Source organism: Staurois parvus, unplaced genomic scaffold (assembly GCF_062004578.1).
Source record: "Staurois parvus isolate SC_StPar_1 unplaced genomic scaffold, SC_StPar_1.0 ptg000276l, whole genome shotgun sequence".
NCBI classification, from domain to species: domain Eukaryota; kingdom Metazoa; phylum Chordata; class Amphibia; order Anura; family Ranidae; genus Staurois; species Staurois parvus.
Genome location: NW_028318072.1, coordinates 7,200,574 through 7,344,752, shown reverse-complemented (window position 1 = coordinate 7,344,752; position 144,179 = coordinate 7,200,574).

Here is a 144,179-nt window from a genome sequence, read left to right as displayed (position 1 = left end):
CAGGGGGTCACCAGTGCACATCTGCTGAGTGGCATACAGATATACTGTGGGTGGGAAGTAGTTCAATCACACATTCATGTCCAGTATGACATCAAGCATCCCTGTATTGCTTTTTGTATCAACTGATTTGGGATGTGTCTGAAATTTCCATAATGATACAATCTGGGCAAAAAAAAAAAATCTATTTCCAAATGTTTAGTCTCTTAAAAACTGCAAGTACAGAAAAATATCAGTTGTTCCTTCCTTAAAACCAGTGGTCACCTATGATCCTGTTTCAGCTGACAACTACCGGTATGTCTCTGTTGCAAGGAAATCTCAATCATTGTTTTCTGCCCTGATTGAGTTCTCTTCTTCTGGGGTACATTACACCTCTTCTTTGTATTATGGAGGAGAGTGGGAGGCTGTATTCCAGATGTGAATAACTGGGCAGGGCTGATGACACTGCTTTGGGTTTCAGTGCAGCAAGTGCTTTGTGTTGTGAACCTGAAGTTGCAATCTGGGATAAGGAAATATTGTCTAAATACAAGAGGCACATGTATTCTTACTTGAATCTTGATATGCTTTGTGTATTTCTTCCTGGTCAGTAACCCACTGTGAAGCTTTGCCTCTGTTCATGATCCCCCTCAAATAAAAACTGGTCACCATGCTCACTCTTCTTGCACAGGGTGACCAGTCATGTAGTATTCTGCAGGCAGACTGTTGTGGGTCGCTCACATGGCTCTGCACAGGCTACCTGCAGCACAGTGAGTACAGCACTGCTACTTTTACAAGGCAATATTTGGGTTTGCAATGACATTTGGAGCACATAAAGTATATTTGTATTATTTGTGGCTATTAAGAAACATATTTGAATTAAAAATTTTTGTGTCTAGGGTTCATATTTAAACACAAAATTAGGAGCACATGGACATTTTTCTGTACTTGTAACTTTTTATAAGGATAAATGTGGAGCAATATGCATGAATAGAGGATATACTGAATATATTTTTTCTTTTATTTAGACATACATCTGAAGAACCTTTTTATGATCAGCTGAAAGTAAAGGAAAATCCTGAACACATTTAGACCAATTAAGCCTGAAAACGGGCAGAAGGTATCTCCAAAATCCAAAGGCAGTAATTAGTATCCACTCTGGATTGTACATTAAAAAGTACATATTTATATACAGAGGGATCAGCCAGACCAGTGATGATTGGGGCTTATTTGTGAAAATTGGGCTAACATTAAAGTTTCAATAGTAATCAACCAAATTATTCTTTAATTTTCAAACTTGGGGCTGTAGAAATTATATTTGTAAACTGGTTATTTTTTATACATAATTGTTTTCGCAGATTAAAAATGTTTGCCTAGATTGGAATCTTCATATGTCCCTGATCCAGATTGGAAATCTGTTTGGGGATTTTGGTCATGATGCAGAAAAGAACACTCCTACTGATGTTCCTTCTCAGTTCTTTCATGATCTTTCATCCTCACTTCACATCTCACATTTCTTTTTTTTCTTTTGTTCCTTTGTTCATTTATCTTTTAAGAGATGGGTTGGGAAGCCATATTGCGTGTCTGTGTTAGTGATATATCGCTAGTTGAAAGAGGTTGATTTTATAACTCAGGTTGAAGATTTTGCTACTGACATCATACTGGTATGTAGCCAGCTTTAAAAAAGAGAACAGGCTGATTTTCAGGAAAAAAAAGCTAAATGCACAGGTGAAATACATGCTGTATATGAGTTCTGCTTTGCCTGCCAAATTATTTAAATTTCTGTCTATCTAGTTCTAAGATTTACACATCTTTTCCCCACAGTATTGTGACTGGACAGTGAAAAGAGAAACAGCACATTGATGAGCTTCTTTCTCTGTTACTCTGCACTCTCCTCTTATCACCATGTGCTTGCAGCATAAAACACATGATTAGCCCCTTGTGCTGCTTCTCTGTCCCATTTTTTAACTCAGTTGTACAGGGACTGCAAGAGACTGATTCCAAGTGAAATTCGGGTACACTGCGTGTATTTAAAAAGACTACATTTAATGATGTGCTAAGGATAACAGAGCTGTAGAATGTATGTGTTTTATGTCTCCCTTGAGTCCAGATATGTTAAAGTAGTAAAATAGCAATATGATTTTGGTAAAACTAATTCCTTCACTGTTCCCTAACATTTTAGGAACCCTGTCAAGAGTTGATTAATTTTGAATCTCTTCACACCATTTCCTTCTAGGAAGACATATCCTTGGAGGTAGAATTTGTATTTGAGAGGACATCTACCAATGCAAAAAATGTGTCGCACTACCTGTTCAGGAGCAGCTGGTTTTATCGACTCCTCTGCTCTTACCTTGACTCTGATAAAGGCTTCAGCCCCACTGACACCTCTTTACCTTTAGCATTTGTGGGTGAGCAATTTCTCAATACCTTAGGGTCACCTTGAAAGACTTTGTAGCAGACAACAGAATGTATTGTCAATTGGAAATCAGATATGGCACAATATAACAATGAAAAATATTACAGAACAAACAATATACTGATAGTTTTCACTAATATTAAGGGTACTGAACTAAACTTCAACCCAATCAGCATAAACTGTAGCTCTCCCCACTAAGTGAGTGGCAACACGGCTCAAGGACTAGGTTGCATGTGAGCTCCTGCAGTTAGGGAGTTAAGTCTAGGCCTCTTGTAGATGTAGGAATATGCTGTGTAAGGGTAACCACACTAAAACAGTAAATAATTTATATACAGTTTTCAAAGTTAGCCTTCTAACTGCTAGGCCCTTTCAGATATTGGCACACTTGTTGGTGATAGATAATCCTGCACTCAATGAGATAGTCTAAGAATTAATGAGGTCCTTAGTGCACAGAAATGGGAAGGGGCCAGGTAGCCAGTTAGGGCTTGGTGATGTAAAGAAGGATAAGCAGCACATAATAGTGAATAATTAAAAATGTAGGACATGCAAATGGAGCTCAAGCTTCTCAAAGGATATATTTTTGTGTCAACATCAGAGCAATGGTGGGTCAAGGACCTTCTCAAAAGATCTCTGATCTATCACAGCAGACTGAAACACTGGAGGGGCCCCCTATTAGTGTGATGAGGATACCTGCTGACTTCCTTCAGTGATCTGGTTGATGATGGCCCGGACAGGCACAGGGAACAGAATGCTTGCAGACCTAAGTGGCAGTAGAACCAGATCACTATGTGGTGCTGTATGCTTAGTATACTGAGATCCTCAGAGTGTCTGCACTCTTCTGCCTGCCTGTCCTTCCCTGGTGGCAGATGGACAGGTCCCAGATCTGTATCTGGTGGCAGCAGAAGTGTTCAAGCACTCTGTTTATAGCCTAGACTACATCTCACTGTATTCAACGTTCTGTACTTTTGTATCAGGGGCACAGTATGTCCACCAGCTCCATTCGGTGGCAGGAAGAAGGAACTTTTCCCAAGCTATTTTCACAACAATAAACCTAATGTTCTGCAGAGCTCAGTAACAGCATGCCTTGTTACAAATGCAAAAATAAAATGTTTAGCAGGAAGAGGGTATTTTCATTCTACTTAAAAGGCAACACTGAAAGTACACAAATCCTTTATATAATATGCTTGGGGGAATTCCTTAAAGTGGAGATTCAAGCTTAGATTATCTAAACTTAAACAGGTTCCCACCATTATTCTAATCCCTATACTAACTATCCTGTTAAAGGAAAGATGTGCATACTTACCTAATCTACATCTGGTGCAGTCAAGTGATCTTCCTAGTGGCTGGCTTCAGAGGAGAAAGCAATAACAACATCTGCAATGCCTGGGTGGTGACATCTTCCATAGACTTATTATAGGGCATCCATTATCTGCTGTCCCTCCTCTCCCCTTAAGCTGGTCCACTTTAACACCATTCATGCTGAAGTTAAACATACTGTAGAATGGGGTCGAGGGCTTACTGAAAAAAATAACTCAGGAGAGACAGTTAAAATAGATCATACACAATGTGAGTGATCTATTAAAAAGATATGCACATACAGTTAGGTCCATATATATTTGGTCACAGGCACAATTTTCATACTTTTGGCTCTGTATGCCACCAGAATAAATTAAAATGAAACAATCCAAATGAATTTGAAGTGCAGACTTTCAGCTTTAATTCAAGGGGTTGAACATAAATATCAAGTACAAATTTTAGGAACTGCAACCATTTTTATACACAGTCCCTCCATTTTTCAGTGGCTCAAATGTAATTGGACAAATGAAATATAATCATAAATACAATGTTGATTTGTAATATTTTGTTGAGAATCCTTTACTGGCAATGACTGCCAGAAGTCTGGAACCCATGGACATTACCATAGACTAGGTTTCCTCCTTGCTGATGCTTTGCCAGGCTCTAACTGCAGCGGTCTTCAGTTGTTCTTGTTTGTGGGTCTTTCTGCCTTTAGTTTTGCGTTCAGAAAGTGAAATGCATGCTCAATGGGGTTGAGATCAGGTTATTGACTCGGCCGTTGCAAAATATTCCACTTCTTTTCATTCAAACACTCATGGATTGCTTTTGCAGTGTGTTTTAGATCATTGTCCATCTGTATTGTGAAGCGCTGTCCAATCAACTTTGCTGCATTTGGCTGAATCTGGGCTGACAGTATATCTCTAAACACTGCAGAATTCATGCAGCTGCTTCTATCTTCTGTCACATCATCAATAAACACCAATGACCCAGTGCCACTGGAAGCCATGCATGCCCATGCCATCACACTGCCTCCACCATGTTTTACAGATAACTTTGTGTGCTTTGGACCATGAGCTGTTCCAAGCCTTCTCCACACTTTTTTCTTCATTCTGGTACAGATTAATCTTCGTTTCATTCATCCAAAGAATGCTTTTCCAGAACTGGTCTGGCTTTTTTAGTTGTTTTTTGGCAAAGTCTAATCTGGCTTTTCTATTCTTCAGGCTTTTAAACGGTTTGCACCTTGTGGTGAACCCTCTGTATTTGCTCTCGTGAAGTCTTCTCTTGATTGTAGACTTTGACAATGATACGCCCACCTACTGGAGAGTGTCCTTCATTTGTCTGGATGTTGTGAATGGATTTTTCTTTACCATAGAGAGGATCCTGCGATCATCCACTACTCTTGTCGTCCGTGGACATCCATGCCTTTTTATGTTGCTGAGCTTACCAGTGCGTTCTTCTTTCCTCAGAATGTACCAGACTGTTGATTTGGCTACTCCTAATGTTGCTGCTATCTCTCTGATGGATTTGTTTTGTTTGTGAAGCCTTACAATGGCTTGTTTCACTTGCATGGACAGCTCCTTTGAACGCATGATGTTGGTTCACAGCAATAGATTCCAAATTCAAATACCACACTTAGAATCAACTCCAGACCTTTTACCTGCTTAAATGATGAAGAAATAATGAAGAAGTAGCCCACACCTGGTCATGAAAAAGCGTTTCATTTAATTGTTCAATTACTTTTGGTCCCTTGAAAAGGAGGATGGCTACTCTTAAGAGCTGTAATTCCTAAACCCTTCCTCCAATTTGGATGTACATACCCTCAAATTAAACCCGAGAGTGTGCACTTTCAGCCCATATCCATTATATACAGTAACTATAGCTTGAATAGGTTTTGGTAAATACCTGAAAAAACTAAAATTGTGCCTGTGTCCAAATATATATGGACCTAACTGTATGCTGATGCATCGATTGTGCATGGACAAGTACATTATATACTCATGTCATGCCCACAATGTGCATGGATGCATGCACAGTCTACTGTGTATAAATTGCATGTAGAATTTTTACAAACAAGTGCGCATTCAAACTTATACCAGTTAAGTCGTGACATGCCTAAAATAAAAATGTAATGTTCTCCAATGCTTTGGGTCTGTGCAGAGGCAAAGTACAAGCTCACTGTAAACCATGATGAATGCATTTTTATAAAAGACATAACACTAGAAAATTATCTTTATTCAGTAAAAAAAATGCTTGGGGGAATTAAACTTTTTTTTAATTCCTGGCATTTCCTAGGTATTTAATGATCTCTACAATGAAAGATTATTGCAAACCAGTGTGATTATGTGCATACTCAAGGGGAATGTTCTGCTACGTGGGTGGGGGTGAATGGGTAAATTGAGGGGAAGTTCAAGTTGGTTAGTGGATGGTAAGAGGGCATATGGGTGGAGAGACAAAAAGAGGGTGACTGGACAGTGTGAGTGTTGGGGGCATGGGGCCAGGTGAATGAATAGAGGAGAGAGTTTAGGAGGCAGTCTAGAAGGGCTAAAGGTAGAGCAGTCTATAAGAAGAAAGTAAGGGATAGTGATAAATCCATCTCCACAAAGAGGAATAGCATAGAGAGATGATGGATCAATGCTGAATTATGTTATATGTGTCTTGACATGCAGCTAGAAGATGAGAGCTGCTCCCACAGAGCTCAGATGATGAAAAATCTTAAAGGTTATAGGGAAAATCAATGTATATTTTAACAAAATGAAAAAAATTAACCCAAATTTCAACAAAAGGACAAAATCCAAATTTCAACTTAGTTTGCATAGAAGAATGACTACTGACAAGCTAGTTAGGTGAAGAAAAGCTATGGGTATTTTTTGGTCCCAGAGATAATTGAGATTAAGTTATGGCACAGGTATTCTTCTTAACACAGATGACTTCCTGTCCAGAAATGCAATTAAATGTATTACAAGTTGACTCTGGTAATTTTCTTTTCTCTGTAAATGGCTAGTGACAGAACAATAGATAGTTTTACCTTCAAAACAAGTACATATGCAATACCAAATATGTGAAGTTTTGTATAGCTATGGAAAATTGAACTTTGATTTGCAAAATTCACCTTTTTTGTAAAGGTAATTGTAAGTCTAGTTTGAAGGATAGTCATAGACTTAGAGACCATTTTAAGTGTTGATTCATATGTGCAAAAGCCATTCCAGGACTGTAATTTCATCTGTATTTTTAAATGTCTATATAAAACATGCCAATTAAGAATTTTCCCATAAATATGAATCCCGCTATTCCATTTATTCACAATCATTGCCATCACTGTTATATTTATCATCTCTCCTCTGTAGCAAACAAACACTTCAGAAAAACGCAATCAGCATAATAATGCACTGGATAATGAAGGACATGGTTGATTGCCAGGTAACAAATGACTCCAAGGATGGAATGGGAGTGGAAATAAGTCCTGTAAAGAAAAGTATGTTATTATTTTTGTCATGGTAAAACACATATTGCTGACAATTACCAGTAATTTATCCCCAATTGTCAAAGAAACCATTGGGTATTTGGTGTTTTGCTTAAAGATGAGCTTTCTCTTCTAAATGTTCTTAACACTTAGCAAATAGAACTCTGAGAAAGCATTATGACCTAGATGTTTTTTCTTTTATACAGGTCAAATTGATTTTCTTTTTATTTTGGGTGCGAGTGGTTCTGCCTAAATCCTTAAATTTGCACCTTCGAGATTTGATCTGCCTTCTTCTGTCATAGATTCTTACAGTTGCATGCTACATAGTCTAAAGTGAAATAAAACTCCAACAGGGATAGCAAGAAACATTTATAATTACTGCATCATTGGGGCAAACCTACTGCCTGGCATCCAAGATACAGAGGTCTTTCCAGAGGTGTGCATTCAATGCCTGTAAATAAGAATAAAACATGTTCAGTTTTGCATTCAGGGTCAGAGAGGAGCAGATGTTGTGCTCTACAACCATGCAAAGCAGAACAAACTCTTCACTGAGAACTTATGTGCATTGAGACATAGGGCTCAAAGACATACTGTAAGTCCAATAGGCCATCTATTGCCTTTTTTATCTTTACCTGAAATCTTCTGAATAGGGCCACATTTTGGCAATTTGTATATTTGCATATTTTAAGCATACAGATCGTAATTCTGAGGTTAACCACCATATGATCCTGAGCTATGTATTCATCTAGTAAACAGATTCATGCATGAAATTTCACTTGACCATTTTTCTGCTTGATAGTTTACACCATGTAACTACTCCATAATTAAAAACTGTAAGAGCAACTATGCAATTAAAAAAAACCTCTAACCCGATTTTTAAAGTGTCACTAAACCCTGGACCCTGCATTCGCTATATCTGGTCTCCCACAGTACACACAACATGGAAGTGCAATTATTTTCATAAATATTAACTGCTAAATACATTTTCTCATCAGCAGTTAAAGCAGTCTTGTGACTTCTATCAGTGTCCAGCAGAGCACTGGTTAAAATTTGTAGGAGGAGATTTTTCATTCTCTCCTGATTGTCCATTGAGCCTGCAGAACTCCTGACCCTCTGTCTGGACAGCGCTGATTGGCCTGTGCTGATCACATGCACTTTCCCAAGATAAAAAAAAATCTCCAGCAAAACACACCAAACTGAGCATGTGCAGCTTGCCCCCAATGCTGTGTACTATCAGCATATGGATTAGGGACTGTGGAAGAAGGGGAGGATAAGAGAAGACAGGATCAAACATCCTTTTTACACAATGTAGAGGATTAACCACTTAGGTTCCACAAGTATAATAGGCATGCTTTACTGCATATACAGACTGATTTTTACTGTTGTGGGTTTGGTAACACTTTAAATACTTCCAGGCAGATAAAGTGGTTGTAAACCTCTGACATGAAATATGAAAAAGTCTATTCCTATGCTACTTGTCTCAATCCAAAGCTTTAAGTGTGATTCATGCTCCTCTGTTATCTGTATGGGTCACTTCTGACACCAAAAGAGGAAAAAAAGTGACAGGGGAGGGAGCTCCAGCATACAACTTGTGATTAAAGTGTTGCTAAACCCACAACAGTAAAATCAGTCTGTATATGCAGTAAACCATGCTTGTTATACTCACTGTGGAACCTAAGGGGTTAATCCTCTGCATTGTGTAAAAAGACCATTTGATCCTTTCTTTTCTGTTCCTCCCCTTTTTTAAGTGACCACATCTTAATCTCCTGATAAGACAGACTGAACTGTAGGCATTTTGCACATGCTCAGTTTAGTGTGTATTGCTAGAGAGAGTTTTTTTTTATCTTGGGAGAGTGCATGTCATCAGCACAGGACCAATCAGCACTGGTCAGACATAGGTCAGGGGTTTTGCATCCTCTGTTGTTAGCTTTTTATTTAGAAAGACTAGGTAGCCAATCCCACATGAGCGTATCCTTTTTTCAGCTTTTACACTGATGTAAACGTTCACCAATTCAACCTCTAAATGGCACTGTTGTATTATACATTCCATAGGTCATATATGTCAAATGTTCAAGCTATGCTGACCTCTTTACCTGAATGCATTGTATAATCAGAATACTGTAAAAACGATGGAAGTTTTTAACTACCAACTGACCTTAGCCCACAATACAACAATGGTAACAATCTAAGTTACCATTGTTTTTAGAAGACAGCTTGTGCAAACAGTTTTCAATAGTATTTGTTTAAGAAAGTGTCCACTCAAACACTCAGAGTAATGTGATTTCTTTTTCTAAGACAGACAAACAATCAGATCTTTTCATGTAAGCCTGAAAGTCTACAAATCATAAAACAGATATATTTATATCAAATGCAACACACCAGGGCACCAGATAATCAAAGGATCAGTAATATTGTTGACATTACTCCCCAAATATCAACACTTGGCCATATTTGGGCAATACCTTACTCTGCCTCTTTGCTTATGTTTAGTAGCGGGAATCCAGGAGATGTCATTTGGTGCTAGTGAGTGATGGGAACAGATTATGGCAGCAGTCAGTGGGTTGGTGGGCCTTGTTCATCATGATTGATGTGGATCTGCATTGCCGAATGACATGACTGACAATGGATGTACATAATTGGACATTTTTAATTTATATTTTTATTGAAACACTTGTCAAAAAGTGTTATGCCATATTCACTGTTTACATTTTTCTGTGAATGAGTAGGGGTACTATGTACCCCTTACTCTTTCCATGGGGGGACAATATCTGGGATTCTGATAAGCTCCCCACCGACAGACCCCCTTACCAATGGGTCAGGGTTGTGGGGAGAGGCCCTTGTTCTCATCAACATAGGGACAAGTTGCCTTGCCAGGGGGGTCCCAGTGTCACCCATGAAGGTATGGATTCTGGATGGGGTGCATGCTCTTTTATCTGCTTTCTTGGCCAGCCAGGCTGCATGGTCAGATAAGGTATGCATTTTGGGAGGATCCCATTCTTTTTTATTTTTTCTTTGTATGGGGATCTAGTGTTGAACTTGGGGTGGATCCATGCCATTTTTGTGTTTTTGCTTTTTGTGGTGCTCCCCTAAACTCCATATTAGAACTGAAGAGTCTGACATAACCATGGTAGTGATGAGTAAAACATACCTAGCTTTAGTTTGAGGCAGGTTTGGAAAATAATACAGACGTTTAGGTGCTGAATCTGAACCCTATTGAAGTCAGGGGGATATATATCAGTTCTGGCTATTTTCTGGGTTATAGTCAAGGGATTGTCAAAATAATGGCATGGGCTGGCCCCTGGCTTTGGACACATATACTAAAGCAAAACCATTTTTTTAAATTCCATTTGGCAGGGAGCAGCAATTTAATAATGTTTAAATGAAACATTAAAAATTTCTTTAAATACAGAAAGGGGAGAAATACCTGCTCTTGCCCAGTGGGCTGAAAGTCTCACATATGGATGAACTCCTAAACAAGTAAAGTCTGTGAGCCCATCTCTTAGGTTGCATTCACACTTGAGCGTTTTGTAGCTTGAAGCTCAAAGCTTGAAGCTCCAAAAATCTCAGATAAAAAATCAATTGTTCTCTATGATGCCTGCTCACACCTGATCATGCGAACAGGCACCATAGAGAATAATTGATTTTTTTAAGTTTTAAGCATTTTTGGAGCTTCAAGCTACAAAACGCTCAAGTGTGAATGCAGCCTAAATCCCCAGTAGTCACTTGCTTGTCCTTTATTGGGAACCTACCTAGTAATAGAAGAAGAAAAATTACAGCTGTAGAGCTTATACCTTCCAAACCAAGTCAGTAATCACAATGTTTATATATACTATACTGCCATGTTCGTTTTAAGACTTTATGTAGTTTTGCAAAAATTATAGTAATTGTAGCTGTCCCTAAACAAAAATAGCCCAATGGAAGTTTGTTTCCTTTAATCAAAACATAACACTTAAGGATATTTGCAGAAGTTAACAAAAGAACAATATCTTTGTTTGGCAATTAGTGTCTCTAGAGACTTTTTGTTGCCCCTCGGCATAGGCATAGGCAGATTTTATTTGATAGATCTTTTCAAAAGGGACATACAAGTTAATGAAGTCTGATCTGATCTGGTCCATGGTTAAAGATACCTTTATTCATCCAGTTTAAATCTCTTTATAAATACATGTACAAATATAAAATACAAGGCATTAACCCTTTCGCTGGCATCACTTTCATGTCGTATATTTGAGAGGGAATTAGCATGAGGTTTTCATTCTGAAAACAGCATCTTCCAGCCCTGTTCCACTGTTCAGGTTTATCTAATTGGCTGCTCTAGGTAGGCAGATGTGTTCTGCATTGGGAGCTAATAGCCTTCCCTGTCGTGATCAGCATGCAGTTATTAAGAAAACACAGTCCCATTATTTTAATTGGGAAGGGAGAAGAATTGAGAGGTTACAGCAGCAGTGCTTTCTTATTTCCGTTTCACAAAAGGGAGGCCCGCAGGGAATGCAGAAAGACATGTGAAATGTCTCATTACCCCCCCCTACTCCCCCTCCTCTTTCCAGAAATACCAAAGTAAGGCACCATATCACAACTGACTGTTATTATTTAATCTTTCCAAAAAAGTTCTTTGTTCTAGCTGTAATGATCCTGCTTGCAGACTTGTATCTCAGAGCAGAAGCTGTGGCTTGGAGTGTCTTTGAGTTTGCAACATCTCTTAAGCATTAGCAGTTTTAATCAGTCAATGAAAGTGACAGGTCACTTAAAGGCTAACTGCACTTATGAGTGCTTTATCCACTGCTGCACCTCACTGCTTATGCTGTACAAGCTTAATATAAGTTGTACTTTCCTGTAATGCAGCTCCACCAAGATCTTACCTATGGAGCATGCCTACACCATACAATCTCTCTGAAAACAATTTTTGACCTGCATAGTGCTACCACGCATGCATGGCTAAGAGTTCATTCACTTCAATGGAAGGCTTGTCAACAAGTTAAAGCCCAACTGAACAATCCCTTTAATTTAGCTAACTACATTCCAAATGCATGAAAACCAAAACCATTCTATGTCTTTCAGTTTTCTTTCGAAAGCAGCTAAGCCTTAGTAAAAAAAAAATATTTACCATGCCAGCATGCTGCAGAATAGGACCCTTGTCTCTGTAAAAGTAGTGGTCTCACTGCAAAGTTCCAACACTCCCTCCAATGACTGAGCAGGGAGTTTTGTTGAACCTCTACAAAGAGAGAACTGCTTTCCCAAAAGAGAGCATAGGTCCTACACTGCAGCATGTTGGCAAGGCATAGATGTTTTATGCAGGCTTTGGCAGGTAAAAAAAAAATACTTTGCACATTTTTGTTTGGATGCACCTGGTAGTGTATGTTCTCCCAATTTAACTAAACCATGGTCCAGTTCCCCCGCTGGTCTGCACTTGCACTGAATTGTAAGGAAGTATTCCTGGGAACGCTAACAATTGTGTCCAGGCACAATCAGACCAGCGATCCCCATTTCTCTACACAGTTGTCTATAATGAGAACTGTGCTCCAGCAGAAAATTGTACCAGATCACAACTGAACCATGCTCGGGACTACCTGTTTCAAGTGGTCCTAGGCACAGAACACTTCACCGGTCCCAAGTGCAGTTTGAGGCACTCACAGTACACAAACAAGCTGGCCCAAGGGGCTGAAACATTCTTAGAACTGGTTCAGAGTGCTAATGTGAGTGCACCTTAATTTAAACCGAAAGTTGAATTGGACTTTGACTGGCTGCCTGGTTATGGGCTTTCACTGATATTTATGAGTTCTTAGCTGTGCCTGTATGGGTAGGAATATCGGGAAGATCCCCAAGGGGTGACTGTGCTGTTGTTTCCATTTGGATTAGTCAGCATGAAAAATTGTCTAGCCACACCTCCCACATCCTCCCTTCATTCACATAAACATGTTCACTTGAATGATCCTATATAAATATATATGTGACATGTTGCCAATTGGCATATCTGCAGGTGATCAGACTGTCCCCTCATGTTTATGGGAAAATGTGATGCTGTGCTTAGCAGGAGGAAAGTCAGCAAAGCATTTGTGACACTTTTCTAACAATATTGTCCTTTAAAAGGTCACGTGTCAGATTCAGAAAGCCCTGCCGCCATTACTGGAACATCTGACAGATTCTGGTAGTCTTTAACCACTTCAAGTCCGGGCACTTTCACCCTCTTCCAGTCCAGACCAATTTTACGCTTTCATCACTATCACACTTTGAGTGACATTTAGTCAGTCATGCAACACTACACCCATATGAAATTTGTATCCTTTTTTTTAGACAGATAGAGCATTCTTTGGTGGCATTTGATCACCACTGGGTTTTTTTATTTTTTGCTATATAAATGAAAAAATACTGAACATTTTTTGCTTAGTTTTTGTTATGAAATTTTGCAAATAATTAATTTTTCTTCCTAAATTTAGGATAAATTGTATTCTGCTATATTTGTTGGGTAACAATAACCCAAAACAGTGTATATTATTTAGTCTGTAAGAAAGCAAAGAAGGGGTGCACTCTCCTCGTGCATTACCGTGATAAAAAGGAATTTTTTTGAAAATGACAAAAAATGTATACTAGCAAACCAAGATTTATAAAACAAGCTAGGAACCAATGTGACAGTCCAAGCAAGCCGTATTCTACCAGCAGGGTGTGATAACATGTTTCAGGAGATGTACTCCCTTCTTCAGAGCTAAAGCAACTATACAAAGAGCAAACTTATATAGAGGAGTAAGATAAAATGGGAGGCCACTAGAGCAGATCATGTGAGAGGCCAAAAGGCTCCTCCCTCTCTGGGTGGCCACTTGAACGAGAGGTCGACCAATCGGGAGGGGAGGCAAGAAAGAAATTGTCAGAGACGTCAAATGTCCACTACGTGACGACTCCCAAAAATAGATGGAAAAAAAAGGGATGGAAACTTTTGAAAGCATATCTATGGCTATATAACTATGTCACAGATGTGCAGGTATTTATGAATGGAAAGCAGTGTAAATGGCGTCCTTCACGTGTGTGAAGATGCCGGCATAACCAGTTGTATGACGGCCGTCATTTATGAATGAAAATATGTATGCACATGCTCACTAAGCGCTGGTACTGGTTGACTGTTGGAAGTGATGTAAGTGTGGGCAGAAGTGGCCGAAGAGTACGTAGTAACACTGGCAAGCCAGGGAACGATCACTGTGAGAGGAACCTGCCTGCTTTCCTCCAGCGAGTGACTGTTACTTTGGTCCTGGGATGCTCACGGACTTGAACATTTGTGTTGTGTTTTTTCTGTTGACCTTTATTATTTAGTCTGTGTGAAAGCTATAGTCTGCAAACTATGGGATATATATTTGAAAATTGATCTATTGAGACCCTCAAATGCTGGACGCTTGTATGATAGTGATCAGGATGTTGGTATGTGGTATGGTGGTGATCAGGACGTTAGCATGAGGTATGGTGGTGATCAGAACACTGGTATGTGGTATGGCAGTGATCAGAATGCTGGTATGGGGCATGGCAGTGATCAGGATGCCGGTATGGGATACAGCTGTAGTCAGGGCGCTGGTATAATATATGGCAGTGATCAGGGTGTTGATATGGTGTATGAAAGTAATCAGGGTGTTGGTATGGGGTATGGTGGTGATTAGGACATTGGTATGGTGTATGGGGGTGTTTTTGTGCTCACTGGGACAGGTTACAGGGGCTGGCTGCATTATTTATTATAGATATTCTAGGGCAGTGATCAGGGACACAGGGGCACTAAACTGGGGTACTGGGGTGACTGGCACTGCAGTATGTGAGTGTAAAAGCAGCCTGACAAGCTTCTGTACACTCACAGGCTGCAGGATTGCTTTTCCCTGCTCTCACACTGAAAGAGAAGTGATCTTTACTTTCACTTTCCAGTGTTTACAATGAGAGTGCTGTGATTGGTCACAGCAGTCACATGGTAAAACATCATGTGATTGGCAGTGTAAAATGACCCGATGTGTCCGAGTGATATAGAGATCATCCGACTCCTGGGTGAAGCCGATGCGAGCTGATGTACAGGTATGTTAGCCCACATCTGCAAAGCTTCCCTTCTGCTGTCTATGTACAATGGATGGACAGGAAGCTGTTAATAGCTCAAATTATTTTTCAAACTGGTGCTATGGTTGCACCAAAGTCAAAAATAATATCCTCTAATATGTAGATAATGAAATTGAGGTAACTAAGTCTAACTCTAAGTAGGCATACAGAGACAAGCAATGCCTGTTTCTGTCTGCTGTGTAGTAGAGAGATATGTCTGCCACTTCTTCCCCTCTCCTCCCCAACTGGCACTGCTTTTAAGGACACTGTCAGCTTCACAACTGACAGGCTACTTACAACCATTGATGCTGACAGTTCCCCATCACGTCCACCGGTAAGCAGGTGCAGTTAGATAGTCTGCCACTAGGGAGCTCTACCCAACATAGTATGGCAATAGAGAATTATGTAAGTGGGTGTTAGGTCCCTTTTTAGACAAAGTATTCCTGTAGTGATGTAATGAGTGGAGTCAATACCCATATAAAAGCTAGGATGAGAGGACCTTTAGTAAGGTGGAGCATGGGTGCCAAACACTCCACCAGCTTGCGTAGGTATTAAGCTACTGCAAAAGTCCATAGGGAAGAAGGTCCAGAGGAGATAGTCCAATACCCCAAAGAGCCAGCTGTAGTCATCCTGAATCAAAACATGGTTTAACTGGACTGGGAGCAGGATGCAAAATGTCATCTAGGCCAGGCTAGTGTTCTCTGACAGCTGTAGTAATGCCCCTGGGACTTAAAGTGACACCTGGGAGAAGTTTACAGAATCTAGAGGTGCAGATGCAGCAGTCCTGCCTGTGGAATGACATGAAAAAAGCTGTGAGCTAGATGCATAAAGCCTAATGGGCAAGTAAAAGCACTCTGAGTGAATACTTATGACCCTGAGACTGATAGTGATATCAGAGAGCATACTCAGCTGGGTAGAGCTATGGAATAGAACTTAGAAAGAGACACTGGTTTAAGTCACCTTGTTAATCTCGGCTAACAGTGCAGGGTGCTTCACATTGTAAAAATCAGTTTGAATAAAGCAGAAAGCTACAGAATCTAGTATACAGGGAGATGGGTCCCAACACTCTGGTGCTCTCAAGGAGAGGAGAAAGGAGAACAAAAGGGCCTGAGTGACTGCTACAGAGGGTCTACTCGTGTGTATGGCAATTCGCGCCAAACAGTTCTGTCAGTATGTCAATGTGATGTTATATGTCACTGCTATCTTTGAAGAACAACAGTAAAGTGTAGATAATATAATTCTTGTGTAGACATTACTTTGTGGCTAATGGCTGGGGATGTCATGGATAGGCCTATGGCAAGAAGTTGGAGTCTGGACACAATATGGTGAGCACTAAGAACTACCAACAGTGGGTTGTTGTCCTATGCAAGAAGAAGTGTAGAGGAGGCTTGGGTGATTTGGCTTGAAGAGCAAAGTGGAGGTAAGATTTCAGAGTTAATGTCTGTCTGACTGAATACCAATTTCTGTCACTATGTGCTTCAAATATGCTGCAAATCATGTATTTACCAAGAAGGATTTTTGCCTGATGCTCATGGTGGACTGTTCCAGGAAGACCTTTGCCCTAAAGTTTAAGTTGAGTTCAGACACTGCTCAGAAGAAACTGACTGAGGTCCATGTAAGCTTGTAGGACAAGTCACCCAGGGACTGGATTGTAAACCTCTTACAAACTGAGGTGCAAAATAAATGCCTACAAAGAATAACTGCACTCAGTCACAGGTCAACATGGATGCTGACAGCAGGGCCATGATAGTGCCATATTAACCCTGATTAGGGTTAGGCAATGGGGAAGAGGTTTCAGTACAGTATTGTTGACATACCATTGGGGTGCTTTACTGACTAAGATGGACTTAAACACCATAAATGTGTCAAAATGTATTTGTAAAGGAGCCAGGGCAGAATGGATGAGAGGGTGTTTATCTGTAAGTCAGTTGGGGAAGCATTTAGAGATGAGCGAATTATTCAAAAATTCGATTCGGCTGATTCGCCGAATTTGCGGGAGAAATTCGATTTGATGCGAATTTATTCGCCTCGAATTTAACTTATTAAAAGGGTTTCTAGGCTTCAGAGAGCCTTTATATTAGTGCAGAACACTGTACCTTTAATTTAAATGCCCTTGGAGTCTGCTGGGGAAGAGAAATAATACTGTTAGTCAGTATGACATGCAGATGAGTGCCGTCGATCTTAGAATCACCGCACACTTCACTCATTTGGGCAGTCACGGGGCACGATGAAGAAGAAGAAGAAGAATGAAAAGAAGAATGAAAAGAAGAAGAAGAAGAATGAAAAGAAGAAGAAGAAGAATGAAAAGAAGAATGAAAAGAAGAAGAAGAAGAATGAAAAGAAAAAGAAGAAGAATGAAAAGAAGAATGAGAAGAAGAATGAAAAGAAGAATGAGAAGAAGAATGAAAAGAATAATGAAAAGAAGAATGAGAAGAATGAAAAGAAGAATGAAAAGAAGAAGAAGAATGAAAAGAAGAATGAGAAGAAGAATGAAAAGAAGAATGAAAAGAAGAATGAGAAGAATGAAAAGAAGAATGAAAAGAAGAAGAAGCAGAATGAAAAGAAGAAGAAGTAGAATGAAAAGAAGAATGAAAAGAAGAAGAAGAAGAATGAAAAGAAGAAGAAGCAGAATGAAAAGAAGAATGAAAAGAAGAAGAAGAAGAATGAAAAGAAGAAGAAGAAGAATGAAAAGAAGAATGAAAAGAAGAAGAAGAAGAATGAAAAGAAGCAGAAGAAGAATGAAAAGAAGAAGAAGAAGAATGAAAAGAAGAATGAAAAGAAGAAGAAGAAGAATGAAAAGAAGAATGAAAAGAAGAAGAAGAAGAATGAAAAGAAGAAGAAGAAGAATGAAAAGAAGAATGAAAAGAAGAAGAAGAAGAATGAAAAGAAGCAGAAGAAGAATGAAAAGAAGAATGAGAAGAAGAATGAAAAGAAGAATGAAAAGAAGAATGAGAAGAATGAAAAGAAGAATGAAAAGAAGAATGAGAAGAAGAATGAAAAGAAGAATGAGAAGAATGAAAAGAAGAATGAAAAGAATGAGAAGAAGAATGAAAAGAATAATGAAAAGAAGAATGAGAAGAATGAAAAGAAGAATGAGAAGAATGAAAAGAAGAATGAAAAGAAGAAGAAGAAGAATGAAAAGAAGAATGAGAAGAAGAATGAAAAGAAGAATGAGAAGAATGAAAAGAAGAATGAAAAGAAGAAGAGGCAGAATGAAAAGAAGAATGAAAAGAAGAAGAATGAAAAGAAGAAGAAGAAGAATGAAAAGAAGAATGAAAAGAAGAAGAAGAATGAAAAGAAGAAGAAGAAGAATGAGAAGAAGAATGAAAAGAAGAATGAAAAGAAGAATGAGAAGAATGAAAAGGAGAATGAAAAGAAGAAGAAGAAGAATGAAAAGAAGAATGAGAAGAAGAATGAAAAGAAGAATGAGAAGAATGAAAAGAAGAATGAAAAGAAGAAGAAGAATAATGAAAAGAAGAAGAAGAAGAATGAAAAGAAGAATGAAAAGAAGAAGAAGAAGAATGAAAAGAAGAAGAAGAAGAATGAAAAGAAGAATGAAAAGAAGAAGAAGAAGAATGAAAAGAAGAAGAAGAAGAATGAAAAGAAGAATGAGAAGAAGAAGAAGAATGAAAAGAAGAAGAAGAAGAATGAAAAGAAGAATGAAAAGAAGAAGAAGAAGAATGAAAAGAAGAAGAAGAAGAATGAAAAGAAGAATGAAAAGAAGAAGAAGAAGAATGAAAAGAAGAATGAAAAGAAGAAGAAGAAGAATGAAAAGAAGAATGAAAAGAAGAAGAAGAAGAATGAAAAGAAGAATGAGAAGAAGAAGAAGAAGAAGAAGAAGAAGAATGAAAAGAAGAAGAATGAAAAGAAGAATGAAAAGAAGAAGAATGAAAAGAAGAATGAAAAGAAGAAGAAGAAGAATGAAAAGAAGAAGAAGAAGAATGAAAAGAAGAAGAAGAATGAAAAGAAGAAGAAGAATGAAAAGAAGAATGAAAAGAAGAAGAAGAAGTATGAAAAGAAGAAGAAGAATGAAAAGAAGAAGAATGAAAAGAAGAATGAGAAGAAGAATGAAAAGAAGAATTAAAAGAAGAATGAGAAGAATGAAAAGAAGAATGAAAAGAAGAAGAAGAATGAAAAGAAGAAGAAGAAGAATGAAAAGAAGAATGAAAAGAAGAAGAAGAAGAAGAATGAAAAGAAGAATGAAAAGAAGAAGAAGAAGAATGAAAAGAAGAAGAAGAAGAATGAAAAGAAGAATGAAAAGAAGAAGAAGAAGAATGAAAAGAAGAAGAAGAAGAATGAAAAGAAGAATGAAAAGAAGAAGAAGAAGAATGAAAAGAAGAAGAAGAAGAATGAAAAGAAGAAGAAGAAGAAGAATGAAAAGAAGAATGAAAAGAAGAAGAAGAAGAATGAAAAGAAGAAGAAGAAGAATGAAAAGAAGAATGAAAAGAAGAAGAAGAAGAATGAAAAGAAGAAGAAGAATGAAAAGAAGAATGAAAAGAAGAAGAAGAAGAAGAATGAAAAGAAGAAGAAGAATGAAAAGAGGAAGAATTCCAGTACAGCAAAAAGTGTATCTGCAGAGAGCTCCGCTATTTCTGACAGTTCTCTGACAGTTCTGACAGTTCATTTACAGCGGTTGAAACATTGTATCTATTTATTTCCGAATGAAAACATCTGTATCCTAAATGGAAACAAATAGATACAATGTTTCAACCGCTGTAAATGAACTGTCAGAACTGTCAGAGAACTGTCAGAAATAGCGGAGCTCTCTGCAGTGACACTTTTGCCGGCTGATCGGGAAAATTCGATTCGTGCATCCGAAGTTTGCTAAAATTCGGATTCGATGCGAATCAAATTTTTCCTAATATTCGAAACGAATTCCACTTCGCCAAGTTCGATTCGCTCATCTCTAGAAGCATTATTAAGAAGCATTGGTTTGTATAGAGGAACCATGATAAAGTCAGCATTGACTTTGTAAGGTTTCTGGGTGGTGGTGGTGTCTTCAGATTTCTATTTTGGCTGTACATGCACAGGTTTTTCAGATGCTGCTACATTTGTAAGCCAAAACAAACAGCTCTAGTGATTCAATGGCAGTTATTTCTGGTCTGTAAATGGTGAACACAAGTTGTGAAGGTGATAGACTGTGATACTGTTAACATATTTACATTGTCATAAGAACAGGTATTTGAACAGTACCACTTACTGTGTGGAGAGCTAAGGGGACAGTTGTAATATTTGTTATTGATGCTGTACTACCTGAGGTTGCAGAATGTAATATTCAGGCGCTCAAGCTTGGTTGGTCATGGATAACAGCAGGGATCAGCTGCTGGTTTGGCCTAAACCCAGACTCAGACAGAACAAACTAAGATATCTGGTTTTGAAACTGAGATAACCCGCAATATTGGCTATCGTGGTATCTCTAGTGTATAGTGATGAATGGAGTGGTTTAGTGGCAGGGCAAGCCATGCCACTATGTGATTAAGCAGTTTAGACCAAATTTTGGAGGAAACAAGCACATTAATGATCCAGGTGTGCATTTCCTTCATATTGGAGCTGGGATCAGAACTCAAGGCCCTTCCATCCCGAGGGGGTCAGTGAAAGCAAGGGAGCAGTGAGAGGTGTGCATGTATGCACCAACCTGTCCAGGTCAGGACAGTTTGAGGCACGAGCCTATGAGTATGGGAGACAGTCCATGAGGGACAGAGCAGCTGGGACACTGCAGAAAGGACACAGAGCTGAGGTACACATCATGTACACAAGCACTTGATGTGTTTGATGGTCATGAGGACCACCATTACTAAGCTGAGCAAAGCTGCATAGTGAGCCTGGACGCTGTATTTTTGTTTTTCTTGTCAATTGGATGGTAGAATTGCCCTGTGTGGGAAGCCTTTTCTGTGAACTTTGCTTTGATTTAAATAAATGTGGGCAGGAAAATCCCTAAAACATACCTCTGGCGTGGAGTAAATTCACTGTTTGGCACTACCAAAGAGCTAATAAACCCCCAAATCATCACAATACACACACACACACACACACACATATATACAGTATCTCACAGAAGTGAGTCCAGCCCTCACATTTTTGTATATATTTTATTATATCTTTTCATATGATAACACTGAAAAAATGACACTTTGCTACAATGTAAAGTAGTGAGTGTACAGCTTGTATAACAATGTAAATTTGCTGTCCCCTCAAAATAACTCAACACACAGCCATTAATGTCTAAACCGCTGACAGTGTTGTCACATGGAAAGTTATAATAAAATATTTACAAAAATATGAGGGGTGTACTCACTTTTGGGAGATACTGTATGTTGTCATGATGTTATATCCTGGTTAGATATATACACATTGGGTTACCTTCCAAAATCACTATGTCTCCCTATGTCCTCTAAAAGTCAGGGACCTTTACCCCCAAAAAATGTCCTAGTGCTTGGAGGATCATGCCCCTTATATTCCCCTTGGTCTAATGTGTTTATATTCCCACAACAGACCTCCAGAATATTCCCATTCCTTATACATAAAGGCAGAAAATATAAAAAAAATAAATGTTAATTAAAAAACCTAGTGGAATAATTCTATTTTTATTTATATCATAACATTTCCGTGACACTTGTTCTGGAGTTAATTTGTATAGCCATAAATACACTTGGGTACAAGTGTCACAGAAATGTCTTGATATAAATAAAAACACAATGATTTATAAATACCCCCTCTCCAATAGGTCTTTAATTAACTTTCATCTTATTTTTTAACTGTAATCTTTTTTTTTTTTTTCCTTGCCCATAATCTTGTGAAATCATGAGCACAAATCTCACTTCTCCTCCGTTCTTCTACACATCATAACCATTCACTACGTATTCTATTAATTTCCCTTCTGAATCAGGTAAAAGAAGTACAATTGTTAAAAAACAGGCTCTCCTCTAAGAGCTTTATACATCGTGAATAGCCATGATGTGTAAAGGCCCTCAATATCACACCTAAATAAACAAACACCCAAATTGTTGTCCTACTGACAGCAGGAAATGAAGCCATGAGCAGCAATATTATTACCATTGCTGTGACAACTTCCCCTCAGGCTGGTTGTTAGGTAGCTGGCAACCGCTGGAATCCTAACAACAATGATTTGGTCTTGCCTCGACCATTCAGCTATAGGTCTTGGGGATTTTCCAAGCCATTGATTTTTTTTTTTTATTATGTTTTTTGTTACACCCATACCAGACTTTCATCAAGGATAAGGGTCTGATATGTATTCTTAGTGGGAACTCCATATCTGTTACTTTCACGGGGATTTCCTAAAAACATCTATATCAGACCCTCAGCTAGGATAAGGGTCTGCTATACATGAAGAGAATCCCCAGCCACTTGGTTTACAAAAAGAAGTACGTAACCTGGGAGCTGCCATGTGCTAGTGTGAGATGGGGAAACAGCTCTCATTGTTTAAATACTGCTTATGTGGAGTAAATTAAATGTTTTGACTGACATTCTGCAGTTTAGCCACAAGATGTCACTGTTTTCCTAACACAGCCTGCATAGATATTTCTATATTCATGAAGAGGTGGAGTTTTCACACAGAGTTGAGAGGGAACAGGAAGAAGAGAGAGCAGCCATGTTCTGGAGAATGGTGAATGAGGGGGGCCGTGTGAGCTGAGAATCTGATGACATCCAGGTATGAGAGCATCCCTCAGTAACCAGAGATTGCTTCCAGGAATGCTGATGAGATTGCTGCCAGGAATGCTGATGAGATTGCTGCCAGGAATGCTGATGAGAACAGAGGAAGCAACATATACGGCAAGACCGCATGCTTGTTGGAGAGACATTTGTTCTGTTCAGAGTCACCAGCGAACACAAAGCAGATTCGGGTCGGTAAGATCGTGCACGCACCTCATTTCAGTGTTGGTGCCTTGAGACTGAGTCCAGGCCTATAGTTAGTTAGTTAGGGTCTCTGTTTGTGTCAGGCCACAAGTGTTGTTACTGATCATTGGAAGGACTCCACAACTTAAAGTGATATTTCACATTGGAGAGCTGATAAAATCCTACAAACTCAAGCCAGACTGGCGTTTTGCTCAGAAGGAATACTCAGGCACGTGCTACAGGACCAGTTATGGGAGAGGAAATACTGTAGATTTGTGTAAGATTGTAAGCTGTTTTGCTGCACCGCAGGCTAGCCCATACCATACACCCATACACTGATTCCTGCTCTTTTAGGGTAATAACGGGTAAGGTGTGGCAGCTTAGTTCTGCCCGCCAGTAGGTAAATTACTACTCTTTCTACCTTCATCATCAGAAGGCGCCATGCTGTACAGCACAAGGGTCTCAGACTTTGGGCTGGGTGTATGTAAATTTATTGTATGTTCCCAGCATTTGTGGTTGTGTTTATTTGCCACATCTAAGTAAAATTCTGATGTGACAAAAGCTGGTGTTGGGGTTGCTTTCCTAGTTCGTGACTTCACTGTATCCTGGAGAGCCCACCCCAGTACACGGCCTACACTAGCAATATAAAAAACATTTTCTATTCTTTTTAAAAATCGTTTTTGCTCTGGTAAGTTGTATATATTGTACAGATGTGCCAGGTCACAGGCACTTTATGTACATATCTTGAGAGAGTGAAGTGTAAGCTCTGCATTCACTCTGATATCCTAAGACCCAGCAGTACTTTTTAGGACTACTTTGTGTATGTGTGTGTTTTTGTATGTGTGTCTGTAGCGGGTTCTGTTTCTCTGTTGCTGCTGCCCCCCTCCAAACACACACACACACCTTTTTTGTTATTTGGGCATGTTTTATAATATTTTTTAATAGGCAGAAATTTTAAAAATAATTTTTATTTGGCTTGTAGAATTTTCAGGTGGATGTTTGGGGGTTATTTGTTTATTTATTTTATTTAACATTCTCTGTGTAAGCTTTACTTTATTGTGGTTTTATTTTGTAGGGTCTGTTATTTATTTACTTATTTATTTTTATAGGATCAGGAGCTTGAATCTGGAGTCACTACGACAGGTGCCCTTTGTTTGCAGCTGAACACCACAGATTATTGAGGTGCTGTTTAGTTTACAAAAGCACCACAGTTTACAGTACACCCAAGCACCACCTCCCCACATAAAGCTCTTCCAACAGCTGCAGACAAAATAGGAAAAAGGCCCCATATTGTCATCATCGTGTCTGGTAGACCTACAAGGAGAGGCAGAAGTTCCTGTACAGATATGAAGGGGCAACAGTCTCTACCCAAAGAGGTGGTTGTGGATGGGGTACATCATATGCAGGCAGGCCACGTTTGTCATTTTTGTCAGTTGATGGGTGTGCTATACAGTCAGAACATGTGGGGAATTAATGACGTGGATAACCAAGCCTTCATTGTCTTCCTTCTCTGTCACCAGCTCTCAGTTCTCTGCAACTGCCCAAGCACCCTATTCTACCTCCTTATCCACAGCTACTCTTAACCAGGGGCAGACTGATCATTTGGAGACTCGGGCACTGCCCAAGGGCCGGGGGTCAGTAGGGGGCCCCATGAGATGCCCCTGGTACCGTTGTCATAGACTTTTTTTGAGTTTGGGCAAGGACACAGGGACCCCATGATCCCCTATTGCCCGAGGGCCCATGAGTTGTCAGTCCGCCTCTGCTCTTAACATTGCCCCAACAACTGCCATGGAGGAGTCTGCTGAATTATTTGAGCACAGCATAAGCCACTTGCTACTAAAACACGTGCAGTAATTAATTGGCGCTGTGGTGGAGGATGAGAAAAACAAGAGCTTAAAAGGAGGGGACACCAGAAAGGGAGAACCAACTGGCAGTGATGTTGCTGCAGCAAACTGCCAAGTTTGCACCAGTGAAGAGGTATGAGTGGATGATGATAAGGTCTCTTACTGTATCTGGGTGCACAATAGAGCAGAGGAAGACAGTGAGGGAGATGCACAACTCCACTGAAGCAGTGCAGCTCACAGAAAAGTGGGGGGAGAAGCTTCCCTGTTCCACCGTGGTGTAGAGTTCAATGGGTGCACAGCACTGCTTCCTCCAGTTTGCTACCCAGAGTTCACCTGTGTGGACCTTTTGCAGCAGGTGTGAAGCAGACTGCACCATTTTTATTTGCAGTCTCTGCCTTCAGTGTATCAAGCTTGAAAATACTACTGGCCATTTGGATTTCATGTTTAGGAAGAAATACAGACCTCTCATAATGCAGCTCACTAGGAACACCACCAGAATTGTATTTATTAGGAAAAGAGCACACCCCCACTATACAAAATTCTCTACCTTATGGCTCCTCCAGTGGGGAAGAGTGTCTGCATGGGGCCACACAAAGTAAGGGAAAGCATAAGCTGCAACCTTGCCCTGACTCTGAAAACCCCACCTTCAGCTGTAGCACTGAGCAAACATTCTGTCCTAGCTGCTATAAAAAATTTCACCTCCGTCAAACCCTATTCTCATGCTTAAACATCAGCTCAGCCAAATAGTTGGCTTTAAAACTCTTGCCTTTCCAGCAAGTAATTTCCCTCCTATTTGGAAAATTTGCAGCCTGTGCTGTATAACAAGGGCATGTACCTGGCTGTCATTTTTTGCACCTAAGGTCATAACTGCCTTTCATCATTATGTGGACGTTTTCTTGTTGCTGGATCATGCAGTCAGCAGTATAGTTCACATGGCCACATACATGTGGTCTAGCAATTATGGGCAGGGGCATTATATATCTGTATGGTAGGGGCTGAGCTGACAAGAGCATCCTCAATCTGCTGGTGCATCAGTTCCTGAATAGGTACCCAGGGTTAAAATATCTTCTGAGGCAAGCCAGAAGAGATTGTAGCCATTTCAGGCAGTCCTACAAAGCCAGTGTTTGGCTGGGTGAAATTCAGCACAAATAACATCTGCCTGCTAATCTGTGACATGCTCACCAGATGGAACTTGACTTTGATCAAGCTACAGCAGCTGCATATGATGCAGAGGGCCATTCACCAGTGGCTACTTATACAGAATGCATGCACTGTATTGTCAACGTTTGAGGAGGTGACAAGGATACATACATCAACAACAACAGTGTATCAGTTATGTTCCTGCTGGAGCACATACTGTATGGCATCGTGGACATGGTCCTTGAGGCAGAGCAGCAGGAGGAAGAGGAGGATATCCTTGCATCTCAGGGCCTGCTTTATTAAGACACTGTTCCTGTATGGCCACAAGAGGCACAAGAAAAGAAGTATAATTGTTATGGGGACATTGAGGCTAACATGGGGCAGTCTCCCAGGGGTGGAAGTTATGTCTCTCTAATCCTGGAAGCAGTAAGTGGGAGGAAGTAGCTCAGGATAATGACATCCTCAGCAACCATGAGGACTCAGGTTCCTCTACCTCCAGTAATTTGTGGCACATGGACTCCCTCATGCTCCACAGCCTGTGAATAAATCCTAGGATTTGTGGCTTTAGGGAGAGGGGTCATTACTGTTGGCAACCCTCAGTGATCCAAGAGAAAAGTTGAAGAAACCATCCTGCCCTCTCAGAGGGAGTAAACAATGAAATATTTAGAGTATGCACTGTGGGGAACTGTGTGCTGCCAGCAGCATGATGACTAATTATCTGGGGGCAAGAGTGGATGTAGAAGCCCTTTGACATTTGTGAAAATGAACCATGCTTGGATGAGCAGCAGCTACCAATCCTCTGCTGTAGATGCTGCTTCCCTCCAAGGTTTTTTTTTTTTTGCTTTATCCAAAGCTGCTCCTTTCACAGTTGCAAGCCACTATGCCACCATTGCCTTGTCTGGTCTCTGAGCACACCCAGATACAGTTGGCACATCCTGCTACCTGCCACTGTTTACATCTCCTGCCACTATTGTAGGATTGCTACCTCTACCATGGGGCAATAGCTGCTGTTTTTTGCAAAAGCAATTTCAATATGGCACTTTACATGTTTTAGTAGCTGGTGTCTAAACAAGACATTTTTTTCAGATGCTGTCTTAGAAATTGTGGTCTCTTACAAAAAAAGGCTTTCTAGCTGTATGGATGCTGAATGCTTGTTCAATCACTCATATATTGTGGCCTGTGCTGCAAAGTGTCATATTTTTTCCAACTTTATTCTGCCAAGGAAGACATACATTTTTTATTTGAACATGCAATTTTTGATTTCTTCCAACCATTTCATGCTATTTGAAAAAAGCTCTTTTTTTTTTTACATATCTGTCTGCTCCCTCCCTCTGGAATAGGGGAGAACCAGAAGGCTTTGAGAAGTCTGCATCAAATGATTACAATTTAGGTATACGGCCTGAGAAAAAAAAGACGTTGCGATTTGTTTATCGAAGATCAAGTCTGCCAGATCTCCCTCTGAAACAAGCAGTACATACTGTCCAATTGCTAATTAGTTCAGTTTTTCTGACTTGTTGCTCTAAAAAGCAAAAATAAAGATCAAACTTGCCTAGTTTTTCCATCTAACATTGCAGCTTAGTAAAAATGCTTACATGATATTCTGCATGTCTATACACTATTTCTGGCTCTTGACTGTGACATAATAAAGTAATTTTTTTACTTCAAATAAAATCCGCCTCATCTTTTACTCTGACACAGTAGCCAAGGAAATATACTGGCTTTATGGACAGTGAATCTCTACAATGCTTAGGGTTGCCATGTTTGTGATAGCATGCCCTAATTGTTTTTTTTTTAAGAATTGACTCATCTTTCTTTCATTGTTGCCTTGGGCCATAATCAAACTGCTTGCATGCTCTCCAAGTAGTGTGTAAAAATGGTTGCTTTTGTCTCTGAAACATGGCATTGTGATTTTTTCTTGGTCGGCATAACAACTGCCTCGCTTCTGCAATGTGGGTTTGTGGCTTGTGGTTTGTGGTTGGTACATGATACAGTTACTAAATAGAAGATCACAACTAATTTATATGATGTTAATAACTTTAGCTTTTTGTTTTTAAATGTGTACCTTACAATAGTTTTGACTGTATTGTTTTTGCTGCTTCCAATGCTCAGTTATCATGTCTACACAAAAATTATTTGGGGGGGGCAAAATCTACCTACTACAAATTTCTTTTAGATTTGGAAATCAATCATATAGGGTTGCTGCTGCCTAATGTAAGCCAAACAATTATGTAAATTTAAAGAAAATGAACAGACATGCAATTTAGCTGATGCCAGAGAATGGTATTGCTGACGCTGTCCCCGATGGTCAGAACAATTTGCAAATCTACACACAGTTTTAGGGTATGCCCCAAGCAAGGTATTGAAAAGAATTGTATATTTGTATGTTGCCCTTTGAGCCACTACAAATAGCTTATTTCAGTTAAACAATAACTTTTAAAAATGTTTTTTCATGTGGTACATGTCCTCCAGGTCCTCCTCCTACCATTTCTTTGTCAATCCTTTGACTTTTAGCTTAGAAATTGGACATTATTGAAAATGAACATTTGGCTCTCATTGATTTTAGAGGGGATTGGATTCCAAACCTGAACTTCAATAACATTCTTTTGTGGCAAACAGTTCCTCTTTTGTTGTAGCAATTTTTATTGGTGAAGAGTTATTTTAATCCCATTAATGATCACTAATGGAAAGCAATTTCAAAAGCACTATACTGATTTCTGTCAGCTTTTAAAAAAGAAAAAAGAAAACTTGTGTCTAGCATTCTAAAGTTAGTGTCCATAGAAGCAGAATGACCTAATTAATGACTACAAAGTTACCCACAAATAACCACTTAACCAATGAGTTAATGACACTAGATAGTACACTGTGACATAATAACAACAACATAGATAATTGGATAGAGGGTCAGACCCACTAAAGAGCATTTGAAAGTAACATCTCTATAAGATTTCAGAGACTTTCCTGCTGTGAAACAAAGTGGCCTAAACTGGCACATCCAAATAGAAGGATGGGAAAAAAACATACTATTTGTGAATTCACACTGAACACAGCCTAGTACAAACACCACTAGACATTGTGTAATGCTAATCTATGATCAAAATATAAAATTATACAGTATATTAATGTCTACATTGTATTTCCATTATTTGTAACCTAGCCTATTAACCTGAATGTTCTTGAAAATACTAACGTTACTTTGAGAAGAATCCTACATATTTATTTCCTTGAATTGTGTGACATGTATTCACAAGTGTCACACATTTTACAGAACCTGCCTTCTGAACTACAGAGGTGCTGAGAGGAGGAGTTACAGGAGTCAGTACAGGAATCACAGTTTGCAGACAGCAAGGCACAATGGGATGTAGTCAATAGAAATTGAAAGTAAACAGTAGAGGAGAAGCTGCAGAGCATGCAGGAAATGCAGGAAGTTGTGGAAAGAGGTGACCAGCAGATAGGCAGCACTCACTGAAAGGACATTTTTCAAGTAAACCTATACTGGATTATCAAAAATAACTATTGTTTGTATTGGTATTACTATGCTAATGTTATGAAATGAAAGTGTATGCTGTGATCATAGAATACTTTCAATACATTTACACATGGCATTTTTTATCAGACATCAGTGCAATTTTCAGTAGTGGAGACCACCACTGCCAAGCTATGGAAAATGCTGATGCTTTATGCTTCAGCACTTTATAATATTGACCTTGAATATCCAGATAAGGGTTTTTAATTTTTTTTCACTTTCCTGATCTGCTTGAACTGCATGAACGTATACCATGCAATAACTCTATTGCATATAACTTTTTTCCAAAATGATTCCCTCAGGTCCAATGTCTCCATATATTCTTTTACTGGCACAGTTGTAACTATTAAGGGGAAAGGGGGTGTTATGGCTGCTATGACATCCCTAAATGCTTATGTAGAAAGCTGATTTTGGCCTGCTTGGCAGATAGCTTAAATAAAATAAAACAACATGATGGACAGAGAAATAGCACTCACCGAAAATGGCTTTCCTTCTATAGTCTCAGAACCTTCTTGAACCATTTAATACATAAAACTAATTCAATACAAAAAAATATTGTAAAGAAGTATTTTAAAATATCTCAGAGGGTTTGTCTTTGTTTAATCTGTCACATAACAATTGAAATCAATGTCTCTATTTGTACAGGTGTAAATAGCAAACAACACTATATTGTTAACATTGCAGTGTAACAGGTAAATTGAAAAGAAAAACAGCTAAAAGTTAATGTTCAAAGAGAACTTTTGCAACCATCTAATAAATGACACTGTAACACCTTTCTCATTCTCTGTTAATTACTAATTTTGTAGGTTATCCTGTCTCAGATAATTACTATGGATGTTCATCACTTGCACTTGTGAGTGCTTTCTGTCATAGTGATGCAATTATTGCTGTGATCATGGAGACAAGTGTATTTTGTGTTTGCCATTTACAAGGAACAAAGACAAGAAGCAGAGACAGCATGAAGAATATTGTACCGCCAAACAATTTGTGAAGAATGTATTGCTGAGTTCTTCATACAGACTTCTACAGCTCTGAATAAGTCAGACATCTTGATGGAAAAGATTACAGCTTCAAAAAGTGCTTAGCCAATATTGATGGCAAGCATGATAGGACATGGCATGGGTAAAAAAGTTCAAGTTTAATAGACACATTATGTATATCAGGTAGGTGAGCTGCTCAACAAGAAAGTCATATCGTATGAAGAAAATTCCACACATCAAGCATTCTTCTGCAGTATTCACCTTATTGCATATAAAAAATTACAACACAATTAAAAGCATAACTAAAGTCAAATAAACAAAAAATACATATGCTTCAAGTTTCAACTCTCAGTTGTTTCATCCAGTTTCTTTAAAATTCCATATGCGTTTATTTCCCATAAATACCTAAGAGTCACAGAGCTATCCATCTGCATTTCCTTTATGCCTATGTACATAATTAATTTTACTCTCCCAATATCTCCATTTGTAGTCACACAGTCAAGTGCACAGAAGAGTGTAAGTGATGATGAATGAAGTGAAAGAGCACATTCCCAGCAACCCTGTAGAGAAGCATGTTCCTCCCTATTGACTACTGGATGCACAGACTTTATCTGTGATGTGTTGAATAGTTACTGTTCTAGAATCAGAATGAGAATGTAATCAAGCAATTGATGGTCAGACTGCACAGCTATAGTCTACACCATGCTCCATTCCATGGAAATTTGGAATTTAAATGGTGTTCATGGATCTTTCTTTGTGTTCTTTCACTTTTGCAATTGGTAGAAAGTTCATGCATTTCTCCCTTTGCTGGCTGTTATGAATGGGTGAGAGTCTGATCAGTGACAGGTTTCTCTCACTCATTCACAGATTGTGTTACAGGCAGTGTAATTAGTGAAAGAACTTTTCTCAATGGAGGAGATGGCTGGAGGGAGCATGGTCGCCACTGGATCATCTTTAGTGCAACTGAGCCAAGAGACCTGAAGCTGTTAACCCCAACAGCACTGAAAGTTTAGCAGCAGGAAGAGGACAGGGCAACTCTACAGTGAAGATCTCTACAGAAACCAGCAGCCTGCACATCATGGGAAATAATTACAGGTAAGTAATGTAAATAAATCTGTAGAGGAAAAAAATGTATTGGGTGCCCCACCTCTCCTGTCTTGATGATAGAAGAAGATTTCAGATCTGCAGATCCCTAGACCACTATATCCATACCTTTAATGACATATATATCTTTTAAGCTCATGTATTTTATGGCTTTTTTGGTAGAAATAAAAAGCATATTGGTGAATGGAAATGTGTTTTGTTTTATGCATGTATATAGAGTTGGTATGTGCTATAAAACAAAAAAGAAATAGAACAAGAAACAGATTGACATCTTGCACAGCTCAAGGCTGTAGCTATACAGCTCAAGCTGTTTAGGTACAACCATATTTTCATTTTTAATCGATTTCAGTTGCAAATATTGGAAACATCAGTATCTCCCATGTAGAGCTTAAAGGTTTATTAGCTTTTTTTAGATGGGCTTCAGTCTTTTTCCATATGCATGCTAATAAAGTTGCTGTACAATCTACAGTTTAGCAAACAGGAAGTCCAGGGGATGGTGATGTAATGGGAAATTGCGAACGAGAATGGCCCATGTATTGAGGAAAATCACAGCTGAACAAAAATGAATGAGCAGTAGCCATGTCTATGTTTCCTGACCAAAAAGAACTCAATTACTGACCATGTTTGAACATATGTCTGTAAAGATTCTAATTTATCCAGGTCATGGTATAGCAAGCAGGAGTTAGTCACATTCAGCCGGACTTGTTTTGTAATGGTGAAGTCAATACATAGCTTATACGGGCCACTTCTCCTGTTATAACGAGTGTCATTGTTAATCCTTCAATTCACATGGCTTAAGAGGAAAATTGTTGTGAATTACTGGACTTAGGAGGGACCCCACTGGCTGTTCCAAGAAAAAAGATAATAGGCTGTTTACAACAGCTATAAAAGGACCCTGGGTCCTTGGGTGGAAGATACATTATGAATGTAATGACCTTCTAAGTTACACAAGGAAGGTGACCCTGTTAGACCAATTGTCAGCAGCATCAACTCTGTCACGTATAACATTTATAAGTATCTGACTACTACCCTATCACACTTACTTGGCATCATGGTACACCATATTCAGAGCTCAAACAATTTGTGAACCAGGTATGTGGATTGCAGTTAGGGCCAGAAAAGACAGTGGTGTCCTGTGATGTCAGATCCCTTTTCACTTGCACACCAACAACAGAGGCCATTGAGACTGTAAGAAAACATCTGAAATAAGATAAAACTCTTGACAGTGAAACTAAACTCAAGCCAGCCAGATTAAGCGATCAAATCAATGGTCTGCGCTGCCTCTTTTCACATGTGGTGTAACCTCTTACTTGTGAATAGAGCCTTTCACTGACCCTGAACACAGCCAAACTATCTGCACCTATGTCGCTGCGTGAATCTAGCCTTAGAGACAGAAACATGGCTGTAATATGGATTACCTGTATCTCCCATTGTAGCTAACCTTTGTATGCAGGTGATGGAGAAGAAAGCCTTGAGCTCTTTCAAGGCAATAATGCAAAGTCAAAATAATGAATCAAAATTGAAACATCAGGAATAGAATACATTTTGTAAATTACTGTGCAAACTTCAGGTGCAATTAAAATCCTGAATAATAATAATAATAATAATTTTGTTAGACATAGTAAAAAAAGCATCATGTTTTACACTCCAAAATGCACAGCCTAACACCTGACCTTGTATTTTTTGGCTACCCAATCTGGGCTTTCATTTAAAAAAAATCTGCTTGGTCCAGCAAAAACACAGGGCCATTGAACACAAGGGAGAAGTAGAGAACATGGTGTATAATATAGTCATCCCATATGTAGCTGGATTGTTGTAAAAACCCAGAAGGATCTTAACCTCCCTGGCGGTATGATTATTTCAGATTTTTGTTGCTGAAAGCGGTTCCATTATTTTGCATGGAAATTTGGCGTTTTATATTGTAGGCCTGTAATTCTTAGGAATAACTCACTGAAATCTGTCCGAACAAGAGTCTAGTAAACATCCCGGGTAGGATAAAACTTGAAACACGAAATCATAAATTATAATTTAATAAATAATCATAAAAAATAATAATATAATAATAATAAACTTAATTCAATAATATAATCAAACCAAAAACACTGAAATTTGAAATATAGCGTCAAGTTCGCACATCCCTGAGCAAAGTCGCAAAATTGTTTTCAGTGTTTGATGACGAATTTCCCCACGAATCATTATCTCTCAATTCTTCAAGTAGTTCTGATTTACTATCGCTGTTCTCTAGCTGGTCTAAAACCACTTTTGACCTAAAGGGACGCTTTTTGGACGCCATGGACATTTCTCAGTTTCCAGGCAGAAAGAACAGTAAAAATGCAGGCAGGGCACAGGACAAAGCAGTAGGGACAAAATGTATGTGAAATGGTTTGATACAGTAATGTTTTACTATGTGATTTTAGTGATTTTTGTGAATGTCACTTTTTGTCATTTTCAAATTTGCCGCCGTTCCATCCCCCGTACGTCCCGACGCTTGCAGAGGACGGAACCCAGATGACAGATGCCGGCATCCGCCGGATTACATTACTGGGGACATTGCAGGAGGGACATCGTGGGAGCGCAGGACACGGTAAGTGATCGGGGGATCGAGGAGCAGCGCCGCATGGTAAGCCCGAGTGTAGCTCAGGGTTACAGTTTGTGGTACTGAAACTTTACCCCGAGCTACACTCGGGAATACCGCCAGGGGAGTTAAAAACATTGCATACCAGTGCCTTTCAGCCCACAAATATACTGAGATATAAGCTTGTACATTGAAAAGACCCAAAATAACTTAGTATATGCAGTGTGGTGTAGTGAAGAGAGCAACGACCTGTACATTTGGGAGACAAAGCAACCTCTCAAAAGATGAATAGCCCAATATAGGATGAAAAATTCTACAGGTCAAGACTCAGCAATAGTCCTACACCTTAAGAAAAAGGGGCATTCTTTTGAGGACAGTGAGGTGCACATTGGGGATATATAGGACAACTGGTTTACAAGAGACACGAAAAAGGCCATCTGTGTCAGACTGGAACAACCATACCTAATCAGGAGTAGGAACCTAAAACACCATCTGTCTTCTCCATATATTGGTCTTTTAACATCTTTGACCAGATATTTTGACAATAATTCACACTATCAGCCATGTGAATTGAATGATTAGCACTCATGCAGACTTCTTGTTATCAATAATGAGATTATGTAACTAGGACAAAGTGGTTCCACAATGTTCACACCTCTCATCCAGTTCTTGGACAATCAACATCTGCCTTGACACATTCCCTGGTTATTGAATTAGGTGTCTCTGCAATCTATATGGATATAAATGTGGGAGTATGTTTCTAACACTCATTAGAACTGAAGAAGTGACTTGGAAAACCTTTGAAAGGTCTTCAATATACAGAACAAGTCCAGTTAATTATGACTTACTACTACTAGCCATCCATTTCAACTGTCTACAGATTGAAGTTCCTGAATTTCCTTTAAGATAAGTAATAATTTATAGAGTCTGTAGATGAATTATTATTTGTAGATATTTAAACTAGGGAACATAGAATATAGGATTGAATGTACGTGTGGTTAGAATATTTTTTATGTACATAATTACCATATCATATTTATTGCTTTCAGTAATTGTCATCTTGTATATAGTTAAAGTGTTAGTAAATCCACAATAGTAAAATCAGTCTGTATATGCAGTAAAGCATGCTTGTCATACTCACTGTGGAGCCTAAGGGGTTAATCCTTTGCATTGTGTAAAAAGGATGTTTGATTCTGTCTTCTCTGATCCTCCCCACCTTACAGTCCTCAATCCATCTGCTGATAGAATAGAGCCTTGGGGGCAAACTGCACATGCTCAGTTTGGTGTGTATTGCTAGAAAGGTTTTTTTTTCTTGGGAGAGTGCATGTGATCAGTACAGGGTCAATCAGCAGTGTCCAGACAGAGGGTCAGGGGGTTCTTCAGCCTCATAGGATAATCAGAGAAGAATGAAAATGCCTCCTACAAGCTTTAACCAGTGCTCTGCTGGACACTGATAGAAGTCACAAGACTGCTGTAACTTATGATAAGAAAAAGTATTTAGCGTTGATATCTATGAAAATAATTGCATTTCCATGTTCTGTGTACTGTGAGAGACCAGATGTAGTAAATGCAGGGTCATGGGTTTAGTAACACTTTAATTCCGAAAATTTATTTTTTCACACCTTTTTTGTGTTAAGGGCTATACTTTTTTGGAAAGTACCATAGACCATGTGAGTAATAATACTTAGCAAAGAATTGCAGTAACCCACTTTCACAAATCTAAATGTGGCTACTCACTAAAACATAAGCAGTCTTTAATGATTCTTATGCAAAAAAGTGGAAAGAACAAAAAAAAATTATACCTCTTAAACATATATGTAGACGGATGAAAAAAAAAAGGTCTTGAGTCACTAGATTAGTTTATCTCTCAGAATATCTTTTCCCACTACAGTTTAATTGGCAGCATTGATTTCCATTGCCATAAGCATAAGCAATAACTTTCTTGGTACTTACCACTGGTAGACCATAACAAAACCCATACTTTGCAGTTGGATATTAGCCAACAATATCTTCATTTTGACATTTCTAAGGTTTTCTGAAAGCAAAGCAGAGGGGTAGGAGGCGAAGACTGGTTCTACCAACCCAAAGGGAAGTCTTTAGGACACTTCAGGAACTTATTTAAAAATGCCATTCTAGAGTCAGAAAAGTTTCTACTTTATAAATGCATGTCGTGTAAGACCCTCACAAGAGCAGTATATCGAGTCTATGCAAGAGGAAGGAATATAAAACAGAGGATTTACTGATAGATATGCACAGTATGTATATGGGTATAATACCACAGTGATTGTTTATATGGGTATAATACCACCCAAAACTTATTGTTCATTGTTATTGAGAACATAGCATGCACATGTAACCCTGGGAAACTCCTTCATGATGGTTGGGCAACCCTGGATCTTATGGTAATTTGCATCACAATGCTATGATGTTGCATGACAGATTGAACATGCAACACACTTTGCAAGACAGCAAAAATATAGTAAGTACAAAAATACAATTAAAAGGGAGCTTTGGGTATAATTTGTTTGTAAACATTCTCTATACATTTTCTCAAGGCATTTCTAAAAATGTGAACATGGATAAAATATTAATATTTCATTGTTTGTAAGAGCGTTATCTTAAAAGAAAAAACACAATAGAAAAGACATCATTTCTTCTGTTCTGTTAAAAAAAATCACACACTTAGGTATGATTGCTGAGTAATATATATATATATATATTTTTTTTTTTATAGTAAATCATTTTGAAATAACACATAATTTAATGAGCAGGGAAATGTCAAGCTAAGCTTGTGCGGAGACAGTGGTGATTTTTACTGATATTATAGCTAAAAATATTGTATTCTGGTAACTATATGTAGTTATTAACCGTACTGATAGCATCCAGTAAATTAATTTCTTCATTATTTCAAAATGCATATCTTTCTGCACATTTAATTGCGGGCCAAATGGCCCACTTACAGTGACAGTGACAGAGGTTGGCACAAACTATAAACATTGACAGAGGTGTTTACATCAATCACCTTTTGCAACTTCTCAAAAAATGAATGAATGTCAACCTGTGCAGTGCTTATCTACTGTTTATCTAAAAATCAATGAAAACTATATAGCGTCTAACTATCATATGTTAATATCACCTCGGAATGACAAAAAAACTTTCACTCATAAAGTACAGCCAATGTGTCATTACATATTGTACATATAGGAAAACATATATACAAATAAACAGTGATAAAAAGCCAAAAAATCATAACTTTTAGGTGTCCATATCATAAATGCATGCACCTATACAAAATGTATAAACTTCATTAAACAAATGACCACAATGTGTGAATAATACACAGGTATTCTAAGGAAAAATCCAACCACCAAAACAATGAACCAGAATGAATGTGCCTCCAAATTCAGGGCTGTGCTCCTTCTCCAGCCAGTGTGACATTCAGCTCATTCTTAAAGTTGAACCTGTAAGCTATAGGAGGTCATATACAGCTCCACTATCAATATAGATATTGGTACATAGATCCTTTTAGCTCCCAGCGCACACCTTCTGAGTCATACCTACCAAGGCAATACCCTCAATAAAACATTAAACAGACATAGTGCTTGCTGCATATATTTTATGCAATGTTTCAGCATTCTTCCAGAAGCGCATTTGTGAGGTCAGGCACTGATGTCAGACAAAAAGGCCTGGCTCACAGTATCTACTCTAATTCATCCCAAAGGAGTTCTATTGAGTTGAGGTCAAGACTCTGTGCAGGCCAGTCAAGTTCCTCCACTCCAAACTCACTCATCCATGTCCCTAAGGACCTTGCTTTCTGCACTGGTGTGCAGTCATGTTGGAACAGGTAGGGGCCATTCCCAAACTATTCCTACAAAGCTGGGAGCATGAAAGTGTCCATAATGTCTTGGTATGCTGATGCCTTAAGAGTTCCCTTCATTGGAATTAAGGGGTCAAGCCCAACTCCTGACAAACAACCCCACACCATAATCCCCCCTCCACCAAACTTTACACTTGGCACAATGCAGTCAGGCAAGTATCGTTTTCTTGGCAACCACCAAACCCAGGTACGTCCATCAGATTGCCAGATAGAGAAGTGTAAGTCGTCACTCCAGTGAACACATCTCCACTGCTCTAGAGTCCAGTGGTGGCATGCTTTACACCACTGCATCTGACACTTTGCATTGCTCTTGGTGATGGTAACGCTTGGATGCAGCTGTTCAGCCATGGAAACCCATGGAAACTTCTATGCACTGTGCTCTTTAGGATATGCTGGCCCCGCTCTGTTATTTTGCATGGCCTATCACTTCGTGGCTGAGTTGCTGTTATTTCTAGTTGCTTCTGCTTTGTTATAATACCACTAACAGTTGACCATGGAATATTTAGTAGCAAGGAAATTTCACGGATGGACTTATTGCACAGGTGGTAACCTATCACGGTACCACGCTTGCATTCACTGAGCTCCTGAGAGCAACCCATTCTTTCACAAATGTTTGTAGAAACAGTCTGCATGCGTAGGTGCTTGATATTATACACCTGTGGTCATGGAGGTGATTGGAACACTGGAATCCAATGATTTAAAGAGGTATCCCAATACTTTTGACAATATAGTGTGTGTATATATATATATATATATATATATATATATATTTACTTTCTGTACATGTATGTAATAACACATTGGCTGTACTTTATGAATGAAAGTGATTTGTCATGCTGAGATGATAATAGCAAATACTGTATGATAGTTGAATGCTATATTGTTTTTATTGATTTTTAGATACCGATAAGTGCTGCACAGGTTGATGGTGATATAGGGTGATTCAAATTTATGCTAGCAATTAGTAGGATTATTTAGTGTTTATAAAAGCTGTTTGAATATATTTTTTTTTTCAGATTTGCTTAGATCTTTTTAGCGCCTTTTTCCGGTTTCAGGATTTTTGATCATCTTGATTGGCCAGATTGGGATGACCTATCTCCTGTGCATGTGGGTTAATTAATCCCGGCACCAAGAAGATACTTGGAATGAACACTAAGCTTTTGCATGTGAATGCTATAATGTACAGCTCAGTGTAACTGTGTAAAAAGCTGCTGCAGCAACTTCCCAAAAATGTTAGCTGGAATTGGTGTTTGACTTGTTTGTTGCTTACTTGAAGCTATCGAAAACTACCCATCCATCAAAGACCATGCTGTTTGCAGGGTGACAACGCTTCTGTCTTTTCACTGCAGAACAAACAGCATTGGCATCCTGTCCAGGGAATTTGAAAAATCAAAGCTTTACAGACAGGATCAAAAGGTTAAAAAAATGTAAAATCAAAAGTGCCCTTTTTGAAGGTTTATATGCAAGTTATTGGCCATAAAAGGGGCATGGGAACTTGGGTACTGCCCTGTGGGACATGAATCAGGGGAAAAAAATGTCAAAAAGTATGGTTTTAAAGGGGCAGTCATTTTTAATTTCTTTTTTTTAAAAAAAGAAAACATCCTTTAAATATCATGCCCAGGGGTCCCTTGAAACTACCTGCAAAGTTGTACATCTGTAAAATGCATAGAACTGACATTTTTTTTTATTAAATACCAGGCGCTTTAGGCCTCATAGGACTTTTAAAGGGAACCACACTCCCAAATAATGGGGGGAAATCATGGGGTCCCCCCTAAATTCCTACCAGACCCTTGATGTGAGGACAGGCTTGGAAGGCCAGGGAAAGGGAGGGACAAATGAGCGCCCCCCCCCCCTTCTGAACCATACCAGGCAACATGCCCTCAACATGGGGGATCCTTTGGAGTAGGAGGGCTCCCCCCCCAAAGCACCTTGTCCCCATGTTGATGGGAAAAAGGCCTCTTCACCACAACCCTGGGCTGTGGTTGTGGGGGTCTATGGCGGGTGATTTTCAGGGGGTGACTTTAACAAGGGGACCCCCAAATCCTGCCCCCCCTTGTGAATGAGTATGGGTTACATAGTACCCATTCACCAAAAATGTGTAAAATGTGAATAAAACCACAACAGTTTTTGAAAGGTCCTTTATTAAAAAAGAAAAACAAAAAAATAAATGGTTTCATCATTGTAATCCATTGTCAATCACAGGATCCAGCATTGTCACGATGACACCAACTCACCAAAATACAAAAAAAACACAAAAAAAACCGATGCCTGCCGACCAGTCCGCACCCACTGAGCACTCGCCGCTATCTGACATTTGTTGGTCAGAAGTAAACAATTGGGCTGAACTAGCAGTGACATCATTGCTAGCTCCATCAAATTGTGCTGTGATTGGCCAAAGCATTTTACCTGACCTGTGGTGTTTGAAACAAAGCTTTGAGAAAGGCTGTGACCGAAATGAGTCAGCTTTTATGGATTTTATATTTTCCACTGTGTGCTAATAAAGTTATTATGCTGAGAAAATGAGTTTCCGGCTATATTGTTACATATCTTGGACCTAAAAACCAGCCTGAGCATCAGCACCCCAGCCATATCTTTCTGAAAAGCAGTAGAGCTTTGGTGAGTTGTTTTCTGTATATGTCACCAGTTTAGGAAGAGGGCTATGGAACCACTTCTTGCTGTCCCAAGTTCCACTACTGGTCTGTGGTCCTCAGTCTGAGAAACACTGCCCTGAGCACCAGTGTTTCTGAATTATGTGCTGCAATTTTAAATTTAAACATGTGTCTCTGCAAAAAAAATATATATAAATACAGCTCTAGGGTTCAATACAAAAGGTGTATACAAGGGATCACAGTAAAACTACGAATTTTCATTTAAAGTAGAAATCCTTTCTTTCAAAAATGACAGGTGCCCGTCTTTGCATTTCTCCCATGATGTATATTAATGTTTGATCCACTCTGAACCTGCATTAAGCATCTACACAGATACATACACCTCATATTTAACATTAAAAACTTTCTGATATCGAATATCGTGATTGAATTCAGCTTACAATGAATGCACAACTGCCTCAGTAAAAAAATATCAGCTGTATTGAAAATGTCATTGACGTAAGCAAATAAGCTGATTTTTTTACAGCAAAACCCGCATGGAAGAAAAATATATTCAAAATATATTTAAAAAATATTCTTCCCAAATATATTGACATATATTTGAAATGCAATTATATATATATATATATATATATATATATATATATATATATACTAAATGTTGAAATGCATTTTTATTACATAATGTATGAAAAATAATTTTTAAAATACATTTCAAATATACTGTATTTAAAAATACATATCTAGGGCGCATGCGCGGCCAGCACTGAAGGTGGACGTGCAGTAGAACAGCGCCGTCCACCCGCCAGCCTATAAGCGCCTCAAACCGGCCCTGGGTAATTGCAACTGCACGGCACCGATCCGCATAAGGTGCTCAAACACCCGCTGCCATGCCGAGGAGGAAAAAATCCCTGGATCAGCCAGGGAAACTGACACAATTCTTCCCGGCCGTCGGGCCAGGATTCCAAGACGGCGCCCGCGGCTGCAGACAGGGAGACAACAGCAGCGCTCAGCAGGAGGACTACAGGGCTCAGCAACCGGATTCCAGGCTGCAGCACTCACTATACCCCGGGGACCCTGGTGAGTTGTCACCCCCACTGTCCCCTACACTACGCAGCCCAGCTAAATCCAGGCCACGGCTGGATCAGGACCCTAGCACATTTCACCAGGCCTTAAATCCTCCATTACAGCCACCCCATGCAGCTATGCCTGACATAGAAGCATTCCCTGTATCAGACATACCTTTAACAGAAATATGCATGAAAAACATGCTTACGTCATTGCGCCAATCTTTACATAACGATATATTTACGCCACTTAACCAACTATCAACTTTAGTACAACAGCAAGAACATAGAATCAGCCACATTGAAAATACCATGGGAGACATAACAACGGCGCACAACAACCTAATTGATGCGCACACAGAGCACTCGTCTGACATTGAGCAAATCAATCAAAAATTAGCTGATCTGGAAGACAGATCACGTCGCAACAACATCAAATTCAGAGGCATTCCCGAATCTGTCACCAACGCTGACTTAATCCCATACATACAGCAATATGTCAAAATACTCCTCCCTTCTATCTCTGACTTGGAGCTCGCAATTGACCGGGCACATCACCTACCTAAGCCCTCTTTTTTGCCAGCATCCACACCTAGGGATGTATTGGCCCGCATTCATTTTTTCCATGTGAAAGATAAAATTATGTCGGCGGCTCGAAACCCACCGCCGCTCCCACCATTGTACTCAAATCTCCGATTATATGCTGATTTGTCCAAAGCTACCCTCCTTAACAGAAAACGAATGATATCTATCACCAAGGCCCTAAGAAACCATGGCATAGCATATCAATGGGGGTTCCCCACCAAACTATTGGTGCGGCATCAAGGTAGAATTTTTACTATCAAAACATTGGAGACGGGCCTGGATCTACTGAAAGCCTGGAATATCCTCCCTGCGGAACCGCAAGAACCCGCGCATAGCTCTATGGAGGCAACATGATCTTCACAAGACATATTTTTCCTCCTTTCACTAAAATATGTCAATACTTTTACCCAGGAGCAATTCTTCATCTGATTTGTCTGGCGTTTGGCCTACATTTGGCACAGTTCGTTCAAAATGGTTGTAATTGGCTCGACCCCCGTCTGGCGGTCAAGCCCACCCGCACCCCCCGGTTTTGAGGTAGCAAAGTTGGCTACACAGGATATTTGCATTTTTCGCAAATCCTTTTTTATTGTTGTTCTTTATATCCTTACCCCTTCCCTACCATGGCACCTTTGGATACCCACGCAACACCCATATATCACGTACTTCGACACATCTTGGAATACTCCCCTCAACACTCCGATTGAGTCACAGTCCTATCACCTCCTCTTACATGTGTATCTTCTAGCAAGACACAGGATCATCTGCCTCTCCCAAATACCACCTCAGGTTACGGAAAAGCGAGAAATCATGATTCCAAATGATTAGTTTTACATCACTTAACGTCCGAGGCCTAAATTCGCCATATAAACGTTCGTTACTCTCTAGAGAAGCACGGAAGTCACAAGCGGACATACTCTTTATTCAGGAAACACACTTCGCTACCGAAAAGGCGCCCAAATTATACCTTCACCGTTTCTCTCAAACATTTATGGCGACTAACCCCAAAAAAAAGAATGGAGTGATCACGGCCATTAAGGATTCTCTTTCATTTCGCCTTTTGTCACAGAGGGCGGATCCACTTGGACGCTTTCACATTTTAGTATGCCAAATAAATGACAAGACTTATACACTAGTAAATGTTTATGGCCCGAACTGCAAACAGCTATGTTTCTGCCGTAAACTTTACAAAACCATCTCCATGCTTAAACAAGGGAAACTCATCATCGGTGGTGATCTTAACATTATGGGCAATTCGAACATGGACTCTTCTTCTACTTCAAAATCCACGAAACCAACTCTCAATCAATTTCTGCACAACAATGACCTTTATGACATCTGGAGATGTCAACATGGCTCTGAAAAAGACTATACTTATTACTCCCCTCCACATCTTTCATACTCACGTATAGACATGTTTATCACAGACAAATGGACATTGCAACAAGTGACAGCATCCAAAATTGGAACCATAACCTGGTCGGACCATGCCCCAATTCATATATCATTAGACGATGACCAAAACACAGCGCTCCCACCCATCTGGAGACTCAACTCTTCACTTCTTACAGCGCCGGAGAACCAGAAGCGTATCCAAGAAGCCCAAAAACTCTTTTTTGACACCAACGCCACACATGATATTTCTATTACCACACTTTGGTTGGCCTATAAGGCATACATGAGAGGTATTCTTATCCAGTTAAACGCCCGCACTAAGAGACAACGTTCTCAACAAATTGATCAGCTTATGACTTCCATTCGCTCCAATGAAAAACTAAACAAACAGAATCCAAACCCTGATATAACAGCGACCCTAAACTCAGTTAGGAACAAATTACGTACCATTTTACTCCACGCATACGACACTAACCTACAGAAAACAAAAGCTAAATTCTATGCACTCGGTAACAAGGCAAATTCACTCCTTAGTAAAACTATCAAACAAAAACGTCTTAAAACCAAAATATCCACAATCCGACATCCTGCTTCGCACAACACTCTGACAAACCCACAGGATATCGCAAATGCTTTTGCGGTCTACTATCAGACATTATATATCCTAAAAGATGATGTCAATACAACCCAACCCACGACACATTCAATAGAACAATTTTTATGTAACATTAACCTCCCACGCATAACCCCGTCTCAACTTGAATCCATTTCTATACCGATCTCTTCGGCGGAGATTGAAAAAATCATACGCACCCTTCCTCTGAATAAATCACCAGGAAACGATGGCTTCACTAATGAATACTACAAAGCCTTTGCCCCCGACCTCTCTCCGCACCTATCCCCCCTGTACAACCATGTTGCTACCTGTGGCGCATTCCCCCAAGACATGCTGCAGTCGATAATTACCACCATCCCGAAACCAGGAAAGGACCCTCAACTGGTACAAAATTACAGACCAATTTCGCTCCTTAATACAGATATAAAGATATACGCTAAGATAATCGCCCTAAGACTGATCCCTTACCTACCGACTTTAATCCATCCTGACCAGGTAGGATTTATCCCTGGTAGACAAGCCCCTGATGCCACCAGACAGATTATATCCCTGATACACCACCTTGAATTAGATACCCAACTTTCGCTCTTGCTATCGCTTGATGCAGAAAAAGCGTTTGACCGAATCCACTGGAAATTTATGACACATACACTCCAAAAATTTGGAATATCTGACTGGATGCTATCGGCCATTTTGTCCCTTTATTCCAAGCCATCGGCCAGAATCCTAACTGACGGCACACTTTCTCAACCCTTCTACATTTCTAACGGAACTAGACATGGCTGCCCGCTATCCCCTATAATTTTTGCGCTACTCATTGAACCATTAGCAACCACCCTTAGAAACGACCCCAAGTTCACGGGAATTAGATGCCTAAAATCCGAACACAAGATCAGTCTATTTGCCGACGACATTATCCTAATGGTCACTAATCCATACAACTCCCTTAAAACTATACGAACGCATATTCAAAACTACACATCCGTATCTTACTATAAACTCAATGAACCGAAATCTTCTATTCTGAATCTACACACACCAGAGGTCACCCAAAATCTAATCTCCAAACACTTCCCCTTCACATGGGAAACACTTAACATACCATACCTGGGAATCAAACTGACACCGAAGACCAACCAACTATATACCGCTAATTTTAAACCACTACTTGAATCTATTCCGCAAGAGATTAAAGTTCTACGCACCACTACTCTCTCGACGCTAGGCAGATTGGCGACAGTTAAAATGTGTATCTTACCCAAGATACTTTACATCTTTCGCACGCTCCCTATACCAGTTCCTCACATCTTTTTTACAAAACTTCAGGCAATATTGAACAAATTCCTTTGGAATTCGAAAAAGCCTAGATATGCTACAAATCTCCTAATCCGCCCATCCTCCAGCGGCGGAGCGGGACTCCCACATATGAAATCCTATTACCTAGCCACTTTACTTGACCAGCTCTTTTTCTGGTGGCAGCCCACATTCAACAAAACTTGGACTCTTCTGGAAACTTCCTTATTCCTACCACACACCTTGTCAGACTTATTATTCATACCTCGAGGGGCACACATTACGCATTTACATAATCACCCTTGCATAATAGCCTCTCTAACAGTTTGGTATGACTTTATTTCTCATACCCAACTACGTAAGGACAATCTCCAAATTCTCACTCCGCTCTCATCCCTACACTTCCTCTCTCCTCATTTAAACTTAAATTTATGGAATGACCATGGCTTACTCTACATACAAAACCTGTAAACCAACAATACACTACATTCCTTTCAGACTATTAGAGAAAAATACCAAATCCCAGCTACTGAATACTTTACCTATATACGTATAACCCATGCCCTCTATAAGGCGAATGTACCATGTAGTATTAAAATCCCAGCGACTACACAGCATTTCTTACAAAAACCAACCTATCCAAAAAAAGGCATTTCATCGTTCTACAAGCTCCTAGTTGAATCGCAATTTAATACACACACATCGTCCATAGCAAACTGGGAAAAAGCAATTCAACAACCCATATCTCTGAGCACTTGGGAAAAAACTTTTACCATTACCTACAAATCTTCAAAGTGCAGTTCGCACTGGGAATCATATCTGAAAGTACTCCATTAAGGGTACTTAACTCCTGTCAAATTGGCCCTATTCTATCCTCAACATTCACAATCCTGCTGGAGACATTGTGGGGAATCAGGTACTCTCACACACTTATTGTGGGCGTGTAGGTCCCTGACTTCCTATTGGAACCAAGTTTTTCAAATAATCTCTTCCATTACAAAGACGCCAATAACCCCAAACCAGGCTCTAGCGCTCCTCCATATCAGAATAGACAAAATTCCATTGTCCTCACGCACCATCACTATACATATTCTGTCAGCTGCAAAGCTCAATATCACCAGACTATGGCGATCTACTAACACTCCCTCTTTGTCCGACTACTGTCCGATCTTAACTTCCTATGTGAAATGGAGAGGAGAACAGCCCTCCATAACTTCTCATACCACAAATTTGAGACTCAATGGACCCGATGGTTACACAACCCCAACTGCTCGATAAAATGATAATATAATATTCGACCACACTACATGATTATGACATTCTAGGTGCCTCTACCCCCTCCTCCCCCCCCCCCTCTTTCCCTTCCCAATATCTCCTTTAATGTTCATACCACAATTCAATAAGGTGCACTAAATTGAGCATACCTCTCATGTAGCTGAACCAAGATTTTGCAAGGTACTTCGGCCGGATGGCGAGGTACCACTACCCCATTTTACCTTACCTATACAAGATTTTGTATTAAGTGTGCACCTCTCTATACTAATGTTTTTAATTATTTTGTATGTTTCAAATTTTCCAATAAAAAATATTTGAATATAAAAATACAAATCTACATTTTTGGAATGCATTTACAAATATATGTAAATATATATGTTAAAACTACTTTTTTACATTTAAAAAAAATCTGAAGAATATATTTAAAAAGATATATATTTAAAAAATATATATATATTTTAAATATACTCTTCAGATTTTTTTAACATATAAAAAAGTCATTTTAACATATATTTTTACATATATTTGTAAATGCATTCCACAAACGTAATTTGTAAATTTGTAAGACATACAGTATATTTGAAATGTTTTTTTAAAAATATCTTTCATATATTTTGTAATAAAAATGCATTTAAACACACAGTATATATATATATATATATATATTTGTTTGTTTTAAATATATTGAATATGGCTAAAATTGTAGCATTTCACATATATGTCAATATATTTGGGAAGAATATTTTTAAAATATATTACAAATATATTTTTTTTCCACATGGGAAATAACAACACTAAACTGCATCAGATCCTTCAATGGCGACCAAGGTTCAAAAAGTTGCCAGAAGAATGAACAAACTTCTTAAAGTCTGAATATTTGTTGATCCTTCTCCTCTATTTGTGAATTTTCCACAATTAATGAATGTTCCCACTTTTTATAGTGTTAAAATATTTTTTTATTTTTTTTCTGTAACAGCGAAACATTTTTTTTGTATAATTATTTATATAAAAGTATAATAATTGAATTCTCCCACCCTGATAAAATATTTTTGGGAACTAATATATAGGGAATTGGTAACTTACTTATTTTACTACTTTTGCCAATTTTATTTTCTTTTATATATATAACTCTTTGAACCTCTGAAATTGTGGGTCCCTAATAAGGACTTATCAATCCAGAGAGTACTGAGTGTCAGTGGTCTGTAGCCAGGCTATCCCTGAACACCCCACCCTGCATGGACGAGGACTACAACTCAAATACTGTCAGTATATACCTGCCCTCCATGACACATTTCCAATGTCCTGTACTATATATATATATATATATATATACACACAGGGCTTGAAAAAGCCGCTTGCCCGCTCACCAAATGCGAGGAGAAATTCCTCTGTGGTGAGCGGTGAGCACAGATGAAGCATGGAGCGACTGCGCCTGCGCGCCAAGCCTCATTGTGAAGCTGAGTTCCGGTTTACAACTTCCGGTGTCCGACTTCTGCGGCACCGCCACTGAGGGGACAGATGCAGGAGAGGTCAGCTCTCCTCCGCTGAGAGGTGACACCCTCTTCACCGCCGCAGAGGACTCGAGAAGTAAGTACTGTATACATGTCATATCACTATAATTGAGTACAGGGGAGCTGGGATATACATTACTGTGTACAGTTTTATATTTTGGACTCTTTATTCTAAAGAAAAATTTTAATTCATAAGCTTTAAGGGGGCATGGTTGGGGTGGGCCAGGGGTGAGGTTGGGGGCGGACCTGGGAAAGGTTGGGTGGGGCAATTGGTGGAGAGTAAGTTTTGTGACCGGCTAGTAGGTCTGGACTCGAAATTTTAACCCATATATATATATATATATATATTCTAAGCTATATCTTAGCATTCAGAGATCTGTTGTTGTTTGTTTAGCCTAACCTTAGAGTAGGACTGACACATGATCTACAGTAAGTAAGTATATGTAGAATGATTTTTAGTGCCAAACTAGGTGGTATCTCAGAAATTGCTGCCCATCTTCATTTAATGCTCATGACTCAGCTATAGAAAAATAATTCCATCATGTCTAATTCTTATCCATCACTTTCTTTTCCTATAATGTGCTGCCAACCAAAAGAGAATTGAAGTGCTGATTTCTTTTGCTTGTTTCCTTTGCCCAAAATGGCAGCTGACAAACATAAATAGTTACATAAGTGTCTTAAACCTTCTTTTGGTTTTGTAAACATGGTACATGTACATGGTAAATTGGACCTAAATTCAAAAAACAAAGAGTTGCTATAGTATATGAAACACCTAGAAATGTTAACTAGGTCTAAGAAATAGCCTAAAACTTTGCCTTTTGCCTAGAATTTCCTTTAGGAAATAACACTTTACTTCCTATAAATACTCATGTGATTTTAGCATCATTGCTGTATATTTGGCAATAATGGTGACCAGTTTATTACCCTCATTTTCTTTTTTATTGGATACAGCTTCCACAATTCAGGTCCCCTTTAATGTTATTTTTAGCATTTTACATATGATAGAACCTTTGTAACTTTATTTTAGCTTTAGTGGTCCTTGTTGGAATGGTGTAAAGCTCATTGTAACAAGCTTTAAGCCAGCTATTCCTTGTCTGTTATTCTGCTGTACTTGATGCCTTAACAAGCTGCAAGAATAATTTTTGCAGTGAAATTCCAATCGCACAACTAAGAGTGTGTAAATAGTCATGTATCAAGGTTTATTGCTTCAGTAGATATAGATGTAATAAATTATTGAGCAAATTTCTTACAATGTGCACAGAAGCTTGATCAGATAGGATAAATAGGATAGTGCAATACAGTTACTTTATGTACTTATAATGTGGTGTATTATTGTGTTTCTCATTTATTTCTCTTTTATTAGTGAAAAGAAACTGAGCCAGGTTTCGAATGGCACAAACCTTCCTGACTGTGTCAATTAAACCAACACTGATTAGTAGCTAAGCCTACAAGAACAGTTGCAAAGGACAGAAGGGTATTGTAGGAGATGAAGTTGGAAGTGGGTACTGCAGAATTTCCCAGCTGGTGGAAACACTGGGGTTCAATTACAGTTAGGTCCATATATATTTGGACGCAGTCCCAATTTTCATACTTTTGGCTGTGTATGCCACCAGAATAAATTAAAATGAAACAATCCAAATGAATTTGAAGTGCAGACTTTCAGCTTTAATTCAAGGGGTTGAACATAAATATCAAGTACAAATTTTAGGAACTGCAACCATTTTTATACACAGCACCTCCATTTTCAGGGGTTCAAATGTAACTGAACAAATGAATAAAATCATAAATAAAATGTTAATTTTTAATATTTTGTGGAGAATCCTTTACTGGCAATGGTTGCCTGATGTCTGGAACCCATGGACATTACCAAAGACTGGGTTTCCCTTCTTTCTGTTGCTTTGCCAGGCTCTAACTGCAGCTGTCTTCAGTTTTTTTTTCTTTGTGGGTCTTTCTGCCTTTAGTTTTGCCTTCAGCAAGTGAAATGCATGCTCAATTGGGTTGAGATCAGGTGATTGACTCGGCCATTGCAGAATATTTCACTTGTTTTCCTTAAAAATCTCCTGGGTTGCTTTTGCAGTGTGTTTGGATCATTGTCCATCTGTACTGTGAAGCGCCGTCCAATCAACTTTGCTGCATTTGATTGAATCTGGACTGACGGCATATCTCTAAACACTGCAGAGATCACCCGGCTGCTTCTGTCTTCTGTCACATCATCAATAAACACCAATGACCCAGTGCCACTGGAAGCCATGCCATCACACTGTCTCCACCATGTTTTACAGATGATGTTGTGTGCTTTGGATCATGAACTGTACCAAGCCTTCTCCACACTTTTTTCTTCCCATCATTCTGGTACAGATTAATCTTAGTTTCATCCATACCAAGTGTCAGGAATGGACTCAGCACTGGTGGTGGGACTCACCTGCCATGTGGGCTGCAGTATCAGGGCTGACCAGCGGGTGCTCTCAGCAGCCAGAAGCTCACTCCTGCAGTCAGCCAACACCTGAAGCTGGTTGCAGGAAGTGTATTTAAGGAATGACCAGGCCTGTGATCAGGGCCTTGGTGTATGTTTCCCATGAGCCCCTGTATCTTGTGTTCCTGTTCCTCTGCCTGTCTGAATTGTTGCCGACCCTGCCTGATCCTGACCTCTGCTGACCGTCTCCTGTTTAACCCAGCTTGTGATCCTGACCATTCTCTGCCTGCTCCTTCGGTACCTCGCTGCCCGCACGTTGCTGACCTGGCCCGTCTGACCACGCTAACTACTCTGCCATACATCCATCCTGCACGGATCCAGCCGTCCCTGCTCACACCTTCTGCCTCTTCACATCAGGCTTTCTACCTGCACATACCTCCGGCGGATCCCTCTACCACGAGCAGGTGTACTCAGGGGCCGCGACCTGGTTCCTGTCTGCTCCAAGTCCATCCCCACCATCAGGGGCCCTGGTGAATAAGCAGACTGGGACTTAGACTCCGCGCCCTGGGGAATCCTGCCCTGAGGACCACTAGAGGTACCACCAGACGGTCGTTACAGAACCCTACGGCTGGCCTGACCATTCCACCTCTCCAGCCCTGACTACGCCTGTGTTCCTGCACATACTAAGATTAGTGGAAGGTTGATTTGTTCACTGTGCGTTATATATCTGGGTGGCTAATAATAATTATATTGTTGTTATATCATACCTGAAGTCTGCATTTCCCTGTGTCAGTCCACACATTTCTGGTCATACCCAGATTCCTGACACCAAGAATGCTTTTCCATTACTGGTCTGGCTTTTTTAGATATTTTTTGGCAAAGTCTAATCTGGCTTTTCTATTCTTCAGGCTTATGAATGGTTTGCACCTTGTGGTGAACCTTCTGTATTTGCTCTCGTGAAGTCTTCTCTTGATTGTAGACTTTGACAATGATACACCCACCTCCTGGAGAGTGTCCTTCACTTGTCTGGATGTTGGGAATGGTTTTTCTTTACCATAGAGAGGATCCTGTGATCATCCACCACTCTTGTCTTCTGTGGACGTTCATGCCTTTTTATGTTGCTGAGCTCACCAGTGTGTTCTTCTTTCTTCAGAAAGTACCAAACTGTTGATTTGGCCACTCCTAATGTTGCTGCTATCTCTCTGATGGATTTGTTTTGGTTTTGAAGCCTTACAATGGCCTGTTTCACTTGCATGGACAGTTCCTTTGAACGCATGATGTAGGTTCACAGCAATAGATTCCAAATGCAAATACCACACTTAGAATCAACTTCAGACTTTTTACCTGCTAAATTGATGACAAAATAATGAAGGAGTAGCCTACACCTGGCCATGAAACAGCTTTTGATTCAATTGTCCAATTACTTTTGGTCCTTTGAAAAAAGGGGGCTACTCTTAAGAGCTGTAATTCCTAAACCTTTCCTCCAATTTGAATGTACATACCCTCAAATTATTCCTGAAAGTGTGCACTTTCAGTCCATATCAATTATAAAACTATAGCTTGAATATGTTTATGTAAATACCTGAAAAGAACTAAAATTGTGCCTGTGTCCAAATATATGTATGGGCCTAACTGTATAAAGATTGGAAGTAATGATGCAATATATGGATGTGCTGTCTGTAATCACCAATCGGAAATTGAGCTTTGTGTTTCAAGTAGCAATGTCTGAAAGGAAAGGAAAGATTTAGGAGCTGACAATAATAATCAGATCCCTCCATTCATTTTCTAAGCAGTACTAGAAAATTCAGAGGCAGGTGGGGTTTGATTGAAATTAACACACAAATGCTACCTAGTGATTTCCACGAGCAGCTAGAAAACCCTACCACAAAATATCAAATGATCAGTAAATAGAACTAAAAAGAAAGCTGCTCACACCTACACATAATCATATAGATGTGTAAAACCATAAATAAATAAACATACAGTGCCGCGCTTTCCTTATATCCAAATCCCTAAGGCCATATGTGAATACACAAAAATATATATATCCTGTTATAATTCAAAGTTTCTTCTTAATTCTGGCCCCCATGATTCGTGTACTCAATTACTTTGTGTCTTCTTACTATTAATCCACCACCAACATTGCCAGATGTGCCCTCACCTGGAGTTTTTGACCTCACAAAATGTTAGGTCAAAAAAACCTCTGACTTTTATCCAGAGTTACAGCCTTGTGAAGATTTCAGTAAGGAGAGTCAATGTGTAGCTAATCGTTTTTCGTATGGGTCCTGTTGAATGGATCGAGTGTCTTCTTTCTCATTTTCTTCTTTGTTTTTTAATATTGTAGATTTTTATTAAGGGCCAAAGCCCATTTTTTTCCAAGACAAGGTTACAACAACACTTTAGGTGTAAACGTTGCATTTATAGAAAATCACAATCAATACAAAGAAGAACATAAACAAAAGAAATGTGAACGTAAAATAATTAGACAGCATGGTAAACTGTACAATGCAAAAGCAGAAAACGACATAAACCTGCACATTGTTGGGTTACATTATTTGTCAGAAGCTTAGCAAGTAGAGAAGTGTCTGAGCTATATTGGAGGGGGGGGAGAGGGGGGAGGAAGAAAGTCTACTAAAGGGAGAATGATTCCATGGTTCCCAAATAGATCAGAAATGACCTGAGTAATCACCCACTAGTGCTGTAAGATATTCCATTTCTCTGATTTCAGAAATCACTCTTAAGAGATGGTTTAGTGTGGGGATATTGACTGATTTCCAATGTCGTGGTATCACCCGTCTAGCAGCCGTCAGAATATGCTTTCCCAACCTTTTAGACTGCTTATAAATACCCCTAAAGGGTAGCCCCAAAAGGTAGTGTAGTGGATCTAGGGGAAGGTTAGCATTAAGCACTTGCTTCAAGACCGTCTTAACCATAGCCCAATAACCCACAATCTGTGGACAAAACCAAAAGATGTGTGCCAAGGTGCCTACACTTCCCATGCACCTCCAGCACCTGTTAGACAGATTCGAGTTGATCTCATGAAGCACTACAGAGGTCTTGTACCAATGCATCAATATCTTATATAAATTTTCTTTGTACACAACACAACGAGAGGTCTTAGTAACAGAGTCCCAAATCATCTGCCAACATTTCAAAGGGATTTGACATTGAAGTTCGTCTTCCCATCTCTTCATATAGCGGTGAGGGTTATCAACAAGGGAACCTGTATTGAGGAGTAGTTTATATAAAGAGTTAATAAGATGTTGTTGGGAGGGACCTTTTAGCAGCTATCCTCTCAAATCTGTGGGGCGGTCTAGTGTTAGAGACGAGTTCAAGGCATGGAAAAAGTGACAGAACTGTAAATAGGTATATCTGGCTGATACAGGTATTGTGTAATTTCCTCAAATGACCGAATCCTACATGAATCCGGATTGATAAGATGATGGAGTTGAAATATCCCATTGGTTGCCCAAGAGCTCATGAGGCAACCATTATTTTTAGATGTCAGGAAAACCATTCTCACTATTCGAGGCTTTCTGGCATGCAAAATAAATCTAAGAAACGCTAGCTGTAGAGTATGCAGCTTGAGCTTGTGGTATTGCCACTGGGAGGGTCTCAAAAAGGTAAAGTAACTTTGGCAGAATTGACATTTTTAACCACTTCAAGTCCGGACACTTTCACCCCCTTCCTGTCCAGGCCAATTTTCAGCTTTCAGTGCTATCACACTTTGAAAGACAATTGCGCGGTCATGCAGCACTGTACCCATATATATTTTTAAGCATTTTTTGAGACAGATAAAGCTTTATTTAGGTGGCATTTATCCACCACTGGGATTTTTTTATTTTTTTTTGCTATATAAATGAAAACACTTTTTGAAAAAAATGTTTTGAAAAAAAGTGTTTTTCTTATAAAATTTTGCAAATAAATAATATTTCTTCATAAATCCTGCCAAAAATGTATTCAGTTATCTTTTTAGTAAAAAAACAAATAGCCCAAATTAGTTTTTAACCAAAAATTGTAATTAAAAAATTTTTTTACTTTTTTTTTATTATATTATTATTTATGTTTTTTTTTTTTACATACTGTCACCCTAGCAATACAGTGTCACCATGGTGACACTGTACTACTTGTGGGGGGTTATGAAGATTTTTTTTTTTTTACACTGATTGCTTTTACACCCATAAAGGCTGTACAAGCAATCATTTCTCCTTCTCTTTGGCTGCATTCTTGCAGCCATTGAGAAATACTGTGTGAGCTGTGATTGGTCACAGCTTGTCACATGGTACAAGGCTGTTGTGAATTGCCTTGTACCATGTGACCTCTTTGATCATTTACAGATTTCACACGTAGTAAGCAATGATGTCAGAAGTGATATCTTGCTTACTACTCTTCATGTGATCACTGATTGGCCAGTCAGTGATCACATGATCGGGACCTCGCACAGAGGTATCGTATGACGATCTGTGTTCTACTGTGTCCGGAGGACACAGCGGGCACAGGATCGTGGTGCTGCGTGCTCTCAGGGAGCGCGCACAAGCAGGGGGCGGGGAGGCCATTTATAAATGGCCACCCGTCCCTACACTGCCACCGTCCGGCCGTTTATATACAACGGCCGGATGGGAAGTGGTTAACACATTCACCCTGGCCAGTAAAGAGATCTTATAGGCATCCCACTGGTTTAGGAGAGTGTAAATTTCCTAAAACAGTGGGGGATAGTTAGCCTCAAACAAATGAACATAAGTTGGAGTTATATGAGCGCCAAGATATTTAATAGATGACATGCACCAGTGGTAAGAGTAATTTTTTTGGACTAGTAAAAGGTCTTGGGATGGGATATTAAGGGGCAGAGCTTCCATTTTTGAAGTGTTTATTTTATAGCCAGACAAGTCACTAAAAGCTTGTAAAAGTTTATGCAAAGCAGACAATAACAAATGTGGTTTTGTAATAGTCAATAGAATGTCATCTGCAAAAAGTGAGAGTTTATATTCCTCCCCCCTCACAGTTACACCCGCTATGTCAGAGTGTGTTCTGACTGCCACTTCCATTGGTTCAAGGCACAACACAAATAGGAGCGGAGACAGAGGACACCCCTGTCTAGTTCTGTTGAGCAGGGGGAAGATGTAAGATGTAGCAAAGGGAAGCTTAACCTGTGCCGTAGGCCGTGAATACAGTGCCCCAATTGCTTTATAAAAAGGCCCTTGTATTCAAACATATAGGGTCATCCCAACCGGTCAAATGCCTTCTGAGCGTCTAAACTTAACAATAGAGCCGGTGTTCGTGAGTTATTGAGTATATCAACCAAATTAATCGTAGGCCTAGTGTTGTCTCCTGCCTTTCTCACCAAGATACATCCCACCTGATCATTGTGTATGATTTTGGGAAGCAAAGGAGCCAAACGATTAGCTAAAAGTTTTTATAAAAAATTTATAATCCATATTTAATAATGCTATGGACCTGTAGTTAGCCAAGGTCGTTAGGTTTTTGCTTGGTTTGGGAATAACTGTGATATGAGAATGTTGGAATTGCGAATTAGTTTTTTCTACTCTCAGCAGGGAGGAATAAAATTCCAATAGGGAAGGGCCTATATCTGCAATAAGTTGCTTATGTAAGAAAACCCATTGGGGCCGGGCGCCTTGTGCGACGATAGTTCCTTAACAACTGCACATAGATCCTCCATAGTAATGGGTGTGTTCAAGATGAAGCTATCTTCCCTCTTAAGTTTAAGGAGGTGAAGGGCTGAGAAAAAAGCGGGTGGGGGTACATCTGGCGATAGACAATTATAAAGCTTACTATAGAAGTCTGTGAATACTTGGGATATCTGTTGAGGGCAAAAAGTAGGGGTGCCATCCGTTTGAAACAAAAATTCAGGAGTGGATGTAGCCAAATGTGTTTTCAGTTTATTAACCAACATCCTGTGAGGTTTATTAGTGTATTGATAAAACTTCTGTCTCACCCATAACAGTTTCTTTGCTGTAGAACTGGCCTCAAGTGTCTTTATTTTTTTTTAACATTCCTTTTATTTAGCTTTATATGTAAAACTTTTGCAAAAAGAAGGGTGGTTGTCCACCAATACAATACAAACCTAATCCTGAAGAACAGATATCAATTGTGACTCCTGTAATCCCTGGACAGATAGGAGCGGAGACCCAAAAAGTGTCAGACGTCTAGACAAGGGTGACGATTTCCTGCCCGTTTAGTCCTTTAAACCTAGAACTTGGTTCTTGCTAAGAGTTAGCATATAGCACCAACAGTTTGCACAGTGCTTTACAAAATGAAGGTACATTTACAATACAATTCACTACAATACGAATCGGAGGTATCTGCCCATTAGAGCTTACAACCTAAAAGAGAGTTACATCTTGTGTGAGACAGAAAGGTCAGTGAGAGAAGGTAATATGTTCTGACTCTAACCAAATTGCCCTGAAATAATTTAAATAGTACATATCACCTGTGCACAGCACAGTGCTACAAAAGAAAAACTAGTCCCTAGTGCATTGAGTGGAAATATTTTTCAAGCCATAAATTGGCTATGCATCCCCCATTGTGAGTGTTTTAAAAGTATAATTGTATCAAGCAGTTTGGTCTCTTAGTTTTAGTTTATAAAACCCCCGTGTGAGCAGTGGTAAGTTCTTACTGCTACATGGACTTATGTGGGTGCTGCCATGTTTAAGAGGGACATCAGGCCATGGGGAAGGCTGTTTGTTGGGGGGGCTGAGAGCCAAGTGGACTCTACAAGCCCTACAGTGCTCCTATCCATGACACACAACCCAATGACGGATCATGTATCATGGAGTGGACAGAAAACAGACAAAAATGTGTACACCTTCCACTCTAGTTGAGGTTGGAATTTCTGCACTGTAAATGGTCTTGTAGCAGAACAAAGGTTTTATATAAAAGGGATTACTTGGTATCCAAATAAAGGGAAAATGCTATCTACAGGAGATACGTTTTAGGCTTTTTTTGTCATCCTAGAACACTTGTCATTTTCTACATAAGGGAAAGTGTTTGGATTGTCTCAGCTAACAGTCAGTCTCCAAATTCCTCACTAAGCTGTATGAATGCTTGATGGGGGAACATTTGCTGTTACAGAAGTCTTCAAACAGGCAAGTCAGGCAGCACAGTGGCTAAATGGTTAGCATTTCTGCCTGGCAGTACTTGGGTTGTTAGTTCGAATCCCAGCCACGGCACCCGCTGCCTGGAGTTTGCATGTTTTCCCTATGCCTGCATGGGTTTCCTCCGGGTACACCGATTTCCTACCACACTCCAAAGACATGCTGGTAGGTTAATTGGATCCTATCTAAGTTGGCCCTAGTATGTCTTTGTATGAATGTGAGTTAGGGACCTTAGATTGTACACCCCTTGAGGGTTAGGGACTGATGTGAAGGTACAATATACATACAGTATATATGTATTGGGTAAATTGACGGCGCTATATACAGTCAGGTCCATAAATATTGGGACATCGACACAATTCTAACATTTTTGGCTCTATACACCACCACAATGGATTTGAAATGAAACGAACAAGATGTGCTTTAACTGCAGACTGTCAGCTTTAATTTGAGGGTATTTACATCCAAATCAGGTGAACGGTGTAAGAATTACAACAGTTTGCATATGTGCCTCCCACGTCTTAAGGGACCAAAAGTAATGGGACAATTGTCTTCTCAGCTGTTCCATGGCCAGGTGTGTGTTATTCCCTCATTATCCCAATTACAATGAGCAGATAAAAGGTTCAGAGTTCATTTCAAGTGTGCTATTTGCATTTGGAATCTGTTGCTGTCAACTCTCAAGATGAGATCCAAAGAGCTGTCACTATCAGTGAAGCAAGCCATCATTATGCTGAAAAAACAAAACAAACCCATCAGAGAGATAGCAAAAACATTAGGCGTGGCCAAAACAACTGTTTGGAAAATTCTTAAAAAGAAGGAACGCACCGGTGAGCTCAGCAACACCAAAATACCCGGAAGACGACGGAAAACAACTGTGGTGGGTGACTGAAGTATTCTTTCCCTGGTGAAGAAAACACCCTTCACAACAGTTGGCCAGATCAAGAACACTCTCCAGGAGGTAGGTGTATGTGTGTCAAAGTCACCAATCAAGAGAAGACTCCACCAGAGTGAATACAGAGGGTTCACCACAAGATGTAAACAATTGGTGAGCCTCAAAAACAGGAAGGCCAGATTAGAGTTTGCCAAACGACATGTAAAAAAGCCTTCACAGTTCTGGAACAACATCTTATGGACAGATGAGACCGAGATCAACTTGTACCAGAGTGATGGGAAGAGAAGAGTATGGAGAAGGAAAGGAACTGCTCATGATCCTAAGCATACCACCTCATCAGTGAAGCATGGTGGTGGTAGTGTCATGGCGTGGGCATGTATGGCTGCCAATGGAACTGGTTCTCTTGTATTTATTGATGATGTGACTGCTGACAAAAGCAGCAGGATGAATTCTGAAGTGTTTCGGGCAATATTATCTGCTCATATTCAGCCAAATGCTTGAGAACTCATTGGACGCCGCTTCACAGTGCAGATGGACAATGATCCAAAGCATACTGCAAAAGCAACCAAAGAGTTTTTTAAGGGAAAAAAGTGGAATGTTATGCAATGGCCAAGTCAATCACCTGACCTGAATCCGATTGAGCATGCATTTCACTTTCTGAAGACAAAACTGAAGGCAAAATGCCCCAAGAACAAGCAGGAACTGAAGACAGTTGCAGTAGAGGCCTGGCAGAGCATCACCAGGGTTGAAACCCAGCGTCTGGTGATGTCTATGTGTTCCAGACTTCAGGCTGTAATTGACTGCAAAGGATTTGCAACCAAGTATGAAAAAGTGAAAGTTTGATTTATGATTATTATTCTGTCCCATTACTTTTGGTCCCCTAAGAAGTGGGAGGCACATATGCAAACTGTTGTAATTCCTACACCGTTCACCTGATTTGGATGTAAATACCCTCAAATTAAAGCTGACAGTCTGCAGTTAAAGCACATCTTGTTCTTTTCATTTAAATCCATTATGGTGGTGTAAAGAGCCAAAAATGTTAGAATTGTGTTGATGTCCCAATATTTATGGACCTGACTGTAAGTACCTTAAATAAATAAGTTGATCTTTAAGTTGTACCACTAAGCGAAGTTTAGGTAGTGAGGGTGAATCGATAAGTTTTTTTTCTGCTTGTGATAATTGCTTCAGAAGGTCAGTTTTCTGATGGAGCAAGGATTTATTAAGACGTCAGCTTTTCATTATAAAACAACCCCTAATAAATGCTTTATGAGCTTCCCACAAAGTTGAAGATGCTGACACAGATCCATTATTGAGTTAAAAAAATTCATGCAATGCTTTTTAAATAGAAGTGTTGACACCTGCTTGATGTAAAAGTGTGTCATTCAGGAGCCAATGGCATGTGCGTGAACTTGATCGATCTACAAACAGATCTAAAGCCAAAAAAGAATGATCTGACCAGGAGCTTGGGACAATATCAGAGCCTACTGTCTGTTTAAGTAGGGGGGCTGATATCAGAAAGTAATCTAGTCTGGTGTAGATGTGGTGCACTGGGGAAAAGAATGAAAACTGTTTAGCATTCAGGCATTGTATTCTCCAAATATCAAACAGCTTATGTCCTCTAATCCATTGACAGAAGGAGGTGGACTGTTTCAAAACATGTTTTGAAAGCAATTGGCCCCCAAGGGATCTCCTATGTCCTGTGGCTGATATAGTTAACTTAAAGTCTCCACAAATAATCATGAAGAAGCTAAAAGTGGGGATATACAGTCTCTAAAGAACACCAATTGATTAGTATTAGGAGCGTATACTTTAAATATTGTAATATAGACATCACCATATTGACATTGCAGTAGTATAAGTCTGCCCTGGGTGTCTAGAATAGAGGACAACACCCGGATAGGGCAACCTTTCTTGATAAGAATAGCAACACCTGCTTTACCAGTGCCATCCATAGCGGAGTATGTTATAGGAAAATACTTAAGAGCAAAGTTAAATGAGCTTCCCTTTTTGAAATGTGTTTCCTGGATAAGAATAATATCAGCTTTAGACTGATGGAATTCGATAAGAGCAATCAGCCTCTTCCTCATTGAACTTAGACCTTTAACATTGGAAGAGCATAGTCATAAAGACATGTTGGTGAGTTCTGAACACGAAGCAATTGTATGCAGGGCGATATGACAAATAAACCATGCTATTCTAACAAAGAATAACACACAAAACAATGACTAAGGAAGACGCATCCAGTGCGTTGCAAAAAAAAACTAGCAGACACAGAATAAACAAATCCAAAAAAGATTTGCAAACATAGTAAGATACCAAAATATAGAGCAGGCCAGAGCAACTGAGGCCGCCCAGACATCCACAGCAATAGCTGTAGATGTTTGGGAACAACATAGGGAGGGTGAAAACCAGGCGGTAACTTCACTCCAATCTTCCAAATTAAACAGAAAATAGCAGGACAACATCTGAAAAGATCCTGTTAGGGTATCGGATTCATCCTGAAAAGGATATCAAAATTGCCGGGCAAAACATGCCTCTAGACATTCAGTCTTAAGTAGCAGCAGCTGCGGTTTGCATGTCGTCATCAGGTATTAGAAGATAACTGGGAAACAGGAGACCGTTGAGGAATCAGAAGGCGTGTCTTGTTTCTAGATCCTGCCGGGGTTCACAACTTGTTAGGAGTGTTGACTGCTCTTGGCTTGGGTAAGGGTAGTGCTAAAGGTTAATCCGGGAGTGGGGGTAGGCCTAAGTTACACAGAAACGCCTCTCCTTCTTGAAGATCTCTGATTGTGTGTTGAGTGCCATCTTTGGTTATGGTTAACCTGAACGGAAATCCCCATCTGTATATAATGCGATACTTCTGAAGGTGGAGATTAAGCGGACAAAGTGTACATCTCTTAGATAATGTGATAGGGGACAGATCACTATAGATTTGAATTTTTTCCTCTCTAAAATCAACCCAGACAGTGTTACACATAGAATTCAGCAGAGATTCCTTAGTATTATAGTAATGAAACTGGACAATGATGTCTCTTGGTCTCGTGCCCAATGGAGGTTTTGGGGCAAGAGAGCGGTGGTCCCTATCCATTCGCCAATCTATGTCCAGAACCACCAGGGCCAATGCGGTAAATAGACCCCTTAAATAATCTTGCAGATCAGCATCACCTATTGACTCAGGAACGTTCTTCCACCAATGCTATCTCCTCTCTGAGTTCCTGAGCTATTTTCCCCACTTCCACAAAAATAGTATGGAACAAACTTTGCAGAAGACCATGCAACTTGTCATCCAGAATAAAAAGAACAGTAATAACAAGCGCTAGATGTCTAATAACAAGAAAGGCTAGCCGCTGACATGAGAAGTAAACCTCTAAAAACTTCTGAACTAAGAATGTTTGCTGTAAGATAGGGGACAGGAGAAGGGGGAGATAGTGCAGAGTGCTGTGTTACCTCTGGTTTGCAACCTGTTGGATCATCCAGATCTGCCGCTGGGATGATGTGATCACTCGAGGCCAGGGATACGGCTTGTGACACATATTTATCCATATGTGTAGGCCTCAAGTGCTTGGAGAATGATGGAGGGTATTTCTGACACCCGATTTTGCCCATGGGGATCTGCAAAAGATACTGAGTCTTGTACCTGTGCTCCTCTGCTGTAGTTGGCTAATGTTAGCTTCGGAGGACCTGGAAGAGAGAGCAGTGAAGCAGAGCGAGGTTAATGTGCGACTGCCATCTTCTGCCTTCGCGTATGCACAGTCTTCTTTGTTTTAATCTTTTAATATCCTGCTGCCAAGGAGGAGACATTAAAGGGATCATTCACCACTGAAGCAATACTCCATATACAAGATATATCCATTATCTTATGTTCATGTCAAGGGAGCACAAACAGAAACCTAGCAACTAAAGCAGGGAAACCTGGAGGTGCAGGGAGCAGATGGGAAAGGGGGAAGTCAAACTGGGTCAGACACAAGGGAGAGCTGGTGCAAGGCAGCAGGATGCAAGATATAGAGTACATGGTACAATGTACAGGGCAAGAGCAGGAACAGGATAGCGGCTAGTAATATCTGGCAGCAAGCAAAGCAAAACACTGGAGCAAAAAGGCACTAACAGAAATGACCTAAATACCCTCCCAGCAGCCAGCATCAGGTGGTGTCAGGGAGCGAGGAGCTAGACACACAAGGAGGTGCAATTAAAGGTAGGTTTATTATACAAAAACAAAACAGAGTCTATGCAAGTCCAACAGCAACAGCAGATGACTTGGTAGAACAGTAGCCAGGAAGGATGGTCGCCAGAGCCGGGGTCAGAAGCCAGGAAGGATGATCGCCAGAGCCGGGGTCAGAAGCCAGGAAGGATGGTCGCCAGAGCCGGGGTCAGAAGACAGGAAGGGTGATCACCAGAGCCGATGTCAGAAGCCAGGAAGGATGGTCGACAGAGCCGGTGTCAGAAGCCAGGAAGGATGTTCACCAGAGCCGGGGTCAGAAGCCAGGAAGGAGTCTTGCCAAAGCCGAGTCGGTATCCAGGAGAGCAATGAGAAACTAAACAGGAGCTTGCTGCTGTGCAACAGACAGGACACGAATGCAATGGACAGCTACAAACAGCAGACTTATATGTGATAAGCCGCCACCTCCTGGGGGAGGAACCTGTCAGGGCTCCCAGGTGTGACCAGAGGTGTGTGACTGACGCAGGGAAACGCAGACTTCAGATATGTGATAAACAATATAGTTTATTAACACTAACAATACAAACATAAACGCAGTGCAATACTAAACATAATACAGTGCAAACAAACCAAACCAACCATCCACAGATAACAGTACATACAAGCAAGCGTCGTCAGGCAGGCCGGGTCAATATCAATTGGGCAGGTAGGTACAGGGGGAGCAAGCGGAGATTGGTCGGGGTCACAGGCCAGGTTCAGCAGGTAGCTAGCAGCGTAGTACAGAGGGTCAGGCAGAGGGATGGTCAGGGTCACAAGCCAGGGATCAGAACAGGTAGCAGGCAGCGTAGTACAGAGGGTCAGGCAGAGGGATGGTCAGACAAGCCAGGGATCAGAACAGGTAGCAGAGCATCAGACAGGAACAGAGAGCAGGAACAGGATACAGGGCCCAAGAGAAACACAACACCAAGGCAGAGTCTGCAAGTCTGGCCATCCCTTAAATACCCCAGCATAATCAGTTCCAGGTGTTAGCTGGCTGCAAAGTTGAGTCTCTGATTGCTGGGAGCACCCGCTGGCCAGCCCTGGTACTGCAGATCAAAAGGCAGGTGAGTCCCACCATTGCTGGCTAGTCCATTCCTGACAGAACCGCAGGGGACTGAAAGCATAAAGGATCCCACAATGCTTTGCAGACACCTAAGATGGATGCCAGCACATGGAGTAGCACAAGCCCTGAGGAAAGGTAGGACCTTGACAGGTGGATACTGATTACTGGGGTCTGCTGCTTGCTGGGGTCACTCACTGGTGAACACTAGAATTTCAACCCTTCACCCAGGGAACCACAGTACCACCAGCAGGTGATCCATGTCCTGACAGATAGCGAGGGAAAGGATTACGTTCATTATTAGATTTTTATTGTTGTCTGTGTACTCAACATGGGATGAAATTTAGGTTTGCACCAACCATGGTTTCCCTGCAAATCTGCCAGATTCGGATTTCTACATGTCAATTAATTTATGAGCATTGTCACCAGGTCTTTTAAAAAACATAATACCATTATAATACCATCCACAAAAACTTTGAACCATGGTCAGTATAGGCCTGGTGAGGGGATCTATACACGTGACTGAGGTGGAAAAAACAAACTTTATTTTCTGAGAATCTGATCTGGATCTTCAAGCTTAGAAGCTTTGCATAGTTTTGGGTGGGATAAAGAGTCCATTCCTAGGTTCACATGTTACCTGGTAACCACACCTCACTATTGGTCTCAGCTTTTCACCGGCTTTTAAATGACTGATGTTCAGGGCTCTGTCTTTCACTCTCTCAATTGTGGGAGGCTTCTGCTATGAGTGGTGAGGATGAGTGATGACAGAACACTAAAAAAGGTATAGATGCTTCCTGTTTGTACAGGAGAACCCATTGGGATACACCCTGTTGTACAAGTCCCTTCTGCATTGAAATTGTGTTTTTTTGCTGCCTTGCTAAATGAAAGTGCAGAACATTCAGTACCTACTTCGATTTGTAGCACCCTCCTAGGAAAGTTAGGGGGAGCTAGTTAATTATTTGTTTTAGTCAGAGGCTGAATAGCAGCCTGCTGCAATAGTTAGAGGGTCAAATTTGGGTCAGTGCTAAGAGGCTCTGCAGATCAGCTCACGGATACCTCCCCCTGATCTAGAGACTTGGAGAGGTCTCTAGAACTCAGTGGGTGGGGGTGAGGAGAAGCTGGTCTGCACTCTTAGGGGATCCTGGCCATTCCCCAAGCAAGATGCTTGGCATGGGGTCAGGACAGCCCTTAAGAGTGACTGAGACTGCCCAGAAGAAGGAGAGTTTGGGTAGGAAGATGGAGTGAGCAAGATAGAATGTGGAGCCTGGGAGGGGGTCTAGAAAAGGGGCCTACCTACAAGTGGAGGAGCTGGGAGGATCACTCAGCCCCACCGTCCCCTGAGAGAGGACAGCCTATAAATCAGGGAAGAAGCCGGCCCAGCATAAGGCCTGAAGGGAGCCACCAACCTATATGCTTGCAGGTGAGGACTGAATGAGTATCCCACACCCTCAGGGCTGGATAAGGGGAAAGGGCATTTGGGTGGGAAACCTGACTAGCCCCCATCTGGGACTGCTGATTCTAAAACTGGCAGATTCTGGGCCCTCTTGACCAAGGATTCCCACAGGGAGTTTGGTGAATAGGAGATTTCATCTGAGCTTGTAAAACAGCTTAAATTGTCAATCAGCTGCAATGTTGCTCAAAAGCATATTGATCAGCTACTGCAAAAGGTGAACTGCTTAACAGATGCTACAGCTGGCTGAAGCCCACCAAAACTTTTTAGATAGACAGCAGCAACTGAACTCGTTTCTACTGCAGCAGATACAGGCCTGTCAGAGAGACAGATGATGGTAGGGGCTGACGACTACACCTTGACAACTGACACCTTGTTCTGAGGACAACTCTAAAATGTTGGATTTGCTCTCACTTTCTTTTTTAGTCACATTAGTCACAAAGAGTTTTGCCCTTCCCCACTCTATTCCCAACTAAAAAAAAAGGCTTTGCCTGGAGATACACTTTATTCCTTCTCTGGGGATCATGCTGTGCATGTATGTATTGTGTCAGTTATTGTTATTGTACAATGCACTTTGCCCATATATACACATTCAAGTCAAACCGGGACTTTTAATTTTGCAGTTAAAAAAAGGGAAACCAGCGTGGTGGTACTACATGCAGTACTAAGTGGCAAGTGTGTCTTATAACTGATAGGTGGTGCACATGTCGAGGGGTAGTCCAGAGACCATTAATCAATATGGCTGACAACATTGTTAGTGCGTGCATGGAACAGTGTGTGGTCATGAGGTTTCTTGTGAACAAAAGCATAAAACCTAAGGATTTCTACAGAAGACTTCAAACACAGTATGGTGATGAGGTGCTGAGCCACAGTAAGACATACTGGTGTAAAGGTTTCAAAGATGACCGTATGTCTGTCAGTGATGACCCCAGCCGTGGTGGTTCCCAGCCCAGAGCAGTCACTCCTGTGAACATTCAGCATGTAGAATGCCAGATCCTGGATAATCGACGCATAACCTGTCATGAAATTGCACAAAAGAAGAATCTTAATGTGGGAATGGTGAACACAGTGATAACGAAGTGCAGCAGGCTATCACATACAGTACCTGGTGTTAGAGGCCAATGGAGAGATGCCTTCCCCTGTGGCTAAGGAGTCAGGCCCAAAGTAGCACGGGTCACCTGTAGGAGTGCTTGTCAGAGGTACACCCAGGAGCACAGCTTATGCACTGGAATGGTGTCTGCAGCCTGGTGGCTCCCGTGAGAGGTACACAGGCCCTCAGAGTAGCAGAGGACTACAGAGTAGTCAGTTCAAAGCCAAGGTCAGATGCTGGGTGGAGATTGGAGCAGACATAGTCAATAGGATAGCTGGGGTCATACACAGGAGAGCAAGTGAGAATATCTGTTAGCCAAGCCAGGGTCAGATCAGGAGAGCAGGTGAGAATATCTGTTAGCCAAACCTGGGTCAGATCAGGAGTCAAGCAGAAAAGACAGACAAAGGTACTGGGGAACCAGAGATCAACCAGCAATTTAAGGGAGTGATGGGCTTCCTTATAAAGGCCATCTGGCACCAAACTGGGCTAATGCATGCGTAACTATGCACCAGTGAGCATGCGTGTTCCGGCTCATGTCCGTGTGCCAATGTGCATAGATTTTCGCCAGTGTGCATTTTTGTGGCTATTCAAGGTACTGGCAGAAATGCCAGGTCTCCGAGTACCTCTGCTGTGGACAGAGCCCTGACACAGGCTGTCCTAGGGTGGTTCAGGCGTACTGACAAATCTTTCTATGCCGAAGTTTTCCCGGCATTAGCTAAATGCTGGGATAAGTCTATAAATGTAGCTAGGGAGTATGTCAAAAATACATGCAGTTTCCACTCCTTGAAATTTGTTCTGTTATTATATAAACTCAAAAGTCCAGGTTTGACTTGAACCCCCCCCCCCCCCCCCCCCCGGGTGTTTTTCTCTTTCTTTTATTCAGCTGAATCTCTTTTATATTTACAGAAAAGAAAAGTACATACACCTTTTTTTTACCTATCCATACATAACTACTGCAGCTATATTATTATCTGATTCACAAAACTAATAGCTTCTTTTGACCACTATACACAATCCAATATATTACTTGAAAATTATAAGCCTAAATAAATACATATATTTCAGAGGGATGGAGGAGAATGTGGGCTGCATTTCTTCAGAATCGATTCTTTCTTCTGACAACAAATCTTACATAATTTTTTTTAATAGATGGGGTTTGCATTGAATGATCGAAAAAAAAAAAGCTTCACAAAGAAACCCAAAACACATTTCAGAATGTTTGAGCTTAGTCTTGTAATACAAGCCTTTCACTATTCTTGGGGGTTTGAACACCTATATGTACCTTCACAATGGCCACTGCATGAGTGATCAGTTAACTGCATAGCAACATTGCAAAATGCTATCTATCACTTTGACATAAAGTTATTACACACAGCAAGTACTAAAGTGCAAACACAAAAAAATAGAGATTTTTTTTTCACCTGATAACATTGAAATGATAAGCTCATAAATAATATGACAGGTTTTTAACTACTTAAAGTATACATACAGCAATTTCTAAAATGTCATGTAATCTTTATACACTTCAGCTAGTCGCAATTTCTAAATGCATTTCAAATGTTTTTTTAAATCTGTAGCTTTCATTAAAATGGTACCTGGCAACCTTGCCATGAAGGTTCTTCTTCAGGCACTTTATGTTATAGAGTTACAACACTGTCTCATAGTATTATATCCGGTGTTGTCATTTGGTCACTCAAGTGTCTGTTTTAATATCTGTTGGGGTTAGTTTACGAAAGGAAAATAAGCTGTCCTTTTTGCGATGGAATTTGCATGTTACAAGGTAATTTGGCCAAGAGCTTAATGACTTTGCAAAGAATTCCCAACCACATACAAAAACCAAATGTTACGCTTACACCCAGAGGGGCTGGTTCTCTGTTCTCTGTCATGACTTTGTGAAATGCTTCGTCCCCTCTGACACACCTGGTTAGATAAGTGAAGTGCTGTAAACTCCTAGGTGAGCACGAATATTAGTATTCTACTCACAACTATGGTAATGCATGAAGAAACAAACACCAGACTACTTTTAAGTAAAGCAAGTATATTGTCACAAAACAAAGTAATTGGCAGCTGACCTGCAATGTTCAGCTGCTTAAACGATGTGGCCTGCTCTGTAAGGTGGTACACTTAATTACCCCTTATCAGGGCTTTTCTTCTGGCGGAATGTGCCAGAACTGTGCTCTAACACCACTGCCAAAGACAGGAGAAGCACTCTCTATGTTGTCTAGGGCCAATGCAGCTCACTTAGTTACAGCTGCAGCCTGAGTGAGTGGAAGGTAGAGTGATATCATCCACACTCCGTCTCTCCCTGCAGGCCAGATGTTGGTTTTGGAGCCAGTTGCAGGCTGAAGCTTAGCCGTGCTGAAGATCTGTGGTATGTGTAGACTGTCTGACTGCTAACTGCATGTTGTGGATTGGAGGCAAGTGGTTAGACTTTTTTTTTTGTAAATAAAACAATGTTTATGATGGGGCTCTCATTATGTGTGTCTGTTAATGTTGCTTGAATGTGGATCTGTGTTTCCTGTGACTGTCTCTGCTGGATTGGGCAGTCTCTTTGCTGGATGAGGCTGTCTCCTTGCTAGATTAGGTAGTCTATTTGCTGGATGGTGATGTCTCTTTGCTGTATGGGGATGTCTCTTTGCTGGATTAGGCTGTCTTTTGCTGGTTTGGGCTGTCTTTTTTCTGTATGGGGGTGTCTCTTTGCTAAATTGTACTGTCTCTATTCTGGATGGGAATGTCTTTTTGCTATATTGGGCTGTCTCTTTGCTGGATGGGGGCATATCTTTGCTGGATGGGGTTATCTCTTTACTGGATGGGACTCTCTATTTTCTGGATGGGGTTGTCTCTTTGCTGAATGGGGATGTCTCTTTGCTGGATTAGGCTGTCTCTTTACTGGGTGGGGATGCTTCTGAATTAGGATGTCTCTGCTGAATATATGGGGCTGTCTCTTTGCTGGATGGGAGTGTCTCTTGGCTGGATTAGGCTGTATCTTTGCTGGATTAGGCAGTCTTTTACGTGGATTGGGATGTCTCCTTGCTGGATGGGGATGTCTCTTTGCTGGATATATGGGGATGTCTCTATGCTGGATTGGGCCATCTCTTTGATGAATATATGGGGATGCCTCTTTGTGGATGCATGGGCAAAGGATTATACACAAGCATTACATCAGCAGCACAGCGTTGGGGTAGCCTGAGCACTTGGCTACACAAATAAAATAACTGATTTTTTGCTTGCACATGATTGAATGATGAAAGTCAGCAGAGCTTCACCTCAATCACTAAGCTCTAGGGAATTTTCCCTTGCAAAGTGAGCTTCCCTTGTGGTCAGTGGGTCCATAACACTCTGGAGTTACAGGAAATTAGTTAAATTATGCTGGGTTTCATCCAACCCAGAAGAATATTAAAGCTGAGTTGCAGAGTGGTCATTCTGTGTGGGACAGCTGTGGGAAAGAGGGTGAGTATGGCCACAAGAGCGGCTTTTTTATTTTACCCAGTGGAGGGCAATGGATTCTATTTCTTTTTTCTTTGGCTGGAGTGGGGCTTAAAACAAAAAAAAGTGGCATATGTTTGAGAGACACAGTGCTGCAGCAAACTAAACATCATCTGGTTTCAGTTTACTTTTACTAGTTTTAATGGTTACTTTTAATGGTTACTTTTAATGATTAGTTTATTCTCCTAAATCAAACCATAACGAGTGTCATTCCAGCAAAATAAAAGAAATTCAAAACTGTTCCTTTTAATTTAGCTTGGTGCTGCAGAAGTGTTAACCATCCTGGAACTGAAAATTATCACCAGCATTTTATCCAAGTGTCATCACCAAAATTTGACTTGAATTTTTCTCAGCTTTTTGATCCAGGCATTCGTTATTACGATAGGTTATATTTGTAATAAAGAAGAAAGAGATGAAGATGTATTTTGGCAGCTTATATCTACGACTTGAAATGAACATTAATATACAGAGCATCAAAGATGCGGTTATTATTTTTTTTTTTCTCTTAAGGAATGGAAGAGAAGCCATCAAGTAGAGATGGAAATTACAGTGTAAGGGAAAGAGAAACCTCAATGATGGCTCTATTACACTCCTCAAATGTTTTGAACATCGGAACTCATACAGTGTAACTATCCATTTGCAAAGAAATTTACTTTCTGTAATCTTAGAGCTCTGTGTCACTGGAAATACAAGATATAGGGCTCATCTCTTCAGAACAGAGTAAGGAAATTTACTTGTGCAGCCATTTAGGTCCTCTTACTATCCTCTAGAAGAACTTGTTTTGTACAACAGAAATTACATGATCAATAAGTCAAAGTGAAGAATCTATACAAAAAATATATGAAAATGGCTTATTACAGTTAACCTGCAACCAGGTTACATTAGGCAGCACAGCTGCTGTAAAACATGTGCCTACTTTTCCAGTTTTACCTCTCCCATATACTTATAGAGTCTTCCACAAATTCTATGTAAACACACACTTTACTAATGTTGGCAATAGTAGATGGCTACATGCATGTGTTTCCTATATTCTGAAGTTAAGCCTAGTGCACACGATCAGAAAATCATACAAAAAATACCACTTTCAAAGCAATTGTACGATAATCCAATTATTAGTACACAGTTTCATCCGAAATTATTTGGATGGACAAGTACATTTAATCAGTACAGTTTAGTCTGAAAATATAATACAATTACAATAAAATATATTACATCACTTTTGAATTTTTACTCTGTCGCACAAGAATTTTCACAACTTTTGTAACCTCTTAATTTTTTATATGAGGCTAGCATGCAAAAAAAAAATGGACTATCATTTGTCTCAAATTCTTATCATGTGTGTGGGGCTTTAGATTATTGCTGGGGCAAGGAGGCAGGTGGCAATGGAGGTAGGGGAGGGTTAGGTATTTTGCAGTGCTTGCTATGCACCAGCTGTTATATGGCTCTACACAGGGGTGGACAGACCATTTGGAAACGCGGGCACTGCCTGAGGGCCCAGGGTTAGTAGGGGACCCCATGAGATGCCCCTGGTACCTTTTTCATAGGCTTTTTTGAGTTTGGGCAAGGACACAAGGGCCCCATGATCCCCTATTGCCAGAGGGCCCCATGAGTTGTCAGTCGGCCCATGGCTCTACAGTATATCAACTGATTGCAAAAACTCTGAAATCAGTTTAAGTCACTAATACAGTATATAATGTAATACTGTTATGATGAATCACTGACATATACAATAGACTTATCAAAAAATTAAAAGATAAAAAAAGGAAAATAAAGAAACAAATAAATTGAGGTCTTAGCCACTGAGTGTTTTTCTGACAGAGAGCAATGGGTCCCATTTTGCATTGAACATATGCATGGTTTCAGAGGTCATATGGAAATTTCTCTCAGACAGCGTAATACAGTCAACTCTATCCATAATATGTGAGAAGGGAACAAAAGGTCTTTTCCAATTAAAGGATATGGACCACTGTGTGGCAACACAGATAGTATGGATCAGTTGTATTACAATGTGAGGCAAGCCTGTAATTGGTGCAAATAATAAACATGTTGATGGAGAGAGATTGATGGGGCTAGATGCTATCCAAGAGGGTAAGGAAGATATTCTAAGCCATATCGGTTTCAAGATTTCACAATCCCAAAACATTGGAAAAACATTGGAAACATTGTAAGAAAGAGCCCACCGCTGAGAAGCCTCTAAAACAAATCTCTGAAGAGTCCACATACATATTATGAATTCTAGAAGGAGTATAATACCAATGAGTTATTACTTTCATAACTGTTTCCCTTATGGAAATAGAACGAGTGCATTTACAGAGATTCAGTAACATATTAGACCATTCCACTAAAGAGTATTGTGCATCGCATTCTTGTTCCCACTGTAACACATAGGAAAGTTTATCCGGAATAGGTGATGTTTGTATAACTTTACAGATAGTTGATATAATACCCTTACTTCTAGGAGAAGATTTACATATCTTTTTAAAAATAGCCATATCCTTTGAGGCTGACAGGGAATAATTTGTGGCAAAAAATTATCTGATTTGATGATATCTAGTTCCCTATGGGGGATATTTTTAAGAAAATGAAGATTTGAAAATGAAATAAAACCTGAACTAGTTTGTAATGAGTATAATGTAGTCAATTTATTAATTTCCCACCATATTAAATTTTTTGGTGATGAGAATGCGGTACCCAATTTAGGGTCTCCCAAAAAGGAAATCAACGGGAAAAACTAAGAGATCAAGTTAAGTTTGTTTTTATATGAATTCCATAGATGTATAGATTGTGCAACCAGAGAGTTATATGGGGCAATCATTGTATGAGATATACTAGATGCCCAAAGTAACCTGGAAAGATAGTATGGATAAATTGAACCTGACTCAAATTTAATCCAGGGCACCTTAGAGTGGAGAATATTCCACTGTGTCAGTTGAGCAAATTTGGAGGCAAGATAATACAACCATAAATGTGGAACTCCTAAACCGCCAGAGGATTGTGAGTTATAAAGTATTGTTTTAAAAAATCTTGGATGTTGGCCAAGCCATATAAAGATATTTATCTCCCTTTGGATGATATCTAGAAATGCTTGAGATTATTATTGGGAGGGCTCTAAATAGGTAACTAGTTTAGGGAGTGTACTCATTTTAATGGCTGTCACTCTACCCAAAAATTATATAGGGAATGTTCTCCAGGGTTTAAGAAGTTTCATAATTTTTGCATGAATAGTATGAAAATTGTCACTAAAAGAGTGGGTCAAATCATTTCCTAAATAGGGAATCGAATCTTTAGACCATTGAAATGGGATAGAGATTTTAAGTCTTTCTCTTAAGTGAGGAGATATATTAATTGGTAATGCATTAGATTTAGAGAGATTGACCTGTAGACCTGAAAGGGAGGAGAATTTATTAAGGGTAGAGAGAAGGTTCGGTAAAGAGAGCAATGGTTTAGTGATAAATAGTAGAGCATCATCTACATATAAACAAAGTTTAAATTCTTGAAAATCGTTAGAATATCCTGCAATATCTGGATGTTTGTTGATTGCTTTAGCAAGGGGCTCCTTTGCCAAGGCAAAAATTAGGGGTGAGTGCCCCTACACACAGAGAAAAGGTCTGAGTTATAGCCTGGAATTTTGATCCTTGTTTTGGGGGAGTGGTATAACGCTTGAAATCCTTGATCAAATTCCCCATCTAATCCAAATCGATGAAGTAGAGTATTAAGATAGGGCCACGTCTTGCTATAAAATGATTTTTGGATGTCTAAACTTAATATAACCACCTCTTTAGAGTGTAGATTGGCATCTTGTATAACATTGGTAGCTAGCCTAATATTGTCCGTAATTAGTCTGTTCAGAATAAATACTGATTCAACTGGCGAAATAATAGATGGAATAATAGAGCATAGTCAGCTAGAATTCTACTAAATATTTTTAAATCATTATTAATCACTGAGATTGACCTGTAATTTTGAAGATAAAGATGGTCCTTTTAGGCTTAGGTAATAATGATGTTCGCCAATAACCTTTCATCTGAGAAATGATGACCTTAGAGAATGAAATTGAAAAAAGATGTCAATTTAGGGGAAAAAATTGTTGCAAAATTCTTATATTAAGCTAAGGTATATCCATCTGGGCCTGCAGCTGTAGAACGTTTTAAAGACTTAATAACTTCGAGTACTTCAGCTTCTGTGCAATGTGAATTTAATATATCTTTTTGGGCATTTGTGAATGAAGGGAGGGGATATTATTAAATCCTTATTGAATCTAGAATTGTATCGATAGGAGGGGCAAGCAGACTCTTATAGAACTTCTCAAAAATTTGTGAGATTTCTTTAGGTAATGAGGAGATTTTTCCCAATGTGGATTTAAGTTTGTATTCGTGAGGGGCACTTATTTTTTGTTTTAGTTTTCGTGCAAACATAGTTGAAGCTGAATTGCTATAAAGTAAAAATTTGGCTTTTGACCATTTTCCATTTTTTTCTGTATTAGCAGTTAAGAGTGTGTCCAGTTCTAGTCTGTTATCTGATATGGAGATATCATTAGAAGGAGTTTGGGCATGTACAGGTGAAACTCGAAAAATTAGAATATCGTGCAAAAGTTAATTTATTTCAGTAATGCAACTTAAAAGGTGAAACTAATATATGAGATAGACTCATTACATGCAAAGCAAGATAGTTCAAGCCTTGATTTGTCATAATTGTGATTATTATGGCTTACAGCTCATGAAAACCCCAAATCCACAATCTCAGAAAATTAGAATATTACATGCAATCAATAAAACAAGGATTGTACATAGAACAATATCGGATCTCTGAAACGTATAAGCATGCATATGTACTCAGTACTTGGTTTGGGCCCCTTTTGCAGCAATTACTGCCTCAATGCAGCGTGGCATGGAAACTATCAGCCTGTGGCACTGCTGAGGTGTTATGGAAGACCAGGATGCTTCAATAGCGCACTTCAGCTCTTCTGCATTGTTCGGTCTCATGTCTCTCATCTTTCTCTTGGCAATGCCCCATAGATTCTCTATGGGGTTCAGGTTAGGTGAGTTTTCTGGCCAATCAAGCACAGTAATCCCCCGGTCATTGAACCAGGTTTTGGTGCTTTTGGCAGTGTGGGCAGGTGCCAAGTCCTGCTGGAAAATGAAGTCAGCATCCCCATAAAGCTCGTCTGCGGAAGGAAGCATGAAGTGCTCCAAAATCTCCTGGCAGACGGCTGTGTTGACCCTGGACTTAATGAAGCACAGTGGACCAACACCAGCAGATGACATGGCTCCCCAAATCAACACAGACTGTGGAAACTTCACACTGGACTTCAAGCATCTTGCAGTGTGTGCCTCTCCATTCTTCCTCCATACTCTGGGTCATTGGTTTCCAAATGAGATGCAAAAGTTGCTCTCATCAGAAAACAGGACTTTGGACCACTGAGCAACAGACCAGGTCTGTTTTTCTTTAGCCCAGGTAAGATGCTTTTGACGTTGTTTGTTGTTCAGGAGCGACTTGACAAGAGGAAAATGACATTTGAAGCTCATGTCCAGGATCCGTCTGTGTGTGGTGGCTCTTGATGCACTGACTCCAGGCTCAGTCCACTCCTTGTGAAAGTCCCCAACACTTTTGAATGGCCTTTTCCTGACAATCCTCTCCAGGCTGCGGTCATCCCTGCTGCTTGTGCACCTTTTTCCTCCACACTTTTCCCTTCCACATAACTTTCTATTAATGTGCTTTGATACAGCACTTTGGGAACATCCAACTTTTTTTTGCAATTACCTTTTAAGGCTTTCCCTCCTTATGGAGGGTGTCAATGATGGTTTTCTGCACAACTGTCAGGTCAGCAGTCTTTCCCATGATTGTGATTCCTACTGAACCTGACTGAGAGACCATTTAAAGGCTCAGGAACCCTTTGCAGGTGTTATGGCTTGATTAGCTGATTAGAGTGGGACACTTTGAGCCTAGAATATTGCACCTTTTCACAATATTATAATTTTCTGAGATTGTGGATTTGGGGTTTTCATGAGCTGTAAGCCATAATCATCACAATTATGACAAATCACTGCTTGAACTATCTTGCTTTGCATGTAATGAGTCTATCTCATATATTAGTTTCACTTTTTAAGTTGCATTACTGAAATAAAAGAACTTTTGCACGATATTCTAATTTTTCGAATTTCACCTGTAGGTTATAGTGAGAGAATGAATTTTTAGCCAATTTTCTTTATTTCATGCTGCAGCAATACTAATAAAGTGGCCTCGTAAGAAAACCTTATGAGCAGCCCATACAATAGGGATGGATGTTTTGGGTATTGAATTCAAAGTAAAATATTCCTCTAGAGCTGAAAGAGCTGAAGTAATTTCGGTTTTTATAGAAAGGTCAGAAAGTAAGGAGTCATTCAGATGCCATGAATATGGAGTATCAGGTATATCAATATATGAAATGTCTAATCTGACCATATGATGGTCTGACCAAGCACAAGGATATATATCACCTGGAAGAGAATTTGCCAAAATAACTGGGGTACAAAAAATATAGTCAAGCCTGGCTTGAGTTTGATGAGGGTGGGAAAAGAAGGAAAATTCTTTAGCTTCGGTGGTATGGGCCCTCCAACAGTCAATTAATTGATTATTATTCAGAAGCCTTACAAGAGTTTTAGGAAATGTTTTTAAATTGGTGGTTGGGTTACTTTTATAAAGAGAGGAATGGGATATAAATTGAAATCCCCGCCTACCAGCATATGGGAGGAGTGATATTCTTCTAAAACATAAAAAAACTCCCTAAAAAACACTGTGTGGGCTTCATTAGGGGCATAAACATTTGCGATAGTAAGTTTTATACCTGCTATAGAACCTTTGATGATTAAAAATCTGCTTTCAGGATCTCTATACACTTGTTGGATATCAAATGCCAAAGAATTGTGAAAAAAAAATAAAAATAAAAGCATTTCTGCGTTTTGATGGGGAATTAAATCCCTGAACATTGTATGAAATTATTTTAATTACCATAATGTGGAACTTAAGTAACTATAAAACAAAATATTTGTCTTGTGAAAGTATAGAAGTCTTGGAAATCTGCACAAATTAGTCGATGATAGAACATCTAGAGATCTTAATTTATAAACCTGTATTAGCTTATGTCGAATACAGAAAATAATATAAAAAATAGGGATCTTGAAGCCTAAGACGTTTATATCACCCAGGAGCATCAAGAATATATGAAATAACTTGTAAACTTTATAAAGACAGCCAGCAAGGAACAAAAAGCTAGCAGACAAGAAAAGACAATGAATACAACAAAAATAATGGATCAGGGATCACTTCAACACCTGATAACAAACTATTACTTATGGGACTAATAAGTCCTGAATTCAAGCTCGGCAAGACTCTAGGGGGAGAATACTTCGAGTTTGAATAGGGCTGCATTACTGTGGAATGGATGGGCAGTGCCAGGAAAAATAAAAAGGTTTTCAGCATATAAGTACAATGCCTTAACTATAAACTGATGCACCTTAGAGTTAGGGAGTGTAATTTTGTAGACAAGGAACATACCATTAAGCATCAAGCTTTAAATCAGAAAAGTTATAACCAGGGAAACAGACCATATTCATATAACTATTGTGTGAAGATGAGAGATGACAAACTAGCCAAAAAAAAAGGAAATATTCTCTCCATCTTATTCAACTATACTTTCACCACTTGTGTAACTCTACTTCAGGATTAGTCATGATGATGTAATGATCTTTAGTGATTGACTATTCATCCAATCTCATGGTGAACACGATGTCTATCACGCATGGAAGCAGGAGTGAACCAAATTGGTGTTGGACAAGGCGTATTTGGTGGTCTAGGTGAAGAGTCAGCCTCCCGAAGACCATGTTTGACTAGAATATCAAGTCCTTCTTGCAGAGAGGTAGCTACATAAATAGAACCGTTATGCAGAATGATGAGTTTGAAAGAGAAACCCAATCTATAACAGATCCTGGCTGATGCGAGTAATGTTGTCACTTCTTTCATTTTCCGGCGTCTCGCTAATGTAGCTGGTGAGATGTCAGGAAAAATTTTAATTTTAACACCATCTAAGAAGATGTTTTGGGTATTTCTTGCAGATCTTAGAATTTCTTCTTTAATTAAAAAGTTGTTCATACAAAGAACCAGATCTCTAGGAGGTTTATCTGGTAGCGGTTTGGGGTGAAGAGCCCTGTGAATGTGATCACATGTGAAGGCCGTGGAATCCTGGTCAGGAAATAGTGATTTGAATAATTTAATTGCATTTGGCATCAGACCTGTAACTGATTCAGTGATCCCACAAATTCTGAGATTTTTTCTCCTGTTTCTATTATCAAGATTAGAGATGAGCGAAGAAATGAAAAATTCGATTCGACTGATTCGGCGAATTCGTGGACAATATTCGATTCGAGTCGAATAAATTCGCTGTGAATTTAACTTAAAAAAGGGTGTTTCTAGGCTTCAGAGAGACTTAATATTAGTGCAGAACACTGTACCTTTAATTTAAATGCCCTTGGAGTCTGCTGGGGAAGAGAAATAATACTGTCACTCAGTATGACATGCAGATGAGTGCCGTCGATCTTACAATCACCGCACACTTCACTCATTTGGCCAGTCACGGGGCCAAAACCAGTGTTTGGAGCCACAGTGTGGCGGTGGAGGCAGCAGCAATGGGAGGCCATACAGCAACCTATGACAAAATGGAAACCAGCAGGAGTGTGAGGAGACCTGAAAGTGGCACATGGCAGAGTGGGAGCAATGGGAGGCGGTACAGGGACCCAGGTCACACTGTGGGCCCAGCAGCAGCGTGACCAGGCGGTACGGGGGCCCATGGCAGATTTGGGGCCTGGCAGCACCTATGGGAGGCCTGTAATCTGCCAGCACCCTATGACAAAATGGAACCCTGGGCTGGGGCAGGCAGAACCGCCGTATCTTTATCACGGTTTTCCCAGGCCACCGAATGGCGACGCTGCATATGCTGGCGCAACGCTGTAGTCCCAACATGGGCCCCCTGGCCACGCTTGACTTTCTGGCCACATAGTCGACATACGGCTACGTTTACTTCCTCGGGCGGCTTGACGAAAAATTGCCACACCGCCGAGTAGGAAACTTTGCCTCCGCTACTCCTCACTGGCTGACTGCTACTTCCTCCGTGCACACCGGCACCACTACTGGCCGTGGTGGTAGGCTGCAGTGGAGCTGGTGCTCTACTCCGTGGCCGTTTGCCTCCACTGACACTGCTGCGACCCTGCTGCCTCCTGGCAGCAGCAATGGGAGGCCGTACAGGGACCCATGAGAGACTCTGGACTTGGCAGCAGCATGAGGAGGCGGTATATAGGGGCCCATGGCAGATTAGGGGCCTGGCAGCAGCTATGGGAGGCCCGTAATCTGCCAGCACCCTATGTCAAAAAATTCAACACACCAGCAGTGTGAAGAGACCTGAATGTGGCACATGGCAGAGTGTGGCGATGGAAACAGCAGCAATGGGAGGCCGTACAGGGACCCATGAGAGACTCTGGACTTGGCAGCAGCATGAGGAGGCGGTATATAGGGGCCCATGGCAGATTAGGGGCCTGGCAGCAGCTATGGGAGGCCCGTAATCTGCCAGCACCCTATGTCAAAAAATTCAACACAACAGCAGTGTGTGAGGAGACCTGAAAGTGGCACATGGCAGAGTGTGGCGATGGAGACAGCAGCAATGGGAGGCCGTACAGGGACCCATGAGAGACTCTGGACTTGGCAGCAGCATGAGGAGGCGGTATATAGGGGCCCATGGCAGATTAGGGGCCTGGCAGCAGCTATGGGAGGCCCGTAATCTGCCAGCACCCTATGTCAAAAAATTGAAAACACAAGCAGTGTGAAGAGACCTGAATGTGGCACATGGCAGAGTGTGGCGATGGAGACAGCAGCAGTGGGAGGCCGTACAGGGACCCATGAGAGACTCTGGACTTGGCAGCAGCATGAGGAGGCAGTATATAGGGGCCCATGGCAGATTAGGGGCCTGGCAGCAGCTATGGGAGGCCCGTAATCTGCCAGCACCCTATGTCAAAAAATTCAACACAACAGCAGTGTGTGAGGAGATCTGAAAGTGGCACATGGCAGAGTGTGGCGATGGAGACAGCAGCAATGGGAGGCCGTACAGGGACCCATGAGAGACTCTGGACTTGGCAGCAGCATGAGGAGGCGGTATATAGGGGCCCATGGCAGATTAGGGGCCTGGCAGCAGCTATGGGAGGCCCGTAATCTGCCAGCACCCTATGTCAAAAAATTGAAAACACAAGCAGTGTGAAGAGACCTGAATGTGGCACATGGCAGAGTGTGGCGATGGAGACAGCAGCAATGGGAGGCCGTACAGGGACCCATGAGAGACTCTGGACTTGGCAGCAGCATGAGGAGGCGGTATATAGGGGCCCATGGCAGATTAGGGGCCTGGCAGCAGCTATGGGAGGCCCGTAATCTGCCAGCACCCTATGTCAAAAAATTGAAAACACAAGCAGTGTGAAGAGACCTGAATGTGGCACATGGCAGAGTGTGGCGATGGAGACAGCAGCAATGGGAGGCCGTACAGGGACCCATGAGAGACTCTGGACTTGGCAGCAGCATGAGGAGGCGGTATATAGGGGCCCATGGCAGATTAGGGGCCTGGCAGCAGCTATGGGAGGCCCGTAATCTGCCAGCACCCTATGTCAAAAAATTCAACACAACAGCAGTGTGTGAGGAGACCTGAAAGTGGCACATGGCAGAGTGTGGCGATGGAGACAGCAGCAATGGGAGGCCGTACAAGGACCCATGAGAGACTCTGGACTTGGCAGCAGCATGAGGAGGCGGTATATAGGGGCCCATGGCAGATTAGGGGCCTGGCAGCAGCTATGGGAGGCCCGTAATCTGCCAGCACCCTATGTCAAAAAATTCAACACACCAGCAGTGTGTGAGGAGACCTGAAAGTGGCACATGGCAGAGTGTGGCGATGGAGACAGCAGCAATGGGAGGCCGTACAGGGACCCATGAGAGACTCTGGACTTGGCAGCAGCATGAGGAGGCGGTATATAGGGGCCCATGGCAGATTAGGGGCCTGGCAGCAGCTATGGGAGGCCCGTAATCTGCCAGCACCCTATGTCAAAAAATTCAACACAACAGCAGTGTGTGAGGAGACCTGAAAGTGGCACATGGCAGAGTGTGGCGATGGAGACAGCAGCAATGGGAGGCCGTACAGGGACCCATGAGAGACTCTGGACTTGGCAGCAGCATGAGGAGGCGGTATATAGGGGCCCATGGCAGATTAGGGGCCTGGCAGCAGCTATGGGAGGCCCGTAATCTGCCAGCACCCTATGTCAAAAAATTCAACACACCAGCAGTGTGTGAGGAGACCTGAAAGTGGCACATGGCAGAGTGTGGCGATGGAGACAGCAGCAATGGGAGGCCGTACAGGGACCCATGAGAGACTCTGGACTTGGCAGCAGCATGAGGAGGCGGTATATAGGGGCCCATGGCAGATTAGGGGCCTGGCAGCAGCTATGGGAGGCCCGTAATCTGCCAGCACCCTATGTCAAAAAATTCAACACAACAGCAGTGTGTGAGGAGACCTGAAAGTGGCACATGGCAGAGTGTGGCGATGGAGACAGCAGCAATGGGAGGCCGTACAGGGACCCATGAGAGACTCTGGACTTGGCAGCAGCATGAGGAGGCGGTATATAGGGGCCCATGGCAGATTAGGGGCCTGGCAGCAGCTATGGGAGGCCCGTAATCTGCCAGCACCCTATGTCAAAAAATTCAACACAACAGCAGTGTGTGAGGAGACCTGAAAGTGGCACATGGCAGAGTGTGGCGATGGAGACAGCAGCAATGGGAGGCCGTACAGGGACCCATGAGAGACTCTGGACTTGGCAGCAGCATGAGGAGGCGGTATATAGGGGCCCATGGCAGATTAGGGGCCTGGCAGCAGCTATGGGAGGCCCGTAATCTGCCAGCACCCTATGTCAAAAAATTGAAAACACAAGCAGTGTGAAGAGACCTGAATGTGGCACATGGCAGAGTGTGGCGATGGAGACAGCAGCAATGGGAGGCCGTACAGGGACCCATGAGAGACTCTGGACTTGGCAGCAGCATGAGGAGGCGGTATATAGGGGCCCATGGCAGATTAGGGGCCTGGCAGCAGCTATGGGAGGCCCGTAATCTGCCAGCACCCTATGTCAAAAAATTCAACACAACAGCAGTGTGTGAGGAGACCTGAAAGTGGCACATGGCAGAGTGTGGCGATGGAGACAGCAGCAATGGGAGGCCGTACAAGGACCCATGAGAGACTCTGGACTTGGCAGCAGCATGAGGAGGCGGTATATAGGGGCCCATGGCAGATTAGGGGCCTGGCAGCAGCTATGGGAGGCCCGTAATCTGCCAGCACCCTATGTCAAAAAATTCAACACACCAGCAGTGTGTGAGGAGACCTGAAAGTGGCACATGGCAGAGTGTGGCGATGGAGACAGCAGCAATGGGAGGCCGTACAGGGACCCATGAGAGACTCTGGAACTGGCAGCAGCATGAGGAGGCGGTATATAGGGGCCCATGGCAGATTAGGGGCCTGGCAGCAGCTATAGGGGGCCCGTAATCTGCCAGCACCCTATGTCAAAAAATTCAACACACCAGCAGTGTGTGAGGAGACCTGAAAGTGGCACATGGCAGAGTGTGGCGATGGAGACAGCAGCAATGGGAGGCCGTATAGGGACCCATGAGAGACTCTGGACTTGGCAGCAGCATGAGGAGGCGGTATATAGGGGCCCATGGCAGATTAGGGGCCTGGCAGCAGCTATGGGAGGTCCGTAATCTGCCAGCACCCTATGTCAAAAAATTCAACACACCAGCAGTGTGTGAGGAGACCTGAAAGTGGCACATGTTTGAGGCATGATTCATGGCGGATTTAGTCAGTTGTGTCAGGAACTGGTGGTTTGAAATCCAGACTAATCCACACCTGATTCATTTTCACAAACGTGAGTCTCTCCACACTTTGGGTGGACAGTCGTGTCCTCCGCGGAGTTACAATACCTCCTGCCGCACTAAACACGCGCTCCGATGTCACGCTACTGGCCGGGCATGACAGCCTTTCAAGGGCAAATTCAGCTAGTTGGGGCCAAAGGTCAAGTTTCGTTGCCCAGTAGTCAAGGGGATTGTCTACCTCGGTTGGCAGGGTGCTGTCCAAGTAGGCCCAAGCCTGTTGTTTGAGCTCCTGCTCCAGGTCCACCTGATGCTGCTGCTGCGGCTGGTTAGTAGTTTCCTCACTGCGCTGGTGAAGAAAGCTACTCATCATCGACTGCAGACTGAGGCAGCCGCTGCTGGTGGAGCTGCCACTGCTTCTACCACCCCACCCCTCCCCTGCTGCCATGCCAGCGGAACGCGAGCGCACAGGGCCCACAGTGTCTGAGGATGGACGTTGGCGCACAAAGGCAGAGACCAACTGACTACATAGGTGGTTTTTATAGTACGTAATTTTGGCCTCCCTCTCAGCAGGTGTGAAAAAGGCCACCATTTTGGACCGGTAGCGAGGGTCCAACAAGGTGGACAGCCAAAAGTCATCCCTCTGTCTGATGGTTATTATTCGGCTGTCGCTACGCAAGCAACCGAGCATGCTATGGGCCATTTGTGCCAAGGAATGCGAGGGACTCCCTGCCTCCATCTCCACAGCATACTGCCACGGTGCGTCTGGGTCCTCTGTCTCCTCCTCCTCCTCCTCTACCAGATGCTCCTGCTCCTCCACTCCTGTCCGCTGAGTGGAAAAACCACCCATTTCACTCAATAATTCCTGAGCACAAATGTCCTCCTCTACCTCCTCCTCTTCTTCCTGTCCTGCCCCCACAGGGGTCATGTGGCGTTGAGATCTGTGCGCCACGTCTACCGCACCCTGACCAGCCATTGTTAACAGCATTTGTTCCAGGACGTGCAACAGAGGAATGACGTCGTTCATCCCATAGTCCTGCCGACTCACGAATAGCGTGGCCTCCTCAAAGGGCCTGAGCAAGCGGCAGGTGTCACGCATGAGCTGCCAATGGCTGACATCTAAGTTACACAGGGGAGTACCTTTATCCGCTTGTAACATAAGGAAATCGGTGATGGCCTTTCGCTGCTCGTAAAGGCGGTCTAACATGTGTAGGGTTGAATTCCACCTTGTTGCAACGTCGCAGATCAGGCGATGCTGTGGAATTCCGTTCTGCCGCTGCAGCTCAATGAGGGTGTTCTTTGCGGTGTAGGAATGGCTGAAATGCATGCACAGTTTACGTGACATTTTAAGGATGTCTTGCAGTGGGATGGTGGATTTTAGGAACCGCTTGACAACCAGATTGAACACGTGAGCCATGCATGGCGCATGGCACAACCTTCCTTGACGCAGAGCAGACACCATGTTCTTTCCGTTGTCGGTCAACATGGTTCCGATTTTAAGTTTGCGCGGAGACAGCCATCTGTCGATTTCTCTGTTCATTACACTCAGCAGTTCCTCCCCTGTGTGACTACGTTCGCCAAGGCATACCAGGTGCAGCACAGCGTGACACCGTTGCGCCCTGCACATGTGATATGCCGGTCGGGTAATGGGACTTGGCACGGGGGTGGCGGCTGAGGACACGGCGGAAAAAGAGGTGGTAGAGGCGGACATGTTTGCTGGACCAAGGACGTGCAAACGTGGAGGCAAAAGCGTCGTGACCTGTCCAAGTTGCTGGTGCGGCTGTGCCGGCACCACGTTCACCCAGTGGGCCGTAAATGACATGTACTGTCCCTGACCGTAGTTACAGCTCCACACGTCGGCGCTGCCGTGCACTTTGGCAGAGACCGACATGCTCAAAGACTGGCCCACCATCTCTTCTACATGTGAATGCAGGGCTGGCACTGCCTTTTGGGCAAAGAAATGACGGCTTGGCACTCTCCACCGCGGCGCGGCACAAGCCATCATTTCTCGGAAAGGTGCTGAGTCCACCACTTGGAAAGGGAGGGACTGCAGCACCAGCAACTTGGACAGGAGGACGTTCAGCTTTTGCACCGTCGGGTGCGTGCTCGCAAACTGTTGTCTCTTGGAAACGGATTCCAAGAAAGACTGTTGACGGAATCCGAGAAGAGGAGTAGCAGGAGAAGGAGCATCTGAACGAGCGGAAGATGCCAACGAGCGACAACTCCCCTCAGCAGAGGTGTTGGAGCCTTGACTGGCTGATAGAGGGTGATTGACGACGTCGGGTGACGGAGCAAGTAACGGAGCGGGTGATGGAGCGGGGGCTGGGGCAGGCAGAACCGCCGTATCTTTATCACGGTTTTCCCAGGCCAACGAATGGTGACGCTGCATATGCTGACGCAACGCTGTAGTCCCAACATGGGCCCCCTGGCCACGCTTGCATTTCTGGCCACATAGTCGACATACGGCTACGTTTACTTCCTCGGGCGGCTTGACGAAAAATTGCCACACCACCGAGTAGGAAACTTTGCCCCCGCTACTCCTCACTGGCTGACTGCTACTTCCTCCGTGCGCACCGGCACCACTACTGGCCGTGGTGGTAGGCTGCAGTGGAGCTGGTGCTCTACTCCGTGGCCGTTTGGCTCCACTGACACTGATGCGACCCTGCTGCCTCCTGGGCAACCCACCGACTGTTTCGCTCGCTGCCAAGCTGGCACCCTCTTCTCCTGATGATGCGGAAGAAATTGCCTGATGACGACGAGGCAGCCAAGTGCGATCAACCTCCTCATCATCAGGTACGGTCTCCGCCTCACTACTAGCCCCCTCGGCTGCGTCTGGGTCAGGAGACAGACCTGTCTCTAGACCGGCTACAGAGCCACTCTCCTCGCCAGTACTTCTTCGCCTGGCTGCTGAAAAGGCCGATGTCTCCCCCCGTTCCTGACCGCCCTCTGTTAGCTCTTCCTCACTGTACAGTGGGGCTGAGCCCACAGCATGCGATACTTCGCTTGGTGAGGGAACAGCAAAGGACAGGGGCAGGTAGAGGACATGTGATTTCAGTGGGCTTGCTCCCGGGCCATGCCAACTAACGGTTGTGTCTGACGTACCCACCGACCGTTGGCTGTAGGTGTCAGAGGTGACCTGGGAAGAGGAAGACGACCGAGCCAACCAATCAATGACGGCAGGGTTGTCGGTGGAGACACGACCGCTGGATGACACCGGGAGCACTGGCCTCTGGCTGCGAATAGTGCTGCCTCGACCCCTTCCTCTGCTGCCATGTCTGCTCGCTCCTAAAAAATTGCCTCCTCTGCCACTCCTCTGCATGTTGTCTGACATACTCTTTAATTCAACGATTATGTGTCCCTGAGTAACAATTCTCTGGCACTCAGTAACAATTCTGTCTGTCCCTGAGTAAAAATTCTGTGGCCCTAAGTAAAGTTTCTGTGGCCCTGAGTAACAATTCTCTGGCACTCAGTAACAATTCTGTCTGTCCCTGAGTAACAATTCTCTGGCACTCAGTAACAATTCTGTCTGTCCCTGAGTAAAAATTCTGTGGCCCTAAGTAAAGTTTCTGTGGCCCTGAGTAACAATTCTCTGGCACTCCGTAACAATTCTGTCTGTCCCTGAGTAACAATTCTCTGGCACTCAGTAACAATTCTGTCTGTCCCTGAGTAAAAATTCTGTGGCCCTAAGTAAAGTTTCTGTGGCCCTGAGTAACAATTCTCTGGCACTCCGTAACAATTCTGTCTGTCCCTGAATAACAATTCTCTGGCACTCAGTAACAATTCTGTCTGTCCCTGAGTAACAATTCTCTGGCACTCAGTAACAATTCTGTCTGTCCCTGAGTAAAAATTCTGTGGCCCTAAGTAAAGTTTCTGTGGCCCTGAGTAACAATTCTCTGGCACTCAGTAACAATTCTGTCTGTCCCTGAGTAACAATTCTCTGGCACTCAGTAACAATTCTGTCTGTCCCTGAGTAACAATTCTCTGGCACTCCGTAACAATTCTGTCTGTCCCTGAGTAACAATTCTCTGGCACTCAGTAACAATTCTGTCTGTCCCTGAGTAACAATTCTCTGGCACTCAGTAACAATTCTGTCTGTCCCTGAGTAAAAATTCTGTGGCCCTAAGTAAAGTTTCTGTGGCCCTGAGTAACAATTCTCTGGCACTCAGTAACAATTCTGTCTGTCCCTGAGTAAAAATTCTGTGGCCCTAAGTAAAGTTTCTGTGGCCCTGAGTAACAAATCTCTGGCACTCCGTAACAATTCTGTCTGTCCCTGAGTAACAATTCTCTGGCACTCAGTAACAATTCTGTCTGTCCCTGAGTAACAATTCTCTGGCACTCAGTAACAATTCTGTCTGTCCCTGAGTAAAAATTCTGTGGCCCTAAGTAAAGTTTCTGTGGCCCTGAGTAACAATTCTCTGGCACTCCGTAACAATTCTGTCTGTCCCTGAATAACAATTCTCTGGCACTCAGTAACAATTCTGTCTGTCCCTGAGTAACAATTCTCTGGCACTCAGTAACAATTCTGTCTGTCCCTGAGTAAAAATTCTGTGGCCCTAAGTAAAGTTTCTGTGGCCCTGAGTAACAATTCTCTGGCACTCAGTAACAATTCTGTCTGTCCCTGAGTAACAATTCTCTGGCACTCAGTAACAATTCTGTCTGTCCCTGAGTAACAATTCTCTGGCACTCCGTAACAATTCTGTCTGTCCCTGAGTAACAATTCTCTGGCACTCAGTAACAATTCTGTCTGTCCCTGAGTAACAATTCTCTGGCACTCAGTAACAATTCTGTCTGTCCCTGAGTAAAAATTCTGTGGCCCTAAGTAAAGTTTCTGTGGCCCTGAGTAACAATTCTCTGGCACTCAGTAACAATTCTGTCTGTCCCTGAGTAAAAATTCTGTGGCCCTAAGTAAAGTTTCTGTGGCCCTGAGTAACAATTCTCTGGCACTCCGTAACAATTCTGTCTGTCCCTGAGTAACAATTCTCTGGCACTCAGTAACAATTCTGTCTGTCCCTGAGTAACAATTCTCTGGCACTCAGTAACAATTCTGTCTGTCCCTGAGTAAAAATTCTGTGGCCCTAAGTAAAGTTTCTGTGGCCCTGAGTAACAATTCTCTGGCACTCCGTAACAATTCTGTCTGTCCCTGAGTAACAATTCTCTGGCACTCAGTAACAATTCTGTCTGTCCCTGAGTAACAATTCTCTGGCACTCAGTAACAATTCTGTCTGTCCCTGAGTAAAAATTCTGTGGCCCTAATAACGTTTCTGTGGCCCTAAGTAACAATTCTCTGGCACTGAGTAACAATTCTGTCTGTCCCTGAGTATGAATTCTGTGGCCCTAACTAGCGTTTCTTTGTCCCTAAATAACGATTCTGTGGCCCTCATTAACAAGTCTGTGTCCCTGAGTAATGGTTCTCTGTCCCTAAGTAACTTTTCTCTGTCCCCAATTATCGTTTCTGTGGCCCTAACTCTGTCCCTGTCCCTAGTACAGAGCGGTCTGCCTCTGTTCAATGACTGCAGGCAAATGAAGAATTCCAAAATGGCCGCTATTTATAGCTCGACCATTACACAGTGCTGGCTGGCTGGCTGCTGATTGGCTGATGCGATCACATGTAGTTGAGGAATGCATTATGGGTCAGCGCGCCTTGTCTGCGCGCCTTCCCAGACATCCCCGCTCCGTCGCCGCACATGTCAGCCGCCATTTTCTGAAAAATTTCGATTCGCGCGTCCGAATTAGGCTATTTTTCGGATTCGGCACGAATCAAAATTTTTCCGATATTCGACTCGAATTCCACTTCGGATACTTCGATTCGCTCATCTCTAATCAAGATCTTCAACTTGGGCTTACTGTACACTAATGAAAAAGCCTGTGAAAGGGATTCATGTTCTCTACTGAGATCTGTATAAGCCAAGCTGAGTTCATCATGCTTCATCTCCAGCCTGTTAGTGCAGCCCCCTAGAGCAGCTAACTTCTGTGAGAGAGTGTCGGAGGTCTTCTGCAGTTCTGATTGGAATTCAGCTGCAATTTTATGATACATATTCTCTAAACTCTTGTCTAGGTAATTTTACAAAGGATTGCACTTTAAATAACCCCCTCCAACCCCTCATCTTATAACAAGTAGAGGAGGTGGAGCTTTGCTCCCAAGGCATCTAGCCCTGGTTATTTACTACTTGACCTCCATACAGGCTGGTCATCAGCTATGAGGAAAGTGATTAGTCCCCAAAACGCGTCAGTAATTCGACCGCACTGACAGTGAGAACACCTTGCCTGCCGTTGTGGCCATCGTCATTTTTCTATGCTTTTTAGATACATGCTTCGCCTGTGAGTATGTGTTTATTATTCTTTCACTCCTACAATAAACCTTAGATAATACATTAGGTGTGCACGCCACCTGTTTTCTCTCTATCAAGATTTTCGACTTGGGCTTACACTAATGAAAAAGCCTGTGAAAGGGATTCATGTTCTCTACTGAGATCTGTATAAGCCAAGCTGAGTTCATCATGCTTCATCTCCAGCCTGTTAGTGCAGCCCCCTAGAGCAGCTAACTTCTGTGAGAGAGTGTCGGAGGTCTTCTGCAGTTCTGATTGGAATTTAGCTGCAATTTTATCATACATATTCTCTAAACTCTTGTCTAGGTCATTTTTAGTGAAAGAATTATAGTACTCACAATCTTGTGGAGTGATTATTGTATTGTGATCTGATGAAGGCAGTATAGGTGAAGCTGAGAGGTCTCCGGCACCATCTTGAGCCATGTGTGATCTTTCCTGTTCCCGCATAGGATATTGAGTTAGGGACTTCTGGGCACTCTTGTGCTATTTTCTCCTTGAAGTAAGCATGCACAGGATCTGATGATAGAGGGGATGATAGAAAAAGTGGAGTTATCGATCTGAAGCCCCTCTAACATTACAGGAATCCCGGCCGATGTGCGGAGCTGAGCCAACTAGCTGCTGCTCTGGTCCATGCCGCGCATTCACCGCCAATGTAAATTCAAAGATTTCATATTTTAAAGAATCACCTTTTGGACAAAAATAATAAATGCACATTTTTTTGCGGGGAAAAAATGTGCATTTATTATTTTTGTCCAAAGGAGCCTAGAAAGCATTGCACCACTGATCAGTAGATCGCTGATGCCATGCAGGTCTCCTGTAGACCTGTCAGAATATCTGCTTAATGTACCGGATGTACGGTCAAGCAGATATACTGACAGGAATCTTCAATGAATTACCATGGGGCTACACAGCACCATGGTAGTTAATTAAAAACTACAAGCCTACAGCTGCTAAGGCTGTTGGGATTTACAATTCATTAATTCACGGAAGTCCATAAATGAATGACGTGGCCATGTGGGCGGAGCCCCACACGGCCACGCTGTTTTAAAATTTGACAGATAGTACGGGGAGACTTCTCCCCATATTATCTGTCAGAAGGAGGGGGGCAGCAGGCATGGCTGTAGCTATGGGAACATGTTACATGTTCCACCCTGAAAAATGGGTGGAACATGTACCATGTTCCCAAAGGTAAACTTATCCTTTAAATGTTTGAATCTTAGCACATTGTATACAAGTACTGTGCAACTGGCAGCATTTTTAAAATAAATATGATTTATATTTTAGTTATACTTATCCTTTATTTACAATGATAGGAAGCCCTGGAAAAGTTTGAATGGGCCTTTATTGAACTTAAAATACAAACAGAACAATCACAAACATGTATATCTAAATAGAAAGCCAAAATGTTTATAAATATCTAAAGTTATGCTAAAAAACTAAAACTGAACATACATTTGAAAAGGCTCTTGTTGTCCAATAAATGCCACACTGTAGAAGTACTCTTTAAAAGACACAAATGACTAAGTACAAAAAGAGAAGAGAGCAATGTAACTCTTAGTAAAATGAAAACATCACATTTGAGGTATTAAAGAAACACAGTGAAGAAAGTGAATCTTCTTCCTATTTTGTATTGTCAGTAAAAGCCAGGAATAAAAGCAACAGTGGGATTGATTTACTAAAACTGTAGAGTGCGAAATCTGGTGCAGCTCTTCATAGTTTTGTCAAAGCTTAATTGAACAAACTGAAGTTAGAAGCTGACTGGCTACCATGCACAGCTGCACCAGATTTTGCACTCTCCAATCAACCCCAGTATTTTTATATCAGTCCAATATGCTTGTGATTAAAGTGTTATTAAACCCACAACAGTAAAATCAGTCTGTATATGCAGCAAAGCATGCTTGATCTACTCACTGTGGAACTTAAGGGGTTAATCCTCTACATTGTGTAAAAAGGACGTTTGATCCTATCTTCTCTGATCCTCCCCTTCTTCTACTTTCCCCAATCTATCTTCTGATAGAAAAGAACCTTGGAAGCAAACTGCACATGCTCAGTTTGGTGTGTATTGCTAGAGTTTTTTTCTTTTTCTTGGGAGGGTGCACGTGATTAGCACAGGGCCAATCAGCGCTGTGGAGACAGAGGGTCAGAGGTCCTGCAGCCTCATAGGATGGTGAGAGGAGAATGAAAACTCCTCCTACAAGCTTTAACCAGTGCTCTGCTGGAAACTAATAGAAGTCACAATACTGCTCTAACTGCTGATGAGAAAAGGTATTTAAGAGTTTATATTTACTAAAATAATTGATTTCATGGTCGGTGTACTGTGGGAAGCCAGATATAGTGAATGCAGGGTCCTCGGTTTATTAGCACTTTAACCATAGAATATAACAAATCAAGTAACAAGTGTGAACTATCAGGACTCTGTTTAGACACCCATTTGGGGCTCATAATTTTTGGTCCTTGTATGTGTGTAGAACCCCTTCTGTGAGAAAGTGGGCTTGCCTCCAGCAGGAAGAAAGTAAGCATTTGCCTCAGGGTGGATCCAGGGCCACAGCGGAGAGCATCACGCGACAAGGAAGGGCACCAGTCACTTTGGTATTTTGTATTTCTAGTTCTCATAGGAATAGGGGGTTAAGGTTGAGTCTCCAGTATGCACCCCCGTGAGTGATGTAATTTCTTGGCTGAAGACCGTCATCAGGAAGGACTTGGGGTAAAGATGCCAGTGCCAATGAGGGATCTTGTGGGTGTCTGACCATTAGAGCTAGGGTAAGTATTTGTGCCTTTAGTTACACTTTAATGCAACATTTTTGACAACTACTTGTTCTTTCATGTTTGCTAACATTTAATTGTCTTTTGGATTACCATCCTGCCATGATGTATGGTAGGTGTGTTGCTAACCTATGCATTGAACTTGGTTTGAATGTTCCTCTGCTTTAACCTTGTATTGACCAGGGGCGGACTGACCATTTAGAAACTCGGGCACTGCCCGAGGGCCCGGGGTCAGTAGGGAGCCCCATGAGATGCCCCTGGTACCTTTTTCATAGGCTTTTTTGAGTTTGGGCAAGGACACAGGGGCCCCATGATCCCCTATTGCCCGGGGGGCCCCATGAGTTGTCAGTCCACCCCTGGTATTGACCGCTCTGTCATCTCTATTTCTGACCAATGTTTCAGCTCATGGATGCTGATCCCAACACCAGACTGTAATATAAGGTCTGTTATTTCTAAGCCGACATGTGGATCCCTCTTTGTAACATCCGATGTAGAAACTTACCATTGAAATGTAATGCTCAATGCCATGCAGCAAGGTTATTTAATTATGTAACTGTGTTAAGTAATTAGAAATGTGCCATAAATTAATGATAGATTGTCTGCCAGAGGGGCTGGTGTGAATCAACCGGGTTTAATTAAAATGGCACTGTGTGTTGTGTTAGCATTGGTGCAAATATGAAAATATTATTGCTTTATTAGGCTTGGGTGACATATAAAAATTTGGGATGTTGAAGTTTAAATAGCAGTGCTTTATTCCCAATGAACCTGGATAGATGGCGTAGGATGAGCAATGTTTAAGATGCTTTGACATTAATTATAGAAAACTGGATTTAAAAAAAAGTATACTTTTTGAGAAATATAAACAATCATGATAAAATTGTTTGATTTGAAGAAGAAAGCAATGAATCTTCATTTAAACAGTGTATACATATAAAGGTAAAATTTTTGAATAAATACCACAGAAAATGGCCATCTCTTTGGCATGAGCTAGCCATCATATATAGAACAGTATTTATAGCACTTCTATATAAGACAGTTTACTGTCTTATATAGAAGTATAATTCCTAAGGAAGCTTTAGGTGCTGGCACCCGCTGTATAACTAGCAACCACGATGTTACTGGCATATCAGCATTTCAGTGCGTTAATTTCTAAGCTACTTTTTTTCTTTTTCAAGGAATCTTCAAGATTCTAATATGTTCTTTTCCACAGAGCCCCACAAACACTAGCCAGGGTTATGAAAAAACCCCTGTCCTTATCAACATGGGGACAGGGTCCTTTTCAAGAGAGATCCTGAAGGCATACGGTCTGGTATGGTTTAGTATAGGGGAGTACATGCCCTTTCCTGGTCTTCTGGTCATTCAAGCTACATTCTTTGATCAAGGGTCAGATATGGATTTTTAGGGGAATCTCACACTTTTTTTGTGGGTGTGGTACCCCCTTAAAATCCATATCAGACTTAAAGACCCTGTTATGTTATATTGGGGGGAACTCTACACAGTGTTATTTTAATTCTTGCTGTAGGATGTGCTACAGCAAAGGTGACATTTACAAAGAAAAAAATAATATATTTAATTGCAAATGGCATTTCCTCTGAAAAAAAAAACAGCAGAAAGACCTCTCCAAAGACCCCCAAAATGTTTGGGAGCCTTTAAAGGGTTATGCATGTCTTTTCATTTTTCAATAGAAGCCAAAAGTGAAATGTCATTTGCTGGCAATTTTAAATAATTTTCCTTTTTAAATGTCAGTGCCTTAAAAATAACTGCTCCCTGCCAAAAAGAAATTGTAAATGTATTTTGTTTGCACTTGTGCATGCTCCACAGGGCATGTTACTCCCACCCCCATCTTCCTCCATGCTATTTTTGACAACCCAAGAAAATGGCCATTTGTGATTTGACAGATTTAGTTCACATTTCAATAGGGGTTGGGTTAAGCATCCAAACGTATTTGAAGTTTGCTGAATCTTGCTTGAACTGAATACTGCTTGATTTAATCCCAGAGCAGTTTAACTCATACCTACAGTAGTTAGTAGTTCAGCTTACCCCTAGTTATATGACCTTTGTATGTACAGTATAAAGGGCACAGATAGATGATAGCTCAAAGATGTTAGTGGGTCCATAGGTGGATGTAGGTATTCGCTTTAAAGAGTTCCCTTTTTGGCCTGCTCTCTTGGTGATTGATGGGTTGTTCCAGTCTAAAGGGAGCATGTCAGTGAGTGTGGTAACCTAACCAGTGAGAATTTTCATTTTTAGTTCTTGAAGGATACTGTGAATGAAAATCCATGATGTAGCTGGGCATGTTACTGTGCCATGTGCCTCTGCAACTTCACATACCAGAAAGCACATTGCTCTTTTTCAGAAGGAATTCCAGAAAAAAAAGGCACATTTTTATTTTACTGCTTAGGCACACCTAATATTTCTTAGTGTTCCTTTTAACCTAAAAATCTTTACAATTTGATTTAAGATTCTGTCTAACTTATGTATATAACATCTACATGAATAGATATAGTGACACATAGAAATGAATGTGTGATGCTAACTTTGATCAGCATACCAGCATTGATAGGCCAAATTGGAGATTCACAAAACTATTAACCTCTACATTTGTGATGGCCAAAATGTAGCATAGAGGATGTTTCCTGTATGTCTATACAGCACAGAAAGCAATGGGTATTTTTTTTTCTTTTTACAATAAAGGATGAGTAATATATTATATGGGTTGCTGTGTATCCACTTGATAGGTGCTTAGGAAAGTCATTGTCTTCTTACACTTCAAAAGTCTGTATTGTGTAAGTAAAATTGCTGGATTTAATTTCTGTGTCTGACTGAAGAGTTAAACTGCCTGTGGATTTTACTGACAGACTGAAAAGGTAGTCATTGCACAAGGTTCCATTTGAAGCAAAACTGTGATGATGCAGCAGCACAACTGGGAGACAGGGCAAGAGCGTTTTCACTATGTACCAGGAAGTGCTTGAACAAGGACGTTCATGGCAGGATCACCCAGTTTTATTAGCTGCAGTTTTAAAAATATTGAAAACAACTTTTTAAATTACCTTAACATATTAAAGTGTTACTAAACCCACAACAGTAAAATCAGTCTGTATATGTAGTAAAGCATGCTTGTTATACTCACTGTGGAACCCAAGGGGTTATCTTCTGCATTGTGAAAAAAGGCTGTTTGATCCTGTCTTCTCTGCCCCTCCTGTTGAAATGACCACCTGATACAGACTGAATCCATAGTCACATGCACATGCTCAGTTGGTGTGTATTGCTAGAGAGTTTTTTTTTTTCTTGGGAGAGTGCATGTGATCAGCACAGGGCAAATCAGCGCTGTCCAGGCAGAGGTCCAGGGTTCTGCATTCTTCTAGAGAAAACTCCTCCTACAAGCTTTAACCAGTGCTCTACTGAAGTCACAAGATTTCTCTGACTGCTGATGAGAAAAGGTATTTAGCAGTTTATATTTACTAAAATAATTGCATTTCCATGTTCTGTGTGTACTGTTTGAGACCAGATATAGTGAATGCAAGCTCCTGGGTTTAGTATCACTTTAAGTGTTTGGATTTACATATAGTACTTTAGGGCTCTGTTGCTACTTACCTTGGAGTTTTTATATATATACCGTATTTTTCGCTCCATAAGATGCACCTGACCATAAGACGCACCTAGGTTTTAGAGGGGAAAAACAAGAAAAAAAAAATATTCTGCACCAATGGACTGCAGACACAGTACAGGGGATGACCAGAGACTGCGGACACAGTACAGGAGATGACCAGAGACTGCGGACACAGTACAGGGAATGACCAGAGACTGCGGGCACAGTACAGGAGATGACCAGAGACTGCGGACACAGCACAGGAGATGACCAGAGACTGCGGTCATAGTACAGGAGATGACCAGAGACTGCAGACAGTGCAGGGAATGACCAGAGACTGCGGACACAGTACAGGAGATGACCAGAGACTGCGGACACAGTACAGGAGATGACCAAAGACTGTGGACACAGTACAGGAGATGACCAGAGACTGCGGACACAGTACAGTAGATGACCAGAGACTGCGGACACAGTACAGGAGATGACCAGAGACTGCGGACACAGTACAGGAGATGACCAGAGACTGCGGACACAGTACAGGAGATGACCAGAGACTGCGGACACAGTACAGGAGATGAACAGAGACTGCGGACACAGTACAGGAAATGACCAGAGACTGCAGACAGTGCAGGGAATGACCAGAGACTGCGGACACAGTACAGGAGATGACCAGAGACTGCGGACACAGTACAGGAGATGACTAGAGACTGCGGACACAGTGCAGGGGATGACCAGAGACTGTGGACACAGTACAGGAGATGAGCAGAGACTGCGGACACAGTGCAGGGGATGACCAGAGACTGTGGACACAGTGCAGGGGATGACCAGGGACTGCGGACACAGTGCAGGGGATGACCAGAGACTGCAGACAGTGCAGGGGATGACCAGAGACTGCAGACAGTGCAGGGAATGACCAGAGACTGCAGACAGTGCAGGGAATGATCAGAGACTGCAGACAGTGCAGGGAATGACCAGAGACTGCAGACAGTAAAGGAGATTACCAGAGACTGCTGACCTTTGGGGAGGGAGGGGGAGCGGGTACCTGAATTTGACAGGTACCCGCTCCCACTTCCGCGGAGTTGTCCTTCTTTCCTTCTTCCCGGGCCAGCATCTGTGACAGCCGGGTGCCCACTGCGCATGCGGGAGAAGCGCTGCGCTTTGTGAATGGCCCGGCGCCTTCTGGGACCTGTCATGTGTCCCAGAAGACACCGGATCATTCACAAAGCGCAGCACATGCGCAGTGGCCACCCGGCTGTCACAGAAACCAGCGCGGGAAGACTGTGCAGCGCTGGAGCGAGGAACAGGTAAGGCCCTGCAGGAGAGAAGAGCTGAGCGGCCACCCCGGTATTCTGACATGGTGGCGGTAGAAATACCGGACCGGCCGCTTTATATTCGCTCCATAAGACGCACTGACATTTCCCCCCCTTTTTTTGGGGGAAAAAAGTGCGTCTTATGGAGCGAAAAATACGGTATATATATATATATATATATATATACATATACAGGTGAAACTAAAAAAAATTAGAATATCATGCAAAAGTTCATTATTTTCAGTAATGCAACTTAAAAGGTGAAACTAATATATGAGATAGACTCATTACATGCAAAGCAAGATAGTTCAAGACATGATTTGTCATAATTGTGATGACTGTTGCTTACAGCTCATGAAAACCCCAATTCCACAATCTCAGAAAATTAGAATATTGTGAAAAGGTGCAATGTGTCAAACTCTAATCCGCTAATTAAGCCATAACACCTGCAAAGGGTTCCTGAGCCTTTAAATGGTCTCTCAGTCTGGTTCAGTAGGAATCACAATCATGGGAAAGACTGGTGACCTGACAGTTGTGCAGAAAGTTGTGCGTCTTACCTGGGCTAAAGAAAAACAGACCTGGTCTGTTGCTCAGTGGTCCAAAGTTCTCTTGTCTGATGACTTTCGCATCTCTTTGGAAACCAAGGACCCAGAGTATGGAGGAAGAATGGAGAGGCACACACTGCAAGATGCTTGAAGTCCAGTGTGAAGTTTCCACAGTCTGTGTTGATTTGGGGAGCCATGTCATCTACTGCTGTTGGTCCACTGTGCTTCATTAAGTCCAGGGTCAACGCAGCCGTATACCAGGAGATTTTGGAGCACTTCATGCTTCCTTCCACAGACGAGCTTTATGTGGATGCTGACTTCATTTTCCAGCAGGACTTGGCACCTGCCCACACTGCCAAAAGCACCAAAACCTGGTTCAATGACTATGGGATTACTGTGTCTGATTGGCCAGCAAACTCGCCTGACCTGAACCCCATAGAGAATCTATGGGGCATTGCCAAGAGAAAGATGAGAGACATGAGACCGAACAATGCAGAAGAGCTGAAGGCCACTATTGAAGCATCCTGGTCTTCCATAACACCTCAGCAGTGCCACAGGCTGATAGCTTCCATGCCACGCTGCATTGAGGCAGTAATTGCTGCAAAAGGGGCCCAAACCAAGTACTGAGTACATATGCATGCTTATACTTTTCAGAGGTCCGATTTTGTTCTATGTACAATCCTTGTTTTATTGATTGCATGTAATATTCTAATTTTCTGAGATTGTGGATTTGGGGTTTTCATGAGCTGTAAGCAACAATCGCCACAATTATGACAAATCACGGCTTGAACTATCTTGCTTTGTATGTAATGAGTCTATCTCATATATTAGTTTCACCTTTTAAGTTGCATTACTGAAAATAATGAACTTTTGCACGATATTCAAATTTTTCGAGTTTCACCTGTATATGTATATATATATATATATATATACGGTATATATATATACTGTATATTAAAAAATCCACATGCAACGTCTAAAGTCCAAAACTTAGCATCTGAGTCTCATTAAGGGGAACTTACACAGTATCCTCATATCACCAACACACCAGTAAAAAAAAATTATTAGAATTGTTATACTTCTGTTGACCTTGGCCTCACAGCACATTTAGACAAAAAAATTGCCCAGCATATGAATGATCTCTGTACTCTGTAAAGGGTTATGTAATATGGTTGTGCAATGTAAATTCACAGAATAAATACTGTAGTCTTGCAGTGGCTCATATTACTATCTGATGAGTAATCTTACTATTGCTAATGGAATGTTGATGTTATTGTACCGTTGCATAAAATGTTCAGGTCTGTAGTACACATTATTAAACATCTTAATGAAATAGTACATTGCTGAACATTTAATTAAGGTGTTTAAGAAAGAATTTCTGAAACATAATTTAATGCGGATATTCCCTCTCAGAGCAGCCTAGGTTTATTAATATAATTAGGCTTATCTTAAACTGCTTATTTTGCTACAGATATGATTTTTCAAAGTATGGGTATCAGCTATCCCTTCAGAAAAAGGCAGAAACTGTACTGTGGAGATGTAGAAATGAGACACTGGGGGATATTTATTAAAAATGGAACATTCAGAATCTGGTGCAGCTGTGCATGGTAGCCAATTAACATCTAATTTCTGCTTGTTCAATTAAGCTTTGACAAAAAAAACCTGGAAGCTGATTGGTTTCTATGCAGTGCTGCCCCAGATTTTGTACAGACAGTTTTAGTAAATCTGCATTTGTTTGAATCAGAATGCAACCCAGATTGGACAGGTTCATTAATCTACATGTACATGAAACTCTGAAAGTTCACTTCAAATTGTTTACAGTTTTCAAATCCTGATTATCTTTGACAGACTGACTAAATACAATCTATCCAGAAACTTGTGGACAGACCTGATTGAAAAGGTTTGAAAATGTATAAAAAAAACCCCAAAAAACAGAAACAATTGTTTATTGCCCATGATACTTTTTTATTTATTTTTTATTTATTTTTCCTCACAAATTGTATATTAGTGCATATTAAAAAAGTATCACAAACAGTACTCAATTGTTTCTGTTGCAAGTGTACTAATATGGCTACAATCACCTCAAGCAAGTTTAAAAAAATAAATGTCCATAAAAAGCATAGATTTAAACCTGTAAGCAAGAATAAGCTAACCAGTGCTCTAATCACGTTATTGTTATTATACATTTATATTTTACTTGACTTTGATACAATGGTTAGTTCTACATGTTTTGCTGAGTCTACAGTGTGGTGACAACCTGCCTAAGTATTTCTGGTTTTATGTGAATAAATCAAAGAGTGCGCTAAATATAAGTAAATACAAAAATTATTAGTTTAAAATAATGATGTCTGTGACAAAAAAAATTTATATAAAAGTCCATCCACTATTACAAAGTAATTAAACAGTTCTGGAATCTTGTATAAATCAAACACCGCGCAAAAAAAATCCACTACCGAAAGAAATGGGTACACTCACCAGAGCTCCATGCTGACCAGATTATAAGTCAGCATGGAATTTCCGCCCTGTGAGGACGTCGGATGACGAAACTAGTAGGACGGGGCTTCTTATGGATGTGACCTCAGGACGCTCCTCGTAGACTGTCGGCTGTGATATCGCGGTGAGCAAGGCTCGTCCCTGCTTTCTTGAGGCTGTCATTGCTGGTGTTGGCTAGACACCCTGTTTGTGAGTGCATTTCTGACGTTTTAATAAAATATTTTGGTTTTAAACGTACTGCACCATGATTTCCTTTTTTGATTCCCCGAACATGATCTATGGTATGGAGACGTGATGACTACCTGCTTATAAGGCTATTCCATATTGTCCTGATTGGCTGCTTGCAGTATATTGCTCCCAGTTTGGATTACTTCTGCTGATCATCGCTCCCAGAGCAAATGCTATCTTTGCTGATTTATAATCTGGTCAGCATGGAGCTCTGGTGAGTGTACCCATTTCATTCGGTGGTGGATTTTTTTTGCACGGTGTTTGATTTATACAAGATTTCAGAACTGTTTAATTACTTTGTGATGGTGGATGGACTTTTATTTAATATTTTTTTATCACGGACATTATTATTTTAAACTAATAATTTTTTTATTTACTTATATTTAGCGCACTCTTTGATTTATTCACATTTTTACCTTTTTTTTGGTTAGAAGCGCAGCTTTTGTTCTATTTAGTTTGTGGCGCTTTTTTTCTCTATTTCTTATATTATTTCTGGTTTTATACATGTTGGTTAAGAGTCCATTCACACCAAGGTGATCATTTGATCTTTTTTTACCTTTCAGTAAGAAGGGCATTATTCTCAATGACCACCTATGTAAACAAAAGCCCACTTTTTAAAAGGAATCCTTGCTGAAAAAAAACAAAAAACAAAACATTATACTCTAAATAAAAGGCCCTATTAATATAAAAAAAAATTAAAAATATCCTCCAAATAATTTAATCCCTGAAATACTGCCCCCACTTAACCACTTGCCCCCCGCCCTATAGCAGAAATACTGCTACAAATTAAAAAAATGATATTGAGGTATATCTGGGGGAATAAAAAAACAAGAATAATTTATGAAGTATTGTGTAGAGATAAGGAGAATGGAGGTTCAATTGTGCCTGATTTTAAGAGATATTGTCATGCAGTTTTATTAGCATGTATTTTCTATTGGACTCACAATGCACAAGGAAAAGTTGGGTAAAGATAGAAAACACATTAAGTGGGACACAGTTGAATAAGGTGGTGTGGTTGCCATTTCAAAATCGTAAGTTGGCAGAAAGCAAGATCACTTATACACGAAATGTAATTAGGGTGTGGGATGGAATTCATAAACAAATGGGGTGGGAATTTTAACTCTCTGCTGATGCCATTGGCAGAGTCAGACTTTTTCCCACCTGGGAAAGAAAGTATTTTGGGTAAATGGATAAGAAAGGGGAATGGCAGTTAAAAGATATAATGAACGGTGAAGAAATATGCTCCTTTCAGGAGCTAAAAAATAAGTTGTTCTTTGGGCTGGATGAATGGCGGTACTTTCAATTAAGACACTTTGTTGCAATGCTCCCTAAGCCCTTAAGGATGATGGATTTGAGCCCATTTGAACAATTATTTAGTACAAGTAGGGCATGGAAACATGGTACATCTGAAATATATAAAATCCTTACTGTAATAACAGAAGTTACCCCCCCCCTCCGTATATGGAAAAATGGGAAAGGGAACTTGGAATATCATTTGATGAGCAACAAAGACAGAAAATATTTAGATTAGCACATAGGATGGTAGATATGAAGGTGGTGGAAATGAACTATAAATGTTTAGCTAGGTGGTATATTACCAAGTGTGGCACATGAGCAATGAGCAGATGAATCACCTATGTGTTGGAGGGGATGTGGGATTAAGGGCACAAAGGCACATATATGGTGGGAGTGTCCCAAAATCCAGGAATATTGGGGAGAAATAATTCACCAAACACAGGAGATAACTAGGGTCGACCTCCCGAAAGACCCAGGTGCATGTCTATTTCATAAAATGAAGAGCACAGTAGAAAAATATAAGAATTTGGTGCTATTCCACCTTATAAATGCAGCAAAGGGACTTACCGTATTTTTCGCTCCATAAGACGCACTTTTTTCCCCCCAAAAAGGGGGGAAAATGTCAGTGCGTCTTATGGAGCGAATATGGAGCGGCTGGTCCTGTATTTCCACCGCCGCCGTGTCAGAATACCAGGCCGGCCGCTCAGCTCTGCAGCAGGACCTTACCTGTTCCTCAGTCTTTCTGCGCCGGCTTCTTTAGTGTAGGATCTCAGCTTGACAGCCGGGTGCCCAGTGCGCATGCGCGAGAAGCGCTGCACTTTGTGAATGGTACGGCATCTTCTGGGACACATGACAGGTCCCAGAACGCGTCAGACCAATCACAAAGCGTAACGCTTCTCGCGCATGCGCACTGGGCACCCGGCTGTCAGCCGGGTGCCCACACTAAAGGGAGGACAACTCCGCGGAAGTGGGAGCGGGTACCTGTCAAATTCAGGTACCCGCTCCCCCTCCCTCCTCAAAGGTCAGCTGTCTCTTAGTCATCCCCTGTACTGTCCGCAGTCTCTGGTCATCCCTGTACTGTCCGCAGTCTCTGGTCATCCCTGTACTGTCTGCAGTCTCTTGGTCATCCCCTGCACTGTCCGCAGTCTCTGGTCATCCCCTGCACTGTCCGCAGTCTCTGGTCATCCCCTGTACTGTCCGCAGTCTCTGGTCATCCCCTATACTGTCCGCAGTCTCTTGGTCATCCCCTATACTGTCTGCAGTCTCTTGGTCATCCCCTATACTGTCCGCAGTCTCTGGTCATCTCCTGTACTGTGTCTGCAGTCTCTGGTCAAACTTCTGTACTGTGTCCGTAGTCTCTGGTCATCTCTTGTACTGTGTCCGCAGTCTCTGGTCATCTCCTGTACTATGTCCGCAGTTTCTGGTCATCTCTTGTACTGTGTCTGCAGTCTCTGGTCATCTCTTGTACTGTGTCAGCAGTCTCTGGTCATCTCCTGTACTATGTCCGCAGTCTCTGGTCATCTCTTGTACTAGGTCTGCAGTCTCTGGTCATCTCCTGCACTATGTCCACAGTCTCTGGTCATTTCCTGTACTGTGTCCGCAGTCTCTGGTCATCTCCTGTACTATATCTGCAGTCTCTGGTCATCTCCTGTACTATGTCTGCAGTCCATTGGTTCAGAATATTTTTTTTCTTGTTTTCTGCCTCTAAAACCTAGTTGTGTCTTATGGTCAGGTGCGTCTTATGGAGAGAAAAATACGGTATACCCAGATTTTGTCAGGAACAAGCGGTACCAAAAATAAAGGACTAGATAAGTAGGGTCGATCATGTACAGGGGCGGACTGACCATTTGGAAACTCGGGCACTGCCCGAGGGCCCAGGGTCAGTAGGGGGCCCCATGAGATGCCCCTGGTGCCTTTTCATAGGCTTTTTTGAGTTGGGCAAGGACACAGGGGCCCCATGCTCCCTATTGCCCGGGGGCCCCATGAGTTGTCAGTCTGCCCCTGATCATGTACATAGGATAGAGGAAGTCTACCATAGGGAAGAGGATAAAATGCAGAGATTTTGAGAAACTTGGGAAAAATGGAATGTGTTCAAAAGATCAAACAATAGAGAGACTGGGAAGGAGCAGGAGAATAGAGGATATGTTTAACTGAGAAGAAACAGTTGAGGCAGGTGAGAAGGGAAGAAGGAGAAAGGGGTTTCGAGAGTATTTAGAAGAGAATAGGAATGGGGTGCTAGGGGAAAATAATTTGGGGTAGATAGAGATAAGGGGGGGGGAGAAGAATGGGGGGGATGTTTTAAAGGAAAATGTTTTGTTTTTGAATAATATGATAATATATTGATGTTAAGTTGAAATATTGAAAATTAATAAAATATATATTAAGAAAAAAAAAATACTGCTACAGGGAGGCAGGGCTGCACAGAGTCATGCATATATACGTGGTTTGCATTTCCGGGTTGGGAGTGCGTGCCACCCTACCCACACCCCAATGGCAGCTATGGATGTCAGTCACCGGTTCCTGGCCGGAGATTCTTCGATAGCACCCGGCGATTGCCGAGAAACAGTGACAGGGGAGAGATCTGTATGTAAACAACATAGGTCTCTCTCCTGCCAGCAATAACATGCTGCATGTTTCCCTAGTGAAACACACACAGTAAAACAGCACACAGCACATAGTTAACCCTTTGATCACCCCTAACGGTAACCCTTCCTGCCCAGTGTCATTAGTACAGTCTCAGTGCTTTTTATTAGCACTGATCACTGTATTAGTGTCACTGGGGATGTCAGTGGCAGTTAGTTCCCTCCCAGTGTCAGAATGCCCGCCGCATGCCTGATCACTGATCACCACCATTACTAGTATAAAAAAAAAATTCCAGTATATATACCGCCATTTGTAGACACTATAACTTTCACGTAAACTAATTAACTTACATGTATTGGGATTTTTTTTTTAGCAAAGACTTGTAGCAGAATACATTTGGACCTAAATTTATGACGAAATTTGAGTTTTTAAATGTTTGTACTGGATATGTTTTATAGCAAAAATTCAAAAATATTGTTTTTTTTTCAAAATTGTTGGTCTTTTTCCCACTGAAAGAAAGGTCTGTTTGTGGGGAAAAAAGGACATAAATTTCACCGTATTGCAAGAAATGGCTTGGTCAGGAAGGGGGGTAAATCCTCTGGAGGGCAAGTGGATAAACAATAGCCTATTTTTAGTCTTATTGGAAATCTTGCAGCAAAAGAAAAAGTTTGCTATGGGCAGGGCAGCACAAAATAAAGTTAAGGGTGAAAAATCCCACAACCATAAGAAAAGAATGCAGCAAAGGGTTGATTGCTTATAAATAGAGATGAGCGAATTATTCAAAATTTCGGTTCGGCTGATTCGCCGAATTCGCCGATTAAATTCGCTTCGTGCCGAATATATTCGCTGCGAATTTAACTTATAAAAAGGGTGTTTCTAGGCTTCAGAGAGCCTTTATATTAGTGCAGAACACTGTACCTTTAATTTAAATGCCCTTGGAGTCTGCTGGGGAAGAGAAATAATACTGTCAGTCAGTATGACATGCAGATGAGTGCCGTCGATCTTAGAATCACCGCACACTTCACTCATTTGGGCAGTCACGGGGCCAAAACCAGAGTGTGGAGCCACAGTGTGGCGGTGGAGGCAGCAGCAATGGGAGGCCATACAGCACCCTATGACAAAATGGAACCCACCAGCAGTGTGAGGAGACCTGAAAGTGGCACATGGCAGAGTGTGGCGATGGAGACAGCAGCAATGGGAGGCCGTACAGGGACTCATGACACACTCTGGACCTGGCAGCAGCATGAGGAGGTGGTACAGGGGCCCATGACAGATTACGGGCCTGGCAGCAGCATGAGGAGGCGGTACAGGGGCCCATGGCAGAGTGGCGGAGCGTAAGCAGCTAAAATTGAAGGCCATACAGAGGCCTATGTTAAAAAGTCCCCCCAGCAGCAGCGTGGGGAGACGACTATCAAGAGTCCAATGGCAGAGTGGCGGAGCAGAAGCAGCTTCAATTGAAGGCCATACACAGGCCTAGGTTTAAAAGTCCCTCACAGTTAATTCCAATAACGAACTCTACTCCTCCGTGCAATCTACTTACGAGACCCTGGGCAGGTCTGGGTCCAATTTGTGGTAGAGACTGGTTTTGTTCAGCCATGCTTGAGCGAGTAATAACAGGTCTGTGCTGCCCTTTGGTGTCTGGCTTAATGCGCACAACACTGAACGTCCCAGCGTTTGTCAACGATTTACCGTTAAGTGATGCAAACCCGCTGAACCACGTTCATGAGGAGCCGGTACAGGGGGCCATGAATCAGTATGGACCTGGCAGCAGCGTGAGCAGACGACAGAGGCACATGGCGCAGGGTGGCGGTGTAGGCAACATTATTCTGAAGCCATACACAGGCCTAGGTTAAAAAGCGGAAGCCGTCAGCAGCGTGAGCAGACGACAGAGACACATGGCGCAGGGTGGTGGTGGATGCAGCAGTATTCGGAAGCCAAACACAGGCCTCGGTTAAAAAGCGGAAGCCGTCAGCAGCGTGAGCAGACGACAGAGGCACATGGCGCAGGGTGGCGGTGGAGGCAGCAGCAATGGAAGGCCATACAGCACCCTATCACAAAATGGAACCCACCAACAGTATAAGGAGACCTGAAAGTGGCACATGGCAGAGTCTGGCGATGAAGCCAGCAGCAATGGGAGGCCGTACAGGGACCCATGACACACTCTGGACCTGGCAGCAGCAAGAGGAGGCGGTACAGGGGCCCATGACAGAGTGGCGAAGCGTAAGCAGCTTAAATTGAAGGCCATACAGAGGCCTATGTTAAAAAGTCCCCCCAGCAGCAGTGTGGGGAGACGACTATCAAGAGTCCAATGGCAGAGTGGCGGAGCAGAAGCAGCTTCAATTGAAGGCCATACACAGGCCTAGGTTAAAAAGTCCCCCCAGCAGCAGCGTGGGGAGACGACTATCAAGAGTCCAATGGCAGAGTGGCGGAGCGGAAGCAGCTTCAATTGAAGGCCATACACAGGCCTAGGTTAAAAAGTCCCCCCAGCAGCAGTGTGGGGAGACGACTATCAAGAGTCCAATGGCTGAGTGGCGATCCGGGAAGTCAGCGTTGTAATTGCAGATGCAATGCAGAGATTCTATGAGGTGATGCCGTGGGTGCGAAGAAGATCATATACCGTCGTACTTCCATCCATAAGACGGAACAACCTGCGAACCGGGATATTTATTGCCCTGACCCGCTGAGCAGCTTCTGGGATACCCAAGAGGCCCATGGCAGAGTGGCGGAGCGGAAGCAGCTTCAATTGAAGGCCATACAGAGGCCTATGTTAAAAAGTCCCCCCAGCAGCAGCGTGGGGAGACGACTATCAAGAGTCCAATGGCTGAGTGGCGATCCGGGAAGTCAGCGTTGTGATTGCAGATGCAATGCAGAAATTTTATGAGGTAGTGCCGTGGGTGCGAAGAAGATCATATACCGTCGTACTTCCATCCATAAGACAGAACAACCTGCGAACCGGGAGCTTTATTGCCCTGACCCGCTGAGCAGCTTCTGGGATACCCAAGAGTTTGGCTTCTGTGGGGAATATGGTTGAAAACTGAAACTTAAAGGCATGTTGATGGAAGGGCACCAGTGTCAGTGCTCCGGAGGGAATATAGCTTCAAAGCTTACACTTAAAGGTATATCGACGGTCAGAGACCACAGGAAGTGGAGCTTGCGTCTTAAATCGACTGAATGTGGCAGACGTGAAACGTCTACGGGCCGTATATGAAACGGGTTGTTCCTCTTTCTGGAATAAGTGTTGGAAATGGCCACTCTTTTTGGTGTGGCGTTTTGTCTATTTAATTCCGATAACGGACTCTACTCCTCCGTGCAATCTAGTTACGAGACCCTGGGCAGGCCTGGGTCCAATTTGTGGTAGAGACTGGTTTTGTTCAGCCATGCTTGAGTGAGTAATAACAGGTCTGTGCTGCCCTTTGGTGTCTGGCTTAATGCGCACAACACTGAACGTCCCAGCATTTGTCAACGATTTGCCGTTAAGTGATGCAAACCCGCTGAACCACGTTCATGAGGAGCCGGTACAGGGGGCCATGAATCAGTATGGACCTGGCAGCAGTGTGAGGAGACCCGAAAGTGGCACATGGCGCAGGGTGGTGGTGGAGGCAGCAGTATTCGGAAGACATACACAGGACTAGTTTAAAAAGCGGAAGCCGTCAGCAGCGTGAGCAGACGACAGAGGCACATGGCGCAGGGTGGCGGTGGAGGCAGCAGTATTCGGAAGCCATACACAGGCCTAGGTTTAAAACTGGAACCCAGCAGCGTGAGCAGATGACAAAGACGCACATGGCAGAGGATGGATCTGGCAGCAGTATGAGAAGGCGGTACAGGGGCCCGTGGCACAGTGTGGTGATGGGGGCTACAGCAACTGGATGCCAGAAAGTGGCCGATAGGGCTATATACTGCATGTAAAGACAGCGGCCTATAAGGCTATACACACTATAACAATCATGACTTGATTGACCATTGGCCTATAAGGCTATACACAGCATGAATATCATGACTTATTCTGAGAGTGGTTTGGAAGGCTATATACAAAAAGTAATTCATGAGCTGTCCGGACAGCGGACAATAAGTACATATATACAAATCAATTCATCAGCTGTCCAGCCAGCAGCCTCAAAGGCGACACATATAGAAAGCAATTCATGAGCTGTTCAGACAGCGGCCTCTAAGGCGACAGATATACAAAGCAATTCCCGAGGTGTTCAGGGAGCAGCCTGAATGGCTAGGTTATTACTAAATATATTTTTGTGGCCAAACATCGGCCTATAAATAGATGTCTACACAGTGACAAAAAATTATGTCGCCAGACAGCGGCCCCTAAGGCGACAGATATACAAAGCAATTCCCGCGAGCGCACAGGGCCCACAGTGTCTGAGGATGGACGTTGGCGCAGAAAGGCAGAGACCAACTGACTACATAGGTGGTTTTTATAGTACTTTATTTTGGCCTCCCTCTCAGCAGGTGTGAAAAAGGCCACCATTTTTGAACGGTAGCGAGGGTCCAACAAGGTGGACAGCCAAAAGTCATCCCTCTGTCTGATGGTTATTATTCGGCTGTCGCTACGCAAGCAACCGAGCATGCTATGGGCCACTTGTGCCAAGGAATGCGAGGGACTCCCTGCCTCCATCTCCACAGCATACTGCCACGGTGCGTCTGGATCCTCTGTCTCCTCCTCCTCCTCTACCAGATGCTCCTGCTCCTCCACTCCTGTCCGCTGAGTGGAAAAACCACCCATTTCACTCAATAATTCCTGAGCACCAATGTCCTCCTCTACCTCCTCCTCTTCTTCCTGTCCTGCCCCCACAGGGGTCATGTGGCATTGAGATCTGTGCGCCACGTCTACCGCACCCTGACCAGCCATTGTTAACAGCATTTGTTCCAGGACGTGCAACAGAGGAATGACGTCGTTCATCTCATAGTCCTGCCGACTCACGAATAGCGTGGCCTCCTCAAAGGGCCTGAGCAAGCGGCAGGTGTCACGCATGAGCTGCCAATGGCTGACATCTAAGTTACTCAGGGGAGTACCTTTATCCGCTTGTAACATCAGGAAATCTGTGATGGCCTTTCGCTGTTCGTAAAGGCGGTCTAACATATGTAGGGTTGAATTCCACCTTGTTGCAACGTCGCAGATCAGGCGATGCTGTGGAATTCCGTTCTGCCGCTGCAGCTCAAGGAGGGTGTGCTTTGCGGTGTAGGAATGGCTGAAATGCATGCAAAGTTTACGTGACATTTTAAGGATGTCTTGCAGTGGAATGGTGGATTTTAGGAACCGCTTGACAACCAGATTGAACACGTGAGCCATGCATGGTGCATGGCACAACCTTCCTTGACGCAGAGCAGACACCATGTTCTTTCCGTTGTCGGTCAACATGGTTCCGATTTTCAGTTTGCGCGGAGACAGCCATCTGTCGATTTTTCTGTTCATTACACTCAGAAGTTCCTCCCCTGTGTGACTACGTTCGCCAAGGCATACCAGGTGCAGCACAGCGTGACACCGTTGCGCCCTGCACATGTGATATGCCGGTCGGGTAATGGGACTTGGCACGGGGGTGGCGGCTGAGGACACGGCGGAAGAAGAGGTGGTAGAGGCGGACATCTTTGCTGGACCAAGGACGTGCAAACGTGGAGGCAAAAGCGGCGTGACCTGTCCAAGTTGCTGGTGCGGCTGTGCCGGCACCACGTTCACCCAGTGGGCCGTAAATGACATGTACTGTCGCTGACCGTAGTTACAGCTCCACACGTCGGCGCTGCCGTGCACTTTGGCAGAGACCGACATGCTCAAAGACTGGCCCACCATCTCTTCTACATGTGAATGCAGGGCTGGCACTGCCTTTTTGGCGAAGAAATGCCGGCTTGGCACTCTCCACCGCGGCTCGGCACAAGCCATCATTTCTCGGAAAGGTGCTGAGTCCACCACTTGGAAAGGGAGGGACTGCAGCACCAGCAACTTGGACAGGAGGACGTTCAGCTTCTGCACCGTCGGGTGCGTGCTCGCAAACTGTCGTCCCTTGGAAACGGATTCCAAGAAAGACTGCTGACGGAATCCGTGAAGAGGAGTAGCAGGAGAAGGAGCATCTGAACGAGCGGAAGATGCCAACGAGCGACAACTCCCCTCAGCAGAGGTGTTGGAGCCTTGACTGGCTGATAGAGGGCGATTGACGTCGGGTGACGGAGCAAGTAACGGAGCGGGTGATGGAGCGGGGGCTGGGGCAGGCAGAACCGCCGTATCTTTATCACGGTTTTCCCAGGCCACCGAATGGCGACGCTGCATATGCTGACGGAACGCTGTAGTCCCAACATTGGCCCCCTGGCCACGCTTGACTTTCTGGCCACATAGTCGACATACGGCTACGTTTACTTCCTCGGGCGGCTTGACGAAAAATTGCCACACCGCCGAGTAGGAAACTTTGCCCCCGCTACTCCTCACTGGCTGACTGCTACTTCCTCCGTGCACACCGGCACCACTACTGGCCGTGGTGGTAGGCTGCAGTGGAGCTGGTGCTCTACTTCCGTGGCCGTTTGGCTCCACTGACACTGCTGCGACCCTGCTGCCTCCTGGGCAACCCACCGACTGTTTTGCTCGCTGCCAAGCTGGCACCCTCTTCTCCTGATGATGCGGAAGCAATAGCCTGATGACGACGAGGCTGCCAAGTGCGATCAGCCTCATCATCATCAATTAGGGTCTCCGCGTCACTACTAGCCCCCTCGGCTGCGTGTGGGTCAGGAGACAGACCTGTCTCTAGACCGGCTACCGAGCCACTCTCCTCGCCACTACTTCTTCTCCTGGCTGCTGAAGAGGCGGATGTCTCCCCCCGTTCCTGACCGCCCTCTGTTAGCTCTTCCTCACTGTACAGTGGGGCTGAGCCCACAGCATGCGATACTTCGCTTGGTGAGGGAACACCAAAGGACAGGGGCAGGTCGAGGACACGTGATTTCAGTGGGCTTGCTCCCGGGCCATGCCAACTAACGGTTGTGTCTGACGTACCCACCGACCGTTGGCTGTAGGTGTCAGAGGTGACCTGGGAAGAGGAAGACGACCGAGTCAACCAATCGATGACGGCAGGGTTGTCAGTGGAGACACGACCGCTGGATGACACCGGGAGCACTGGCCTCTGGCTGCGACTAGTGCTGCCTCGACCCCTTCCTCTGCTGCCACGTCTGCTCGCTCCTGAAACATTGCCTCCTCTGCCACTCCTCTGCGTGTTGTCTGACATACTCTTTAATTCAATAAGCACGCCAAAAATAAAACCGGATTTAACTCTTTGAACGTACAATAGTGGTTGTGAAGCAGAAAGTCAGTTTATTTAGCACAATCGGTCAATTGCAGCTTGCCGTTGGCTGGAAACTGTACGTTTATGTCACTGGAATGCACTAATCACCCAAAAAATATTACCGCCACCCGGCGTGTAAATGGATCTAACTCTTTGAACGTACAATAGTGGTTGTGAAGCAGAAAGTCAGTTTATTGTACACAATCGGTCAATTGCAGCTTGACGTTGGCTGGAAACTGTACGTTTCTGTCACTGGAATGCACTAATCACCCAAAAAATATTACCGCCAGCCGGCGTGTAAATGGATTTAACTCTTTGAACGTACAATAGTGGTTGTGAAGCAGAAAGTCAGTTTATTTTGCACAATCGGTCAATTGCAGCTTGCCGTTGGCTGGAAACTGTACGTTTATGTCACTGGAATGCACTAATCACCCAAAAAATATTACCGCCACCCGGCGTGTATATGGATTTAACTCTTTGAACGTACAATAGTGGTTGTGAAGCAGAAAGTCAGTTTATTGTACACAATCGGTCAATTGCAGCTTGACGTTGGCTGGAAACTGTACGTTTGTGTCACTGGAATGCACTAATCACCCAAAAAATATTACCGCCAGCCGGCGTGTAAATGGCTTTAACTCTTTGAACGTACAATAGTGGTTGTGAAGCAGAAAGTCAGTTTATTTAGCACAATCGGTCAATTGCAGCTTGCCGTTGGCTGGAAACTGTACGTTTATGTCACTGGAATGCACTAATCACCCAAATAATATTACCGCCACCCGGCGTGTAAATGGATCTAACTCTTTGAACGTACAATAGTGGTTGTGAAGCAGAAAGTCAGTTTATTGTACACAATCGGTCAATTGCAGCTTGCCGTTGGCTGGAAACTGTACGTTTCTGTCACTGGAATGCACTAATCACCCAAAAAATATTACCGCCAGCCGGCGTGTAAATGGATTTAACTCTTTGAACGTACAATAGTGGTTGTGAAGCAGAAAGTCAGTTTATTTTGCACAATCGGTCAATTGCAGCTTGCCGTTGGCTGGAAACTGTACGTTTATGTCACTGGAATTCACTAATCACCCAAAAAATATTACCGCCACCCGGCGTGTAAATGGATCTAACTCTTTGAACGTACAATAGTGGTTGTGAAGCAGAAAGTCAGTTTATTGTACACAATCGGTCAATTGCAGCTTGCCGTTGGCTGGAAACTGTACGTTTGTGTCACTGGAATGCACTAATCACCCAAAAAATATTACCGCCAGCCGGCGTGTAAATGGATTTAACTCTTTGAACGTACAATAGTGGTTGTGAAGCAGAAAGTCAGTTTTGTTTTGCACAATCGGCAAACTGCAGCACCAACTGTGCACGACAGCCACCAAAAAAAAAAGGGTGTATGTCACTTTAAATTTTCGATTCTTTGATAGCTGTGGCCCTAAGTAACGATTCTGTGTTCCTGAGTAACGATTCTGTGTCCCTGAGTAACGATTCTGTGTCCCTGAGTAACGATTCGGTGTCCCTGAGTAACGATTCTGTGTCCCTGAGTAACGATTCTGTGTCCCTGAGTAACGATTCTGTGTCCCTGAGTAACGATTCTGTGTCCCTGAGTAACAATTCTGTGTCCCTGAGTAACAATTCTGTGGCCCTAAAGTCTCTGTGGCCCTAACTCTGTCCCTTAATACACACAGGTCTGTCTCTCTTGAATGACCGGAGGCTAATGGAGAATTCTAAGATGGCCGCGATTTATAGCTCCACCATTACACAGTGCTGGCTGGCTGCTGATTGGCTAATGCGATCACATGTCATGATTCATGACTCATGAATGCATTATGGGTCAGCGCGCCTTGTCTGCGAATCGAATTTTTCCAAATCTTCGGAACGAATTCCACTTCGTCATGTTCGATTCGCTCATCTCTACTTATAAAGGTGGAATGATAATCAAAGCACAATTCCATAACTCATTCTGATTTCTTCCTATGCATTTTATCATGTTCTATGCTTCCCTTTTATAGTGTGAGAGCTGGATTTATCCCAAAGTTCCCTTACTGATGATCCTACTATCTTGCTGTCCAAAGATTAAAGCCCATGCAAAGCATTATGGTTTAGAAATCTGCAGATGCATTTGCTAGGACCACGAATCTTGAACCTGCAGGATTCATCTCAAACCCATGGTGGTGGTGAACCTGAAACCCATCCCTAACAATGGGAAGTAAAACAGCAGATGATAGAAATGCAGCAGAGGAGTAAATATGTAAATCACATCTATCCTGATTTAAAATGCAACTCATGCATATGAACATGGACAGCGTGCTAATGACTTATTTTTGTTTATAGATGACAAATTTCCAGAAATAGTATTAAATATGGACTAGCATGTACCAGAGTTCCTTTGCTAATGTGTTTTTAGTCTATGACAGTTGGGAAACATAGGGTTTAGCATATCCCTGCTGTTTTAATTGCTCTTCCCATATTTCCAAAAATATAGAGTTCAGATTTTTTTTTTGGAGGTAATATTACAAACATGCCCAATGCAAGTTGCTGCCTATAGAAACATAATTGCCCTTGTCTCCAGTTTTGGTGTTTAACCATTAGCCGCCCGGCCTATAGCCGTTTGTTGGTGGCAAAAATGCATCAGCTTTCCGGGGTGCACGCCATTTGGCATGCTTCCGCACATGCGCAGTTCGCGCGGTTGCAGAGCCGCGCAGCGGCGCAATATGTCACTGGCCGTGTACCTCGGACACGGCCGATGACAGATCTGAGTACCAGCCCCCGTTGCCAGTACCATGTGACCTGCTGTGACCAATCACAGCAGGTCACATGACAGTTGTATACAATGGATGGCTTCATTCATGCCATCCATTGTATACTAGTGCCTAGCTGTGAATGGTCACAGCAGGTCACATGTACATGTCATGTGATTAGCTGTGGCCAAATCACAGCTAAGCACAAAAAAACCCTGAATGAATCGATTTCATTCAGGTAAATGCTTGCTTATAGCAAAGTAATTCTTTGCTATAAGCAAATTGTGTAAAAAAAAAAAATAAATACTGATCACTTCCCCAAAGTAGTTCAATGTTACTATGGTAACATTGCACTACTTTGGTCATAGTAAAATATGAAAAAAAAATCTTTAAAAAAATACAAAAAAATTAATAAAAAATTAAAAATAATAAAAAAATATAAAAAAAAATATATATATATTTTGTTTCATACTGTCACCAGTCAGTGTCTCTGTTCACCGCCATGCCAGTTATATGATGACGCTGTACTGCACTGGTGACAGTATGTAAAAAAAAAAATAGTGAAACTAATTTTTTTAATTTTTTAATTGTCCGAAAAATTATGACAAAAAAAATACAACTTCAAAAAACTCGCCATGCCTCTTATGAAGTACGTCCGACTGTCTACTCTGCAAAAAGGGGTCATTTGGGGGATATTTGTACTGTTCTGACATTCTTGGACCTCAAGAAATTAGATTGGCTGTCAGTACTTCAGGATTGATCAATTTTCAGATCTATACCATAGTTTGTGAACTCTATAACTGTCCTACAAACTAAATAATACATCCTAATTTGGGTTATTTTCACCAAAGACATGTAGCAGAATACATCTTGGCCTAAATTTATGAAGAACAATTATTTATTTGTAAACTTTTATAACAGAAACAAAGAAAAACATGTTTTTTTTTCAAAATTTTTGGTCTTTTTTTGTTAATTTAGCAAAAAATAAAAACCCCAGTGGTGATTAAATACCACCAAAAGAAAGCTCTAGTTGTGTGAAGAAAATGATAAAATTTTAGTTTGGGTACAATGTTGTATGACCGCGCAATTGTCATTCAAAGTGTGAGAGCGCTGAAACGTGAAAAATGGCCTGGGCAGGAAGGGGGTAAAATTGCCCGAAATTGAAATGGTTAAGGTAAAGAACTTCCCTGAAAATAAGAAACATTAGATTCTGCAGGAAAGAGTCCAGAATTTTCAAAGTGGAATGCTAAAGAGAAAATGTGAAAAAACATCAAATTGAAGGATGAAAATGGAAGCAGGAAGACACAAAAGTTGCTGGTTTCTTGCAAAAAGTAAGAAGGTAACAAAGCATTTTTACAGAAAGGAGATAATTAAAATTCACCCATAATTATTGCTGTTGTGCATTGTAATTATTACAGGAATGACTCACAATTATTCTAGAGAAGCTGTGTAATTACCACAGTACTTTATTGTTCTGCAGAGTCTTTACCGTAAGGTGAGATCTGAGCTTGCAAAACAGGGAAGTTGTGTAGTCTAAATACTGATTTCTGAGCTTCAAAACTGCACATATAAGCAATGCTTCTACATGGTAATACTAACAGCAACTTTAAAGCTAGCCTAGCAAGACCATACAGTAAGTATAAGAAAGCATAAAAGGAGTCAATTGTTTAAAAACTGTATTTTTTCTTTAAGTGGTTGATACAAAAAAAAGTTTACACAATGATTCCTCATATTAAAGCTCAATCTCAGCCAAGCTTTTTTTTCCATACATTTTTATTAAGAATTGAACTGAACATAAAAAAATAGACAGTGGTGGCATTAGTATAATTTTCTCCAAACATTATAGTACAACTGGAGTGGCAGACTGGATATGCCAAATTAAATAGAAAGAGAAAGAAAACACTGTAGATATAGTGTCCCGGGATTGAAGGCAAAATTACAAAGGGAAGGGGTCATAAGCAGTAGAACAATGTTCGGCGAGCATGCAGATCTCCAGTCTCTAATAGCCAAAGAAATAAAAAACAATTTAGTTAAATGAGAGTTTGAGTTGAATCCTTTTTGGGATTTCAGGAGCAGCTCTAGTTGGTACTGGAGTCCACAACATGCAGTTTCCATTCAAGTCTATAGAGCTACAAATCTCACCATAGTAAACATGCGATCCCCTGCCTGCAGTCCCCCACAACCACTGGACCAGGGTTGTGGAGAAGTGGCCCATGTCCCCATCGACATGGGGACACCGTCCCATGCAGATGGCACGTGAGCTGGCAAGTCACAGGGTGGGGGCTGTCGGTGCTTGTTCACCCCCCCTTTCCTAACCTGACAGACTTGTGCTCAGATTGAGGGTCTGTTAGAAATTTAGGGGGGACCCCATGCACTTCCCCCATTTTTTGGGGGTGGCCCCAAAGGGCCTGGTATGGCTTTTAGGGGGAACCCCATGCACTTTTGAAAAAACATTTTTACTGTGGGGTCCCTCCTAACTTTTCTACCATACCTAAAGTGTATTAGGGATTATGGGGGACCCAACTCTGTTTTCTTTTTTTTCTTATAAAAATGTCAATTTAAAAAAAAAAATGTCAGTCCTGCTGCAACAGGTTCTATACATTGTACAGATGTGCAAGTTTGCAGGTAGTTTATAGGGACCCCCAGGCATGATATTTTTTTTTTATTTACTTTAAGCAATGAAAAATGACTGCCCCTTTAAAAATGGTACTTTTTGAAATTTGTTTTCACTGATCCATGTCCCTCAGGGCAGTACCTGATTCCTCATGACCCTTCTATGGCCAATAATTTGCATATAAGCCTTCAAAAAGGGCACTTTTAAATTTCCAAGCTCGAGTCCCATAGACTTGCATTAAGTTCAAAGTTTGCAGTCGAACATTCATTAGGTTTGAATGTTTGACCTCAAACCAAACACACGGGTGATTGGCCCATCCCTTCCAGGGCTTAAGGTTTAGCATTTTTTGATCACGTACCTAAAGATTGTTTACTGTGGGATGCACTCTTTCCTTTACCCACTGTGCACCAGTTTTTTTTAGCGGTTCCTGTGTTGTTTTGATTTAAAAAAAAAAAAAACATTTAAGTCTTGAAGCAGAAAAAAGTAAGGAAGGATGTTCCCTTTAAAAGATAAGTTCACCTTTTGAACATGATACATGGTATACCTGTAACATGGCGTAACATGTTTAGCAGGTCCCCCTCATGACCCTCATCCCCCTTCCATTGTGACGGTGGGCAGGAATCCTCTCCCAGCATTCACTGTCACATTTTAGAAACAGCACACTCTGGCCACACAGCCACATCATTCATTCACAGGGATTTGTGAATGAATGAACTACATGTCCCATCTGCCACTGCAGCAAGGGAACTTTTAGTTTCAATGAACAGTGAGCACCCTGATCAGCATGTTTGTAGTTCATTTATTCTCCCTACAGCTTTGTAACTGAAAGCCTATACGGTGCAGGCACAAAGCTGGGGAGAGGGGTGTCCAGGAGCCTGACATTGCACTCATGATCTGCTGATTTCCTGTAAAAAATAAAATAAATATATATATATATATATATACATATATATAATGCATATTTTTTACCTGCAAAATTATGTGTATTTTTTTTTCTTACATGAATTTAGCCGATCAACTTTTATTCTTGGGTCTTTGTCTCATAAGTAACAGAAATGCTTATGTTCAAATTTCATGAATTCTAACTTTTGTATTTTATCTTCATGGAGCTAAAGCACAACAGGATAAAAAGGAAGTCTTAAATCTCAGCATTTCTTATGTCAGCTTTTTTTTACACTTACAAGGTGTAAAAGACAAAACTTAGTTCATGAACGGAAGCTTCCCTGACCCATAAACAACAAACCCAGCAACTAAAACTTGCAAAAATTAGCTTAGCTTGTCTTAAGAAAAAAAGCTAACAAGAAAAGGCTGTTTTCCTGGGTCAGCAACTGTTCACAGTTTTTGATAGATCTCCTCTATTACATCTGAAGAAATGAATTATGAACCCAGAGAGAAAAGCGAATATGTATATAGCACTGCTCCATCCCACTGGGGATTACCTCGTTTGGCCTTCCAGCACTGTGGATGGTGAAAACAAGGTTACACTAAGCTAGGAATGCATTTTGGTATGTAACAGTAGTAGGGCGCAGGGTGAAACTGCAGTGCTGAATTGTAATCTGTCACGCCTGTAATAGGAATTTTGTTGTAAATGTGATTGTAATGGAAAATGTGGGGTCACTACTATGCTGTTCTCTGGACTCCTCTCTACAATGAATTAGAAGTAAAATATATGACTTTTGTATATTATTCTGTGCCATCAAATCGAGAACAAAATTCTGAAGCCGTTATTTTTCCTTGCCATTTTATTCTCTGAAAACAATGGCTGATATTACTTTATTGTCAGTCAAAGTCTGTAAAATTAGCTAGTTGGAATTAATTTACTTTCCTTCAGGACTCTAGATCTGGAGATAATTTGGCAATAAGTTTCTGTTACCATGGCAGACAAAACAACCTGTTGACATGATTTGCATACACAAAAAACTTGACATAAGAATTGTATTACCATTGTTACATCACAGATAACTTCATTTTTCTAAGTCTACATTTCCTTACAAACTGGGTCTATGTTTATCATCTGCTGGCAATCAGAATTCCTGAAAATTTCTACAATATCATAAATAAAGGTATATTAACCAGTTCAGTTTACCATTTCTTCTATGGACCTGTTTATTCATCAATACCTAAAATAACAAAGTAATACCTATATAATTTTCATAAAACGGACTTTAATTTGGTGATATTGTCTTGAAAAAAGTAGTCCTATTTTTTTTATATATAAATGCTATGTTTTTATACTTTAATCAGTTTTAGTTTAAAAAATGCTACTGTAGATAAAAATGATACATTTTACAATACAAATATAATGCTGACTTTATTTTTAATTTTATAATAATTTTGTATTTTTGTAATGACAAAATTAATTAAAACATAATAATGTAGTTAATAATGGCTACATAATGTATTCAATTGGTTAAAATCAATCAGTAATAATGGGTTAAATGGGAGCTTGAAAATACAAATACTTGGCAGGAATATTTAGCTGACAGTATAAGCAGAACAAAGCTCATCCCTGTGATCTTCAGATGAATGAAACAGAATGCACACAAAATTAACTGTCAATTATTACTTTGTATCTCTCTATCTTTAATCTGGACAGCATTTATCAACATTGTATCAGACATCTGTTTTTTTGGCAGCAGAGGAATGGGAAGGAAAACATTTGCTAATTGCTCAGTTAATAGCAAAATTCAACCTCTGATGAAATCTCACTGCTAAGACACTTTTAAAAGTACTTTCTCAATATGTCAGATAGATGTCTTACTTAAAGCAGTTCTTTCATTACAAGCAAGGTCTGGCCTATTTACTGACAGTACCACCACTGTTGAAAAAGCTGCAGTATAAAAAAAAACCCGTGGGGATACAAATTTCATAGATACTAATTTCCAGGTGATCATGTCACCATCATTCAAGTTAGATCAGGGAAAAGTGAAGTAGCCCAAATCTCATGGGATCAAATGTTTGCACTTTGCTGGAGTGTCAGTTCACAAGATTTGAGCTACTCATCATAATATGCCAGAAGGTGTGACCAGTGGCATAATAATATTCATAACAGCACATGCAGTTGCAATGGGACCTGGGGGTAGGAGAAGACCCTATAAGGAAGGCAAGCTAAACACATAATATCTGTGTGCATGCAAAAATAAATATGGTGTAATTGTATGGGTCGCAATCTGAAATTAGCCGTGTATGCCTTATACCGTTTTCCTTTGGCTGTAAAAAAATAAATAAATCCCAGTATGTCCATTTAGCTATATACTTATAAGACAGCTGACATTTGCAAAAAAGCCAGAGTTTAAAGAAGTTTGTATCAGAGTTACGGAGTAGTTGTGTGCAGAAGTATAAACAATTATATTACGATACAACATAGTGAAATGGTTATTATTGTTCTTGCTTTTACTTTCTTCTTTTTACTTTATCGAATACTTGCTCAAAGAAAAAGTCCTGTACTCTACTGAGAACATGGCAGTTACCTGGAAAATGTAGGCTAAAAGTGAATTCCTTGCACCGTTACCCCGTCCTCTGCAGGAACTTCTGAACTGGTCACTAATAGTGTACAGGGGCGGACTGACCATTTGGAAACTCAGGCATTGCCCGAGGGCCCGGGGTCAGTAGGGGGCCCCATGAGATGCCTCTGGTACCTTTTTTCATAGACTTTTTTGAGTTTGGGCAAGGACACAGGGGCCCCATGATCCCCTATTGCCCGGGGGGCCCATGAGTTGTCAGTCCGCCCCTGATAGTGTACTGACCATTCTGACAGTTCTGCTGCTCCTTGACTAAGACTTGCTTTATGCTAAGGTAAATAGCAAAATTGTCACAGTTAACATTGCCAGGAGAGAGAGAGAGAGAGAGAGAGAGAGAGAGAGAGAGAGAGAGAGAGAGAGAGAGAGAGAGCGAGAGAGAGAGAGAGAGAGGTCCCTGGTGTCCCATTGACCTTTTGCTGTGAAGTCCCATGATCTACAGCTACAGTACATACTGTTCATGATTGTAATGTTAACTAATTATGTGAACTGGCAGAACTATTTCTAAAAAAAAACTGGTAGTTTATACTCATGTTTTCCTGGTTTGAATATAAGGAAATGATAGATTACAAATGTAAATTAGAATAATACATGTTTTACAGCCATTTATAGAGACTACTTCCTTTTTAGGCATATACCCCATTTCCTTGTTTTTTTTTTTATTTGCAGTAACACAATACCTTTGGTTCTTTCTCTTTCACAGTAATGTACTGAGACTTTCATGTCAGCTTGTAACTGAATTAAATTACACTAATTAAACCTCACAGTTCAAGGAAAGTTCAGGCACAAAAGCTTGGGTTCTTAATAATTAGATATGTGTATGTCAGAAATTTCCGTTTCGTTTCAGTTGCATTCGTTGATTGAAGAATTTTGTTTTGTCATATTCATTTTGTTGAACTGATTCATTTTGGGACTTTGTTTTGTATCATTAGCATTCATTTCGTATATTCACTGGTCTGGGCGGATTTGAAAAATTTAGCAGTTTTTCCGGAAGTTTGCTATATAATTGGTATATCATCAAATCAGAAGTATTCTATATTTCAGGATGCTAGTCAAACTAGCCAAGAGAAATGGCATGAACTTATTGGACAATATCAACTGGCATCTTGTGCATCCGAATTAACAAATGGAATTCAATTTGGATCCATTAGTTATCTGAATCTGAATTATCGAATGAATTCAAAAATGTTATTCATTTCCCCTTGGGCCTGACAAACTACTATCATGTGATGTCATCCAAATGAAGTTAAACAACTGTAGTTGTTAATTTTATTATAACTTTTTTTTGATTCATTGACATTCATTACTATGGCCATTCGGAGATTTGTATACATTTGAATCTCCGAAAAATAAAATTTTCATCCAAAAACCAAGTGTAAGGAAGCAAAACACACATGTCTACTAATAATGTTCTTGAACAGTTTCACACAAATGTTAAAATGTTTTCCTAGTGAATGATCAACACAGAAAATTCCCTAAAACATCAGGGGGGATTGGCTAGGCGCATGCCGAAGTTGGCTGCTTAACTGTGGAGCTCCTCGCGAGGAGGCGGAGCCTGAGTATGGCGGCGGAGGAGAGCTCAATGTAGGAGCTCTCGGACGGAGCTCCATGTCCTGACCTCCCCAGGTCCCCTGTGATCCCCCCGAGATATGTAGATAGCCTGGTGGCTTGCCTCTTACCCTGGCCTGGCGGCTCCCCGGGACGGAAAGCGGAGGTGTTCGGGGGGAGAGTGGAGAGTGGCTGGTGAATAGCGGTGAGAGAGCGGTTGGATGCTGGGAAGTCGGCGCGAGCACGTGACCGACCGCAAAGCACGCCTGGGAGTTCGGGAAGCCGGCCGGCCGGCGTTCTGCGGTGAGAGAGCAGAAAGGTCCTGTCGGCTGGGGATCGGTGCATTCTCCCTCTATTCCCCTGAGACCCCCAGGGCATAAAGCAAGATAAGAAGATATTCACTGAGCCCTGGTAAACTGAAGATCAAAGAGACTCTGGAGGGTCCCCCCCCCCCCCTTCTCCTTGAATAAAGACCCTATGGCCCTGATTCACTAAGATGTGAGTGTAATAGCAGAGACTGACCATTCAGGCAGACTCCGGTCAATCAATCAGTCGTCTGACCAGCGTCTAGCAAGCTCATTGACGAGCGTCTATTGACTACTTTGCTATCACTGGCACATTTTTAGGTGCAATACCGGATATGTTCGCTAGATGGCGCACAAGCGCGGGCTTTATTTACATTGGCGTTTTCATGATGGCAAAAGAATTCTTAGAATGTTATAAATACACCTGTACACCTGTATTAGAATTTTCTATTTTCTTCTATTTATTTTCTTGCTGTGTCTCCAAAATGATCAGGAAACTAATGCATTTACTAATGAATGTCATACATTCTGTACTCAAATGTTAAACATTTACACACTTATATCTCAAATAATTTATATACTTCTAATTTCCCAATATAATTATATATCTTCATTCTCTTTAATCACGTAACTATTCTATGGTAAAGACAAGTGCAGCGCTATAAATGCATGTGATCAATAATGAACGCATGTAAAAACCAAAAAGTGCAAAGAATTGCAACAATGATGTAATATTGTAAATGGTGCTAAAATAAGTTCATAGAATCATTCCTGAATAATGGAATGTCCTTGGTGTGAGAGTACCAACTCAGAGAGTGCCTATGAATGGCACGTGTGGTCTCTCCGTGACGGACAGTAGTGCATGAACTCGTGAAAGGTAAACCACCCTTGGGACTGGTCTACACTCACCAGAACAAAAGTATTAATGTGTATGGGTTATACACTCCACACATCTGGGGGTGCAGCGGTATGCTGGCAGTTATGGGTTAGTCATCCAGCTCCATCCATCCATCCATCCATCAGGGTGGGTGCCCAAATGGTCCTGGGGAGGAATTAGCTCAGCCACAGGAGCCAGAAAGGTGCTCAATAGTGTAGTACACTGTCACAGGGGTGGATGACCTTTCACGAGTTCATGCACTACTGTTCGTGGTTATATTTATCTTGTGTAATACCATTTTAGTAGTCTATATCATTTGACCAGCGCTTGCTCTATCATTTTTAAACAATGTAACTATTCTACATTATAACTCAAACTGTGTCTCCCACAGTGGTTTAGTGGTTAGAGCTCAGAACTTACAGCACTTGGGTCATGGGTTCTAATCCCGGTCATGGCTACATCCTAAAAAATGGAGATCAATTTTCTGGGTTGTGTCAGTGCCAGGAATATAGATCAAACAATTATGATTTTGCCTAATGACTAGAAAGTGGATGAATGTACTCTTCTGCCAATTAGGAAATGTGCCATTTTCATGCCGTGTATATTTCATTGTAACATTTTTCTCTTTTAAATCTGTCTCCTTATACAACTTGACCCCCTCCCCCACCCCATCATCACCTGTCCCATATGCAAATCTATCACCGCCCCACTCTTTAACTATCTATTTACTGATCAAGTGAATGTGTCTCATTTTCTATCAGCTACAGCTCAGATCTCACATTATTATACAATTGCTGATTGTATCTCACCACTAGTCTGATTGAATTCACAATTCCTGGTCAGTCCCGTTCCCTGACCTCTAATAAACTTTAGGGCCAGTTCACACTACATGTGTTTCAGTTGCTTTTTCGGCATCACAAACGCACAGAAAGAAGGTTATATGGTTGTCAATGTCATAGTTCACATCAGCACTTGCATTTTCAGTGCATTGCAGGTGCTGTAAACAAAGTTGACCACGCTGCATTGTTTCTGCACAGAACTGTACTGGAACACATTGAAACGTCCTTGAATGTACTAAAACGCACATGTCCCTAACTACATTGAATACAAAGAAAATAGAAAAAAATAAGTGGAAGGGATATAAAAATGCAATGTAAACATGTCCAAAACGCATTCAAAATGTACTGGAACACACTAAACATGCATGCCAAAAGGGCATGAAAAAAACCCATCAGGAACACATCTAGACTGTTTCTATAGTGTGAACTAGCCCTTAGGACTTGTTCACACCATTGGTGGTGCAGAAACGCATGCAAGAACACACATTTTCCAGCACAGCAAAGAAATGCAATGCCCTATGTAGATGTGCGCAGGTACCATGATGAAAACGTTGTTGCACCTACACACGTCTATTAAAAACAGCCCCATTCACAGCCACAAATACGCATGGCACCACACTACTGTGCGGTTAGGTGCGACACACTTGGAAAATAACATAAAAATAAGCCAACATGGCTAAAACATATCTTGAAAATATGGGGACTCTGATATCCGGCGACAGTCCGTTCACGAACGAGAAGCAATTCTGCACCCCTAAAACCAACATAGAGGAAAGGGATGGTCAAATTGCTGTGCTGCTTCCAAACCACCTCTGGCATGCCAGGGTCATTATGCAGGTCCTCGATGCCAGTTCTTGCCTGCAGCCACAAAATATCCACTGGCCACGAGTGAAGGTGAGTGGAGGACGTGAAGGTGGATTTCTCCCAGCTTCAACCGCAAGCAGTACCACTCCTGAAAAATGAGAGCAAATAATCATTGACACGTCATCATGACAGTCAATTCTCAGTGCAGGCTATCTAGAGTGTCTTTCCTTTTTAACCATTTCAAGAGTTCAAGGAAACATTCTTGGAGCATCTACTGTGTTTGGAAAGGCCAAAGGTCCCCCCCCTCCCCCAGGCACACTAATGCTTATGCAGACCATAGACGGGGAGAAAAACGGCCGATTTTTCTTTTAAAAAATGAAAAATTGGTTGTTCAAGCGGCCGACGTTGCCAGCAATGGTAAAAAAAAAATCGGCCGATTTTCATCCCGTCTACAGCCGGCAAAAAGTGTCTCTGCAGAGAGCTCCGCTATTTCTTTGACAGTTCCTTGACATTTACAGCGGTTGCAACAATGTATCTATTTGTATCCATTTAGGATACAGATGTTTTTATTCGGAAACAAATAGATACAATGTTGCAACCGCTGTAAATGTCAAGGAACTGTCAAAGAAATAGCGGAGCTCTCTGCAGGGACACTTTTTGCCATACTGGAATTCCTCTCATTTTTCATCCTTCTTCTTCTTCTTCTTCTTCATCATCATCATCCTCTTCTTCTTTTTCATCATCATCCTCTTCTTCTTTTTCATCATCATCCTCTTCTTCTTCATCATCTTCATCCTCTTCTTCTTCATCCTCTTCTTCTTCATCATCTTGATCATCATCATCCTCTTCTTCTTCTTCTTCATCATCATCCTCTTATTCTTCTTCATCATCATCCTCCTCTTCATCATCATCTTCTTCTTCTTCTTCTTCTTCATCATCCTCTTCTTCTTCATCATCATCCTCTTCTTCTTCATCATCATCATCCTCTTCTTCTTCATCATCATCATCATCCTCTTCTTCTTCATCATCATCATCTTCTTCTTCTTCTTCTTCTTCATCATCATCCTCTTCTTCTTCTTCTTCTTCATCCTCTTCTTCTTCTTCATCATCATCATCCTCTTCTTCTTCATCCTCTTCTTCTTCATCATCTTCATCCTCTTCTTCTTCATCCTCTTCTTCTTCATCATCTTGATCATCATCATCCTCTTCTTCTTCTTCTTCATCATCATCCTCTTATTCTTCTTCATCATCATCCTCCTCTTCATCATCATCTTCTTCTTCTTCTTCTTCTTCATCATCCTCTTCTTCTTCATCATCATCCTCTTCTTCTTCATCATCATCATCCTCTTCTTCTTCATCATCATCATCATCCTCTTCTTCTTCATCATCATCATCTTCTTCTTCTTCTTCTTCTTCATCATCATCCTCTTCTTCTTCTTCTTCTTCATCCTCTTCTTCTTCTTCATCATCATCATCCTCTTCTTCTTCTTCATCATCATCCTCTTCTTCATCCTCTTCTTCTTTTTCTTTTTTTTGTCTTCCTCTTGCAGGTCACTGCTCATGTGCAGATTTTTTATCAGTAAAAAATCGGCCAATTTGCCCATCATTGCCGCGAAAATCGGCCGATCGGCAAATTCGGCCGTTTTTTTTTCCAACTTTACCGAAAAAAAAAATCTGCCAAAATACCGAAAAACGGCCGAACAAATAGCCCACTAACAATCCGAAAATCGGCCGATTTTATTTTCGGACGAAAAATCGGCCAATTTTCGACCCATCTATGGTCTGCATAAGATATGGTGTGGCCCTAGGGTCAATGTGTGTTTAGAATACTTCCAAAATGCACATACAAAAACACTCCATCCAAATGCATGTTGCATTTCTATAGCATGTTAAACAGAAAAAAAATGCACTTACATAATGTTAACATGCGCAAGTAAAAGTAGACAAAACCCACATCCTTTTATTCTGGCTTCACATACATGCATTGTGGTCTAACACCGCACTCCTGGGCAAATCACATGCAATTTGTGTGCGTTGCAATTAGAGACAAACATTTTGCACACCTCAAATTGCACCGCATCCGGGCCAAAAATGTGCAGGACCCTTTTTCAGGGTATGCACATGTATTGTACTGTCCAAGGCATTGCACACTAACAATGTCAAATACGTTAGTGTGTACAGTGCATGAGTGTAAAATGCGTTAGTGTGTACAGTGCATGAGTGTAAAATGCTTTAGTGTGTACAGTGCATGAGTGTAAAATGCTTTAGTGCACACTGCAGTGTACAACGCATTGCACACTGTAATACACTGTAATACCGTGTACACCCACACATTGTAGACTGTAATGCACTGTACACTATCATGCAGGATGGAGCAACGCATTGCACACTGTGATACCGTGTACACCCACACATTGTAGACTGTAATGCACTGTACACTGTCATGCAGGATGGAGCTACGCATTGCACACTGTGATACGCTGTCCACTGTCATGCAGAATCCAGCAACGCATTGCACACTGTAATACCATGTACACCAACACATTGTAGAATGTAATGCATTATACGCAGTATACATGTCCAGATATTCAAAGATTAGCCATGAAGGCCTAGCTGGTTACCTATTGGGCGACCGCAGATAGCCGAATAACGCTACACTGCATCCAGGCAGCTCTGGGAGGGTGTCATATGACATCCTGGCAGAACGCGCTCTCCGTGATTGCTGTGTCCTAAGGACACAGCTGATCACGTGATGTGGTAAAGGCCAATCACAGCGGCTTTTTACCATGTGATCAGCCATGTCCAATGACACGCTGATCACCGGGAAATGCATTTGCCGGGTCTTGGCTGCACTTTCATCACGCTATCAGAATGTGTAGAAAGTACTGCCGAGAACCAGCAGTTATCAAAGCAGGGGTCGGCCCCGATGATCAGTGCCCACCAGTGCCACCCAACAGTTACGCCCACCTGTGGCCAGCAGTGCCACCCACCAGTGCTGCCTCATCAACGCACATCAGTGTTGCTAAATTACCAGTTTACCAAATGTTATAATATAAACAGACTTTTATTCATTATGAGCTATTTTGTGGTTTATCGAGCAAAAAGTAAAACACACAGCAGCAAGTCAATACCACCCAAAGAAAGCTCTATTTGTCTGAAAAAACTGATATAAATTTAAGATGGGTACAATGTGGCATGACCGCACAATTGTCATTCAAAGGGTAACAGTGCAGAAAGATGAAAATTGGCCAGGACAGGAAGGGGGTAGGAGTACCCAGTAGGCAAGTGGTTAATATCATTGACCCATCAATACCCAGGAGCTAATGTACAGATAAGTAGCATGTGCACCAAGTGAGATTCTGCTAGGCCCCTCCCACAAAATTGCAATTACCTGTCCCTCACATGTTATAAACATGTTTGCAATGGCCACACTTACTGTACATATAAGGATCATCTCCTCAGCTGAGAGCTGTGCTCTCGCCATGTCCAAATGCCAATAAGGTTATCAAAATTTTCAACCAACACAAAACCTCCAACCACTTGTCATCCACTTACACTCCCCACAACCACTTCCGGGTGCGCGCGCACGTGATGACGGACTTCCAGGATAGCCGTTCATGCGCCATGCGGACACCTGTTTGGTGCTTATTTGTTTGCAATCGCGCATTTTTATGTGCGGCTATGATAGCTTTCGCAAATGTGTGTTTCTTATTGATTTGTTTTTTTTAACCTTGGCTAATATTTGTTGCCAAAGGCCAAAAATCAACAAAGTGTGGACTATTTTATTACTGTAAATCGAATTGTAGAAAACCTGTAGCTGGCTGCACAGTGAATGTGACATTCATTAGTACATAATATTGTGGTGCAAGTGGGTTTTTTTTTTTTTGGTTTTGAAAAAGCCAGTTTGCACACACTTGCATATTCACGCTCTTACAAGCTACATTTGAGCAGATTATATAAGTATACAAAGTAACTATTAAGGTTGTTCATATATTGAACATAAAATAAACACAAAAACATCGGTGAAACATTTATTGATCAAATATATCGTCATTTATTTGGTCAGCAGGAACAAGTAGGTACAGTCAATATCTTGGTGAGTCACAAAAATAGGATTGATGTGGCAAAAATAAAACACTCCTGCTCATAAGAGCTTACAATCTAAAGATACTTCTAATGAACTGTGCGTGCACAGGTTATAGCAGGAAACAAAGGGGAAGATGAATCAAGTAACATTTTCATGCACATAGGATTTACTTACACAATCACATAGTATAAAGATCCATTCAAAAAAAAAAGTCTTCAGATCAAAATATCAAGAAAACAAAGCATGTGAAAAAAAACCCTCCCACCTCTACAAATCCCCTCCCACCTCTACAAATCCCCTACACATACATTTGTCAGCAGGTTTGTCAGAAAAATGCATTGGAGTCTAAATAAGCAAGCAAAATTAAAACAAGAGCAGATTTTAAACAAAACGATTGACATGTGTGAGGCTTTCAATGCAAAGAGAAAAAACACAATCATTGTGCAATAACACACAAACACTTTACAAGGCCAAAAATATGCAAACATTTCCAGCCCACTTCCAAACACAGCCTGAGTGGTGTCTGGGGCAATTCAGCACAAAATCTCTTCTTCCCCCAAACCACTACAAGCAAGGACTTAGTCACAAACCACCCGGCCTAGTAACAGGCCAAATCACTCCCTACTGCACATCTTTATATAAGCTAGGTTGTATTTGGAGCACGCCAAACAAGGCCCCACACCCAATGAAGCCACACCCACCACTGACCTTAATTTGGTCAGTGAAAGTGTTTTCACCTGATGAATCCGCTTCCTACCTGCATTAACCCTTGGTATACAGGCCCCACAAATCAGAAAGAAATATACAGTGAAATGTACGTGTGCAGCATACAACAGAACATTGAGCAGGGATGTGAAAGGGAACCCCAATTGGAACCGTTATTGCTACTATGGTCACAATTCCCTCCAGATTCTCGCATGAGTTAAGACAGTCACATGACCACATCTTGTATGCAATACTGAAAATGACAAATCGATTTGACTAGTATGGTGAATTTCCCATCAATTGGCAAAACACTCCAGAAATCAAACATCACCAAACATTACACTCTGGGCAAAGCTGATTTACAAATCCTGCGACTTACAGTAAAGTTGACCATTTTAATGCAATTTTCAAGACATCTGACACAGATCTCTATGCAAATTGCCACTAAAGTAGTACATGTACTACTATAGAAATCAGTGTTTGAAACGCACCCATGTGGTCACTCTAATAGCAGACAATAGGGTGCGACTTTGCAGACGATTTACAACTTGCATGTTGTGCAAATCACATGCCAAGTCCCACTCAATGTGCACGCTATTGGAGCGTTCATATTGTTGTGGTTCAAACTTGGTTGGAGCCGCAAGTAATAATAGAGTAATGAATACACTACTTTTCATGCAATTTGCTGAGAGATCGGTGTCGATTGTCTTGCAAATTGCACTTGAAATCACCATGTACCCTAACTTTGAAATCATGCAACTTCTATGCAAGTCACATGATGTGACTGTGGTGTCAATAACACCACTTAGAAATCTGCTTTAATGTGACCGGGTAGCCCCCAGTAACATTGTTTGCGATTGCCATGCAATTGGCATTACAGGCGACTTGCAAATCGTAGACCAAGTCGCACCCTATTGGCCACTGTAGGCTCTGTTCACATCCAATTGGATTGTGAACTCGTGCAACTTCACTGTAAGTTGGGCAATTGCCGCATCGGATTAGATGTGACAGTGGTGTTAGCCCCCAGTAACATTGTGTGCAATTTGCCATGCAAAGGGCAAGTTGCTGGCCATGCCAATCGCATGACAAGTCGCATCCAGGGTGTGCAATTTCAGGTGCGATTTGTGAATTGACATGGTACCTGATATTGGATATAATGAATGTGAATGTGAGTGTATTAACGTACGCCATTTGTTGCAGTGAGAGTTCAAAGGTATTTGAAGATTTTGGCCATTTATTAGCAATTTAACATCTAGACTCAAATAGAAATCGCAATGCTACACACAATTGAAAACACAACTAGTTAGTAATTCTCTAGAAAACACAGTAAAATTGGCAACTTAAACAGTAATTTTCATTTGCATATAGTGTGAACGAAGCAGGAGAATTAACAAAGGAAATAAATCTTTGAAGGCGTGCGGTCTGCTTTGCATTTGGTGGAAAAATCCATACCAGTATTTGTGACAAGTTTGATGTGTGGATTCACCAACCAAGTCTTTTCTCTCTCGCTCACTCTTCTTTGTCTCACTGGCTCGCTCTTCTCTCTCGCTCACTCTTCTGTATGTCTCTCTTTATCACTCTTCAGTATGTTTTTCTCGCTCACTCTTCTTCATCTCACTGGCTCGCTCTTCTCTCTCTCTGTCAGCTCTTTGCTTGCCAAATCCTTCACAAAAGTGGGTTGAGTGTAAACCATCATTATCAAATCTATTAGTGCTCCAGGCTCTTATCTTACCCCATTGTATGACATTCACATAAGGTGCAGCTTTGAAGGTGTTTCAACAGACAAGGCCTCATTCTAATTCACATTTTAGGGATCACTTAGACAGAAAGCAAAGATGTTGCCAGAACATCTATTTGAAGACAGCCACACACGGAGATCATACTACTTCCTTGCCGTGGTTGGGATTCAAACCGACAACCCTAGAGTTGTGAGGCAGTAGTGCTAACCACTAATCCACGGAGCTACATTGCTAATCCAGCCTGTATTTCTGTGCTGTGAATCAATCTTAGGTCCCTGGGCAAGTTCAGTGTAACTACCAGATATCTCCAATGTGACACAAATGTTGTGCTATGTTGCCAATTCACATGTATGATGGTTCTATGTATCCCAATACAAAGGATTGCAATACTAATACAGGCGTACCTCGGTTTACCAATGCCTCAGGGAACGTCATATTTGGGGTACAAATGCCAAACCATTTCAGTTAATTGGTCTGTTTACAAATGTTTGAATAATTTGGTATGGGCATGTGGCCTGGTATGGTTCAGGAGGGGGGGAGGCGCTCGCTTGTCCCCCCCCCCTTTCCTGACCTGCTGGGCTGCATGCTCAGATAAGTATCTGTTATGGATTTTGGGGGGTACCCCATGCTGTTTTTTATTTAATTTCAGCGTGGAGTTACCCCTTAACATCCATACGAGACCCGAAGGGCTTAGTATGGATGGGAGGGGGGACCCCACGCCGTGTTTTTTACAAATTGTTTATAATTCCCTGCAATACTTTTACATCAACTGTCAGTGGGGAACTCCGCCGACAGCTGAAACATGAGCGCTGCATTGGTTTTCGCTACTAAAATGCTGCATGAGTTGATAACATAACTCATGCGGGATTGTAGGAGCGACAGCCATGTGTTAATGTTTCAACTGTCAGCGGGGTTCCCCACTGACAGCTGAATGTAAAAAAAAAAAAAAAAAGCGTGGGGTCCCCCCTCCCATCCATACCAAGCCCTTCGGATCTGGTATGGATATTAAGGGGGAACTCCACGCTGAAATAAAAAAAAAACAGCTTGGGGATCCCCCCAAAATCCATACCAGACCCTTATCCGAGCATGCAGCCCGGCAGGTCAGGAAAGGGGGGGGGACGAGCGAGCGCCCCCCCTCCTGAACTATACCAGGCCACCTGCCCTCAACATGGGGGGGTGCTTTGGGGAAGGGGGGCTCCCCCCCAAAGCACCTTGTCCCCATGTTAATGGGGACAAGGGCCTCTTCCGTTATTGGGATAATTGGTCAGCCATTTTTTGGGATTTTAGCATATTTTGTTTACCAGTAAAGTTGAAAATTTTTTGTTCCAAATTTACTGATAAAAAAAATGTGCCAAAATCCCGAAAAACAGCTGACCAATTAACCCACTAACGGCCCGAAAATCGTTCGATTTTCTTTTCGGCAGAAAAATCGGCCGATTTTAGACCCATCTATGGCCTGCTTTACATGGGTCTAAAATCGTCCGCAAAAAAAATCGGCTGATTTTCAGCCCGTTAGTGGGTTAATTGGTCAGCTATTTTTGGGGATTTTGCAACTTTTTTTAATTGGTAAATTTGGATAAAAATTGGCCGATTTTGCAGATCGGCCGATTTTAGCTGCAATGATCGGCAAATTGGCTGATCTTTTAACAGATAAATAATCTGCACATGAGCCATGACCTGCAAGAAAAAGAATAAAAAAAAAGAATAAGAAAAAGAAAAATGCAGGCCTTAGATGGGGCGAAAACTGACCGTTTTAAAAAAAAAAAAATCGGTTGTTCAATGGGCCGACGTTACCACCAATGGCAAAAAAATTGTTCGATTTTCGCCCCATCTACGGCCTGCAAATATAATAGCGAAGTAATTACTTCTGTCCCTGCAGAGAGCTGCGCTATTATATTTGACATTAAAAAGTATAAAGGTTGCAACATTGTATCTATTTGTATCCGAATAAAAACATCTATATCTGGAATGGATACAAATGGATACAATGTTGCAGTCTCTATACTTTTTAATGTCAAATATAATAGCGGAGCTCTCTGCAGGGACAGGAGGAATGTTTCAGCTGTCATCGGGGTTTCCCACTGACAGCTGAATTTTAAATTATTTCCGTGAATTAAATAAATAATAAAAAAAACAGCGTGGGTCCCCCCTCTCATCCATACCAAGCCCTTCAGGTCTGGTATGGGTATTAAGGGGGAACTCCACGCTGAAATTTAAAAAAAAAACAGCGTGGGTCCCCCTCAATATCCATACCAGACCCTTATCCGAGCATGCAGCCCGGCAGGTCAGGAAAGGGGGGGGATGAGCGAGCGCCCCCCCCCCTCCTGAACCATACCAGGCCACATGCCCTCAACATGGGGGGGTGCTTTGAGGCAGGGGGGGCTCCCCCCCCCAAAGCACCTTGTCCCCATGTTGATGAGGACAAGGGCCTCTTCCCCACAACCCTGGCCGGTGGTTGTGGGGGTCTGCGGGCGGGGGGCTTATCAGAATCTGGAAGCCCCCTTTAACAAGGGGGCCCCCAGATCCCGCCCCCCCCCCCCTACGTGAACGAGTCTGCGGTACATGGTCCCGCAGACTCCTTCACAAAAAAACTAAGTGTGGTGTAAAAAAAACACAGTACAGGGTCTTTGACAAGTCCTTTATTAAAACAATGTCCCCCGAAGTAGATCCAATGTCAATCACGGCGGCGGCGGCAGGGACCCGAAAAAAGAAAAAAAAAAAAGGTTCCGCTCCCGTCGGAGGCTCCCAGCCTTGTGAAGAAGAGGCTAGCTGACAGTTCTTATATAGGTATGGGGCGGGGCCAGCCGGGCACATCATCCCCGCCCCTTACCTATTTGAGAAATGTCACCCTGTCTCTCCGCTGAGGCTAACTAGCTGAATGCAGGAGACAGTCTGACATTTCTTATATAGCTATGGGGCGGGGCCAGCCGGGAACAGCAAGCATGTGACATGGGGCGGGTCACTCGGATGATGTCCCCGGCTGGCCCCGCCCCATAGCTATATAAGAAATGTCAGACTGTCTCCTGCATTCAGCTAGTTAGCCTCAGCGGAGAGACAGGGTGACATTTCTCAAATAGGTAAGGGGCGGGGATGATGTGCCCGGCTGGCCCCGCCCCATACCTATATAAGAACTGTCAGCTAGCCTCTTCTTCACATGGCTGGAAGCCTCCGACGGGAGCGGAACCTTTTTTTTTTTTCCTTTTTTCGGGTCCCTGCCGCCACCGCCGTGATTGACGTTGGATCTACTTCGGGGGACATTGTTTTAATAAAGGACTTGTCAAAGACCCTGTACTGTGTTTTTTTTACACCACACTTTTTTTTTTTGTGAAGGAGTCTGCGGGAGCATCTACCGCAGACTCGTTCACGTAGGGGGGGGGGCCGGGATCTGGGGGCCCCCTTGTTAAAGGGGGCTTCCAGATTCTGATAAGCCCCCCGCCCGCAGACCCCCACAACCACCGGCCAGGGTTGTGGGGAAGAGGCCCTTGTCCTCATCAACATGGGGACAAGGTGCTTTGGGGGGGGGAGCCCCCCTGCCTCAAAGCACCCCCCCATGTTGAGGGCATGTGGCCTGGTATGGTTCAGGAGGGGGGGGGGCGCTCGCTCGTCCCCCCCCTTTCCTGACCTGCCGGGCTGCATGCTCGGATAAGGGTCTGGTATGGATATTGAGGGGGACCCACGCTGTTTTTTTTTTTAAATTTCAGCGTGGAGTTCCCCCTTAATATCCATACCAGACCTGAAGGGCTTGGTATGGATGAGAGGGGGGACCCACGCTGTTTTTTTTTTTTTTTTTTTATTGTGGACCTTTATTTTTACATTCAGCTGTCAAAATAAATATTATCTAGACCTTTGAAATAAGTAAAATCATTACAGAAATAATTATAAAGGATAAGAAACAAAAATAGAATCACTAGAACTAAGGAAATCTAGTTAGATTACATGAAGATATGCCGAGTGCTGTTTATTAAACACAATAGTCGCGAGCGAGTGCCGGCTGTCAGAGGAATCCACAATCAGATTCACTATTAGTCAGTGGCTAAAAAGCAAACGCCCATGGCAGAAGTCTAAAATGTGTTCTGCACATGCTCAGTTGTATCTGCCAAAGACACTGCACGGGCTTCTAGATTTTTACTGTGTCGATTTCCTTGAAAAAAACGATTTTTAACACATTTTTAATTTTTTTGGAAATAGCAGATATTGTTTAAAGTGAAGTCCTGATATTTGGCAAAGCAAATTTCTAAGTGAACATGTCTCTGCAGTGATTTTTCATGGTTTTAGACTTGCTTCTTAGCAAGTCTGTTTTGTGAGTCTGATTTCGGGCGTGTGTCTTTTTGTGAATTAGATTGGGCATCTGCTTATGGGCTCTGCTCAATAGTGAATTAGGTTGCAGGGTAAAAAATGACGGACGCCCATGAAAATTGGGCTTAAGCCCATAAATATGCGCCCACGCCCAATAGTGAATCAGGGCCTATGTGACCTGAAGGAGAGAGCAAACAGCGGGGCCACTGGAGGAAACATACGAGGAGGGTGAGTGACTTTAAGTTGAAATCTTCTATACCCTAACTGTGATGCATTACATGGCTCCCTAAAGGGTAGCAGGGGGTAAGTGAAAGGGGGGACCCCGGCGACTGCAAAAAAGGTGGAAAAGATTTGAGGACAGAACAGCCCAAAAAGACCAGCCGGGGAATAGTGCAGAGACTAGTATACAAGACCTTTGATTCTCTATCCCCCCTAAATCCAGGAATTTTAAAATAGAAGAGCAAAGAACAAAAGTTACAGAGAAAATGAAAAATAAAAGTGTAAAAGGAAGTGGGCTTAAAGGGTCCCAGACTGGTACAATTAAAAAATATACCTCCCAAGGAAACGTAACCCCAGAAAGATCCCAGAATAGGACTGAAAGAGGAGAAGCTGATTTCAGCATGGAAAATAGCCCTAGAGTATCATTAGGCCTGGACACCAGCAATCAGCAAGCATTAGGAAATACAGAGACGGAAAAAGATCTACAAATACCTAATAAAAAAGAAATGGCAGAAATGTTTAAAGAACTGGAGAAAACAATAAAACAAGAAATGGTAAATATCCGAAGTGACCTAGGACACCTGCTGGTGAGAGTGGAGGAAACGGAGGAGAAAGTTAAAAATCAGACCCAGGCTATCTCTGAGCTTGAAAAAGTAATAATTAGCATAGGGAAAGCCCAAGAAAAATTGAAATATAAAGCTGAGATACAAGAAAATAGAGACAGGAGGAGAAACATCATGATACGTGGGGCCCCAGAGAACTCTAAGGGAGAAAACCTGCAAGAAGTGGTTTGTAAAATATTAAATATTATAACAGACAGCACTGAAATGGAAAAGTCTAAAATAGAAGGAATTTTCAGAAAAGGAAACATCCAGAGATACCTGGGGAAAGAAAACCCGAGAGACATTATAGTTAAATTTTATGAGTTTCGAGATAAAGAAAAAATTTGGAAGAAGATCAAAGGGAAACCAGCTATTAAGTATGAAGGTGGCGACATACAGATATATGCGGACTTGGCCCCAGAGACTCTGTGGAGAAGGAGAACTTTGAGGCCCCTATTGGAAAGGTTAAAAGAATATAATGTGCAATACAGATGGGGGTCTCCTGAATGTTTAATAGGATGGAAAAACGGGGTTACGGCGCACCTCAGGTTCCCAGAAGATCTGAAACATTTTTGTGACAGTTTAAAAATACAAAGAATGGAGATTCCAGGCTGGGAAGAAGATCAATGGGAATTTAGAATGAAGAGAAAAGAGGATTGGCAACTTGTGGGGGGGAGGGGGCGGGGGGAGAGGGGGAGGGGGAGAGAGGTGGTGGAGGGAAGATAAGGCTGGTTTTTTTTTTTTTTTTTTTTTTTTTTTTTTTTTTTTTTGGTCTTTCCTCTACACTGGTCAGCCCTCACCCTACTGCCCCTGCCTTACGGTGCTGGAGATGAACCTAGGAGGGACCAGGGGAGCTATGAGGAGGTCGGACAAGGGGAAGGTCGTCCATGCCCAGAGTTTTTAGCCCAAGGACTAGATCAAAAGTGGATGTTTTTTCCATAAATGATCAATAGGCAAAAGATGGGCCTAAAAAGAGGGGGGGGGAAGGGGGTGGGGGGGAGGGGGAAGTTGGGGGGGGTGGGTAAGTGGGGAGGGGGGGTATTTTTCCTGCAAAAAAATACAAAAGCAAGTGAGAAGGGAGAAGAAGGGGAAGAGAAGATTTATGGAAGATGGAAGAGATTCAGTTTATAACATATAACGTAAATGGGTTGAACTCCCCTGGGAAAAGATTTAGACTGTTTAAAGAATTACATCATAGAGCAGCCTCAGTAGTATTCCTACAGGAGACACATCTTGAGATAGAATCGAACGTTAGGCTGAGATCCAGAAATCACCCAACATGGTATTATGCTGATTCCCCGGTTAAGAGAGCGAAGGGTGTTGCAATAGGTATGGCAAAGAATACTAGGTTTGAGCTGGACGATAGAATGACAGACCCAGAGGGGAGATTCTTGTTCTTAAAGGGAAAACTACAGGAGATCGAATGTACATTGGCCAATATTTATTGTCCTAATAAAAGTCCAGAGATATATCTGAAAAAAGTGCTGAGGAAGTTGACGGACTTTAAAAAAGGCTGTTTGATTCTCGCAGGGGATTTTAATTTTTGTATGGATCCACAAAAAGATGCTACCTCCCATGCACAGAGAGAAGGAAGTAGGGCTCTGAAACTCTTGAAGAAAGAACTACATATAAGCCAATTAGTAGACGCCTGGAGAATTACACACATGCAAGATAGAGATTATACCTTTTTTTCAAACATGCATAAGAGGTACTCAAGATTAGACCACATATTAATAGAACATCAATTAATCGACCACCTAGTTCAAATTGAAATAGAGACAATCTCTTTATCGGATCATGCCCCAGTCAGAATGAAATTGGAATGGGGGAAGGGGAAAACAAGAGGGCTGGGATGGAAACTTAATGAGACACTATTAGTAGATAACGAAATAGCCCAGAAAATAGGGGAAGAGATTGAACGGTATTTCCAGGAAAATGAGACAGGTGATGTGTCCATAGCTACAGTGTGGGAATCTCATAAGGCATACATAAGAGGAATATTGATAGCGATTGGGGCAAGAAAGAAAAAAGAAAGAAGAGAGAAAATGAGCAGACTCTTAGAAGAAATAAGTAAGCTAGAACAACAACACAAGAATAGAATAATAAAAGAAATAGAGTTGAAGTTAAAAAAAAAGAAAGAAGAATTGGAAGGTGTAATAGAAGAGGAGAGGAGAAAAGCATATAATAGGGTTTTGAGTGAGAGATATAGATGGGGAGAAAGACCGGGAAAATACTTGATGAGGGCCCTAAGGAAAAAGAAAAATAGAAATTATATAGAAAAAATAAAAGACGTTAAGGGGAACCTGAAACACTCAAATAGAGAAATCACCAAAGTTTTTATGGAATATTATAGAGATCTGTATAATATAAATCCCCTGCGGGAATCTGAAAATATAGAAAGTGAGAAGAACCATAAGAGAAAGAAATATATAGAGAAGGCTGGGTTACTAAAATTAAGCGAAGTCCAAATGAACTCCCTGGATGCAGATATCTCACAAGAGGAAATAAAATTAGCTCTGAAGGGTACAGTGTCTGGGAAAAGTCCAGGTCCAGATGGTTATACTGTGAGATATTATAAAAAATATAGTGAAATCTTACTACCAAAACTTAGAAAATATATGAATGCATTAGGTGGAGAGATGGAAATAAGAAAAGAATCGCTACAAGCTCAAATGGTGCTTATCCAAAAAGAGGGAAAAGATGCTACACAGTGTTCGAACTATAGACCTATCTCATTATTAAACACTGACATTAAGCTATACGCAAAGGTCTTGGCAAATAGATTGAAAGAGCTAATGCCGGAATGGATACATCAGGACCAGGTGGGCTTCGTTCCCGGGAGGGAGGGTAGAGATAATGGGCTACGATCATTGATGCTGATCCAAAAAAGTAAAAAGGGAAAAGAACCGGTGATTCTACTCTCTATAGACGCTGAAAAAGCGTTTGATAGAGTGAATTGGAGATTCATGATGGATACGTTGGAAGTCATGGGAATTGGGCCCAAGATGAGAGAGTGGATAGGAAAGTTGTATAGATACCCCTCTGCAGTTGTTGTGGTGAACGGGGAGAGGTCAGAACCCATTGAGATGTCAAACGGTACAAGACAGGGATGTCCAACTGTGGAGCTCCTGAGCACAGGGATCTAAAATAAGCTACAGAAGGGCTAATTTCCATCTTTACCATGGTGAAGTTGGGTAGGAGTGCCTCTACAGCACGTAACCCGGTGTATGCAACTCAACAGAAACATACCTGCTCTGTTCCAGACCAGACACACTGAGGCTCTGGAGGCCTCGCGATCTCCCCTGCCATGTTCCCTGGGAAGTGACTCTGATTATCGAGTGGGAGCAGAAAGAGGATCTTGCCTTTTCTCCTCACCCCAGCTGGCTAGCCTGGCAGATTTGCAGGCCATCAACGCAGACATAAAATCCTCCCTTGCAACTGCTATATCTGAACTCCGATCAGATGTCCAAGCCAGGGTGGGAAGGCTCAGAATAGTAGAGAAGATGGTGGAGAGGCACGTGGAGGCCATTAGACAAACTCAGCGCTTTTCAGACCTCCATTTGTCTCACCTAATAAAAATGCACCTGAAAGACCCCGACAACCGAGGCCGTCGGCGCAATATGCAAGTCAGAGGTGTTCCTGAAGTGATAGATCAACCTGCACTGGAACTTACTGTGAGTACCATATTTAACAATCTTCTAGAAAGACCTCCTGATTCAGAAACATTGAAACAGAGTGAATCCACAGAGCGCTGCATCCCAGGGGAAGGGATACAGACCCTCCTAGGAACATAATTTGTTGCCTGCTTAATTTCCCTCTCAAGGAAGCAATTCTGTGAAAGGCCAGACTGGGACCACACACTGTTTAATGGGCATGAAAAAAAACTAGTTCAGAGTCTACCCCCAATAACTTTACAGCAACGTCGGGCCCTTCAACCCCTTCTAGAAAAACATTGAACTCATGGAATTACCTATTGTTGGTGTTTCCTATTTTGTGTAGTAGCTATGCACTGTGGCCAGTCAGTATCTCTCCGCACACCTGGTGATTTACAGACATCTCTGGGATAAATCTACTGGAATGGTACAGGTCCTTCTATACTACCAACCCCTGGATTGAGGTGACCAATAATTGCACCCCAAGAGCACAGCAGCACCAAAACAGGCTCAGAAGCTCCCATCCCTCATCGCCACTGGATAGACACCATCGCAGGGATGATGACTCAGAGAATTTGGATATATCACCTCCCCATTGTAGAGACAGGCCAGAGTTTTAATGACACTTGTACTGTATCCTACCTAAGATGTCTTCCTGATGAGTTTACCTCTCTACTTGCATTTTCTGGCATCTTCATGCTGACTTGCTGACACATTGCTACAGCTTACGGTTCTGCTATGGACCCTAGGCTTGATAGCTTAAACATCGAGAAAATGCCTTCTGTCAGATTACATGGACCATCAGACTACCAATTCATCTTGGAAAGGCAGATCCCTTGGGAGACTTCTCTCTAACCAAGAATAACAGCATTTTAGTTAAATAACTAAAACCAAAAAATTGCTTCCATTGCTCACTTGTGGTCAGGATTTGAGGGGCTCAGTTATTATTACTTAAGCCTGAAGATCTCTCACAATGGTAGGAGTATTTGAGGTGTAAACCGTGTTTCCCCAGCTTGGTGCAGAGTTTTTTGTTTCACGTTGATTGTTGTCTTACAAACCTCCTACTGTGAGACCCTTCTTTAACACCCTGAAGGTCTCCTTATTCACCCTGTGCCTATAATGGAGAGAAAGTTACTGTATACAAATTATGCATCCAGCATGTACACTACTCTTTGCATTACCTGGATGCTCAAGCCCAGCAACAAACTACCCTGTGCCAAATTCCTTTTCCCTCTCTCGCCCCCAGGGGTGGACTGACCATTTGGGAACTCGGGCACTGCCCGAGGGCTGGGGGTCAGTAGGGGGCCCCATGAGATGCCCCTGGTACATTTAATAGGCTTTTTTGGGTGTGGTTTGAGCATGGGCGAGGACACAGGGGCCCCATGATCCCCTATTACTCGGGGGCCTCATGAGTTTTCAGTCTGCCCCTGCTCGCCCCCTACCTGTCTCTCCCCCTACCCCATACCCTTCCACAGTTGCTTCCCCCCCTTCCTTCCCCTTCTTCAGCAGTCTCCACCCCTCCTGTCCCCATCCCCTCTCTTTGCTCATCCCCTCTCTTCCCTCTCCCCCACCTCCTTCTCTTTTCCCTCCCTGTGACACCCCCTTCCCTCCACCTTTCCCCCCTCCCCTATGTCCTCTCCTTTCCCCATTTCCTTCTCCCAACCCCCCCCCCCCCGCTCCCCCCCTTTTTTTTAACTGACATGGGCTTCTTTGCCTTAAGCATCTGGTCTCTACTTTGAGAAATGTCTCTGGGTCCTGAGCTAGCTGAATGATGTCACATCTTAACTCCTATGGTTTTCCCCACTCCCAGAACAATGGGTTCAGTAGAGAACAGTGTACCTCGCAAGGCGGTGCTATAAATCCATAAGCGGCTAGCGGCACGACCCACGTTTCATTAATGTGACATATAGTTATCAGATACCTCCTAATATGTTTGGTATAATTGAAAGGAAACTTTTTTTTTTTCTTCCTTTTTCATTGGGATCAATGTTCTATCAGGAATTTTGTTTTCTAGCTTAGACTAAGTTATGTCTTTGACTACCAGTCGCCAATTAATATGGTCGCTCTTTCCTGGCATCCCTTTTAACCTTTCTTACCTGCGCACTCCCTTACCATCCAACCTTTATCTAGACCTCTGCTCCAATAGCTCACCTCCATATTTGACGCTCATACTCCTTGCTCCCACTCAGAGGTCCCCTGGAGTACTAGCAGACCTCTCCGGTCCTTCGTCTTATTTTATGCAGGTGACCTGGATCCCCTAGAGTTGCCTCCGGTTTATCTATCTTCCTTCTAATTACTTTCTATAAAACTTTTCTCCATATCTTTTCCCTTACCCCTCTATTTTCTTTTTCTTAACCTCCCTCTCCCCCCTTTTTCTCCCTCTCTCTCTCCCCCCCCCCCTTCCTTTTTTCCCCCTCTTTTTCTTTTCTCTAACTGCACTGGTCGGGCTTCCCCTCTTACACTGCTCCATGGGAATCTGGGAATACTTCCATAGATGCGAGTATGACTTTGAGGACTCAGAAGTTTACCGTGGCTTCTCTGAAGGTGCTCTATTTGAATGCTAATGGTCTTAACGTACCAGAAAAGCGATCCCAATTCTTGGATTACTTTCATAAACTTAAGGCACAAATTGTACTGATACAGGAAACTCACTTTAGAACAAATTACATTCCTAAACTGACCAATACATTTTATCCAGTAGCGTGTCATGCAACGAATGCTGAAGCTAAATCCAAAGGGTTTGCTATTTTACTATCGAAACAACTTCCATTTCTTCTTAACGACAAATTGGAAGACCCCCAGGACCGTTTCCTCTTCTTGAAGCTTATCAATGCCCATCAGTGCCACCTCATCAGGGGCCATCAGTGCCGCCTCATCAGTGGCCATCAGTGCCGCCTCATCAGTGCCACCTCATCAGCGCCCATCAGCGCTTTCATGTTTTTTGCACAGAAGAGAGGCTTCCGTCTAGCCACTCTTAAACAAAGATTGGTAGAGAGCTGCAGTGATGGTTGTCCTTCTGGAACTTTGTCCCATCTCCACACAGGATCTCTAGAGCTTAGTCAGAGTGTTCATCGGGTTCCTCCTCTCTTACTAAGGCCCTCTTTGCCCGATTGCTCAGTTTGGCAGGGTGATCAGTATTTGGAAGAGACTTGGTTGTGCCAAACTTCTTCCATTTGAGAATTAGGGAAGCCACTGTGCTCTTCGGAACCTTCAGAGCAGCAGAATTTTTTTTTGTAGCCTTCCCCAGATCTGTGTCTTACAATAAACCTGTCTCCAAGCTCTGCTTGCGGCTGCTTTGACTCGTCGCTTTTGCTCTGATACAGAATACATTGTCAGCTGTGAGGCCTTTTATAGAGAGGTGTGTGCCTTTTCAAATCACATTCAATCAATTTAATTTAACACAGGTGGACTCTAATCAAGGTCTAGAAACATCTCAGCAATGATCAAGAGAAATGGGAGGCACTTGAGCTAAATTTCAAACGTTGTTACAAAGGGTATGAATACTTATGCCAATGTGATATTTCAGTTTTTCCTTTTTCATATATTTGCATACATTTGCATACATTTCTAAAATTCTGTTTTCACTTTGTCATTATGGGGTACTGAGTGTAGATTAATGGAAAAAAAAACAGAATGAAAACAACTATAGTATCAGGCTGCAACTTAACAAAACTGAAAAAAGTGAAGGGGGTCTAAAGGCTCAACGTTTTTTAGCATGATGCATTCCATGCATGAAGGTAAAAAAACACTCTGTGGTTAGCAGCCCACCAAACCCCCTTCCCTGACGCTTACCTGAGCTCCATCCTTATCCATCAATTTCTCAATCTCAATTGGCTAAGGCTGTCAACCTCAGCCAGTGAACCAATCAAGAGAGGGAATAGGCAGGGCCGAACAAGGACTCACAGAGTGAATGGACACACAGAGCTGTGGCTCGGAAACGTGCCTGCTTGGGTGCCCCCATAGCAAGCTGCTTGCTGTGGGGGCACCCGACAGGAGGGAGGGGCCAGGAGCACTGGCGGGGGACCCAAGAAGGAGGATCTGGGCTGCTCTGTGCAAAACCACTGTACAGAGCAGGTAAGTATGACATGTTTTTAATTTTAAAAAAAACATTTAATATCACTTTAAAGATTCTGCAGTGCTGAGAGAGCCAGACTCAGAAAGAACAGTTGCAGAACC